The sequence below is a fragment of the Bos javanicus genome, chromosome 9 (assembly GCF_032452875.1).
Source record: "Bos javanicus breed banteng chromosome 9, ARS-OSU_banteng_1.0, whole genome shotgun sequence".
NCBI lineage: Eukaryota > Metazoa > Chordata > Mammalia > Artiodactyla > Bovidae > Bos > Bos javanicus.
In genome coordinates, this window is record NC_083876.1 from 102,292,362 (window position 1) to 102,419,728 (window position 127,367).

Below are 127,367 nucleotides of genomic sequence, written 5' to 3' on the forward strand. Positions count from 1 at the left end.
CATGGATCATTTCTAGAATCTCTATTTGGTTCTTTATAAATGTGTTGCTTTATTTCTTTGAGTTCTTTGTGGATTTTACTTCATCGTACATTCCCTTAAGTTTCCCAAATATTGGGACTCCCCTGGTGGCCCAGCCGCTGAGACTCCGAGCTCCCAGTGCAGGGGCCATGGGTTCAGTCCCAGGCCAGGGCACTGGATCCCACAGGACAAAACTAAGACCTGGTTCAGCCAAGTAAATAACTAATTTTTTAAAAAAGGTTCCCAAACACTTAAAACTGTTTCTAGAATGTTCTACTACTTTTCCTCGAGTGAGTTCATCTTTAGATCGCTGCTTCTGATGGTCCTTCAGCAGCTGGTCACACGTGGGCCTCGGCATGTTGGGTCTGTCAGCTCACCCCAGGTCAGGGGCCATCTCCCTTGGTCTCTTGGTGCCTCTCTGCTCACCCCTCTCTCTGGCTAACACAGGCCTTGCCCTAGCCCACACAGGGCTCCTCCTCCTGGAGTGAGTATGTTCTGGACTGGACGTCTCCCAGAGGCAGCCATTGCAGGGCTCAGCTCAGTTCTAGGCCGCAGGATGGATCAAGGCCTCCTCTCCTCCTGGGGTGTGCTCTGGAGTCCCTGACTTGACAGGAGCCCAGCTCCTGGCAGATCCACTTCCTCAGGCCCCCAGGTCCAGCAGGTCGGTTCCTCAGGCCCCTCTCTCTCTTTTTTTTTTCCGTTATTTTTTTTTAGTTTTATTTTATTTAACTTTACAATATTGTATTGGTTTTGCCATATATCAAAATGAATCTGCCACAGGTATACATGTGTTCCCCATCCTGAACCCTCCTCCCTCCTCCCTCCCCACTCAGGCCCCTCTCAACAGCTGTGCACCTCTGTGCAGACGCCGATCTGCAGTGATGGCCACGTGGTCCCCTCTCAACAGCTGTGCACCTCTGTCCAGACACCGATCTGCAGTGATGGCCACGTGGTCTCAAGTGACCTCTGAACTTATATTTTCTCTTTACTTTTCACCTGTCACTCATGTATAATCAGAGTTGGAGTCTCTGAGCACAGACCTGTAGCACCATCTGTAGTAACAGAAGCTGACCCAGGCCTTCCACGTCTCACGGAATTACTGCAGACATCAGAGTGTCTTGTTTAAGTTGTGCTGCACGAGCAAACACCTGTGGTTTGGTGTTTCTGGCTTCCAGAGACGCTTGTGGGTGAGGAAGAGCTAGCTCCCAGGCTCCCGTGGACAGAGGAAACTGGCAGGCCACAGGCTACTTTCTTCTTCGGTTTATCTTATTTTTGCTGCTGTGTTTGTGCTGTGCTTAGTTGCTAAGTCGTGTCCGACTCCTTGCAACCCCATGGACTGTAGCCTGTCAGGCCCCTCTGTCTTTGGGGATTCTCCAGGCAAGAACATTGCAGTCGACAGCCATGCCCTCCTCCAGGGGAATCTTCCCAACCCAGGGATTGAATCCAGGTCTCCTGCATAGCAGGCAGATTCTTGACCTTCTGAGCCATAAGGGAAGCTGCTAAAGCCTTAATAATATGCATTTCCTTCATTTGGTATGCTTCTATTTGTTGAAGTACAATTTAATGGGAGTTTGCATTTAAAAATGTTTTCCAACAATTAAAAAAAAAAGCCAAAGAGACCGATGGAATAAGAGAAAATATTTGCAAATGATAGGACAGGCAAAGGCTGACTCTTCAAAATATATGAACAGCTCATCCCACTCAACCAAGAAACCAAACAACTCAATTGAAAAATGGGCAGAAGACCTTAACAGACATTTCTCCAAAGAAGACATGTAGATGGCCAGTAGGCACATGGAAAGATGCTCAACATCACTAATTATTGCTGCTGCTGCTGCTAAGTCACTTCAGTCGTGTCCGACTCTGTGTGACCCCATAGACGGCAGCCCACCAGGCCCCCCCGTCCCTGGGATTCTCCAGGCAAGAACACTGGAGTGGGTTGCCATTTCCTTCTCCAATGCATGAGAGTGAAAAGTGAAAGTGAAGACACTCAGTCGTGTCCGACCCTCAGCGACCCCATAGACTGCAGCCTACCAGGCTCCTCCGTCCATGGGATTTTCCAGGCAAGAGTACTGGGGTAGGGTGCCATTGCCTTCTCTGCACTAATTATTAGAGAAATGCAAATTAAAACTACAATGAGGTACCACCTCACACCAACCAGAATGGCCATCACTGGAGAGGGTGTGGAGGAAAGGGCACCGGCCCACACTGCTGATGGGGACGAAAGCTGGTGCAGCCACTGGGGAAAACAGTAGGGAGGGTCCTCAGAAAACGCGAGTTACCGTGTGATCCAGCAACCCCACCCCTGGGGATGGGCCCAGAGAAGACTGTAATTCAAAGAGATGCACGCACTCGTATGTTCACAGCAGCATGGTTCACAACAGCCAAGACACGGAGACAATCTAAATGCCCATCGACAGCTGAACGGATAAAAAAGAGGCAGTACATACATACAACGGACTACTCCTCAGACACGAAAAGAAGGAAGTGACGCCATTTGCAGCAACATGGATGCAACTAGAGATGTCAGACCAAGAGACGAAAGAGAGACAAACCCCACGTGACACCACTGACACATGACATCATATCTGTTGCTTAGTCGCTTAGGCGTGTCAGACTCTTTGGGGACCCCATGGAGTGTAGCCCACCAGGCTCCTTTGTCCACGCGGATTCTCCAGGCAGGAATACTGGAGTGGGATGCCATGCCCTTCTCCAGGGGATCTTCCCCACTCAAGGACTGAACCTGCCTGTCCGTGTCCCCTGCACTGCAGGCAGATTCTTTACTGCTAAGCCACAGGGGAAGCCCAGGGAAGTATATCCAGGGACACTTCAATAAAAAAGAACAAACAAACATATGTTTTCCAGCAAAATCATACATATTCCATATCTCAGGATATACCATACAATTATATATAACATATAAAAGGTTACATACCTACATCCATAAGTATTATATATATGTGTGTGTGTGTATATATATATGCGATATATAAACACCCGTTTTCTAGCAGAACATGGTATGAGACACAGAGAATAACAGTTAATGTATCTGTACCATTTGTCCTCTTAGGTCTGTTAAGTCACTGATCTTTTTCCTGACACTTTGTTTTCTGGAGCCTGTGAAAATTGCTGCAAGAGTCAGCTTTATTACATTCAGTTCATCACAGAACCTAGTTTCCATAGTCTCCTACATTTTCTTTTGCTTTGTTGTATCAGTGGCAGTCGGGTGACGGACTCCTACAGAAGCTGCTCAGGAGCTCAAGACCTCAGTTTTAGGAATGAGGCAGTCTCATAGCTCCACTGTCCGGGACTGTGGTCACGAGAATAGGCAAAAGCTGATGGAAAGCTTCCCAGACCTCCAGGCTGAGGACCCTGCCTCGTGAAGACCCCTTGCTCGAATGCTGGCCCGGGGGAGCTGGCCGGCAGCTGTGGACGCTGTGCTGGCGGCCCACAGCGTGCCACGCTCAGCAGTCGGGGTGAGGGTCTGACCCCCTCTGTGCGCAGAGCTCGGTGCTGCACTCAGCGCTGGGAGAGGGGGCAGAGTCAGGAACTGCAAGACAGGCCTGGTCACCGGGGGTCACCACATGGCATCACTCTACAGCACATCACGAGGGGGAGTGGGCAGTGTCCATGCGGTAAATTCTCCATCTACCAATAACACACAGAGCAGATACACACAGACACACAGACACTCACACACACACACACACACACACACACACACACACAATCTGACATACACTCAGACACAGACAGATGGACACACGGGCCGTTTTCTTTACACTCAGTGTAAACATCTTATTTATCTGTTTTATATAAATAGATCTGGTTTTTTTCCAGCATTATCTTTAGTTTAAAAACGCTAGAGAACACACACCATGGAAGTCTTTCTGAGTTAGTAATATACATATGTATATATACATATTTTTAAATAAGTAAGATTAAATTCTCATTTTAAGGGCTTTTTATGGCTCTGCTTTCTTTGAACTCTACGTGATCTAAAATTTAACTATCAGGAACACTGGAATATAAGGAAGAGAGTATAAAGTATATCTCTTTCAAGCATAAGTATATATTTCTCCATTTACCCAGTAAAGTAACACATATCCTACTTGTAGTTCTTGAGATCTAATCCTCTGGAATTTTTTTTCTTTTTTAAACTGAATTAACCGCACTGACCTTCCTAGCCCTGGGCTAGGCAAAGGAAGAGTTTGGTTACCTAACTTTTAGATTAGCAAACTAAATTAACTTTCAGTGCTTTAGGCTACTAAGGACGGTGCTCTACCCTAGGAATTCCCCTGTTTGAGCTTTTATTATACCCCTTTACTTTTCGTTTAAAGATGATCCTCTGAATTGATATCTACAAGAAAAAGCTTGTAAGATGCTTAGTACAATTACAGGATGAAATACTTTAAATTTCGTTAATTTACTGAAATACGAAATCTATTGGTGGCTAGAAAATGACCCATAGGTCATTAAATATAGTTGATATAGTTAAACATAGTTAATATATTTCTATCATTTTTTTCTTCTGAGGTGGTTTAAGCTCCTGATCTTCTCCCTGGCATTTTCTATGTTCCAGAGCCTGTGACAACTGGGGCAGGAATAAGTTCATTTTGGTTGGTCTCAGAACATGGTTTTCATAATGCTTCAAAAAATATTTCTAAATGTTCAAAGCTTAACCAGAATTTTAAAATTATCATTATTTATTTGTCCTTATATAAGATATGCCATTGCAAGGTTTTATGTAGATTTGTTTTACAGATATTTAGAATTATTGGTAGGTCAGTGTTGACTTAAACAGGACCTCTTAATTTTCTTAAAATGTAGCTAAAAATAATACTTAAAAAGGAAAACAAAAGGTAAATATATAAATTGGAAAATTAATTATAAAAAATAGACTCAGATTAAAAAATCTTTTCACCCTCATCCAGTGCAGAGTTGTTTAGCTTCAGTCTGGCCTCTCATTCCACACCTCAGTTCTTATCTACACGGCAGGATTAATCATAAACCCCACACAACTCAATTTTCATATAGCATCTCTTGAATAGCACTTACATGTGATTTCCGAAATGTATCAGAACTCAGCAGTGCAATGAGAACAGAAGATGGAGGGCATGCCCACTTATTCTTCTTATAATGTGGCATCAAAATTAACATATGGCTCAGCACATTTTCTTGGGCCTTGAACAATAACAACTAGCAGAGGAATTTGTTACCCTTAAATTTTCATGGCCTAAATAGATAGGGGTCTTCATGATTTAAGAACTTCCCTGTAGCTCAAACGGTAAAGAATCTGCCTGCAGTGCAGGAGACCAGGGTTCAATCCCTGGTTCTGGAAGATCCTCTGGAGAAGGAAATGACAACCCACTCCAGTATTCTTGCCTGGAAAAGCCCATGGACGGAGGAGACTGACAGGTTATAGTCCATGGGGTTGCAAGAGTCAGACACGACTGAGCGACACACACACACACACACACAATTTAAGAATCATAGGTATTCTATGGGTTTCACCTTGCTTTTAAACCTTTGTCAAGAAACTCACATTGGTTGGGACCTCCTATGAACTGTATGGGCTTATGTGGTGGCTCAGACAGTAAAGAATTCCCCTGCCAAAGCAGAAAACGCAGGTTTGATCCCTGGGTCAGGAAGATCCCCTGGAGAAGGAAATGGCAACCCACTCCAGTATTCTTGCCTGGAGACTCCCATGGACAGAGGAGCTATATGCTCATACACTCATAACACCAATGGGGATTTTTAATGAGTCGAAAAAATGATAAAAATGAGCTTTGATTTAGAGCCTTCTCTGCATCAAACTGTAGGCATTTCGTGTGTGCTTTATATTTTTATTACAAAAACACCACTACAGGAAGCCCATTTTTATTTTCCAGCAATACTAAATTTTCCACGTGTACTTATTCAGACACCAGCAACCTAACTGCCAGCTTTGCAAACTCATTTTTTTTCTCTAACAGCCAAGTGATCCTTGCTAACAGCATCGTCAGGAATAAAGCTCTTACTGTTAGAATTCAGCTGACAGTATAGCTGATGACCCACATGGCATGCGTGCAACCTAGCTGGACAGTTCTGAGCTGTATGGACACTGTGATGTTCACCACAACAAACAAACAAAAAACCAAAATCTCAAAACAGAAAACGACTTGAGTCTATAAAGAAGCACAGGAACTAAAAGGCATAAAGGAACAGAATGTCGGAACAGGGATGTGCTGTTTATACACATATGCTTTTCTGCAAGTCACCACATTTTAATTTTGAGAAAGGAGGCCAGAGATCTATTGAAGAATTCATCCCCCCGTGGCACTGGTTCAACACCGCAGGCTTCTCTGCTGAAAAGCCTCCTTATGAAGCTGAACTGTACCAGTGCTGCAGAAAAGAGAGCTGAAGACAAAACCCAGCAGGGATGATAGAATTCTCATCTTTCCCAGAAAAGAAGAAATCCAATTGGTGGAGAGGAAAATCGTCTCCACGCTGCAAAGGACAAAGTAATGACACAAATAAAGAGGCTCTGTCAAACGCAGCTCGCTGTTTTCATCACTTGGCGTGGTATTTCAGAGATGAGGGCTTTTTGTTCCCACACATCACAGATAAGGCAGGAGGCTGGTTTCACCTGGCCCCGCGCAGCACGGAGATCTGTCTGCTGACAGGTGTTCTGCGGCCAGTTTATTATTTTTTTTTAAGGGGGCGGGCACGGGGGAGAGGCAATTGAAAAACCCCTAATGACATAAGCATTCCTAAAATGGACAAAACTGGCTCCTGAAATGAATGTGGGGTCTGCGCGGACACCGGGAGCCTGAGAGGCGCCCGCGCAGTAGACAGGCAGCATCTCCCCGCGGGGGCACCTCGGGGGACCCCCTCCCCCGTGGCTGGAAGCCTGTGCTGGGAGAGGACAGGTTTTCCGGTCCACACGTGACCCGGACACCGCGGGACAAACACGGGCGAGGGGGCCCAGGCCCGGGCGGGTGGACAGGGTCACCCGGGTGCTGGCCTGGTCGGGCGCTGCGGGCCCCGTGTGGTCAGCGCGCACAGGGGCTCCGCGCGTCCTGGCCCGGAGGCCTCGACAGCCCAGCGCGCCTGGCCGAACCCGGCCCGCCCGGAGGACCCGGTACCGTCCATCCGAACTCCACCCACGAGCCCGACCCGAGGCCGGCCGACCCAACACATCAGCATATGGACCCAGCCAGCCCGTCTGAACCCAGTACCGTCCGAACCCGGCCCCCCGATTGGACCAAACCCGGCCCCCCGATCGGACCTGGTACTGTCCCTCCGAACCCCGCCCACCCAATACCCCGGTCGGACCTGCTACCGCCGGTCCAAACCCGGTACCGTCCGAACCCGGCCCGCCCATCTGACGCGGGACCGTCGGTCCGAAGCCGGTACCACCTAAACCCGGCCCGCCCGTCTGAACCCGGTACCCGCCTCTGCATCCGGCACGGTCCGCGCCCGGCGCGGCGGTCGGACCCTACCGCCCGCCGGGACCAGCCCCGCCCGGCGCGCGCGCAGCAGCAGCACCTCGCGGAGGCCGGCGGCGCGGGCGGGCGGGGCGGTGCGGGCGGGGGCGCGCACGGCGGGCGGGGCGGCGCGGGGCGGGCGCTCGGGGCGCACTCACACCGGCCGGCGGCGGACGCGGGGCCGGCGGACGCGGCCGAGCAGCCCGCGGAGCCGAGAGCCGAGGCGGCCGGGCCGGGGCGCGCGGGGGGCGCAGGGCGCGCGGAGCCGGGAGCGCGGGGCGCCGGCCGGTGGGACCGAGGCGGACAGGCGGCGAGCCGGGCCCGCCGACCCCGGCGCGCGGCCCCTCGGCCGAGCCGACCCCTCGGCCGGAGGATGTCGGCGGGCGGCCGCGACGAGGAGCGGCGGAAGCTGGCCGACATCATCCAGCACTGGAACGCCAACCGACTGGACCTGTTCGAGATCAGCCAGCCCACCGAGGTGCGGGCCGCGGGCGCGGGCGGGGCGCGCTCACCTGCGCGGGGCGGGGGGCGCCCTGACCGGGGGGCGCGGGGCGGGGGCGGGGGCGGGGGGCGCGGCGGGGACGCGGTTGGCGGGGCCCCCGCCCGGAGGACCTTTGTCCCCGGGGCGCGCGGGCGTGTGGCCGGCCGCGGGGCTCGGCGCCGGGCTCGGAGGCCCGGCGCGCACAGCGAATGTCGGGGAAGTTGTTCCGACCGTGCGGCCCCGCTGATAACGCGGCCCGGAATTGAACTCCGCGGAGAGGCGGTCCCTCCCATTCGCTGCCGGCGCTCAGGTGGACGGGCGGGCGCCCCTCCCCGCGCCGGCCGTGCGCGCGGCCGCGGGCCCGGGTGGGGGAGGGGAGGGGGCTGGGCGGGGGAGGGGCGGGGGGAGGGGGAGGGCGAGGGTCGGGAGGGGGAGGGTGTCGAGAGGGGGAGGGGAGGGGGTCGGGGCGATCGGGTGGGTGGGGGGGCTTTGGGGAGGGGCGGGGGGCGCAGGGCGGGGCGCGCACGGTGGCTCCGGGCCTGGCTGGGGGTAGCCCGCCCTGGGTGTGCTCCTGGAAAAGGAGGAAATCTCGCTTGCCTTCGGCCTGGGACAATGGTAGTTGTTTGTGGCAGAGAGGCTGAAAGAATTCCCAGCAGTTTTCTGTTTTTTAAATAGGTCTCCTCCCAGTGCGTTGGTCTGGGAGAGGTGTGGGAGGGCCGTGGAGGGGAGGGCTCAGGGAGGGACCCTGAGAGCCCATCCTCCAGCCGCGGGAGAGACACCTTACCCGGGACTCGTGTCCTCCTAGGGAATGGTTTTACTAGCATCTATTTCTGATTTGTCCCAGTAGGTAATTACAAGTTAATACTGTTTACTGAAATACCGTCTTTGGGGCCCCAATCCTGTTGGACGAATTTGAGCATTCTCATGAAATTGAATGCCTTATCATTAAACCCCAGTTCATAGTTTTGAGCAAACTTGACTTTTAGCGTCTCAGCGTCTTAATTTTGCCCATGATGGGGGAGGGGGGGAAATCCATTTCTTCCGTCTGCACTGGCAGAGCCATTCGTTTTAATACGTAGTTGAATGCCAATATGAATTATTAGGTTCAGGTTGCCAATTGATAAGTTACTCCTGGTTCACAACTCACCTTCTCTAATGATTTTATGAGTTAGGTGCTAGTAAACAAATGAATAATGCGTAGTTGTGTTCATTCATAGGTTTATTAGCAGGTCTTTGAAAAGAGACGTGCAGTCATTTAGCCTTCAGGATTATGTTGTCTTTCAGAATAATGAGTTCATTTTTCTTTTTTCTGGTTTAAAAAATTCAGATGTAAAATATTTTGGTACATAGTTGTTTTGTTTTTCTGTTTGAATGGACCTATTTATAATTTTTTTTTTTTTTTTTTTTCAGAAATTTCCCAACTCTGGTTGAGAAAAGGAATCTTTTTTCACTTTAGTGATAGATAATTCAGTTTACTCTTTGGGATTCTGAATGCACTGGCATTTTAAAAAATCCTGAATCAGAAACACAGTTGATTTTATTAAATTCTGTTTTTAAGCACTCGGTTGAGACTTCTGTCCTTTCTGAGATACACTGTCTGAGTAGTTTTTAAAGTAAAACTGGCCTGTCATTCAGAGAACTATGTTTTTTCTGGTTATTCTGCGGGTGAAAAGTTGCTATGCAGATGTTGAAGCAAAGCAAAAGTTGAAGGACATTTCAGGCAAATGATTATATATTTCATTTAGAAATGGCAGCCCACTCCAATGTTCTTGCCTGGAGAGTCCCATGTAAAGAGGAGCCTGGTGGGCTACAGTCCACGGGGTTGCAGAAGTGTCAGGCATGACTTAGCAACAAGACACAACAGCCGCCCCGCTTACACCTGAACACGTCTAGAAATGGTCCTCCAAGATTATATTAGAAAGTGTTTCTTGATGAAATAAGTTGGCTTTTTACAATATCCGTGTTGTCTTCTCCGCTCTTGCATTATGTCTGGTACTTGGTTTACACTTGTATTCTTTGTTTTCTGGAGAGCCTTTGCCTGCTGTGTGTCTGTTTATTCTGGCCTTTGGAAGTTTAAGCTTCACATTTAGCATGTGTTTTTCATTATCATGAAGGTAAACTAAAGTTAATAATTCCCTAAATCAATATTTTAAAGCCAGTGGATTTGAGTTGCTTTATCTAAACTTTTTCGTCTGAACTTTTTTTAATATCTGGGAAACGATGAATTTTTCACTCTATTTCTCCATCACAAATAATTTTCCTTATAAGAATGTAACATCATACTGGCCTTTATTATGGTCAGTAAATGTCGAGCAACTTTACTTCAGAATTTGATTTGTAAAGATAAGTTGTAAGGCACGTATTTATATATTTGGAGAATCTTTTTTATGTACATATACGAGAGTGTAGTTGTTGGTTTGTTTTCTTTTGGCGGCTTTTTTGGAGGGGTTACAGTGATCACAGTGAGTGAAGTGAAGTCGCTCTTTTCGACCCCATGGACTGTAGCCTACCAGGCTCCTCTGTCCATGGGATTTTCCAGGCAAAAGTACTGGAGTGGGCTGCCATTTCCTTCTTCAGAGGATGTTCCCGACCCAGGGATCAAACCCCGGTCTCCCGCATTGTAGGCAGACTCTTTCTGGTCTGAGCCACCAGAGAAGCCTCTTACCAAATTACAGAACTATTGACCGTCTGTGGTTGGTGGTTTCAGGCAGCATTGCTAACTTCTGATCTGAGGTGTTTATGTTTAAGGAGATGATAAGCTTGGCTCTTTGGATTACTCTCTCTTTAAAGAAAATTAGAATATGTTCTAACTTCAGCTTCGTTAAGTTTGCTTCGTATTCACCTTTGTATGCAGAAGGGCTTCCAAAGAAGAAACAGACTATATTTTATCATTGTGTGTTTTTCGTCCCTGATTATATTTAAAATGAAAGTTGGTGATCTAAACTTAGAGTCAGTGCTTTATCACCAAGAAATTGATATTAAGCTGAATTAATCTCTTGATTACCATGGAGAGCTATAGTGCTTGATAATGCTTATAAGAGCTTCTTAGTCCCGCCTGTCCTTGTCTTACTTTTAATGTTAAGCCTTCACTTCTTTTAGGGGTTTCTGATAATTTATCATAGCAGAGTTCTTGTTGCTAATCTCTGTACTTCCTCAGAAGACTGCTTCTCTGGTTACCCAAAAGTCTGCATGCTGTTGGGTGTTCCGTTGTTTAGCTCATTTTGTCATTGTAGCCACTGGTTTTGTCTGAGTCATTCTCTGATTGCATGAAGGCGAGAGCTTCGCATTTTATTGTTTGAAATGTCAATTGCACGTCTGTCACGTGGTGCGTGCTCAGTGAATACTTTGTGAAAAGAATGCTGAATGTGGTTTCCTTTTTGTGTACCTTTATTCTTGACTACACAGGGAAGTGAGCTTTTTAAAAGCTTAGTGAAATTGTCTGTTAGACTGTTAAATATTTGTCGTTTCGTGTCTTATTCTTCTGCATAAACTGTACACCTGAGTGCAAAGCCTGTGCTGCGTAGTTGGCTGACCACTTTTGGGAGATACGTATTACTTAGTGAATTCATTGCCTTTTTTTGGCATCGATGGGAAAAAGGTTAACCTAGAATTTTTGTGGACACCCCTCTGTTCTTTACTGAAGGTGGATATGTTATACTTTGGTACTCTGATTAGTCTGGAGAAGTAACGTGGTGCTTCATACGACCCAGACCACCCAGGGGTGCGTGTGAAAAACAGCTCGTAGTTTGTCAGCAGAGGTGGAGGAGGAAGTCTTCAGATGAGGTCGTAGTAATTGCGTAATTTGGAGCTTGAACTGGGCTTCCCTGGTGGCTCAGATGGTAAAGAATCCACCTGCAATGTGGGAGACCTGGGTTTGATCCCTGGGTCCGGAACATCCTCTGGAGGAGGGCATGGCAACCCACTTCAGTATTCTTTCCTGGAGAATCCCATGGACAGAGGAACCTGGCGGGCCACAGTCCATGGGGTCGCTAAGAGTCGGACATGACTGAGCAAATAAGCACAGAGTTTAATCTATACTTTGGACTAATGCTTAGGTTGTAACTATGCTTTATCATACAACTTAACTATATTTGAGACTATTTTGGAAACAGCAGTTGTGTTATTAAACCTTGGTACTTCGGAAGATCTGGTGACTAGTGTGTGATGAGATAGGCAGCTGCCACTGATGTGTTTTTAGTATTTATAGGCATCTCTATTCCTTTAAAAAAATTTTTTTTTCTTCTGTAGTAATTGGTTGTGGTTTGTGTTTGTGGGTGTGAGGTCAGGGCACCGCTGTCTCCTTACCTTGACTTGAAGCTGCATCTCGACCAGCTTCACTTTGCTGTGTTCCTGCCAACGAAGCAGTAATTTTTCCTTTATGTGGTTTATGGACTTAATGGAATGTAAATGTTGTAAATACAGGCATTTCTAGAATTGCCAGATTTTGATTGTGGTTAATAGTAGAATACAGAGCTCCAATACTTTGGCTACCTTGTGTGAAGAGCTGATTCACTGGAAAAGACCCTGATGCTAGGAAACATTGAGGGCAGGAGAAGGAGGGGGTGACAGAGGATGAGATGGTTGGATGGCATCACCAGCTCAGTGGCCATGAGTTTAAGCAAATTCTGGGAGACGGTGAAGCACAGGGAAGCCTGGCATGCTGCAGTCCTTGGAGTTGCAAAGAGACACCATTTAACAACCAAACAGCAGCAATAGTTGAATAGCAGAACTTTCATATTCGCGAAAAAATTTGATTCACAGAAAACCAGGATATGATACCAAGTTGGTGGGATGTTTAAGAGAAGAAGGCTTAGGGTTATGTCAATAGGGATTTAATTGAGTAATTGTGGTACATAAAGCATTATTATTAGTGGTTGGTTATTATTCTGGTGGCATAGATTAATCTGCTTATAAACAGTTTTGCCAGACTTGAACTTGATGTAATATCGGAAAACACTAGTAGATAATATAGCAGTTATTTTGGTAGAGGCTTGCTTTCCTCTATTATACATAAAATAGACGCGAACAGTACTCATGTAACATAAACTGAACTGACCTCTTCAGTGAAGACCTGTTCAGGTGGAGTCTGCCGGTCTTCGCTCCTGGTTTTTCTGTTGCTTTTGGTTCCCTGGCTGGTCTTGCTTCCGGTGCACTCAGTTACCGTGCTGACGCCCAGGACAGTGGCGGGAAGGTGCGTGACCTGCGGTCGTAGGTTAGAGACTAAGCAGCGTGCCCGCAGCCCCCCACGCTGGGGGAGGACGCGTCACCCTTGAGTCTGTCTGAGCCCCCGACCGCGGTGCAAACAGCGGGGCCCGGGCTTCCACAGGGGTTCGGGTCTGCCCTAGCTCCCTGCAGCCCCCCAGCCCAGCCCGAGAGCTGCGTGGAGGGCCTGGCCCGCGACGCTCTGCTCATGCTCACTGTTGTCTGGTGGGTTTGCTGTGTTCTGAGTCACGGCTTAATAGTTCTCTGTTGCTCCATTTCACACATGTTCTGTTAAAGGAAAGTCAGGCTCCCACTCTCCACTAGTTTAAACCATTTGTTCCTTTAAAGAACATACTTTCTCTGTATCCTTGTCGGCTAATAGTGGTACTTCCCATGGCGACTTACTATTCTTTTTATTTCCTGAGTCTTGCAGGAGAGCCAGCACAATTTCTAACTTGTAATTTCTTTTTGTGCTGCTATTATCGGCTTTTGGTGTGGAGGCTGGACGTTGCCAGTTTCGCCCTTTTGCTCTGAGTCTGGACTAGTTCTACATGGTTGGTAGAGAAAATGGTTTGGGAGCAACAGCACAATCAAATATTTAAAAACCACTGTGTTCTTAAAAGCACGTGCCTCTCTCCATATACATACTTAGTTCTGGACCTTGGGAAGATGTCTTGCAGAGACATTATTTTTAGGTAGGTGTTGATATTATTTTCTGAATAAATTTCTGAGTGCTCCAGATTTACAGAAAAAAGCTTGTAAAATCTACCCTGGTTTTATATAAGTTTATAGTGTATCATTATTATACATGAGCTTCTTAATGAGTTCCTAGGTTATCTTACATTTTTCACTGTAATGTATTTTTGTGTTGGCAAATACTTGGGGGCATTATTGGCGTGATTATTTCTAAAAGACATGGATAATAAAAGTTAAGAGTCAGTTTTATGAAGATTTCTGCTTTGAGCCTAAGTGTTTCTGTTTCTGGTACTAATTCTCCGTTGGAAGATTGTTTTAAATCTTTTTCCTATTGTTCGGTTAACACCCATTTGTCTGTTTTGCACTTTGAATGGGTCTTGTACCCACGTGTGGTTTTGGGCCACGGAGCACTGACTGCTTGGAAAATACAGGTTCTCTGAGTTATGTGGATTTTCCCCACATGTTGATACATTTCTTTAAACCATATAAAAATAGCCCATTTGTTAATGTCAGCATTGACTAGAAAAATCTTAAGTGTTGGGAAGCCTCCCTCCTAGCTCAGTTGGTAAAGAATCTGCCTGCAATGCAGGAAACCCGGGTTCGAGCCCTGGGTCGGGAAGATCCCCTGGAGAAGGAAACGGCACCCCACTCCAGTGTTCTTGCCTGGAGAATCTCATGGACAGAGGAGCCTGTGGGCTACAGTCAATAGGGTCGCAAGAGTCGGACACGACTTGGTGGCTAAACCCGCACCACCAAGCACAGTGGTGGAGACCCGTTTTCGGACATCGGAGTCCCTGTCCAAGCTCGGGTGTGCTGGTCGCTGGCGGCCCTTGCAGGAAGGGGCTCGCTTCCCTGGTCTCTGAGGAGAGGCCGAGCCCCCGAGCCCGCGAAGCCGCGGTGCGCCCTCAGCTCTCCGAGGTGGACGTGGTTTCCGTGAGAAACGCGCCTCGTTTGGTCGCTGCCCACGGGCTTTCCGGGACGTTCGCTGGGCTCTGACGAGCAGCCCTAGTCCTTCATGCGCGGTTTGCACTTCAGCAAGTAGGGTGCCGGACCGAGGTGCTTGAGTCCACGTCCGGTAAGACTGATCGTCCCTCCAGCTCCCCCAGAGGCAGGCCTGAGCGAGATGGGCCCTCTTTAGGCGTGACTGCCGCAGGGACGGGCGCCCCACTGTGGTCGGCGCGCTGAGCCCGCGGGTTGCCCCAGCCGCCCGCCTGCCGGCCGCGCCTGCGAGGCTCCAGCGCCTGCGGGCCCAGGAGCGCGTCTGACCTCACCGCGGACCTGAGAGGGGCCAGGGCCTCCTGCCTTGGTGTGAGCTCTGCCTGGAACACTTGGTGATTGCTTTTAAGAGCTTTGGTTTCAGCTCATTTTTGAAACATTCTAAGGCAGATATTAAAGTCTATGTTCTTGGTATTTTCGGACTAGGGCTATACAGTTAACAGATACATATCATTTAAAGTCGAACGTAATTCTCCTTATGATAGAAAGATAGGTTTTAACATACATTCATTTATTTTGCATGTATTTACTTATTTTTATTTATAAATAATACCTATTTTCATTTGTTGTTGTTCAGTTGTGTCCGACTCTGTGCGACCCCATGGACTGCAGCACACCAGGCTTCCCTGTCCTTCACCATCTCCCAAAGCCTACTCAAACTCATGTCCATCGAGTCAGTGATGCCATCCAAACATCTCATCCTCTGTCATCCCCTTCTCCCACCTTCAATCTTTCCCAGCATCAGGGTCTTTTCCAGTGAGTTAATTCCTTGCATCAGGTGGCCAAATTATTAGAGTTTCAGCTTCAGCATCAGTCCTTCCAATGAATATTCAGGACTGATTTCTTTTAGGATGGACTGGTTGGATCTCCTTGCAGTCCAAGGGACTCTCGAGAGTCTTCTCCAACACCACACAGTTCAAAAGCATCAGTTCTTCACGGTCAGCCTTCTTTATGGTCCAACTCTCACATCCATACATGACTACTGGAAAAATAGAAAAATTTGAATTTGTGAGATGCAAGCATGTACATTTTTGCTGTTGAGAGATACTGGCTACAACCTAGCTGAAGGGTGACTGAAGTTTCATTGCTCTGATTCACTCGGGCTGTGGTGTGGCCCACTTCCTCCTGGTCAGTGTCTAGTTCTGAGCGTTGGAGTCTGATATTCCAGGTAACCTGGTTGGTAGCTGTGTTGCTGATGTGGGCTCTGTCTTCTGGCACTTGTCTGTGCTTCCAGGCCTCCCCTTCCAAGCTTGCGCTCCGCACGATGGCAGCGACCGACCCTGAGAAGGCTTTCTCCTGCTGGGTTTGGCTGTGCTCCCCCATAGCGTTACTGTCTCTCCGGAGAGAGACAGACTGCACAGATTAGTGTTTATATTCTAAGATCCACTGTGCACGACATGGGATTTTAATACTTATAAATAGTATGTGAGCATACTACTTTTAAAAATGCATATGGCGAAAACAAAATATGAGAATATTGAATTTATGTTAAAGATTACCAACACTTAAGATTAATTTATCTACTTGGTGGCAACTTTCTGCCGCAGATATGTTGTGCTGTTCTTTCATGGCGAGGTGTGAGTTCATTTGAAGCTTTGGTGACCATTTTCTTTTTATAGGTAGTATTACTAAATCGTTTTGATGGAGCACTGTTTTTAACCACAGAATGAGACATATTTATTAATAGACATGTTGTTTTAATTTGCCAGAGTAATACAATACAGATCTGAAACCTGAGTTGCTGAATTAGTGAATCTGTGAACGGCTCCTTTGTAGATGAGCTGGGCTTATCTTACTCAGGAGGGTCCTGCCCAGAGCACTGTGGACAGTGTCTTCACCATGGTTCATGTTGAGGACCTCAAGTATTTTGAAATATGTTTTTAATTCTGTTTTGGCAAAGGTGGCCTTGTAGACTTCATAGAATAATTCGTGTGTTTTTATGCCAAACTTGTTGATTTCAGTTTTTAAAAATCATTTTTTATAACTACCCTTATGGCAGAAAGTGAAGAGGAACTAAAAAGCCTCTTGATGAAAGTGAAAGTGGAGAGTGAAAAAGTTGGCTTAAAGCTCAACATTCAGAAAACGAAGATCATGGCATCCGGTCCCATCACTTCATGGGAAATAGATGGGGAAACAGTATCAGACTTTTTCTAGGCTCCAAAATCACTGCAGATGCTAACTGCAGCCATGAAATTAAAAGATGCTTACTCCTTGGAAGGAAAGTTATGACTAACCTAGATAGCATATTCAAAAGCAGAGACATTACTTTGCCAGCAAAGGTCCGTCTAGTCAAGGCTATGGTTTTTCCAGTGGTCATGTATGGATGTGAGAGTTGGACTGTGAAGAAGGCTGAGCGCCGAAGAATTGCTGCTTTTGAACTGTGGTGTTGGAGAAGACTCTTGAGAGTCCCTTGGACTGCAAGGAGATCCAACCAGTCCATTCTGAAGGAGATCAGCCCTGGGATTTCTTTTTCTTTTTTTTTTAGCCCTGGGATTTCTTTGGAAGGAATGATGCTAAAGCTGAAACTCCAGTACTTTGGCCACCTCATGCGAAGAGTTGATTCATTGGAAAAGACTCTGATGCTGGGGGGATTGGGGGAAGGAGGAGAAGGGGACGACAGAGGATGACATGGCTGGATGGCATCACTGACTCGATGGACGTGAGTCTCAGTGAACTCCGGGAGTTGGTGTTGGACAGGGAGGCCTGGCGTGCTGCGATTCATGGGGTTGCAAAGAGTCAGACATGACTGAGTGATCTGATCTGATCTGATCTGATAACCTTCATTAAATTGTTATTTGGAAATGTCAAGAACAGTAAAATTAAGGCCAGTAAATCTGGAAAACCACTAAAAAATTTTATGATGTTGTTTTATGGTTTATTTTTGAAGTATATTCTTGAAAATGTTATTAGACATGAAGGAGTTAAGGCATTTGCTTTCTTTGTATTATGAAAATTGTGTGTTTCTTTTGAACATTTGGGAAATGCTTGAAGTATACATACTTAGTTATTAATTACTTACATTTTTAACCCAGTGCTGGATCATTTGTTATTGATCATGTTATTAAGTTTACAGTTTTTGTCGGGAATCCAGCTTTTAAAAGCCTTGTAGGTTGCTGTGATGACAGGTGTGAGAGGTAGCGTTCTGTGGGTGTGTAGTGTCTGTGCGCTTGACATTCGTGTGAGTGCATTGCCTGTATCACCTCCCTTAGTTTTCAGAACAGTCCTGTAGGTGGGGGACAGCTGGTAAGCTGGGGGCAGTGATCTGCCCAGGTTGCATGGTTCTGGAACAGAGTGTTCCTGTAACTCAGCACTGCGGACTCTGAAGGTGTAGGATCACTGCAACAAAAACAGTGCCTGCAGGTTTTTTAGAAAAATAATTTATAAGTAGAACAACTTAGGGCATAATTTTAAGGAATAACCAGAGGTATGATACAATGAAACGTTACATGTATATGTATATATATCTTCTATTAGGTAGGTACAAAAGTAATTGCGATTTTGGACTGAATTTTAAATGATTATAACTAGCCTCAAATGCATCGTTATTAACCAAAATAGGAACCGTTACAGTCAACACATTTTTGCCGGCTTGTTTGTTCCTGCAGCATAAAAATCCGTGCTTTGGGGTTTGAGGAGCTCTCGGAAAGCATCTCCTGCCTCCTGCTGGTGGTGGAAGCGTTTTCCCTGCAGAACGTTGTTGAGATGCTTAAAGAAATGGCGGAGGTCAGATGAATATGGCAGATGGGGCAAAACTTGGTAGCCCAATTTGTTCAGCTTTTGAGGTGCTGATTGTGCAACCTGTGGTTGAGCGTGGCCACATGTGGAGGAGGACTGGGCCCTTTCTGTTGACCGGTGCTGCCTGCAGGCGTTGGCAGTTTTCGCTGCGTCTCATCGATTTGCTGAGCATACTTCTCAGATGTAGTGGTTTTGCCAGCGTTTAGAAAGCTGTAGTGGATCAGACCGGCAGCAGACCCCCAACAGTGACCATGAACTTTTTGGTACAAGTTTGGCTTTGGGAAGTGCTTTGGAGCTTCTTCTCAGTCTAGCCACTGAGCTGGTGATCGCCAGTTTTATAAAATCCACTTTTTGTCACATGTCACAATGCAGTCAAGAACCGGTTCATTGTTGTTGCAGAATAAAAGAAGACAGCACTTTAAAATGACAGGTTTTCAGAATTGAAAGAGATGTGTGTACCCCAGTGTTCATCGCAGCACTGTTTACAACAGCCAGGACATGGAAGCAACCTAGATGTCCATCGGCAGACGAATGGATAAGAAAGCTGTGGCACATATACACAATGGAGTATTACTCAGCCATTAAAAAGAATGCATTTGAATCAGTTCTAATGAGGTGGATGAAACTGGAGCCTCTTACACAGAGCGAAGTAAGCCAGAAAGAAAAACAGCAATACAGTATACTAATGCATATGTATGGAATTTAGAAAGATGGTAATGATAACCCTACATGTGAGACAGCAAAAGAGACACAGATGTATAGAACAGTCTTTTGGACTCTGTAGGTGAGGGCGAGGGTGGGATGATTTGAGAGAATAGCATTGAAATGTGTATATTACCATATGTGAAACAGATGGCCAGTCCAGTTCGATGCAGGGTGCTCGGGGCTGGTGCACTGGGATCACCCTGAGGGATGGGATGGGGAGGGAGCTGGGAGGGGGTCAGGATGGGAACACATGTTCACCCATGGCTGATTCATGTGAATGTATGGCAAAAACCATCACAGTATTGTAAAGGAATTCACCTCCAATTAAAATAAATAAAAATAAATAAATAAAATAACAGGTTTTTTTGGTCAGCTCCCGAGGCATCCACTCATCAAGCTTTTTCACTTCTCCAGTTTGCCTCAAATGCTGAACGGCTGTAGAGTGGTCGACACTGAGCTCTTCAGCAACCTCCCATGTAGTTGTAAGAGGATCAGCTTTGATGGTCATTGTCAGTTAGCCGTTGTCGGCTTCCGATGGCCGGCCACTCTGCCCCTGTCTTCAAGGCCCTTGTCGCCTTTGCAGACCTTCTTGGACCCCCCACTGCGCTGCATGTTCGTTGGCAGTTCCTGCCCAAAAGTGTTGATGCTGCGAGTCGTCTCCATTGCTTTACAGCCCATTCTGAACGCGAATAAAAAAATCGCTTGAATTTGATTTTTATCTAACATCATTTCTGTAGTCTAAAATAAATATAAAATAAACAGCAGGTAATAAGTCGTTGGCAAAAAGAACGTAAAGCAAGAGATGTGCGCTGAGACGTGTGGCAGCCGTATCTGACAATGTGTCCAGCGTCAGGAAGGTGGCCAGTGCCACTCCGCAGCTAGCTTTTGCACCAACCTGGAGATAAACGTGAGTGTATCGGTTGGAAGGCCTTGCTGTGCCTTGTCTTTAGATGGGTGAGGGTGCTGTGTGGTCAGCGTGGAGTGGCCGCCCGTCTTTTCTCGCTGTCTGCAGACCTGGACAGCTTGTGTCTTGCACGGTCACCAGCAGCTGGAGTGTGAAACGTGTGCGAGATGGAGCAGTCTCCTGTCCCCAGGGAGGCACAGGTGGCCCTCGCTCCCCGAGACTGGGGTCCTGCCGCGTGGAGACCCTGCTCCGGCCGCAGGGTTCGGCCTGGGTCCGGTGTCTCCTCACCTGGCCCCTTGCTTCCTGAAGGGCCTCCCGCCCCTGGGTCCGGGTGTGGCCCTGGCCCTTCCCTGGTCTGAGCCTGAAATGGAGTGACAGGCGAAACCTGTTTGCCCCGCTGACTCTCTGCCTTCCCAGGGTGCTGTTTACATATTAACTAGCCGTTTCCCCCAGGTGACACTGCGGTTTCAGCAGAGTTCTCTGGAGCTGTTCCCTGCTTGTTGCTGACGATTCTAACTAACATCTCCCGAGTAAATAGTTGCCCTTCCCAACATAGAAGGGAGGATTTCAGACCAAACGGCCGTTTCAGGGGGCCTCCCAGATCACGCTCTTCCTTCTCTGCTCAGGAGCCTGTTTCCTCCTCTTGAAGGAGACAGTAAAGCGTGGAGGAGCTTCCTCGATGGGAGCTGAGTGTGCTTTTCTTTTACGAGTCAGGGACTGAATACTTGACTTGGGGAGCTGCACGTCTGCTGCCCGGGTTTGCGAGGCCAGCGGCCTCGGCCTGCTCCCTAAGCTGGTCTCCCGGGATGGCTGGACGCAGGGAAGTTCAGGTTGGCACCCGCCCCGCTGTCTGTGTCTGCACCACTTTGAGGTTGCGTTTGCTTCTAGAGTCTTGTGGCTCATATTGCAGTGCAAAATGTAATTTAGTGTTAAGGTTATTAGTGTTTTTCACCAAGTGTCCTAAACTACCAAATACTACATGTTTGTGGTTTGCACAGCTTCTAAGCAAGTTTCCAACGCTCAGAAATGTTCCATGTATTAGTCTAATGACATTTTTAGACATTTTATATTAGTGTGTGTGGTTACAAAAGCGTGTGATTGGTACCAGCAGCTCGAATCTTGAGAAACCGGGCAGATTTTACATTAAATAGAGTGGTAGTTGCCGTTTGCTTCTATGAACGTCTGAGCAAAAAATTCAGCAACGGTTATGCACTTACCTCAGGGCCTGAGTGTTGTGAGAAATTGCTCCTGTGGCATATCTCTGTTTATTTCTTTTTTAGTGGCTCAGTGCTTTTAAAAGGATGACATTTAAGCCTTCTCTCGGGTCTGTCATTGGGCCGGTGCAGCGGTCGCTCATTCAGGGTGGTTTTCCAAGTGCCCGCCGTGCTGTAGGCGCTGTGTGCAGGCGGCCTGCTCTGCCGTCTGGGGTGGGGGTGAGGGGCTGCCCGGTGTCAGGGGCCCGGGGCGCCCTGAGGGGCAGCAGGCCCTCGGCCTCCAGCTGCAGCTCCCTTGGTGCTCCCCTCCACGGGCCGGTCCCTGCGAGCCCCGTGCACGCCTGTGCTTTCCGCAGCGGCTCCCGTCTGAGTGCAAGAGCACCGGGAGGTGTGTCTGGAGCGCGGTGCGCGCCCCGTCTGGATCCTGAGGGGCAGGCGCCCTGCGCAGCCGTTGACGTGGATCTTCGGATGACAGGGAACCTTCTCGGTGGTTCCGCGGAGGGCGTTCCTGGCCAAGAGCCTGACTCACTGAGCAAGTACGTGCTCAGCTGATGCCCGTGGGGCTGGGGTGAGCTGGGAGACGCTTCCAGGGGCGCAGCCTGTGGGGGGTGCGCCCAGGTCTGCAGGCCGCGCCCTGTGCCGTGCGGGGCTGGGAAGCGCCTGGGCCGAGCCTTTCCTGGGGCGTAGGCACAGCTTCCCACAGTGCGTTTCAGGAAATGTTCGCTCTGAATCCTGAGGAATTTGTAGAAAACGTGGAAAGCTGACTTAGAAAGAACCCGCTGAGTCTGTCTGTGGGCCCGTGCTCACACAGGCACGCCATTCCTCGGGGCTCTCCGCGCCTCCCTGAACCCGGGTCCCGGGAGCTCGCCTTCTCGCACCAGGCCTGACCGTGTGTGCCTTGCTCTGGCCCGTGAGCGGCCCCCCTGAGCAACAGCTCTAAGCCCCAAGCCCACCTTCTGTTTCTGCTCATCCCTCTCCCCAGGCGGGGCGGGTGCGGAAGCCTGGAATAGAGAGGTGTGTCGTGGTGAGAGCAGTGAGACTTGGGAGCGGGGCACCTGGGCTCTTGGGTTTGTTTGTCTTTGCGGCATGGCCTAGTGGCTGAAAATCGTGTGTGTCTGTGTTTGTCTGGACGTACAAGCGTGCAGCTGACTCATTGGAAAAGACCCTGATGCTGGGAAAGATTGAGGGCGGGAGGAGAAGGGGATGACAGAGGATGAGATGGCTGGATGGCGTCACTGACTCAGTGGGCATGAGTTTGGGTGAACTGCGGGAGTTGGTGATGGACAGGGAGGCCTGGTGTGCTGCAGTCCATGGAGTCGCAAAGAGTCAGACATGACTGAGCCACTAAACTGAACTGAACAAGGTGCTGGCCGCTGACTGAGGAGCTGCACGTGTTAACAGGTGGGTTTCTTATGGGCCTTGTAAGCCAAGGTAAGAACATTGTAGGTGAAAGAAGGTGATGACGTTTGCAGTTGAGCTCTCCGGCCCTCCCAGGCAGCAGAGGCCACAGGGCGAAGGGGGAATGGCCTGGCGGCAGGAGACTGATCAGGTGTAGGGCCTTCGTCTTGTGGAACGAAGGCCGCAGCTCACATGCAAGCAGAGGACGAAAGAGAGCTGTTCAGGGTCATCCCAGGTTTGCACTTGGCTACTAGTTAGGTGGGGGTCCCCTTGAGTACATGCGTGCGTGCTAAGTCACTTCTGTCATGTCAGACTCTTTGCAGCCCCATGGACTGTAGCCCGCCAGGTCTGTGGGATTCTCCAGGCAGAATACTGGAGTGGGTTGCCAAGATCCAAGGGATCTTCCCCACCCAGGGATCAAACCTGTGTCTCTTTTGTCTCCTTACACGGGTAGGAGGGTTCTTCACGACGAGCACAACCTGGGAATCCCGGTGGGGCCCTTCAGCTCAGCTCAGTTCCTCAGTCGCACCCGACTCTGTGACCTCATGGACCGCAGCACGCTGGGCCTCCGTGTCCATCACCAGCTCCCGGAGCTTGCTCCAACTCACAGCCATTGAGTCGATGACGCCATCCACGCATCTCATCCTTTGTAGTCCCCTTCTCTTCTTGCCTTCAATCATTCCCAGCATCAGGGTCTTTTCAAATGAGTCAGCTCTTTGCATCAGGTGGCTAAAGTATTGGAGCTTCAACTTTAGCATCAGTCCTTCCAATAAATATTCAGGACTGATTTTTCCTTTGGGGTGGACTGGATCTCCTTGCAGTCCAAGGGACTCTCAAGAGTCTTCTCCAACACCACAGTTCGAAAGCAGCAATTCTTCATCGCTCAGCTTTCTTTATGGTCCATCTCTCACATCCATACATGACTACTGGAAAAACCATAGCTTTGACTAGACAGAACTTTGTCAGAAAAGTAATGTCTCTGCTTTTTAATATGCTGTCTAGGTTTGTCATAGCTTTTCTTCCAAGGAGCAAGCTTCTTTTGATTTCATGGCTGCAGACACCATCTGCAGTGATTTTTGGAACCCAAGAAACTAAAGTCTGTCACTGTTTCCATTGTTTCCCCATCTATTTGCCATGAAGTGATGGGACCGGATGTCATGATCTTAGTTTTCTGAATGTTGAGTTTTAAGCCAGGTGTTTCACTCTCCTCTTTCAGTTTCTTCAAGAGGCTCTTTAGTTCTTCTTCGCTTTATACCATAAGGGTGGTGTTATCTGCATATCTGAGGTTATTGATATTTCTCCTGGCAATCTTGATTCCAGCTTGTGCTTCATCCAACCTGGTGTTTCTCATGATGTACTCTGCATAGACATTAAATAAGCAGGGTGACAATATACAGCCTTGATATACTCCTTTCCCAATTTGGAACCAGTCCGTTGTTCCATGTCCAGTTCTAACTGTTGCTTCTTGAACTGCATACAGATTTCTCAGGAGGTAGGTCAGGGGGTCTGGTATTCCCATCTCGTAAAGAATTTTTCAGTTATCCTTTAGCCAGAGTTGAAAAAAAAAAAAAAAAAAATCCTGACCCCTGCTTTCTTTGTCCGGTCCTCCCCTGCTGATCTGCTCTTCTCCAATGGCCTTGATGTGAAAGTGTTAGTTGGTCAGTGGTGTCCGGCTCTTTGTGACCCCGTGGACCGTAGCCCACCAGGCTCCTCTGTCCATGGACTCTTCCAGGCATGAGTATTGCAGTGGGTAACCATTCCCTCCTTCAGAGGATCTTCCCGACCCAGGGATTGAGCCCACATCTCCTGCGTTGCAGGCTGACTCTTTACCATCTGAGACCCCAGGGAAGCCCTGATGTGCTCATCGCCACGCTGGGCGACCTCGCTGGCCTCCCACCTCCTGTAACGGTGTCTCTGTGTTCCTGCCCTTCCCTGGTGTCACGGGTGACTTCATCTGGCTCCTCTTTCTTGGCGCTGTATTTTCACATTGGACTCTGTCCTCTGTTTATTTTTTCAATAAAGAAAGGCCTGGCACCATTATCCTGAGATCAAGGAGGCCACGGGTAAGGGCTGAGCCTGATGGTGTGGGCACACTCAGAACTCAGTGACTCTAAGGTCTGCGTGCGCCCCTCTTGGTTGGAGCTCCGTCTCTAGTTGGAAGCTCGGTGGCTGCGTCGGTGTTAATGTCTGTGTCTGAGTTTAGGAGCAGAACCCCCTGGGGGCAGTGGCTCTTGCAGAATTAACAGTAAGCTTTTTTAGGTGAGTGGTACCTGGGTTATTTTTACTTAGAAGGAAGCTATGGACACTTTTATAACACTTACATAAAATGCTCTTGTTTTTTAATGGCGATGTAATATTCCTTGTAGGAGTCACATTATTCACACTTTTCTCTACGATACACTGTTTTAGTACTGTTCCTGTGAGTATTTTGCCTAATTATCTCTGTGTAGTTGCATATCTATAAAATAGAAATGGATTTCCAAAAGCAGTTTGCATTGGAGGGGTGGACACAGGGAGCGTTTTGATAGCCTTTGCCGTTCTTACCTTAGCAGGCTCTTCCAGTTCGCACGCTGCTGCACTGGGTGTGACCCTTCACCCGACCCTGTTGCTGGGAATTCATCTTTTCTCAGCCTGACAGAAAGTCCTTGGTTTCAAACTTCACATTTCCCAGGTCACCGTCGAGGAGGAGCGTCTTTCACAAATTCATCGACCGTTATACTTTCTTTTTTTTTTTTAATTTTTTTTTTTTTCGTTATACTTTCTATGTGACATGTCTTTTTTTCTTTTGGGATGTTTGTTTTAATCTCTTCCATTTGCACAAATGCTGTTTATAAAACATGTTGATGTTTTATCCTGTATTAAAATTTTTTTTCTATTTAATCATTTTGGTCTTTTAATTTTCTATCCATCAGTGGATGTATTTTACTAGTCATTTGTTTCTTCGTTGTTATGTCTTGAAAAGTCACTAAAAAATCAAGGGAGCACCTATTTTAAACTCGTGATTGTCTTAGCTTGAGTTGCGGCCTGTATTCTCTTGAGTTTAGTGATGGCCTTGTTTTTTAAGAGTGTGGGCTGTCTTTTTTTCTTAAATCAGGCTCCATTCTATTAGACTCTCTACCACCAGAATTTATAGTATCAGGAGGAGACTCACACAGATAGGTTTGTGTCTTAAGGATTTTCATTGTGGAACTACTTTGGATATGAGGGGTATATTTTTCTTTTTTAGCAGTAATTCAGCATTCAGAAAACGAAGATCATGGCATCCGGTCCCATCACTTCATGGGAAATAGATGGGGAAACAGTGGAAACAGTGTCAGACTTTATTTTGTTGGGCTCCAAAATCATTGCAAATGGTGATTGCAGCCATGAAATTAAAAGACACTTACTCCTTGGAAGGAAAGTTATGACCAACCTAGATAGCATATTCAAAAGCAGAGACATTACTTTGCCAGCAAAGGTCCATCTAGTCAAGGCTATGGTTTTTCCAGTGGTCCTGTATGGATGTGAGAGTTGGACTGTGAAGAAAGCTGAGTGCCAAAGAATTGATGCTTTTGAACTGTGGTGTTGGACAAGACTCTTAAGAGTTCCTTGGACTGCAAGGAGATCCAACCAGCTCATCCTAAAGGAGACCAGTCCTGGGTGTTCATTGGAAGGACTGATGCTGAGGCTGAAACTCCAGTACTTTGGCCACCTCATGTGAAGAGCTGACTCATTGGGAAAAAACCCTGATGCTGGGAGGGATTGGACGCTGGAGGAGAAGGGGACGACAGAGGATGAGATGGTTGGATGGCATGACCGACTCAATGCACATGAGTTTGGGTGAACTCTGAGAGTTGATGACGGACAGGGAGGACTGGTGTGCTGCAATTCATGGGGTTGCAAAGAGTCAGACACAACTGAGCGACTGAACTGAACTGAACTGAATGAGCTTCCCTGGTGGCTCAGACAGTAAAGAATCTGCCTGCAATGTGGGAGACCTGGGTTCACGCCCTGGGTTGTGAAGATCCCCTGGGAGAAGGGAAAGGCTACCCACTCCAGTATTCTTGCCTGGAGAATCTGATGGACAGAGGAGCCTGTTGGCCTACAGTTCATGGGGTCACAAAGAGTCGGACATGACTGAGTGACTTAAGCACATACAGCACATAAATGAACTTAAACAAAACCTTTCCAAAAACCAGAGAATGAGCTTTAGAAGTTTGGAATTAAGCCACGAGCCTTGGACAAATCAGCCTTATTGGTAGTTGCAAATAGTTAAGGTTATCTGACTATTTAAAACTTCCTTTTAATTTGTTTGATTTTTTTTAGTGATACAATGTTTTTTTCAACTTATGTCTGCAAACATCCCAGTAGAGAAAATAATAGGTTAAAAAATGATTCAGTTCAGTTCAGTCGCTCAGTCATGTCCAACTCTTTGCAACCCCGCGGACAGCAGCATGCCAGGCCTCCCTGTCCATCACCAACTCCCGGAGCTTACTCAAACTCATGTCCATTGAATCGGTGATGCCATCCAACCATCTCATCCTCTTTCATCCCCTTTTTCTCTCGCCTTCAATCTTTCTTGTCATCAAGGTCTTTTCTAATGAGATTAACATTTTTTTAAAAAAAGGTGGTTTTGTTTCCTGGAGTTATCTTTTAGTCTTCTCTGTGGTGTGTGGGAGAGTGGTATATTGGTCACGGAGTAAGTGGCATCTTCAGGGGAGTCCTCATTGTAAAAGTCTTCATTAGAGCTCCAAGGTTGCCTGTGTATATATTAGAGTTGCTTACCTCTGCTAACCATTCTGCGCTGTGAAGACAACCAGTGACTATGTGATTGTTTTGCCAGTTTGGGTGTTTGTGGATGTGACCAGTGGAGTGCAACTATCAATGTCATTTGTCTAATTTTAAAGATGTAAATGAAATTTTAGAACTTTTATTTTGCTTGTTACCCTAAGGGCCCAACCCTCGAGTTCACCCAGACGGCTTTTGTCTGGGTCACTAATGTCCTTCGGGCTGCCAGGACCCGGTCATCACCTCCAGGCCCTCTGATGCGATCCCCTGGCTTTGTCTCCACTTGGCCCCAGGGTCCGGTCCGTTCTCCTGTGCCGAGTGGAGGAGCCCCGGTTTGCCGCCTCCTCTCTGCTCCCCGAGAGCCTTCCTCCTCGGGGCATCCAGTGCGCACACTGCCCTGAGCGGCCGCGCCCGCACCCAGCGCCCGCACCGCCCTGAGCGGCCGCGCCCACACCCAGCGCCCGCACCGCCCTGAGCTGCTGCGCCCGCACCCAGCGCCCGCACCGCCCTGAGCGGCCGCGCCCACACCCAGCGTCCGCACCGCCCTGAGCAGACCGTGCCCACAGCCTCGTGCTCTCTCCGCTCAGCGACTCCTGCAGCCTTCTGGCCAGAGGACCACCCGGCTGCCCCTTGTCTCGGTTGCTGGTGCCCCTTTGCCCCATTCTTGTCTCCACCGTTCTCCCAGGCCTCAGCCCTCCCCAGTCTGGCGGCTCTGCCTCCAAAGCATCGTTGGCATCTTTCGCGTCTCAGCACGTCTTGCTGCTGGCGCAGTCTGGGCTGTGCGCTTCTCAACCTTCAGTTCAGTGGTGCAGTTTCCCGTTCAGACCCTCAGGCGGCTGAGCTGTCACCCGGAGAGCACCGTGGCCGCCGGAGCCCGGTGTGGCGCTCCGTCCTGAGAAGCCCCGGTGCCGCCCGCCCCGTCTCCTTCTGCCCGGACCGTCGCGGTCCTGCTGCTTCCAGACGCGCTGCTGGCCGCCCCTCCCTCCAGATCCTGGGACTGGTCCCTCCGCATCCAGGGACTGGGTCCCTCCGGCTCCCGGGACTGGTCCCTCTGCATCCCGGGACTGGGTCCCTCCGGCTCCGCGGACTGGTCCCTCTGCCTCGCTTGTCGGTGTCCGCCTGTCGCGAGGTTCTCCTGTTGGATCACAAGTCCCTGAGAAGAGAGTCTGTTTGCTATTCTTCCCCATCGCCTGGAGTTGGAGGGGGTGAAGATGATTTAGCTGAAGAGAGAAGCATCTTATCCCCTGGGCTTAGTGTCTGTTCTGAGTCTATTTTTTTGTTTCTAAATTACAGTTTTCATGTCGTTTTAAAACATTTATTATAGATTGCTATTCTGTTTTTACTGAACGTTTGCATTTAATGTGGTTTAAAAATGTTACTATGAAGTGGGCTTTGCCTTTGAGCTGATTTGTGCCCCAGCTTTGGAAGTCTGACCTTGGGTGTTGGTTTTTATTGTTTCCTTCCTTCCAGACAATCCTTCCCCTCCTTCCCCACTTCTTCCTCTCCACCCCGTGGGAATTATCACTGCACGACGCAGGGAGCCTTTGTCTTGCGGCACCCCGGCCGGCCCCCAGCAGACTCGTGGCCCCAGCACCGTCTGCGTCCTGGGGCCTCTGCTGTGGGGGAGCTCTGCTTGGGGGGCCAGGCCCTCCTGGCCACCTCCTCCACGAGTCACTGCCGAGCTCACACCTCTGACGCAACGCCTGCCGAGCAGAGGTTTAGACACACAGCTGGCCCGTTGGTCTGTTTAATTCCCAAATCAACAAGGGAGGTGTAGTTGTTATCATTGAGGTGTCTTTCAGCTGAAGGTGGCCGGGCAGCCTCAGGATGTCGAGTTATAGTACAGCCACCCCTCCTGCCCCTCTTGCCCCCTTTCGGCCTCCAGAGAGCACGGCCGCCTGAGGCTGCCAGGGCAGAGCTTCAAGTGTTGCAGCGGTTGCATGGCCGCCCTGCCCCGCATCTCCGCTCCTGCCTTGGGACGGCCAAGCTGTGCAGCGTCGTCCCTGTTACAGAGCAGGCTTTCCAGGGCGCCCTCGTCCCTGTCTTCTGGGCCGGGGCGGTGTTCAGGAGGACACCTAGACGTGTGATTTCTCCGTCAGAGGCCAGACGCACATTCTGCCACATTGATCTTGAGATGGGTTTGCCAGTTTACGGTCCAGACCTCAGACGTCCCCGCATCCTCGGGATATTCAGATTTCTTTTGATAAGCTAGAATATATGAAGTAACAATCATGACTAATATTATTAACCTGGTTTCAGTGAGTGAGCGTGTTTTCTTGTGTGTGGTCCTTCTGGTTTTCTCTTTGAATCGCCTCCTTACACATTTTGTCCGTGTTTTTTTCCATGAGCTGTTTGTCCTTTTCTACTTGATTTGTAGGAAATCTTTGTAAACTCTGAATACTAATCTTTTATGTGTATGTTGCAAGTATGTTTCAGTTCATCTTTTTTTTGTCTCTTACAGTGTTTTGTCACAGATTTAAAGCCTTAAAATGTAGTTGGGTTTCTCGGTCTTCTCCTTCGACTTTCGTTTTTATACCTTTTCTCTCTTGTTTCAGGGATATGCTCAGCGCTCCATCTGAAGGGTTTACAGTTAACTTTTTGCCCGTAGGTGTTCACTGTACCTGGAGTGCCTTTGCCCGAGGGACTCCCCACCCCCTTTTACAGCCTCAGTGCGGGTTTTCCGGGCTTTCCCTTCTGTATGCTCGGTGTGTGTCAGAGTGCTGGCTGTGTTACCTGTCCACTAGTGGGATGTTGACTGGCTGTGCAGTCTGTGTGTGACTGGGCGTGGGAAGGCTACAGCCTTTCTTCACAACAGGGTAACAGGTGAGAGGCAACTTCGCTTTGTGGGGAGAAAGAAGTGCAGCTTCTTGTCTCATCCGCCTTCTGACCTAGGGTGCTGCTGTGTGGTCGGGGTCAGGCAGCTTACCGGTTCTGGGCTCAGCTGAGGGTCTGTAGACAGAGGTGCCCACCCTGTAGGGTCGTGTGTGGAAGTGCTGTGGTTCTGGGCTCAGCTGAGGGTCTGTAGACAGAGGTGCCCACCCTGTAGGGTCGTGTGTGGAAGTGCTGTGGTTCTGGGCTCAGCTGAGGGTCTGTAGACAGAGATGCCCGCCCTGTAGGGCTGTGGCTGGATGTGCTGTGGTTCTGGGCTCAGCTGAGGGTCTGTAGACAGAGGTGCCCACCCTGTAGGGCTGTGGCTGGACGTGCTGTGTCCTGGGCTCAGCTGAGGGTCTGTAGACAGAGGTGCCCGCCCTGTAGGGCTGTGGCTGGACGTGCTGTGTCCTGGACTCAGCTGAGGGTCTGTAGACAGGGCCGTGTCTAGAAGTGCAGCGGACGTGTGTAGAAAGCGCTTGGCTCCGGTGGTGCTTCCTTCTGCTCTGGTGATGCTTCTTGAGGATGGATACCTGTTGCTGTTCCTGTTGTCGTTATTAGCTGTGCCTTTCCTCCTCTCCCGTGTTTCGCTTTGTCTGCTCCAGCAGAAGGTCGTCCTTGTTCATCGCAGGACAAGCTCAGATCTGTTGGCTCAGCCCTGTGTCAGTTGAGGTGCTTTGTAGGGGAGGGGAGGTCCCCAGCACCACGTTCTGGATTAGTATTGCTCGTTTTAGGTTGATTCTGCTTTGCATATCTCTTTAAGCTGAAAAAAAAAATCTTGTTACTGTTTCTGATTTTGTCTAGAAATGGTAATATCTTCTTTAAAAGATATAGTGTAACTTTATATATAAAAACAAATCAGTGGTTTTTGAGGTTTTCATTTTATGGAACCTAACACTTTTTTCTTTCATCATCGTATTTCTGTTTCTTTGTCTTTGAGTTCATGCCTATGACATATTCCATTAGTTATCTAAAGAATTTATTACAGAATATACTTTTTTTTTAGCCCATACACGAATACATTATAGTTAAATACCCCACATATTTGTAATACTTACTTCAGTATGGAAAATTCTGGAATAGAAGTGTTATTTTGGTGAGCAGAAGGACAGTCCACTCTGGCGGTTGCTGCTTTTCGCGAACGTTCTCTTGTGCGGTTTCGCGAGGAAACCCAGCGGAACAGGGAGTTGGTCTTGCCTGTGTCGCTCTGCCCTCCTGGGTGCCTTTCTGTGTCAGTGCTGCCAAACATCCTCCCGAACCGTGCGGCCCTTTCTGAAGTCTGCGTGCTGCTCTGAGCAGCTCACCTTGGCTCGCTCTCGCCTGCTACCAGGCGGCATTCCGATCTGCTGTGCTCACCTGATAAGGCAGAGTGAGGCAGGAAGTGCGGTCCGCACGTCCCGCTTGGCACCAAGAATGCGGCTCGGGAGCCCCCATCAAACCAGGCAGAGAAGTCAAGCTTGGTGCCGACTTCTCTGTGAAACCCCAGCTGGAAGGCGATCGTGTTCACGTCACTGCTCTTGCACCCTCTGCCCCCAGATTATTTTGTTTCTAACTTCTCTCCCCCCACCCAACCCCCTTTCAAGAGTCTCATAAAGGATATGAAAGGCCTCAAAATATGGAAAGGACTCAAAAACCGTTTCAAAGTGTATTTGGTTACTAATGCAGTGTACAACAGTGAAGATTTGAAGATAATTTTTTCATTTAGATAAGTTTCTTGAGTTTTTTTTTTTTTTTAATAGAACAGGTTGAGTACTGTGAATTCAATTTTTAGTATACTATAGAGATTCAGATGGTAGCATTTCAATTGTACAAAGCTTCTTTGAATCAGTTGTTGCAGCTGAGTATTTACTTGGAAGTTATGTAAATACAGTAAATGATAGTCTACCAATTTCTGCATGTAGTTGTATGGTGCATTACCCTTGTTCAGACTTAGAAACTTCTCAATATTTCACATACTTCAGACTCAGCGCAGATATAAGAAACAGGTTTTAAAAGAAAATTTCCTTATTTTATTATTGAAGCTGAGTTTAGGGACATGGTTATCTGAGAGAAGACATTTCATCACTTCCCATCTAAAAATTCTCAAGTGCTCGTATACTTAAACACGAGAAGATAGTTTGAAAAGTATCTCCAGCCAAAAAAAAAGGCAAAAAACAACTGAGCATATTAGTACTGTATATGCATCATACGAAAGGAGCAAAATACCAAGATTCACAGAGTAGAACACCGTACATTCATAATCCCGTTTCTGAAGTTCACTGTCCAAAACTTCCAATCACTTCCAGCGGCGGTGGGGAGTGACTGTTTCTGTAGCTTTGGAGCCGTGATGGAGCTGAGGTCCACACGCAGGTCCAGGAGGGCCTCGGGGGCTGGCCCTGAGCTGGGGGCGGAGGCGCGGCCCTGACAGCCCGCCCGCCGCACCCTCGGGGCCGGGTGGCGGCCTCTGCCTCCTGGCTGGGGCCCTGCCAGTCCTCGCCCGACAAGTAAGGGTTGAAAAAATCCTGATTTCCCAGTTCTGTCGTTTGTTTCACGGTTACTGGCTGGAGGTTTAAAAGCCTGTCTTCCTTGTCTGAGCTGCAGGAGGACAGTGAATCCCGCGCTCTCTGAGTTGAGCTGCTTGTTTTCCGACTCGGTTGGTGTAGTGGCCTGCAGCGGTGACAGTGACCTTGGCTTTGGCGTTCTCCCTGCTCTTTACTTCGCTGCGCAGTTGGGAGTTTTCATGGCTTCTCTGTCTCGTCACTTGCAGTCATTATTGCTGCTGGTAATCAAATTGTCCAGATTTGGCCAGGTGCACCTTTTGGTGGCTAGACGGTTTTTCTTTTTCTTTTTTTTTTTTTTAAACTTCTTTGTTTTCTGGTGTAATAAGGTGTCCCAAACTCATCTTGTCCATTTTCTGACCATACCTGGATTAGACCATTTCTCCAGGGATCCTTGGTTCTTTCTAGTGGAGAAAAGGATTGAGAGATAGCAGTCTGGGTGCTAGAGATGCTTAACTTTACATCTTGTCTTTTGCTTTGAGACTTCTTGAGTGACAAGAGCTGTGGTTACTGAGTTGCTAAGTTGTGACTCTCTGCGACCCTCTAGACTGTAGCCCGCCAGGCGCCTCTGTCCGTGGGATTTCCCAGGCAAGAATTGGGTGGGTTGCCATTCCCTTCTGCAGGGGATCTTCCCTGTCAAGGAAGCGTTTTGGTTTGTCCATTTTAGGGAGGGTTTCCTTCTGCAGGTGTGGTCAGGCGTCACGTGAAAGGAGCTGACTGGCGCACACACAGTTGTGTCCTGCGTCCACGGAAACGTGTACTTGTGTTCCGTGCTGCGTCACGGCGTAGTGGCAGCGTTTCATTCCGTTACGTGAAGAGACCAGAGCTTACTGAACCGGCGTCCCTCGCCGCGTCTTTTCCAGAACTTTGCTGTTATCACCGGCGCTGCAGTGCACGCCTTTGCCGGCGTGTCTCCGGGACACACCCACCGAAGGGGACGCTCTGTGCCCCGTGCGGCTCGTTTTGCCGAGCGCTGCCCCAGGTCTGCACCGTCGACATGCGTCTTGTATCCGCCCCACAAGTAGAGGGGTTCTTAGACTTATACCACTTTGATTGAGAAATGTGATCTTATTTTCAAGTTTTACAGTTATTTTGTCTTTAAGGAGGTGGTTCATCCTTTTTCCTATTTGAGTCATGTTCACTTGGTGAATATGAGGTTTTTTTAATCCATGTTAAAGTGGGTTTTTTTTCTTCTCATATTTTAGAGACTCTATATATCTTACATTTCGTTCTTTCATGTAAGTTGGAAATGTTTTTTCCCCCAGTGTGCCCCTTGTCTTTGGACCTTACTTATTCGTGCCTTTTTTTCCCCCAAATGAAAGTTTATTTTTATGTAGTCAACTTTATTTACATTTCTTAAATCGCCTTATGATGACATCTATAATTTTTAAAGTGTGGGTTTCCATGAAGACGTTTATTACATAATACAGGTTTCGAAAGCAGTGTGTGAACTGAGTGTGCGTACTAACGCTGTGAAGATGAACCCAAACTGTTCTTAGAAGTGCCCTCTGGTTATGGTGAGCCTGAAAGGAAGTGGGGGCTGGGAAGGCTGTGCGGTTCCACTCGCAGGAATCGGCCCGGCTCAGCGGACACAGTGACGTCACTGTGTGTGTGCCTGAGAGAGTGGGCTGCCAGCTTTGTAGATGAGGGAAGTGGATTAGTCACGATGTGTCTGGACGTTATCATGGCTTTCATCCGGCTGTTGAGTTGAAGGGCTGGGTCTGAGCACAGTGAGATGAATTAGGAACAGCTGATGTGCTGTGCCAAGTCACATCTTTGTGACCCCAAGGACCACAGCCCGCCAGGCTCCTCTGTCCACGGGATTTCCCAGGCAAGAATACTGAGTGGGTAGCCATGCCCTCCTCCAGGGCATCTTCCCGAACCAGGGATCGAACCTGTGTTTCCTGCTTTACAGACAGATTCGTTACCTCTGATTGGTGGGGAAAGCCCGGGAACAAGTGATTAGTTGTACTCAAAGTCTATGGTTTAACAGGCTAGTGCTGAGCTGGAGCGAGGCTGCAGGTGGACAAAGGTGGCAGCGACTCAAGAACTGTCATTTTACTGACGCCTCCTGTGAGTCAGCAGTCTTAGGTGGTCACCGTCAAGCTGGGTCACGTTAAATCGCGTTAATCACAGGTGTGATGTTAGATTTAGCAGTCCGTTTGCACCTGGAGTTCACTGACCACGTCTGGACACTGCGGCTCGGACGCTGGAGCAGAAATCTGTTCAGGAGAGAAGTGGGATCATGCCGCAGGAAGGCGGGCGCTTGGAGGGATGGGAACTGGAACGCCATGCTGCCGGGGGCCCAGCTTGTCACCGGGGGCCCAGGCCGGAGTCTGGAGGCAACCTGGTCTCCCAGCTGGCGGGTGCTGCTGGCATCCTGTAGGTGGAGGCCAGGGGTGGTCCAGGCACCGCACGGCCGTTCCTGAGGAGCCCAGGGGTGCCCACAGCTGCAGTCCTGGGCCCGTCCTGCCCGCTGTGCCCACCTACACCCTGGAGTGCACGGGGCCTAGGATGTCTGCACTGCCCCTGTGCAGAATGTCATGCTCAAACTGATTGAGCATCGGGCCCAGGGGTGCCCGTGGGTAAAGTTCAGCCCAGTTGGCAAAGTAACATGAGTTTTGCTTTTGTAAACGGCAGTATCTTGTAGCTGTCAAGCGTGTTTGTCATCTCTGGAGCTGCTCCAGGGACGCCTTCTTACTTGAGGGCTATAGATACATTCCATGGATGAGAAAATAATGACATCTTAATTTCAGTAAATACATTTTTATTAGCCTGTAACTGAAATTTAGCATTTTCTTCCCATACAAGTTTATACTCCTATTTCCTTCAAAATTGAAGTTGTAAAATTTTTAATGCACAAAAATAAGGTCTAGACCTTACTTAATATGTTAATAAAGACCACTCATATTCTATCACAGGTTTTAAAAATATTTCAATCGTTGTACTTTTTAAAAGATTCTTTATCGGCTGCGCTGGGTCTGCATTGCTGCCCGGGCTTTTCTCTGGTTGCAACGAGTGAGGGCTGCTCTGGCTGTGGTTTGCAGGCCTCTCATCGCAGAGGCTTCTCTTAATGGCGGGCTCCGGGGGCGAGGGCTCAGGAGTGTGGCTCCCGGGCTCCAGAGTGTGGGCTCAGGAGCGTGGCTCCCGGGCTCCGGGGGTGAGGGCTCAGGAGCGTGGCTCCCGGGCTCCAGAGTGTGGGCTCAGGAGCGTGGCTCCCGGGCTCCAGAGTGTGGGCTCAGGAGCGTGGCTCCCGGGCTCCAGAGTGTGGGCTCAGGAGCGTGGCTCCCGGGCTCCAGAGTGTGGGCTCAGGAGCGTGGCTCCCGGGCTCCAGAGTGTGGGCTCAGGAGTGTGGCTCCCGGGCTCTAGAGTGTGGGCTCAGGAGTGTGGCTTCTGGGCTCCAGAGTGTGGGCTCCGAAGTGCTGTTCCCGGGCTCCGGGGATGGGGGCTCAGGAGTTGCACCTCCTGAGCTCCAGAGTGAGGGCTCAGGAGTGCTGTTCCCAGGCTCCGGGGGCGAGGGCTCAGGAGTGCAGCTCCGGGGCTCCGTAGTTGCTCTGCAGGCTCTTCCTGGACCAGTGATCTGTCCAGTGTCCCTCACCACCGCACCACCAGGGAAGCCCTAATGATTGCATTTCACTGTGATTGTTCACTTTGCAATCCTCTGTGCTTTATGCATTTCACATTTTTATTCTGAGAGCAGTGGCATAGGCCTCACCAGTCTGCTGCAGGATCCCGGACAAAGTTGGATAGAACCCCTGGACTAGAGAGGTGGCTTTTTGAAGGGTGTTTTCTTTACTTGCCTTGTGGCTCAGCTGGAAAAGAATCCACCCGCAATGTGGGAGACCTGGGTTCGATCCCTGGGTTGGGAACATCCCCTGGAGAAGAGAAAGGCTACCCACTCCAGTGTTCTGGCCTGGAGAAGTCCATGGACTGTACAGTCCATGGGGTCGCAGAGAGTCAGACACGAGTGAGTGACTTTCACCTTCACTTCACTTCTTGCCTTCTGTACATTTGCACTTCACGTTTGTACAAGTGCAGTACTTAAGAGTCACAGCAGAAATCAAGACATCATCTTTAATCACAAGTGTGGTTTTTGTCTTTTGTTACTTGGGTTTAATTAGTGTATCCTTCGTTACCGTCTTTCACATCTCCAGTGCACATGGTGTGGTAGCTTCTCAAACAGAGATTAAAGATTTTCAGAGGACTGTGGGGAGAACGTCACTGTTCATCCCCTTGTGACGCTGACTAAGGGGTTGGGTAGGTTTCCACTTTCGCTGGCGTCTCCCAGCGAAGCGCACGGGGAACCTGCCTCGGAAGCTGACAGTTGTAAGTATACGGTGCTGAGGCCATAACTGAGGCCTTTGAAGACCATGTTTGCTGATCGGTTTTCACAGCAGGCTGTTTCCTGGCAGAGAGTTGTCTTACTTACAACGCTCACGTGGCTGGATACAGGGTGGTTTGTTCGGGTTCATAAAGCGGTGATCTGTGTGCGTTCTCTGTGGGGTGTGTGCCTTGGGGTTGGTTTTTTAGACCAGAGAACTTGTATAAACTCTGAAATCTTCCCCTGAAAGGTGACTTTTCCCGCGTTCAGTGAGCTTACTCCACCTCGGCTCTGGCGATGTTAGGAGAACAGTGGTTGGCTCACCTCTAGAAGGCGTGCACTGGGATGTGTGAGAGAGCGTGCCTTTGTTTTCAGACAAGGAGCCGTACCAGAACCACTGGATCACGCAGACCCGTGAGGCGTGTGCCGTGGATCGTGCTCCTGGGTGAGGACGGCCCCGGCTCGCCCCGGATGAGCGGATTCGGTCCAGAGCGTGCAGCAGGCTCACCACTGTGCTTGGTTTCTGGTTGCAAGTAACGGTCACGTTCGCATAGTCCTGCAGGCTGCAAGTGTGTATACCTGCCTCCACTGCAAAACACTTCAGTGCTGAGAAATGCTGGCCGTCTGTCATGTGACCCTCCCGGGGGGCCTCACCCCTCCGCTTGTAGAAACCCAGCGCCCGCGCGGCGCAGTGCCGTGAGGCCCCCGGGGGCAGGTTGTGTGCAGCGGGGCGTGTTCCCCGGGAGGGGTGGGCTGAGGTCCGCCCCAGACGGTGCTGAGCCTTCGGGAGTATCTGTCATGTGGAAGTTACAGGTAATGAAATGCAAATAGTCTTAAAAAGTGTCCTTCAGTGCTGGTTTAAAACAGTTTAAGAAGTGGTCTATACAAGCTTAAAAAATAGTATTTATACGGCTCTAAAAACCTGTGATCAGGTGTTGTGTCCATTCTCTACCTAAACTGTTGGCATCAAATGTTACTGCTGTTTTTGACAGTGTGAGTAAACGGCCATCAGCTTTGTGCACAGTAATGTTTGTGTTTTGAAGGCACACAGCTGTCTTGGAGGCAGCAGCCTTGGGAATAGGTGTGTGTATGAGATAAAGTCGTGGTCCTGTAAACCAGGGAACTGGAAAGGTGATTACCTGTTGCAGGTAGCGTTGTTGGGCTACAGGCCGGGACCTGGTTTTCCTAGGAATGCTGGAAGCAGTGAGAAGAATGTGAACACAGCCTGGTTATTAGCCTGTTTAAGCTCTAGAGCAGGTGGCTCTCCGTAGCTTGAACAGAAGGAGATCTGGGGTTGTCTGGGTGAGTTTCTCCTGGTTCGGGTAAGAAGGCCAGTTGGTCATCAGTCTCATTAACCAATGAGGTGTTGGCAAAATGCTGAAAAGCAAGCCTCCACCTGTGCGTCTCTGCTCCTTGTTTTGACCCTGTGCGTGCAATTTCTTAACGAGCCTTCTCGCTTGCTCTTCTGGTCTTCTCGTATTCCTTCTGATAAACACAAGAACACTTCTGTTTCAAGAGTGGTAACCCAACTCCGAGCAGTGTTCATTACTGTTGTGGTGACCGTGGGTGATCGTGTTTCTCAGGGAAGAATGTATCTGAAGGTGAGGATATACCTTTAGGTAAAAAGAAGGCAGTTTTCCTGTCAGGAAAAGTGACCCCTGAGGAAAGGAACCAAGTGACCAGTCTGTTAGGTCGCCCTGCCTTTCTGTGCATCGTGCTGCAGCACCGGCCGCGGAGCACAGGCGATGGGGTCACGCCGCTGGCCCGGAGGGACTGGTGGCCAGGAGGGTGCTGGCCGCCGGCCGGCTGTGTGCTGGCGGCTCGCGCTTGGCCTCCCCGGACCTTCTTTGTGCCCCTGCGCAGTGGGCGTGATGGTGGCACCTGCCTCTTAGTTTGGGGAATTAAATGCTGAAGACCGTCCGTATCTGGCACATGATGGCCTGTGACATACGTTAGTTACGGTTATTATTGGGTGTTAGCTTGGTCACTGCCTGCCCAATTTAACGTTCAGGAACTTGATTTTATGTCTTCTCAGTTTTGATAAAATTCTGTAGACTTATGCACACCTGCTGAAACTGGCTGAATAATTGAGCAGAAAGCTAATGTGTTCCTTTACTAAGGGACTCGCCCAGTAGTGACTCTGCTTATATGTTCCAGTGTGATGTTAAGGAGACCCGGCAAGTTGAACTGCTATTTATTAATGCTTATTTAGTGCAAATCAAATCAAAGGTAGTTTTTAATAGTCTACTTTATTTAGGCTTGATCGAGCCTGGAGAATTGTTTCTTTAAAAGCATCAATATAGAGGTTTCTTTTAAAATGATTATCAGCCTGATTTTTGGCTGCTTGGCCTGGGCCAGACACAGACAACTCCTCACTTGCTTTCTCTGCTGCCACCCTGCGCCCATGCCTGGCTTCACCCCGGCATCTGTGGTTTGGGTTGTCCTTCCCACATAGCCCTGATCCTTGCGTTCCTAGCCCAGGGTGGGGGAACACAGGGGGCGGGCGGCCTGCAGCAGAGTCGGGCAGACACAGTAGGAACCCAGGGTCTGGAAATGTGCCCAAAGGTGTCTTTGTCCAGTTTAATTTTCAAATAGACCATTAAGCCCGTGCTGATACTCCCTGTCCCTTACTCTCCTTCCGGTGAAGACTCGTTGGAGGGTGCCTTTCCGGGAAGGGCAGGCTGGCGGGTTGGGATGCAGATAGAAGTGGCTGTGACGGTCTCTGAGGCCGCAGGGACCTCTGCGAGGAGGAGGGTGAGGGGGGCTCCCCTGCCTGCCCTTAGGGTGGGGGTGGCTCTGGATGCTCGTGGATGTGGGAAGACGTCACGTGTCGTGACGGGCGCTTTGAGGACTCCCGCCGAGGCGCTCTTGGTGCCTGGGACGTGCAGGGAGCCTCGGGATTGGAAGTGTCCGCAGAGGTCTGCAGGGAGCTGCGCTGTGTCCAGGGGGTCCCGAGGTACACAGCATCATCTGGTAAGGTGTGACCCACCAGACAAACACAGGTGCTCTGTGTTGCAGCAGGCCCCTGCCCGGGTGTGAACTCCTGAGTCCTGTTATTATGGTGACAGCAAGAGTGTTGCCTAAATAAAACCTGTAATTGATTGGACAAGCAAAGGAGCCCGGGAGGGAGCCTCCCAAGGTCCTGTGTGTGGGCTTCAGCCTCCCGAGAAGTAGTCTTGGTTGGCATCCATTGTACTTTTCTCTGGAAGTAAGATTATTAAAAAACAAAGAATTTTAAGAAAAATCCACATTGTGCCTGTTGATCTGGGGCGAGTAGTTCATACTGAAAATACTTACAATTACATTCAGCCAAAGGGAGTTTCCATTCATTCACATTCATGCTGGGGTTGGGGTTAGCGTTGCCCCTTTGAAATCTCGGGACAGATGGGCCCTCAGGGTCAGATGCGTGTGCACCTCGGAGTTCTGTGCATCCAGGCTTAATTCTAGACTTGCTTTGATCCTGCTTGAACGGGATACTCAGGCTTTGTGCGTTTTAGTGGCCAGATCTTGAGGCTGGGGCTTGATCGTAGCATCTGCTTCACTGGGTGGTTATAAAGACTTGACCAAGTGGTGCCCGGCCCTAGCTGAGGGCCCCGGTCCGAGTGGCAGCTGCTGCTGACACAGGTGCTCTGCAGCCGGACCTGACGCTTGAGCCACGCAGGGGGAGGCAGACTGTAAATAGCTCGTCCCAAGTCACTTGACTAAATTTGAAGACACCTTTTTTTTATAGGCTATGGTTTTTTCAAAGATGTATCATTTCATTCTCCTTTCAGGATTTGGAGTTCCACGGAGTGATGAGGTTTTATTTTCAAGATAAAGCCGCCGGGAACTTCGCCACGAAATGCATCCGGGTGTCCAGCACCGCCACCACCCAGGACGTGCTGGAGACGCTGGCCGAGAAGTTCCGCCCCGACATGCGCATGCTGTCGTCCCCCAAGTACTCGCTCTACGAGGTGCACGTCAGCGGAGGTCAGTGTGCAGGCGGCCGCGGGCCGTGGCGCGAGGCGCGCACTTTCCTGGGGCCCAGCTGCACCGCTGCCCCGTCCTGTTCCTAGGGAGCAGTGAAACGGAGCAACGCTCGAGTGTCTGTGAGGTGTTCCAGCAGGTTCCTCGCGGGTGCAGTTTGGGGAGTTGCCTTCTCCTCCAGAGATGAGGAGTGCAGTGCTTCATTGAATTCTCCAGGTCTGGAACATACCTTGATGATACACGGGGCTGCCTGATTTTGCAGAAACACTTTGTGTAACTCTGTCTGTAGATTGTAGCGCTACAGCCGGAAGTAGCCCACTGCTGTGAGTGTGGACCGTCAGTCTTGCTGTAGCGTCTTTGTCCTGTGGAACAGGAACCGTGTTCTTGGGAAGAACAGGGGTCGTGAGGAAGCTCTTCTCCTTGTTTTAAGGTTTGAAGTTTCTGAAAATATCCTATATCATGTGGCAATTTAGGCTGAACTGTTTAGGAACATAGAAATGTTTAAATGTTTATGAGTGCTTTGGAAATACTGAGTCACCTGCAGAAAAAAGAAGATAGCAAAATCCAGTTAATGTTGTAAATAAAGAATTACAGATAGCACAAACCTTATTTTAATACCTATTTAAGTTCTAGCCACAAAACCTGTTTGAACATTATTTATTTAGTTTTCTTCCCGAAGTATAGCTTTCTTTGTTTGAAACGGATCATTCTTTCAAGCTCACTGGGGCACCACCTGCATACATTGTACCTCGACTAGATTTGACAGGAGAGGATGGTCCCGATTTTGGATGTTTTCTCTGAGGCTGAGTTCTCCTTTTACCTCAGAATCTTCGTACGAAGCTTACAGAGAGGAGGATAGTATTTCTCATCCTTTCACTCTTCTTTCTGCACCGTTGGTCATTTGAACAGCACCACGTGAGGTCTTTGGAATGACATCTACGGTTGGGATTTGAGATCTAAAAATGGAATGGGCTTGATTTTTTTTTCTAAGAATATTTTTTCCTTAAACTTCCGTTGCTAGATTTGTTTTTAATTAAAAAGTAAGATAAGTTACTTGTATGGGATGAAGTGACCAGGAAGGTGTGTAAACAAGCAGGTGTTTGTTCCCCAGCCCCAGCCCTGTCCCCTAGGTGACGCTCAGCCAGGCTGGCCTGCCTATGTCCTGTACCTCGTGTGGCCCGGCGCGGGGCCTCAGAGAGGAGGAGGCCTCGGGTGTGAGTCCTAGAGGAGCGGGCCCAGCGCGGGGCCTCAGAGAGGAGGAGGCCTCGGGTGTGAGTCCTAGAGGAGCGGGCCCAGCGCGGGGCCTCAGAGAGGAGGAGGCTGCGGGTGTGAGTCCTAGAGGAGCGGGCCCGGCGCGGGGCCTCAGAGAGGAGGAGGCCTCAGGTGTGAGTCCTAGAGGAGCAGGCCCGGCTCGGGGTCTCAGAGAGGAGGAGGCTGCGGGTGTGAGTCCTAGAGGAGCGGGCCCGGCGCGGGGCCTCAGAGAGGAGGAGGCCGAGGGTGTGAGTCCTAGAGGAGCAGGCCTGGCTCGGGGCCTCAGAGAGGAGGAGGCCTCGGGTGTGAGTCCTAGAGGAGCGGGCCCAGCGCGGGGCCTCAGAGAGGAGGAGGCCGCGGGTGTGAGTCCTAGAGGAGCGGGCTCGGCGCAGGGCCTCAGTCTTTTTCGGGTCACAGAGCCCATAGTGTGTCAGGAATTTTTTGTGGCATCCCCAGGCCAAAGGAAATACTTAACACTTTATTTTACTGCATAGATCCAGACAAGTTCATAAGGATTTATGTTCTTAACAGCTTGCTGGTTATTTGGGAAAATAGTACACATAAAAGGAAAACCGGTGATTTCATGCCGTTCCCAGTCATAGCAAACCCGCCTGACATGGATGGGATGCCCACAGGAGGGACGGTGCTCAGCCTCGCAGGGACCAGTGGTTCCTGCCGTGTCTGGCAGGTTCAGCTCGTGTTCCCTGGACGGGTGACATGTGCCTAGTGAGCCCCTGGCACCTCAGCCCGTGTGGGACAGAGCGCTGGCCCAGTACCGTGGAAATGCCACTCGCAGCCCTTTTCCACATTAGAATTTCTTGTGTGAAGTCAGTTGTAAAACTAAAGGCTTTTGCTGTTCTAACTTGAGCAGAGGATACTGCAGATTGTAGCAGGGCCCTGGCTGTATCTGCATGAAGTTGTCAGGCACACGTGATGTAGATTGTAGACTGTAGCAGGGCCCTGGCTGTTTCTGCATGAAGTTGTCAGGCACACGTGATGTAGACTGTAGCAGGGCCCTGACTTATTTATGTTCATGCAGTTGTCTGGCACATGTGTTTCAGGGCAGCTCCTTCTTTGCTGTTTTACAGTTTAGACTTAATTGTCCTGAATATTCATTCTCTAAAAATGTGCTATGAGGGATTTCAACCCAGTGCAAATTTTGCCACTTGAGCAACTTGGTAATTTTGGTTTGAAGCAGGAATTTCAAACTTCTTGGCCCAATCTCCGATATATGACTCCGATTTATTGTATTGTTGATACAATAATACTTCAGAGTTGGTTTGTCCTGTATTCTGATAGTTAACATTGCTGCTGATCTGTGACGCTTGCTGAGGCCTCTGTAAATCTTCTGGATTCGTCCGGTTGATCCCGCCTCCTTTACCACAGTGATTGCCCATCTTTGCTGCCCTCTTGCCTGGATAATCTTTGCCAGCTCTCATTTCCTAGTATGCGGTCAGGTGTGGGGGCCCTTGGGGGGCTGCCAGGAGCTTTTTAGATTTCAAATAAGGAAGGAAGTAGACTCTTAGCCCTTTATCTAGAGAACGGTGGGGTGGTGCTTGCTGGCGGGAGGGGTGTGAGGGTAGAGCACTGAGCGTTTTGGAGCCAGAGGCAGGACACAGGTGGGAGGAGGAGGGTAGGGGTCACGCCAGGACGGATGCTGGCCGGGCAGGGCCAAGTCTCGTCGGCACGTAATGCTGAGGTGAGAAGAGCCTCATCCATCAGTGGAACGTCTTGTTTTCCAGTTGTATCTGAGAGAACTTGATTTACAGAAATAAACATATAGCAAGGCCCTACATGTGTTTTTTTCCTAGTCCATGTGTATTTCTCGTATTTTCCTGGTTAGATTCTAAATGTTGTCAGGAAGTTGTGCCTGGCCATCTCTGGCACTGGACACGTGATAGGTATACATATGTAGCACCAAAATCCTGAATTAGTCATTGAAACGCTCACTTCCACATGAGAGGAATTAAATTACATTCAGTCTATCAGCAAGTAATGAAGGTTACAAGACATTTTTCGTCTATAAAATTTACTGTGTATCGGAATGTAGTAATGTTGTATTGACTAGTGCCATTAAATAACCATGGCTTTTTGTTTGTTTTTTTTCTTTTCATGTTGTGAAGAAGAAAGAAGATTGGATATAGATGAGAAACCCCTGGTGGTGCAGCTGAACTGGAATAAAGATGACCGAGAGGGCAGGTTTGTCCTTAAGAACGAGAACGATGCTGTTCCTGCAAAGGTGAGAGCCGGGGGTCTCGCTGATGCTGTTCCAGGGCCACCTCTGATTGAGGGTCCCAGGGCTCATTCTGCTCTTCGATTCTCTCCCTAAACTGCCCTTTTACCTTCCTCCTGGAAAGTACTGTAAGAGTAGCCCAGCTTATCCCTGCTTCATCCTCTATTTCACGAAATAATCCCAAATATTATTCTCTCCTTTTCAAAGAATTATGTAAACTGTTGTCAGAGACTTCATGATCAAGGAATTAGCTTCAGGTTTTTTTCCCCCAAATTATAAAGTGGAAATATGTTTTAATAAGAATCAAAAGGGAAAATAAAATTTGAATAACCTATTTATCTGTGAACTTGGAGATACAGCTTAATAGTAAGGCATGTTTAAGACCTTTTTTGTATTATCATATGGAAGGTTAATACTTCGTAAACTTCCTTGAGTTTCTTTGGGTGCTGTAATAGAGTGAGTCTAAAACTTTCTCAGCTCGTAGGACACCTGGAATTCCTGTGCCGCTTCTTTTCATGTGGCAAAGAAATACAGATAGAGCTTTATGAAATACAGGTATAGCTTTAAAATGATTATAATTCTGTTTCGAGTCGGGTGGCCTCTTACAGGCTAGAATTCAGTGTTGACAAGTGATAGCAAAGGCAGAGGTTAAGGGTATTTTGAGAAAAGTCCTGCATTTCATTTTCCCAGTGGATCTGGGGAGAGGGCCGCTGCTTGCTTCTGGCAGCCGTTTTCAGCGTCTGTGACGTCAGCGTCCCATGTGGAAAATCCAGACACACAGCTGTGCTCCCGGGACCTGTCGCCTTTGTGGTAAACATATACGAAATAAGAATGGATAACTTTTTTCTGCCAGAGGAGCCTGGTTGGCTACAGTCCACGGAGTCGAAAAGAGTCAGACACGACTGAGAGACTAAGCACACGATTTCAGCTGGTGTGCCTTTTGGTGGCCCGGGTCCCGCTCAGTGTGTAGTGGAGCCCTTCCTGGGGTCGTGGCGACTGGACGGGGCCCAGGCAGCTTGCACGGAGACAGAGGTGCTCGCTGGTACAGCTGAAGGCAGTTTTCTTTCCCCATGAAATAATCACTTATTTTTTTTGATTCTTTACCAGCCAGCCTATTAAGTCATATAAAAAATAATTTGTTTCTGTGTCTTCTTCAGGCAGATCATGGTATAAATTAAGAATAAGCAAAAAAAAAAAAAAAGATCTGGAAAAGAAATTAGAAGTTTTTGCATGAACACAATACTTAAAACTTTGCTTCATAAAAGCCAATTTTTTAGGGCTATTCTTGACATTTCTTCTGATGTTAAAGGAAATCTATAAAGTAGATAATGTTTCAAATGGTTATTTCTGTATATCCATTAGGTTCCATTCATTTAAGTTACTAATTATTTGGATTTTTATTTATTAAAAATGATAAGTAAGCTGGTGTGATTCCCACCCCAGTTTTCTTACTGGGTTTGGGTTTTCTTGTGTGCTTGCTTCCTTGGTTATCAGTTTGAATTTAGGTGAAATTTTCACTCGGTGAAATGAGATCTTGAGTGTGTGAGTGTGGATCAGCACACTCATGTACCTGTTGGCACAGTCGAGACAAAGCCCATCTCTCATCCCAGGCCTTCCCTGCCCCGGTGGCTGTTTTCAGCTGTAGCGTGTAAGGTGCGGTTAGATCCCCATAGGTGGCTCTGTGAGCGTGTAAGGTGCGGTTAGACCCCCATAGGTGGCTCTGTGAGCGTGTAAGGCGCGGTTAGACCCCCACAGGTGGCTCTGTGAGTGTGTAAGGTGTGGTTAGAGCCCCATAGACGGCTCTGTGTGATTCTGTGTCGTAGTGGTGGAGTGATAATGTCGCTTTTATCAGAAGGCTCAAAGTAACGGACCTGAAAAGCAGGAAAAAGAAGGCGTCATCCAGAACTTTAAGAGAACTCTCTCAAAGAAGGAGAAGAAGGAAAAAAAGAAGAGAGAAAAAGAGGCAGTGAGACAGGCGTCTGAGAAAGATGACAGACCTTTCTCTGGGGATGACACGTAAGTTAATTGTGGAGATATTCCTGTTTCTTTGTGTTCTAAGCCAAATGTTTTTAACGCAGCAGGCCTCCTTAAACTCCCAGATAAACGGGGGAGGGGTGACTTCATCTCAGTGGCCAGCGTGCCCTGGCTCCGCGTGCCAAGGGGATCCAGGCGTCTGCCAAGCAGCGTGTGTTGCTGACGCTGCCAGTCTGCGGTGCTTGCTCATCCTAGCGTGGGGAACCCGCGAACGGGGCTGCCTTTCCCGGTGAACCATGGGGTCAGATTCTCATCATCCCTGCCTGCCTTCCCTTCCCTTGCTGCTGTTCCAGTCCTTAAGGCAGCAGTGGTTTCTCAGATACCTCAGATACGCTTAACACCTGATGGGAGGTTGGCAAGACCGGTGAGAAAAGCTGGTGTCCCCGTCTCAGCTCAGAGGCGCCATCGGGCCCACCCAGCCCCTCTCCTTCCTGTGTACCGGCCCCCGCACAGGTGTGCTCACCTGTCTGAAGGGACTTGCGCCTCTGATCTCGGAGCCGAGGGGGTGACAGAAGGGAGGCGTGAGGAGAACCTGGCCTCTGCTCTTCACGGCATCTCCTGGCCTCCGTGTAGCCTCATTGGTGTTCAGCTCAGTCAGTTCATTCCATCATCAAGTGCTTTTTCCAGGGCCACCGCCTCGTCTTGGTGTTGACCGCATCCACTCCAGCGAATGTCCTTGTTTCTAGTTTTGAGGACTTGTTTGAATATTTCCTTAGGAAATATTCCAGAAGAATGGCTCAGATACACTGTGGCAGGCTTGTGTTGCCAGACAAGGGTCTCCAGCCCGCAGGCCCCTGCCTCCCTTAGGACTGCCGAGTGTATCAGAGCAGTGTCTGGTCCCTGCAGTGTGTGTGAGCGCCAGTCAGCACAGCTTGCTTTACCATTAACACGGCCATTTCTCTGCACACTTGTGAACTGTTTATGCACTTCTGCTGCAGCAACCTCTTCAAGTCTTTCCCCATATTTTGATTGATTCTAAGTGTTCCATGTGTCTTGAGGATGTTGCCCGTTTGTCAGTGAAGGATGTTTATTTTAGAGTGGGGTTGGAGCCCGCTGTGGGTTGCATCAGAGTGGGTTTAGGTCTTAATCTGTTAGGCAGAGATGCCTGTGTGATGAGCGTGAACTCTTGAGTATAGTATATTACATAGTAAGGCTCTACTCAGTGTATTTATGCAAGAGGAAGAACTTGTACACAAAGGTTGCTCACATGAAAAATGTCAAGGAAGAGCAGAGTTTAAAACTTAGGCTATAGCCATTCTGTTAATTTAGTGTACAGGATGATCAATTACTTGTGTTAAGAAAGTAATCTACTTAAAATGAGTTAAGTTCAACTTGATAGATTCAGAGCTTAACTGATTTAATGAAATTATTTTATGATTTTTATGAAATCTTTAAAGTATATTTATCAAAATTTAGTCAAGTATATTGGTCTTACCTAAATATTTAGTTTTCAACTCATCATTCTATACACTTGACTCACTGTAGGGACTTCAGGAGCTATTTCCTTTTTCAGTCTTTCAGTTGTTAAAGAATCATGCCGTGTGAGTTCTTCAAGACTTACTGGGTCGCAGAGTTGGACATGAGTGAGCGACTGAGCATGCATACATAATTTGAAGACAGATTTTTGCTAAAGTATATTCATTTCTTTATTTCTTGTGGTTGCAATGCTGTATCACTTAATCTCTTTGAGATAGAGAAACCTTGTAGAAATAACTGAAACGTATTTTCTTTTAGTTTTATTAATGAATCTCAAGTTCTGTAAACTCAACTATAAAATTTTAATTAGGAGTTTCTGCCTAGTTCAGCGGTTTAGTTTGTACCGAGAGAAACTTCATCTGTCGTGATTAGACCAGGGCAGGGCAGAACTGCTCAGGGTTCGGGAGCGGCTGGAGGACGCGCGCCGTGTGAGTCCGGTGAGCCGGTCTCTAATGGAAACCTGGTGTGTCTTGCTACTCCCTCTCTCCCCACAGTGAGAATTCTCGCCTGGCCGCTGAGGTCTACAAAGACATGCCTGAGACCAGCTTTACGCGAACCATCTCCAACCCTGAGGTGGTCATGAAGCGGCGGCGGCAGCAGAAGCTGGAGAGGAGGATGCAGGAGTTCCGGAGCTCGGACGGGCGGCCAGACTCGGGTACGGGCCCCGCGCCGCACCCGCTTCTCCCTGACGCGCGTGCTGCCGTCTAGGGACGCGCATGACGCGCGCTGCCGTCTAGTGACGCCCCTGACGTGCGCCGTCATCTAGTGACGCGCGCGCGCCTGCTGCTGCGCTTGACGCGAGTGCTGGGGTCTAGTGACGCCCCTGACGTGCGGCGGCGTCTAGTGGTGCTCGCCACGCCCGCTGCTGTGCTTGACGCGAGTGCTGGCGTCTAGTGACGCGCCTGACGCGCGCCGCGCTCGCTTATCCCTGACACGTGCGCTGCCGTCGAGTGGCGCCTCTGACGTGCGCCGTCGTCTAAGGACGCGCCTGACGCGCGCCGCGCCCGCTGCTGCGCTTGACGGGAGTGCTGCCGTCCAGTGACGCGCCTGATGTGTGTGAATAAGTGTGGTAAAGTCACAAGTTAGTTCCTCAGTAGTTTCGCTTGTTAGGAAATAATAGACAATCGTTTGTTTGAGAAAGGCTCTGTATTGGAAGGCTGTGTCGCTGACGCGGCCTTTCCTGAAAGCGCCCGTCCTGGTGGGTCGTCGGCCCTGGCTCTCCCACAGGGGCACGTTGCGGTGCTTCGGAGGCGGCGCCGTCGGCCTTTCCTGTGGCGATTAGGGCCTTTAGGAGCTGAGTCTTCATTATGTGTTTCATGGGAATTGTAGTGTCGGTGACAAAAAACTAGGGCGCTGAGAGACTCTTATTCTATAAATAATTTAATAGATGGCTTTTGAGACCTATCCTGTCTTGTTCCAGCAGGGATTTGAAATGACTTAAAAATACATTCATTGAAAAAGGAAGAAGAGAGGAACTACAAAGATGAGGAAGGAAAAATGTAAACGTTTTAGGAAAAATGTCGAAAAAGTGCAAGCTGGGGGCTTATCAGTAGAAAGCGTCCAGTGTACCCACGCCTCAAATCCGGGCGGTGGCTCTGAGAGCGGAGCAGAGGGTCCACGTGAGGGGCTGCGGTTGGAAGCAGGCGCCGGCGTCCGCCGCGAGAGCAGCCCGAGGGCGGACCCGGCGCTCATGGCCGGGCCGTAGGAGAGAAAGCAGGGGCAAGCGCCCGCAGAGGAAGGAAGGCAGCCGGCGCCTTTCAGCTGGATGGCTGTGGGTCTGCGGGGTCCAGGCCCGTCTGGAGGGGAAGCCCGCATTCACTTGGGTGCCAGCCTGGTGACTGAGAACCAGTCAGCGGTGTCACTGGGCGTGGAAGACACTTGCTGCAGGTAATACAGACCTGGAATGAAGGCCGTTGTTGAGCAGACAGAGGAAACAGGACAAACCTCTGGAGGGTGAGGAGAAACGGCAAACATCCAGGAGAGGAGGGCTTGTCTGCTCAAGGGATGGTTGCGGTCCAGGGAACCTGTGCAACCTTCCAGGAAGCCCTGAGAAACCAGAGTGTTGGTACAACAGCCGTTTGTGTTAATACTGAGACAGTTAAATAGAGTAAGTTGAAGTGTTCTGTCGGTTTGTGTCTAATAAGTAACCTAGAGAAATGTATCCCTTTAATCTCCTGTCTGCTGGGTTGGTGTGATGTCAGGGTGGGAAGAGAGTAAAGCAGAGTCTGTCGTTCTGCCGGTCTCTTAGCCTCAGGGCGTCCCCCGGGTTCTCAGGAGGAGCTCACACACACTGTCCCGCTCCCTTCACAGCGGGTCAGAAGTCGTCACTTGCAGCAGCCTCTGTCTCTGCACCTTGGAGAGTATTTTTAGCACTCAGATGCCTCCCAAGTGTGAGTGACTTCAGAATGCCCGTGGGGTCAGCCCTTCCACTTCAGCTTCCTGTGAACAGCCTTGGGAGCCGTGTGTGCTGCCCTGGATCCTTCTGCTCTGTGGGCCATGCTTTGTACATCTCCCCAAAAGGGGAGCAATCCTCCCTTAGCTTTAAACGTGTATTTATATAGACGGGTTATAGTTGCCAGCAGGAGTTTTAAAATGTTAGCTTCTCGCCTGTCTCTCCCTCCTCAGAGATTAAGGAGACGTCTGTTTCTGTTGTGCTGATTCTGTGGTATTATGCTTTTACAGTGAAAACCTCTTAAATCAGACTGTATCCATTTGTCTGTCTGTTGACCTGTCCCTGGATGAGTTGGGTGTTAGGCTCCCTGGTGCTGTTGTGTTACCGTCAGGCCCTCTCCCCATGCCTGTTCAGATCAGCTTCATACAGTCAGGGGTTCACGTACAGGCACATGCGTGTGAATGAGTGTATCAGCATCTTGTATTTGTATCCCTTTATCATTATTGCTGCCCCTACTTTCTTGTCGTTTGTTTGCATGGATTGTCTTTTTCTAACCCTAACCCTCACTTTCAGTCGGTTTGTGTCTTTAGCTCTGAAGGAAGTTTCTTATAAGCAGCACGTAGATGGTTCTTTTTTTTATCTAGTCAGCCGCCCTGTGTTTTTTACTTGTAACGTTCAGTCTGTTGACATTTGAAGTAATCACTGATAGCTGTGTACTTACTGCCACGTTATTACTTGTTTTCTGCTAGTGTACGTAGTTTTCCTCCACTCGTTTCTTTGTTCCTTCCCTTGTATTTTGTTGATTTTCTTTAGTGGTATTCTTGTGTTTCCTTCTTTGGAGTTTTTGTGTTTCTTGTAGGTTTTGTGGATACTGTGGGTCTACATACATTGGTCTGTATCTACTTGTGTTAAACTAGCAGCCGTTGAAGTTCAGACTCATTCTAAAGGATCTACAGTTTTTACTTCTCCTTCTTGTTAGTTTTCTCCCCTTAATTTCTACCCTTTACAAGCTGTTGAGAGCCTGTGACAGTGACCCGTCCGGGCTCTGTCCTTATTGTTGAGCCGGGGGGGGGCTTCGTCCCTGTGAGTCTGTAGATAGCTTGCCTCCTGGCCTATGTCAGCAAGTCTGCATTCTAATGCTAGCTTGGACTTGCTGATTATCTTAGGAGACCAGAATTATTTTATTGTTGTCAGGTTGTCATGATGCAGTGTGTGCCAGACTTGTGTGCAAAGAGTGTAAGAAGCATTCAGTAGCCAGAATAACTGCATTAGAATTTAGCAGATGCGGGAGTCACAGAAGTTTAGAGTTTGAGTTGAGGTGCACAGATCTTTATTCTCAGTCTTTAACTTAAAGGTGGGAGTCTTTTATCTAGACTTAAAATTGTAGGGCTTAAAAATCTTGTAAGTAGAAAGCAAATTATGACACCAAAAAAGCAATAATACAACATGTAAAAGAGTCCATTAAAGAGAAACATACAAAGAAGAAAACCTCCGGGTATCCAAATTGCTCTGCTCTAGTTCACAGTTTTTCCTCCCAAATGAGTTCGCAGGTAGAAGGGATAAGTTTCAGATTGTTGGTCAGGAAGTCGAGGAACTGGGGAAGGTCGGTGTCTAGCTTGGTGCAGGTGACGATGTAGGAAAGCAGGTGGAGAAGGGGCAGCGCTCAGGATGCTCCTTTCCGTCCTTTACCGAGAGCAGATATGGAAGCAGCGTGGGCTCGAGGAGAGGACACACGCAGCCTTACCACACAGAACTGTTTCTCGTTCTCTGTGGCTAAGGGTCACTGGGCCAGCAGGGCCCTGCCGTGTATGTTGTTTAACAGGAAGTGGGGCTGGAATTTGTGTACTGCTCTCTGTTTTTGGAGTAAAATAAAAGTTGTGTTTAAAGATGTCAAACTTTTTTTTTCAGGTGGAACATTGAGAATTTACGCAGATAGTTTAAAACCAAATATTCCCTACAAGACGATCCTGCTGTCCACTACAGACCCTGCGGACTTTGCTGTGGCCGAAGCCTTGGAGAAGTACGGCCTGGAGAAGGAGAATCCCAGGGACTACTGCATCGCCCGTGTGAGTGCTCGCAGGTCATGCGGGCCCGGATGTGGTGCTCACATGGACAGATGTGCTTTACATGGGAGTTGAACATGGGCTGACTTTCTCTCTGCTGTATTGCTAGAATCTGGTAAACCGAGACCGTGGGCATATGTATAAAAGACAACATTCTCCCTCCATTACAAAAGTAGTTTGTGTTTCTGTTTGTTATAAACTAAGTATAAAAAGATAAATCGAAAAAGATAAAAATTCTCTGTAGTTCTGATACCAAAGGATAAGCGCTGTTTACATTTTCATGCGTACCCTTCCAATTTTTATTTAGCGTATATACTAATATATAGGTAACAATTTTATTTTAGTAAAATCTGCTTTAGTGATTGTTTTCTTAACATAACAACTCAACATTTAAATAAATCTTGGTTTGCTGTTTGTCACTAACCAACATTTGGTTGATAGACTTAGTTGCCATCCATAATTTCTTGGAAATGAAGGTTGTATCTTTGACCCGAGTTCTCAGGAAATAACAGTGAAATTTTATACCTCAGAATTGATTTGGTCACACTGAGTAAAATCAAGCAGATTTTTCTCTTGTAAGACAAACTTTCTGGTAAATCCCTCACCTTTAAGTCAGTCCCAAGTAGGTGTTAGCTCGTTGTAACCGTTATTTCTGTCAGAATCTCATTGAAAGTAGATTTTAAAAGGTGTCCTCCTTTCTTTCATCCTAGCAATTGATTGTTAAATAATCAAAGTGCGGTAGTCTTAGTTCCTCCTCCCACAAGATTATTCAGGAATAATTAAGGTGCAATACGTCACATGATACCTCACATGCATTAAAGCTCACAGCACTGTCCGTTTTGGCAAGTCAGCACAGTGACCCCTCAGACGATTCCTTGTGCCTCTTTCTACTGTGTATTTCGTTAAGTGGGTGTGTCATGGTTTTTTCACCCATCACCTGTTGATGGAATTTGCGTTGTTTCCACTTTTCATTTTTGACTCCTACAGTAAAACTGCTGTGAACATACGTTGCAAGTCTTCTCGTAGAAGCACTTCTCTTCTTGAGTAAAGCCTCAGGAGAGGGCTCAGTCCCACAGGAGGCACTTGTGTGCGTGTCCAGCGTGGCTGTACCGCTTACAGCCCCCCACACGTAGACGAGAGATCCCGTTGCTCTCTCTGCACTCATCTTTTGTTTGGTCAGTCATCTTACCTGTCATTCTGATGTGTGTCGTTGTATCTCATTGTTGAAAAATCTTACATTTCCCTGATGATCTATATGTATATTAAGTCCTATGTGTGATACATAAGCTGTGAATGTTTTTTCCCAGTCTGTGGCTTGGCTTGCCTTTTCATTTTTAAAGTGGTATCTTTCAATGATTAAAATTGTTAAAGTCTAACTTGGTAATTCTGTTTTAGCATTCTATACTTATTTTATTCTATATGAGAATTTGCTTCCTCCAAAGTTGTGAACACTTTTACCGGTATTTTATTTTAGGAGTGTCATAGCTTTAGGTCTTAGATTGGGGCTGTATGTTCCGTTTCAAGATAATGTCTGTGTATGGTATGAGGTTAGAGTCACTTCTGTTCAGACACCCAGGTTACCCAGGGCCATTTGTTACAAAGGCTTTCTTTTTTCCCTCTCTGCTTTGGCACCTTTGTGGAAAATCAGTTGGCCATATATATTTTTGGTTTTAATTCTGGAATCTGGTGTTTCATTTACATATCTTATATCTTTTTGCCAACATCAAGCTATATTGATTACTATAGATTATGGTAAGTCTTTTAAAATCATATAAAGTCCCCATTGCACTTTTTCCTTTTGCTTTAATAAATTGCTTTGGTCATTTCAGCTTATTTGCATTTACACATAAGTTTTAGAATCAGCTTATCAGTTTCTACATAAAACCTGCTGGAATTGTGGCTGGGTTTGCACTGACTTTGTAGACGACTCAGAACCCTAGCAGTGTTCAGTCTTTCAAGCTGTGAGCTGAGTGCTGTCTGCTCTGAGCTCTCAGCGGTGCTGGTAGTGTTGCTACAGAAGGGGTTAAATAAGAGGCCTTGCTTGAGTTTTATGGCTTTTTCTTCTCGTTATAAAGCTGAGAATTTATATTCTGCTGGAAAAACCATTTGCTAGATCTATAATTTTATGAGTAAAGCCCAATTTTCAGCTGGAAATAGATGAGAAGACAGATGTTTTTATCCCACTGAGATGACAATAAAGGAATGAAGAACTCTGTGTAAATGCACAAGAACAAAGGGCACGAGAGAAGAGATGGCAAGAGCTGTGAACGCAGTCCTCCCATCCAAGTACTAACCAGGTCCAACCCTGCTTAGCTTCCAGGACCAGGCGCTTTCAGGGTGGTGTGGCCGCAGACACGAACGCAAGACCTGAAAGAGGCGTGTGTAACTTGCTGGCGGGAAGCCGCCTGCAGAGGGGCCTGCGTCCCAGTCCCGAGGACCCAGGAGTACGGGGCTCTAGCACTCCCCGGGCAGCATTGAAAACCATCTCAGGACAAGCTGTCCCGAGAGTTGTTTCAGGGAGTATCGTCCACCAGCCTACCTCCCCCGTTGTGGCTGTCCTGTCACCTCCCCTTCTGAAGGCCATGGTCACACTGCAGGGTTGGGGGTCCTGGCATAGCAAGGTCTTCACCACAAGCAGGAGGATGGAGGGAGGCTGTGCCCTGAGTCCCGACAGCCAGAAGATGAGTGATTCCTTCCAGACGGCACCATCTCTCAGGGAAGAGCAGCCTGTATGAACTCTGACCTGCGGACATCCTGGCTCATTAGTGGGCACCCTCACCAGAACCACCTGCTCTCCCTGGGCTCGCCGTCAGTGTGAGAGGATGACCCGGACTCAACAGATGCTGGAAAATGCCTTGAAAGTGAAAGATAGACCAGCCCAAGCAGATGAGAGAACTTGAGATAAACGAGACAAAGCAGATGGAAGTGTTCAAAAGCTGAGACTTGAGACAGAAGGGCTGGGCTGGTGCTTGGGGGAATGGACCAGAGTGCTGTGGCAGGAGCCTGCAGAGAAGGGCCAGGGCGCGAAGTGTTAGCAGGAGGGGTGAAAGGGGACGTGAAGGACATCGGCAGAGGACAGAAAGACAGGAGACGGGGAGATTTAGGGTCTGACGGAGGATCAGGTAGAAAAAGCAATAGGAAGTGGAGAGAAAGAGAACGTCAAAGAAATAACACTAGTGTGTCTCCCAGACCTGAAGGATTTGGGTTTTCTGGGTCCATTTTCCTCATACTTCCAGTTAATAACCACTATGGAAAGTGTCTGAGGATGAAAACAGCAAAGCAGTGGTGTGAATGGAGTCTGCATTGCCGAACAGAGGCCTGGCCCTTTTCCACCTGGGCCTCTTAGGCTGTGGCCCCGAGGCTGCCACCGCCGCCTGACTCTTGGCGTGGAGGCCCAGGTGTCTGCCAGGGGAGCGGTACTGTGTCTAAGTCTGTTCAGTGATTCTCCGTTCCATGAAGCTGCATTTGAGAGACTGTGTGGTAGTAGACTTCATAATGTGGGTTTTCCTTTCCTTAATTTCCGCCTAATTTTATTGATGAAAATGAGAAAATGAAAGAGCACCTTAGTCAGAGGCATGAAGTTGTAAAATACTTTCTTTGGGCTTTTTCTGACAGTCTCTTTGAAATCGTTTGATGATTCTTTTGAGGGTCGCATAGTTTGGGGCTTTTGTTCTAAATACTGTGTTCTTGAGCATTTTTTTCTTTTTTTTTCCCTGTTAGTTTAGGCAAAATGAGTTAGGGGTTGATAATTGTTTTTATCCTTGAGATAGAAGTCCTTTGCTTTCTTGCCCTCTTACTGATCATGTGATACGAAGCTCTTTCATCTTCATCCACTCATCTGTTCTCTCTTCAGTGAGTTATTCAGGGCATAGGTAGGTTCTGCTTCTTTGTTAGGTACTGTGCTAACTGTGTTAAATACTGTGTTAGGTCAAAGCTGAGACCTGCCTTCAAAAGAGTTCACAGTAAAGGGAGACAAGCCAAGAATGAGAAATACAGGCACGCAGTCTGCGCCGAGCACGGAGGTTGGGGAAGCCTCTCTGGGGGAGTTGTCCCCGAGCCGAGGGGTGAGAGGGGGTGCTTGCTGGACCCCGAAGTTGGGAGGCGCGTTACAGGTGCAGTGCAGCGTGGGGTCCTGTGGCCTGGTGGAGAATCCAGAGAAGTTCTGAGGAACTTGCTCTCTGAGGCTGCGTGGCAGAGTGTGAGACCGAAGAGACAAGTGCAAGTCAGACCCTGGAGCAGCATGCGTTCCAAGCCCAGGATGCTACGTTTAGTACAAGACACTATGAGGAAATATCAGTTACTTAAGCGTAAGGGTGTGTCGTATTAATAATAAACGTCTTTTTAGGGTGATTTGTAGCAGTGTAGAGAGAAGTTACACGGTTCTGTAGACGTCCAAGCCACTTGGTATATGCACATATGATGTAATTGGGCATAATGTCTGTTATAACGTTATTGAATTAACTCGAGTTTGAAAGTCATCTCCAGGTGCCAGTGACTGGCTTTGGTTTCTGTAGTTGTGTGTTGGTTGGTGTTGAGAGATGGACTGGAACTCAGCAGGGCATTGGAGACTGGGCCCTGGTCACTGGCTCTTTTTCTCTCTGTCACAGGGTTTTTCCAATGATTAGGACATTGCTTGCCGTTAGAATAGAATAAAAAGTTATACAGCGCTGCAGATGTGTGAGTGTCGTGCGTGCAGTGCCGTAAAGCCCTTGTTCAGTGAACGCCGTGTACCGCATCTAAATTTAATCCTAAAAATGAACTTTGTACACAAAAAGGGAAGCTGGTCTCTTCTGCTGCTGCTCTGTGATGGTTTTCCTGCAGAGGATGTGTTAGATGAAACTGCCTTCTTAACACCAGTGTGACAGTGGAAGGCAGGCTGTGGGCCGGCGGGTCTGCGGTGATGCAGTCATCTTTCTTTAAGAGCCTCCTCACAGGTCGAGCATCCCAGGCAGCCTGCCAACAGAGCGTGTCAGGGAGCAGACCCGACTAGCGTTTGGGGCGGGACAGAGGGCAGGCCAGTAACAGCATTCTGGTCAGCTGGCTGAGGTTTTTATTGGAAACTTTTCCCTCACTTTTGTCCATGTTTTTCAGGATTGTTTATAGTGTTTGAACAATTCAGTTCTACAGTGACTTTTTTTTTATTTCCTCAAAAACAAAAAATTCTTTTAAATACCCGCTGATTCACTTTTTGGGTGTAGTCACAGTTAATTGTTATTCCCTCTTAGGTCATGCTTCCTCCTGGAGCCCAGCATTCGGATGAAAAAGGTGCTAAAGAAGTTATTCTTGATGATGACGAATGTCCTTTACAGATCTTCAGGGAATGGCCGAGTGACAGAGGTAAAGAGAGATTGTATTTGTTAAGGAATTAGCTCTGGGATACCTGATACGTTAGGGTCTAATCTGCCGGAAGAGGCAGGTGTGCGTGGCAGTGTCTCTTGAGGACTGTGTGCTGGGCCGTCTTCCGCCTCCTTACTGGACTTGCTGGCTCCTCTTCCTGAGGCTGCTCTGTGCCAGGTGGGTCTGGCAGGAGGCCTGGCACAGACCGTCACGCAGCAGCAGGGCCACTGTGTCCTGCAGAAGCCAGACCAGAGCACCTTGTCAGTTCATGAGGGGTTGGCACCTGTTGGCACCTGGTTCCTTCCCTGCTGACCAGACGGACTGGTGACGTTTGGACAGGCTTGTGGTAATAGGGAAGATAACCTTCAACCCTGAATACTGTCTAATCCTCTAGTCATTTTGTATAAGGAATCCGGACTTTCCACCACTCAGACAATTTCTCCTGATTATTTCAGAGCGGTGAGGGCATAAAGGTGCATTTTTGACGAGAGAACAGTTTTCTTGCTTTCAGAAATACTTCTGAAGCTCGCTGTTGCTCAGTGAAGGGCCTTGGTGTTGACAAAGACGTGAAAACCTGGCATATTTGAATGTAGATTGGTACTTTCAAATGTACACTTGCTTCGTACTTTTTCTGGACGATATGAAGTTAAACTTTATTAAAGTCAAATTGATCTTAATTGTGATTTAATTCAATTGAATTAAGAATATTTGTGTGTATGTATTAATGTGCGTCTGTGTTACTACATGTGTGTATGGACATATTGATCATAGGGTTGTTTGCCAATAGAAGCATTTATTCTGAAATATGTTGTTTTCAAGCATATAACATGTTTGCATGATTGTTAATTTAAAATGCTTTGGGGAAATTGCTTACAAGAGTTTTCAAGAACACAAAGTTAAATTGCGTGAGCTTTTCTTAATTATGCCTTGGGCAGTGGTGTGCAATCCTAAGTTGCTTCAGTTGTGTCCAACTCTTTGCGCCCCTGTGGACTGTAGTCCCCCAGGCTCCTCTGTCCCTGGGATTCTCCAGGAAGAATACTGGAGTGGGTTGCTGTTTACTCCTCCAGGGGATCTTCCCAGCCCAGGGATCAAACCAGGTCTCCTGCATCTCCCGTATTGGCAGGTGGATTCTTTACCACTGGAGTCACCCTGGGAGATGTTAAATTGCATTTTCCTGAAGAACCTTGGGCAGCTGATGGTCGATCAGCTGTCCATCGACATTCACTTGAGTTGGTTGATAATTTACAGTTTCTATTCTAGGGATTTTAGTCTTTCAGTTGAAGAGGAGGCCACCAGACCACATCCCAAAGAAAAGTAAGAAGCACACGGACGGGAAGCCCCTGCAGGGGAAGGAGAGAGCCGATGGGTCGGCCTACGGCTCCGCCCTGCCCCCCGAGAAGCTGCCCTACCTCGTGGAGCTGAGCCCGGGTGAGCAGGGCCACGCTGGGCGTGCTGCGCTTTGTGGTGAACCTTACTCGGATAGACTTTCTTTTGGTTGACATCCTTTTTTTTTTTTTTTTAAAAGACCATTTATTTATTTATTTTTTAAAGTAGCCATCATAAGACGGTATTTATTAAAAAACCCTTAAGATCATAGGGTATGTATATTCATGCATAAGAATAAACTTAACATGCACAAAAATGGATATTGAAAAACAAAATCTTAAATAGTGAATACAGAGAGTTTTTGAGATGTTTAAATGATCTACTCCCTTTAAAAAATTTTTTTCCAAAAATAACCTTGTAAAATACTTTAGCTACTAAAAATCAGGAAACTGAGACATACTTTTCTCAGGACAGATTTTCTAGAGGCTGATGTGTGTGTATGTGTTACACTGTTGCTCAGTGTATGAATCTCCTAAAGGATATCTGTAAAGTCAGCTGTATATCCAAGAAGTCCATGCGTAAGAGGAAGGGTATGTGCGTAGTTTTAAATGACAATAGACTCAGTGTATATCAGGTCAGCCTTCTAATAGACTAAGTGTACCTTCAGGTCAGCCTTCTAATAGACTAAGTGTACATTCGGGTCAGCCTTCTAGACTGTGTGTTTGTTGTGCTCTCTTAAGCTAAAGCTGTTGTTACAAGTTAGTCATCAGGCAGAGAAATATATTGACTTTCCTAAAATGTCTTATGCACACACATTGTTATACAATGTACTTAATCTGCTTACATACTTGATACGTGTGTGACACGTGTATCGTTCTCATTCAGCTGAACTGCGTCATTTCTGTTTATTTGGTTAAAATGGTGCCCTGTGACCTGTACCGTAAAATGCTATCAAGACCAGAGTCGACCCTCCCACCCAGAGTTTCTTTTAAATGAAGCTTAGTAAGTAATCCTACAAAAGGTTAGCTAGAAGCAAACTGTTACGGAGATAGCCTGTGGATCCTTGGGCAGGAAGTATGTTTTGCTCTTTGATTCCTGAGTATTCATTTTTGCTTACAAAATTATGGCTCACTAATGATGGGCGTGGTCCCTGTGGTGCAGGGTGTCCTCTGGGTGGTGTGGTGTTGATACAGGTAAAATGGCTGCTGTTTTGACTGACTGTAGTTTATAGTCTGTGGCCCTGTGCTGCAGGCAGTAACTTCTATGTCTGAAGTTTTTTTTAAAATTGATTAGCTGTTTGTGGGGAAATGTGAGTATTGCTCTGTCTCTGAGTTCTCTGGCTGAAAAGTTCATGGATGCTTTGGTTTGGAAACCTGGCGTGTCTGGCGTCTGGACACTTTGGTTTGGAAACCTGGCGTGTCTGGCGTCTGGGTGTGAGGGTTGGTGCTCAGACGTGTGCAGCAGTGCATGGTGGCTGGGAGATGGCAGTTGGTTTTGAAACTTAGTCTTTGGGTCTTGGGTCTGTCCTTAAAAATTCTGCATTACGTGCTGGAAATTAATGATTATTTTCTTTCTCCCAAACCAAAATGTTTGAAAATAGTATTAGCCCATAGAGACTTCATACACAGCAGCTGACATAGGGTAGTTTTGAAATGCAGACCAGCAAGCTGACTTGGGTGGTGGCAGGGCAGGTGACGAGTGCTTCCCAAGTGCTTCTTAGGTGGCGGCGCTGCTCTGGGCCTTGGAGGTGGAGCAGCAAAAAGTCAGATTAAACCCCCGACCTTGGGACTCATGTTTCGGCGAGAAGTGCTGTTTTGACTGCTGATCTCACACTTAGCGTCTCCCAGGCTATAAACTGTGTAGAGCTGTTCCGCGGGCGTAGAGGGACAGAGGGTGGGTCCTGCGCAGATGCCAGTTGTGTCCTGCTTGCCACCAGACGCTGGCGGCGTGCATCACACACTTGTTAGTGCCCCGGCCTCTGCTACCTCCAGTCAGGGTCGCAGAGCTGCCGCCAAAGCCTGGGCAGCGGGTGCAGAGGGGCCAGAGGTCTCGCTGTCCTCCTGCGATTTGCGGTCTCAGTCTGAGTGGGTGGGCATTGTGCGCCCAGGGCTTTGCCGCCCTGCCAGGTGCGGGGCCGCGGGGGAGCCTCTCTGCTCATGGAGGCCGCACTCGGGGGTCACAGAGGCAGGCCCAGTGCCTGCCACGGGCTTCTCACCCCAGAGCCGTCCACCCCAGAGCCCCCTGGCCTGCCGGTGTGGCTGCAGCGCTCCGAGCACGGTCTGCAGGCGGAGTGAGAGGGTGTTTGCCACCCGCCGCTGGGTGGCAGGTCGGGGGTGAGGACCGCGTGGCTGCACGTCAGCCAGCACGTGTCCTCGGTGGGGGCGGGGGGGACTGAGGCCCGCAGGTGTTGTCCAGGCTTCTGAGACGTGGGTACACGCTTCCACTGTCTTTTGGAGGGACAGGGGTAGCGAGTCATGTTATTCTTTGGGTGGAAGCGATCGCCTCCTCCCAGCAGGGTGGGGGTCTCCCTGCGCTGGACTAACTGCTGCCCGCCTCGGGCACTCACCTGTTGTCTCAGTGTCTCCCTAACAGTGGGCCTCGGTCTCTCACACTCGCGCCGCGTGGAGCACGCTGCCGTGTCCGCGCCCCGGGCTCGGGTGGCGCGCTTTTCCCGCGCACGGTCGCCCCTGCAGCTTACCCTCTCTGTCTCCCCCCACGCCTTCTGCACGGCCTCTGTCCTGCTGCGGCCTTCACCTGGGGGCCGTGCATGACTCCGACCCCAGGGAGAAGGAACCACTCGGCCTGCTACAGCTCTCATGCTTCCGAAGGTAACGCTGTGCTTCCTACTGCTTTCTTAACCAGAGCACTGACCGCCTCGCGGGCAGAACAATGTGGACTGACCACATGCGTGATGTGTTCATTGTTCAATTAATATAACGCTTCCTAAGAGTTTAATGTCCTTTCATTTTATACCTATCTAGTAATTGTTCCATATCCAGAATTCATTTAAGAGAAGCTTGTTTTGCAGACATTTCCAGTTCCTTTGTTCAGGATAAGTCTTAAGTGAGAATTTGGAGTGAAGAAGGAAGAGACTGGTTTTCTTGACCTTCAACTCCCTCTCCCCCAAGACAATCAAGAAGAGGGGCGAGGCAGGGGAGGAGGAGATGGACGGGGAACAGACAGCCTGAGACCCAGGCCCAGAGAGAGAGGGCCTGGGCTGAGAGGTGGGGCATGGTGCGTGGGGAGGGCCACGTGTGTGATGCCCCAGGAGGCTGCAGAGGAGGAGCCGGCCGGCCAGTGGTGCCACTCACCCCTGGCCCCTGGTGGGGCTCTCACTGGTGTCTGGACCGGATGCAGGGTGTCTTAGGGCTGTCCTCGTTCTCCCGGTTGAAACTCATCTCTTGTCAGCAGAGCTGTGCTTTCTTACTTGGGGTTTGTTTCTCAAGTTTTGTGCAGTAGAGTCTATCTTAGATAGTACATGGAATTATTTCTTTGGTCTGTTTTTACATTTTAAATGTCATTTTTTGCATGTCGAATGTAATAGTCAAATACGTTCTTGTATAGAAAGCTTATTCAGCTTGTAGCATCTTATATTGGTTTGTTGAACTTTGTCCAAACTGATCATACAGGTTTTCATCAGATATTAGCCAAACTTGGAGTTTGGGGGGGGTTTGTTCATTTTTTAAAGAAAAATAGAAACAATTGGTGTTTACCACCTGTGCTGTGTGCTGCGTTTAGTTGCCCAGTTGTGTCCAGCTCTGTGGGACCCCACGGACTGTAGCCCTCCAGGCTCCCCTGTCCGTGGGATTCTCCAGGCAAGAACACTGGAGTGGGTTGCCATGCCCTCCTCCAGGGGATCTTCCTGACCCAGAGATCAAACCCAGTATGTATCACCTACTTTGATGTAATACATAAATAGAGTCTTAGACATGTTTCAGTTGTTATTTTATTCCTGAAAAGGACTCTAATGTCTTCCTGTGTTTTTTAATTTCATACTGTAAAATAATGGAACAGTAGAGAATACATTTCTTTTTTTACCTGGCATGTACCAAAAATACACATGATACAGCCATCGACTTCACTGAAGTGTCCTTAGTTTTTGTTTGAGGAGACAGTTTTTTGGATTTTTTTTCTAATAGAGTTAGTGAAAATATTCTCTCGATAGTCATGTTTCAGTAAGATTCACATTTCTTTTTTGTTGATGTCTTAACTGTTCTCTTGGTTTGTTGAAGTGTGAGCTCTCTGGGCACGTGACCATCATCCACTTCCTCACTGTGCATCTCCGGCGTGCAGCACGGCGCCGGGGCCGTGCTTGCGGTCAGCTGTCCTTAGGTGCGCGAGTCCCCTCCCTCCATCCACGCAGGGTGGCTGGCAGGACCCCAGCCGCTTCGTCCAGCCGGCCGCCGGCGGCGGTTGGGGCAGAGGCGGAGCTGGCTGTGTGGAAGTGCTGCCGGCTGAGAATGCAGGCGCCCTTGGGCCCTCTCTCAGGATGTGCTCAGAGCGGTCTCTGGGAGCGCTGGAGAAAGCCGCAGCAGACCAGCGTGCAGGGCAGAGTGCTAGGCGTGGGGGCGTGCTGGCAGAGTTGGCAGATGAAATTAAGGGTGAGTTTCAGAGGAAACGCCGGTTAGTCAGGTGTTGGACGTCTGACCGGGTTTTGTGCAGCTTGTTCGGGAGCCCCGAGTGGGTCTCTGACAGGTGTGTGAGCGCCGGAGACGCTGGGCGTCAGGTTGCCCCATCCACTAAAGGCAGACGCTGCAGGTTTGCTTCTGGGCGGAGGTGGGGATGTTTCACCTGGACTTGTTGTGCCTTTTGAGTTTTGAACCATATGATTGTGTTGCATACCTGTTTGACTCGACGGAAGTGAGTTTGAGCAAACTCCAGGAGATGGTGAAGGACAGGGATGCCTGGCGTGCTGCAGTCTATGGGGTCGCGAAGAGTCGGACGAGACTGAACAACAACACATATTTTTAAGGCAAAAGTGCAAAATTAAAGAAAAACTTTGAAAACCTCTGGGAGAAGCTCTGGTGCGTGTGGTCGGTTCCTCAAGAGGACTTACTCCGCCTTTGGGCCACGCCAGAGCTGCGTGGCTTGAAGGGAGAAGGGTGCTCCCGCCCTCCGGGCAGAAGCAGTGTTTACAGGAGGGGACGCAGCAGGGATTGTGTGACACAGCGGTTGTGGTGTGTGTCCGGCCCCTGAGATGACTGCTTTTGCTGAGGAGAGGGGCGCGGACCCACGAGGAGAAGTCGGCTCCTTGCACATTCCTTGCCTCCATTTCCGTTTCTCCCCATGGCCCCTCGGCTCCCTTCTGTCTCCGGCATCTGTGGCCCCCACTCCGGGTACTCTGGACACACCTGTAAAGGTGTCTCTCTCTCGTGTTACTCCTGGGGAGCAGTGAGGAAGGAGGGGCTTGAAAGGTGGTTTCTGTCCGTCTGTCGGCAGGTTTCTGCTACAGGGAAGTGGTGAGAAAGGAGAGGATGGGGAAGTCTGTAGCGCTCCCTTTCTTGCTGCTGCTGCTAAGTCGCTTCAGTCGTGTTCGACTCTGTACAACCCCGTGGACTGCAGCCCCCCAGGCGTCTCCGCCTGCTACAGGGAAGTGGTGAGAAAGGAGAGGATGGGGAAGTCTGTAGCGCTCCCTTTCTTGCTGCTGCTGCTAAGTCGCTTCAGTCGTGTTCGACTCTGTGCAACCCCGTGGACTGCAGCCCCCCAGGAGTCTCTGCCCGTGGGATTCTCCAGGCGAGAGCACTGGAGTGGGTTGCTATTTCCTTCTCCAATGCGTGAAACTGAAAAGTGAAAGTGAAGTCGCTCAGTCGTGTCCGACTGATAGTGACCCCGTGGACTGCAGCCCACCAGGCTCCTCCGCCCGTGGGATTCTCCAGGCGAGAGCACTGGAGTGGGTGCCATCGCCTTCTCCTTTCTTGTTATGTTTCTAAATTCGTGGCTGTAAATGTTGATGTAAAAAAAAGTTTGTATTATCAGGTTATTAGCTCACAAGATGCCCTTCAGAAGCATTTAGAATTTCAGAAGAAAGCATCTGTGCATTTTTCTGTCACCGCTAAACACATTTTTCATGTTCTTCTGTTGTTTTTTTTTTTTAAACATTGTAATTGAGACAATTGTTCTGGACCACTAATTTGCTTCTTTTGCTTTCTTTATGATTCATTAGTGTAATTCTGTGTGGCCACACTGCAGTATTCTGTTCTCTCCATTTTTAGTTAGTAGCCACTCCCTGTTAACCGGTCCCAGTTTACGGGATGCACACTGTGGACCACGGTCTGTGCTGAGGGCCAGGTGTAAAGAGACCATTTTAGACGCCCTTCTGCGCCGGAGCCCAGGGGTGGGGGTGTGAGGAAGCGGCTGCTTCGGGGGCACAGCACAGCTGACGATGCCTCTCAGCTCGGACTGACCCCAGGGCTGCCCGAGGTGTTGAAAGGCAGCAGAGTAACACGCCCCCGGCAGGTCTGACGGAACTGGCCTGTCCAGGAAGGCCCCACATGATGGATGCCCTGTTCTGAGTCAGTACTTGGAGGTGAAACAGAAAGGCTCAGACGAGGCTTCCGCTGCGGCCGCCTCCCACCGGGATGCCCCGTGTGGGCTTTGTTCGAGGCGAAGTCTATGGAGCCTGGCTCGGTCTCTTCACCCGATCTCAGAATTGCTGCAGTAGCTCGCAGATAGGAAACCTGCCATCAGCCTGCTGCTTTGTGCACTCACAAGTTAGCGACCGTGCTGACGGCTTGCGTGCCCTGCTCCCGGTGTTGGTCTGCGAGAGTTGGGACCATCCTCTGTGTGCTCTGGCGGGCCCATCTCCGACCCCTCAGTGAGCGAGCGTCCCTGACCCCTTGGTGAGTGGGTCTGAAGTCATCGAGCCTCCGGTGCGGCGGGGACCCTTGAGGCTGCTGTCCGGGCCGGGATCGCGTCCTGATGCGGCCGTGTCGGGGCTGAGGCCCGTCCCCGCCTGGGCACCAGGGCTGGGGTCAGAGTGGCCTGCGCTAGCTGGGATGTAGTGGGGGGTAAGTGTCCGGGCCTCAGTGGGCAGGGGTCTCAGCGCATGTGGTCCCCCTCCCCCTCCTGCTCTACCCCCAGGCAACCCCATCAGGTCAGAGAAGTTCATGCACAGCCAGGGGGAACGTCTCGCGGCTCCAGGAAGTTTAAAATGACACAGAAAGCTCCAGTCTCTGTTTGTGTTTCTCCCCAGTTGCGCTCCATGGAGGTGGGCGCCTCACCGCAGTTCCTACTGGGACTCGGCGCGGTGGCGGCCGGTGGGTGGCGTGGGGCCGCCTCCTCGGGTCTGCCCCTGGACCTGGGAGAGGGCTCGCGTTTCCCCGCGGGCTGTGTGCAGGGCACATGGGGCAACGGCCAGTCTGGAGGCGCCCGATCTCCTCCCTGGTCTTCATTCAGGACCAGATGGGTCCAGTACCATGTGGTCAGGAGGTGTTTTTTATGCAGTAAGCAAGGTTAGTAGGAAGGTTGGTGTTAGTACCTTGTAGTGTAATAAGCAGAAACTGATACGTTCGTGTCTTCGTTTGCATTTTGTGCACCCAGTTAAACTGCAGGATGTAAACCTGGGGAGTTCTTTGAAAAGAAACCCTGAGAACTGAGTGGTTGTCTTTTCAAGGATTGCCCGTTTGCTTGTTTCAAATCACGTGGCGAGAGCCTTGTGATTTGACTCGCAGTGAAGCCTGTTCTCCTCCCGCAGACGGTTCTGACTCCAGAGACAAGCCAAAGCTCTACCGCCTTCAGCTCAGCGTCACGGAGGTGGGGACCGAGAAGTTCGAGGACAGCTCCATCCAGGTGCGCGGGCGGTGGGCGGGGCCGGGGCGGGGCCGTAGAGAGCAGATTGACGGGTGGCGTGAGCGTCGGTCCTCCAGCCCCTCAGGGCCCTGGCCTGCTCGCTTTTCCCCGGGACATGGGGCTGCTTTTATAGAGTGCTTCAGTAGACAGTACAGGCAAGCGCATCACCGGGGCCCACACGCAACGGGAGGCAGGCATCACTCCCGCTCGGCGCGGCGCTCGGGCTAGACTGGGCCAGGTCCTGGGTGTCTGTGAGTGAGGACGTTCGCCCCTCGCCTCTTGGGGCTGAGCTTGGCAGGCCGCGCTCTCTCTGCCCTCATTTCTCAGCTTGGAGCCACGGGGCCGAGGACCCGTGTCCGTCTCCTTCTCCATCCTCCCCACAGCAGAGCACTCCAGTGATCCGTCCGGATAGATCCATTATCATCTCATAAGCATGCAAGCTCCTGGAAGCTAAAAATAAAAGTTACCTTGACAGTGTTTATTACTTTTTTGCTATTGAGGGAAGTTCCCTGAAAGCACCAAAGATCCAGAATTTATTAGGTTGTATTTATTATGAAAGGGGGACTCCAGAATCTTAAAATTCAGTTTTAAATGCTCTATGCTTGATGGAAGTTCCTTGGATTTTCCTTCCTTCCCAGTTGTTTGGTTCAGGCATTCAGCCCCATCACTGTGACCTCACGAATATGGACGGGGTGGTCACGGTCACGCCGAGAAGCATGGACGCTGAGACCTACGTGGATGGGCAGCGCATCTCGGAGACCACGATGCTGCAGAGCGGGATGAAGGTGCAGTTCGGGGCGTCCCACGTGTTCAAGTTCGTGGACCCCAGCCAGGACCACACGCTCCCCAAGAGATCCGTGGACGGGGGCCTGACTGTGAAGGGCCCCAGACATAAGTCTGGGTAAGAGCACTGGTGCCTTTGAGAATTCTGGAGAGTGTGATCACGCCAGAGCAGATGTGAGTTAGCCGTGGACTGTGTTTTATTGTCTTCTAATTTCTAAAAATTCAGAATTCACCATCTGTGGTTCAGGTTGGGTTTGGGTTCGTTTCAGAGAAGAAGGAAGGAAGGTCTTGACTTCGTCTTGAAATTGGAAGTTGTGGCTGGTTTTTTAAATTCTTTTTAAATTTTGTCTTTTAGCTGATACTTTAAAGCCATACTTTGAGTTACAGTGTTCTGAATCTAGGTAACTAGGTTTTTGTTGGGTTTTGTTGCAACGTATGTACCATTTCTGTTCCTAGTGATAAAACACGGTCTTTTTTTAAAGGAACGTAAAGTGTTGTGGCTCCACCTAGTGCCTCTCTGAGGACCTGCGACACGGGCCTGTGGCAGGAAAGGAAACGCTTACTGTCTGCAGGCTGGGAGGAAGACGCCCTCTCTGACGGTGACTGTTGTTAGCGAGTGTGCTGGCCCAGGGCTTTACTGCCGGTGTTCAGGCTGGTGGGCGTGGGTCTCGGGCCAGCAGGTGCGCAGCCTGCCCCGTGGTGTCGCAGGCCTGCCCTGGAGCCTCCCGGGCCGCGTGCTTCCAGCCGTGCCTGGGTTGTCTCCTGGCGGCTCCTCGGCGGGGGATCCAGCCTCTGCCTGCCCTCTCCTCGCCACGCCTCTTGTCTGCCGCTGGGCTTACTTCTAGGCTTTGTGCCGTCTCTCTTCTGATGGTGTTCGTCGTAGCATCACTGTCACGAGCAGTTCTGTTAGCCGTCTGTGCCCCCGTCAGAGTCAGTCTCAGTCTTGCTAGGATGTGCGTGCGTCTGAGAGCTCGGCCTCCTGCTGCTGTTCCGGCACAGAGGGTCCTGCTTTGCGGGGCTGCAGTGTCTAGTCCAGTCCAGTCACATCTCTGGGTGAGCCGAGACCGTGTCGGCGTGGTGCCACTGTGAAACTCGGTCTCTAGTATCTTTCTCCTGCAAAACGAGTGGGAACCGCTTAGTAGTTGGTTACACCGGTACCTCTGTGCACATCCGTACCTAGGGCAGACTTCTCACTGTTATAGAGATGAGTGTTGTTCTAACATTAAACTGTTACGTAAACTTCTAGGTAAGTAACTTGTGTTTTCTTTTTTACACACATCTCTGTATACCTTTAAAACGAGACATAATCCCCATGCCAGTGCAGGTGTGGGGCGTGGACTCAGCATTTGCACACACGTGAGGTGGTCACAGTGCGTGTAGGTGCTGTCCTCGCCATCAGAGGTACAGGAGTTCTTTCCTTGGGATGAGAACACTCAGGACTGCTCTCTTAATGACCACTGAACTCTGGTTCCTGCGCTGTGCGTTACCCCCTCCCTCTACCCACAAACCTCTGCCTCTGGTCACCACCGGTATGTTTGTATCTATGACCTTGGTGTTTTTGTTACTACTTTTAATAAGATTTTTTAAAATTTATTTTTAATTGAAGGATAATTGTGTTACAATGTTGTATTGGTTTCTGCCACACATCAGTGTGAATCAGCCGTGGGTGTGCGTGTCCACTCCCTCGGGAGCCTCCCCCCACCCCTCTACCTTGTCATGGAGCGCCGGGCTTGCGCTCCCTGATTCACACAGCAGGTTCGAACCGGCTGCCCGCTTCCCCTTTGCTGATGCGCGTGTTTCTGTGCCAACTCGTCCCCCCTCTCCTTCCCCTCCCGTGTCCACAGGTCTGTTCGCTGTGTCTGCGTCTCCGTTGCTGCCCTGCAGATAGGTTCATCAGCACCATCTTTCTAGATTCTCTATGTGTGTGTTTTAATATACTGTTGTTTGACTTGCCACTTCACTCTGTACAGTGGGCTCTAGCTTTATTTACCGCAGTAGCACTGACTCAGAACGCAGCCCGTTTGTGGCTGAGTGACGCCCCACTGCATCTGTACGCCACAGCGCTCTGTTCATCTGTCCGTGTCAGCCAGGTGGTTTCCATGTCCCAGCCATGAACGTCGAGGCACCTGTGTCTTTTCAGTTTTTATCTCCTCAGGATATATGCTCAGTAGTGGGATTGTTGGGCCATGGGCTAGTTTTATTCCTAGTTTTTTTTTTTTTAAGGAATCTCCATCAGTTTACATTCCCACCAACAGTGCAGAAGGGTTCTCTTTCCTCCCCCGCCCCCAGCGTTTGTTGTTTGCAGAGTTTTTGAAGACGGCCATTCCAGTCAGTGAGGTGACGCCTCTTTGTGGTTTTGGTTTGCATTTCTCTAATAAAGAGTGAGGTTGAGCATCTTTTCACGTGTTTAATAGCCATCTGCATGTCTTCATTGGAGAAATGTGTATCCATCCACTTTTTCATTGGGTTTTTTTTTTTGTCCTGGTGTAGAGCTGCATGAGCTGCTTGTATATTTTGGAGATTAATCCTTAGTCAGCTGTTTCATTTGCTATTATTTTCTCCCATTCTGAGGGTTATCTTTTCACTGTGTTTATAGATTCCTTTGCTGTGTAAAAGCTTTTAAGTTTAATTAGGTCCCACTTGTTTATTTTTGTTTTTATTTCCATTCCTCTAGGACATGGGTCACAGAGGATCTTGCTGTGATTTATGTCAAAGAGTGTTCTGCCTGTGTTTTCCTCTCAGTTTTATAGTTTCTGGTCTTACATTGAGTAGAATGGACATTTTAGCTGTATTAATTTTTCCAGTCCCTGAACACAAAATATCTAGTATCTTCCATTTATCTGTGTCTTCTTCCATTTCTGTGACGAATGTCTTAAAGTTTTCAGTGTATTTGTTTTTTACTTTCTTAGTTAAATTTAGGTGTTCTATTCTTTTTGATGCAATTATAAATTGGAATTGTTTTTCTAATCCCTCTGATACTGTTACTAGTGTGTAGAAACAACGTTTTTTTTGGCTCTGTTGTCTTCCTTGCAGCACACGGGTTTCCTTAGTTGCAGCACACAGGGGCTTCTGTAGTTGTGGGACACGGCTTAGTTGCCCCGCAGCATTGCCCAACCAAGAACTGAACCCACACACCACATGCATTGGAAGGCAGCCTCTTCACCACCGGGCCACCAGGGGGGTCCCATACATGGCTGTTGAGTTTTGTCGAACCTTGTGTGTGTGTTGAGATGATCATGTGGTTTTTACCCTTCCTTTTTGTTAACGTGGTGTACCACGTGGATCGACTTGTGAGTGTTGAACCACCTGGCTTTGCTGGGATCGGTCACCATTATCTTGGTGAGTGAGCATCTCACTATTTTGTTGAATTGGGCCTGCTGATGTTTTGTTGAAATGTTTGCGTCTGTGCTCAGTGGGAACGTTGGCTTGAAAGTCTCTTTTCTTGTGGTGTCCCTGTCTTGTTTTTGGCATCAGGGTGATGATGGCTCATAAAATGAGTTTGAAAGTGTCCCCCCACCCTCTTCTATGTCTTGGAATCGTTTGAGCATTTGTGTTAACTCTTCTTTAAATGTTTGGTAGAACTCATCAGTGAAGCCATCTGGTCCTGGACTTTAGTTTTTTGGGAGGCCTTTGATTACTGATTCACTCTCCTTTGCAGTGATTAATCTGTTCAGATTTTCTGTTTCTTCATGCTTTAGTCTCGCAAGATTTTGTTTCTGGAGATTTACCCTTTTCTTCTGGGTTGCCCAGTTGGGGCGTTGCTGTTCGTAGTGGTGTGTTCTGATGTGTCCCTGTGTGTTGCCTGTAGTATCTTTTCTTTCATTTCCAGTTGACTTGAGTCCTCTCTCTTTTTTTCTCGGTCAGTCTAGCTGGAGGTTTGTTTTGCTCATCTTTTAAAGGAACCATCTCTTATGATCGTTTCTGTTGTCTTTTTAGTCCCTGTTTCATTTATTTACACTTGGGCTTCATTTGCTGTTCTTATTCTGGTTCCTCAAAGGGTGCATGATGTGTGTGTGTTCTTAGCTGCAGACTCGGGGTCTCTGTCTTCAGAGCCTTGGTGGTGGGGCACCCCAGGACGCCACAGTTGGTGTTGATGATGTGTGTGGGTGATCGGTCTGGCGCTGTGTCGATGGCCGCGTGCTCGTCACCTGCACCCCTGAGCTCCATGCCGTTGTGGGCTCTGCCGTCAGAGTCATGGCAGAGTCACTGTGCAATTGTTCACATGCCCAGCATGCAGTGCAAACGGGCCCATGCTACACTGGGAAATTAAGAAACTCGCACAATGGATGAGCTCCTTTTCTTCTTTATGCTTCTTTTCAATTTTGTGTTCCTAGTTTTAAAAACTGATCTTGAGAGCGTTCAGTACATGTTGGAAAAAACAGCTCATAAAGTCAGTATGGTTTTTTTTTATTCGTTAGATTCATATTCTGATAGTAAAGTGATTTCTTGAAGATCTTTGCACACTGGGTTATTTAACAATTTGTACTATTAAGAGAGTGCCTCTGATCATTTGAGAGCTATTAATTCTGTGGCTGTTTTGTTTTATCTCAACAGAATTGTTCAGGAGACAACTTTTGATTTAGGAGGAGACGTTCACAGTGGAATGGCCTTACCAGCGAGCAAGGTGGGTGCTTGTCCGTCACCGATAGGACCGTGTCCACGTGGCAGGGCGGCAGTGGAGAACCGCTGACACGCGCAGGGAAGCGTGGTGCGGGCTTTGTGGGGCCTGTGTGCGGGCACCCTGTCTCTTGCGGTCCGCGGGAGCAGCCGCAGAGGCCAGGAGCTCGTGCTTTCTCTCCAAGCAGTGTGTCCCAGGCTTGTCCTCTAGGACCAGACTCCTCGCTCAGATCAGGTCACCCCAGAGGTCACGGCTGCTGCGCTTGTGACCTCAGCCTGGTCCCAGCTCCTGGCCGCCCCTCCTCTCCGCGGGTACCGCACTTGCCCGGGACCCTCCTCTCCTGCACTGTGCTTGCTCTGGGTAGCGGCCCGCCACCAAGGAGAGGCCGCCCGCCCCCGACCTGGGCCTGAGACGGCAGCTGTTTCTCTCTCTGTAGTTGCTGTCTTGCCGCTGGTTCCTGGGGTGGGTTGGTTGGTGGCTGGGACATGCGGTCTCTCCGCTTCCCTGTCACTGCTCTGTAACATAAAAATCGTACTACATGCTGTTCACCACATGCGGGAAAGTGTCTTCAGAGCAGGCTGTGCAGCCTCGTCTGGGGCGATACGAGGAGTGGGCGGTGCGCTTCGCGCCGTGTAGGTCACTCCCTGCTTGGCGGGCTCCGCGCCTGCGCTCAGTATCCACACGGAGGGGCACTGAGAAGTCTGGCAGAGAGTTTTGCTGCCGTGAACTTTGCACCTGACTGTATTGGTCTGTTCTGATGGTTCTCTGAGCGTCGGTCGCCATCCCCACCGGCCATAGGCTGCTGGCAGTGGGCACTGCTTGGAGGGGCTTCTGTGTCCCACGTGGGTTGCTGTGTGGGCGTCCGTTCCTTGTGTCAGTTAAGGGCAGGAAGTGAGCCCGTTTCTGCACTTAGTTCTTCATCGGGCTTTGCGCTGTCATAGTGAGCTTGCACATCCTTTCTTAAAACTCACAAGTAAACAGAGACCTGCCTCTTCACACCACGCGTGTGCTCTCTCTGCTGCCTTCTGACCTGAGAAGCGCGTGGGGTCCAGATGCCGCAGGGGCCCTCTCTGCCCACGCCCGAGCAGCTGGTTCAGAGCCGCGCTCTTGCTCTCTGCCCAGGACGTGGGTCTGAGTGCTCGGGTGTGCGGCTGTGGCCCCTCTCCCAGGCCCCCGCCCACATCCCCAGCCACACCGGGTGTCACACACACGGCTGCGTGCTCTGTTTAAGCGCCTGTGTCTCCCCGGCTCAGAGCACCGCCAGGCTGGACAGCGACAGGACGCCGTCCACCTCCAGCACCGCCGAGCGGGGGATGGTGAAGCCGATGGTCCGCGTGGAGCAGCAGCTGGACTACCGCCGGCAGGACAGCAGGTGGGGCAGGGCCCCGTGCCCGGGGCTGGGGGGCACAGAGGGGCTGGGGCAGGGATCCGCTCTCGAGGTCCAGCTGAGCCCTCCGGGATGTGGGCAGAACCTCACGGGTATTTGCTTTTCATGTCACCGAATTAAAAAAGAAAATGCTCAATTAACAATTTTATCTCTCACTTTATACCTCGACCATGTCTAGGTGAAATAGTCTGAATTAAAATGTTGCTATGTTAAATAGGCTAGCTACTCTGTAAAAACAGGAAAAAGGGAATTTTTAGAGGATTTTAATCATTTGGTAATTTTTATATTTAGATGAGCCTAGTCATTTTACCCATATCTAGAAGAAGTGGCATTGAAGCTGCGTGTTCAGGAGTCACAGAGTGCCCACCTGCCCTTTCCCTGCTCCATGGACTGACAAACGGGATGTTGTTTCTTCTTCGGGTTTTGTTCTTGCTTGGATCCTTTGAACAGAGAGCTTGGAGCTTTTCTTACTTCCTTATCTTAGGGTTTTTCAGTGTGCAGGACCTTAATAAGTCAGGGTTCTGTTTCCCTGTGGCTAGTAGCATACTTTGGTGTGGGAGGGCAGATGGTTCAGTTCGGTGCTGAGGTGGAAGTAGGGGGCACCGTGTGACTCTCACCATCACCATAAGCATGGACCTCAGATTGTTGACGGAGCCCTTCGGACCATCGCGGTGCAGCTCCAGTAACCAGGGCGTTAGCCAGGGCTGCTCAGGGACCAGTTGAGCGACAGGTTGCAGGTGCAGTTCTGACGTCGTGCAGCAGAGGGCACTGTGCCTCCTAAGATTTTAATGACATTCATCCCAGTAAGTAACGGAGAAGGCAATGGCACCCCACTCCAGTACTCTTGCCTGGAAAATCCCATGGACGGAGGAGCCTGGTAGGCTGCAGTCCATGGAGTTGCTAAGAGTCGGACACGACTGAGTGACTTCACTTTCACTTTTCACTTTCATGCATTGGAGAAGGAAATGGCAACCCACTCCAGTGTTCTTGCCTGGAGAGTCCCAGGACCGGGGAGCCTGGTGGGCTGCCTTCTATGGGGTTGCACAGAGTTGGACACGACTGAAGTGACTTAGCAGCAGCAGCAGCCAGTAATTAAATCTGTAGACTCATATGGGAACTTCATGTTTTTACCTCGTTTTTATTGTCTGCTTTTGGTTGTTATTCAGTATTTTTTTTTGAATTTTTTATAATTACAGTATGAATTATATTGTAATTTTTTTTTTAGCTGTAATAATGAGTAGTCTGCTTTCTGTGTCCATGCTTGTTTTTGGTAGTGTGTTCTAGAGGAAGATGTTCAGGATGGTGAGTTAGTACTATGCGGCGTACCTCTGTCTGCTTATAAGGTGATCGAGATGTATGTATAGTGGTTCTTAGCCCACAGATATTTGAAGAAGCAAATAACTGAGATGGGGCAGGGGAAGATTGATGGCATAATGTCTTCAGGATGTGAAAAATTAATAAGTATACACAGTTAATAAGTAAATGTAGTACAATAATGCATCAAAATAACCATGTGATGATTAATTGTATGTCAGAAATTATTTTATCTATGAGCGTATATCTTAATTAAATTTTTTGCAAGGTCATTTGTTTTGCCAAGACTTTAATTAAACTTTTATTTGAAATGTTACTTTGTTGCTATGAAGACAGTGATGGAAGCATGGTTCTTCCCATTTTCAATCTCTTGTTTCTCACATCTGCAGTTTTCTTCACTGGTTTAGTCATAAAATCTGAGAGGCTTAAGCAGTGCATGATTAAATACTAATTTTAGTTAAGGAAGAAATCTTTTTGAATGATTGGATTAACTTTTAAAGTATCATTGACACATTTTTTAGATTTTTCAATGAGAATTAAGTTCCTAATTTGTATTAGATTTGCTGAAGTGATAAAGCATTAAAAAAAAATAGGTAAACTGTACCCAGGTTCATGTTGTGGGTATTAGATTGAAAAATAAGCGCTTTGTCTGCAGTTCTAGATGTTTACAAATATGGCAGTGTAAGAAAGACATAGTAAAAATAATTGAGCTTTTGAATTATATTCTAAGAGCATTTTTATACCTAAAGTATGGAGTTAAATCCAAATTAATAAATTAGAGACTGGGTAATAAATTCGGAAGCACATAATTTGGTGAAAAGGTTTTTGTCTTCACTTTTGACATCTGTAGCAGCTTGAATGGATTCCTGTTGTATCTTCCCCTTACTCGCCTTTGGTGCATGGAGAAGGCGAGCGTGGCAGGACGAGACTGTTGCTGGAGCTGCTGCGGTTCTCCGAGCCGGCCCGTAGCCCTGTGGTCAGCTGTCTTGGTCACCCTGAGGTGCCGTCGCTGTGCGCCTGGACAGATGCTGACACAGCGCAGCCACAGGCCGGGCTGGCAGGGACCACCCGTCTGATTGACCAGGAGAGGCAGGTGGTGTCCGGCTGTTAGAGCGTTTTTCCCTCTCGTGTGTGAGAGCTCAGTTTCAAGCTCAGGGAGGTTTAGACTTTCTCTTTCTCCCAGTGGTGTCTTTCACTGTTACTCAAGCCGTTGTAGTGGGCGCCCGGCAGCCCCGTCTCTACAGCGCAGGGCGTCTTCATCAAGAACTGACTCATGGTCGGGTGTGTTCTCCTGACAGAAGCAGATACTCAGGATCTGACCCGTGAGCAGCTGGGCTGGGATGACCCCCAGTTCCCTCACCCGCATATTGGAAGAGTCTCCACGTGAAAATGAGCCAAGACTTTGTATGCAATATTGACTTTTAAAAAATAGTTGCAGAATCCGCACTGTTTGTTGGGGTGCTGTTAGCTAATGTGACCTGGTTTTAAGAGATGGCCACTTTGCTTTTTCAGAACTCAGGATGCTCCCGGGCCTGACCTGATTCTGCCTGCAAGCATTGAATTCAGGGAAAGTTGTGAGTAATTTCAGATTCTACTGGTAGTGAATTATTTCTTATTCCATTTTTCTTCGTCTGAGTTTTCATGGTTTTTTTTTTTCTTTTTTGAAATCTTTTCACAGCTGAAGATTCATTTTTATCTGCCATTATAAATTACACTAATAGCTCTACAGTCCATTTTAAGTTGTCGCCTACTTACGTGTTATACATGGCGTGTCGGTATGTATTGTCCAGCCAGTACAGACCCGACGTCAGCCCCGCGGAACGCACGCACAAAGTCATGGCCATCGTCAACAAGATGGTGAGCATGATGGAAGGGGTGATCCAGGTAAGCGCTGACTTGCAGGGCCGCACCAGCCCATGACTGTGGTGATAACTTTTAAATCAACTAAGTCAGTTGTTTTTTTTTTAACGTTTCAGATTTGCTTACATGCTTGACTTTATCTGAATAATTTTTTTTCTAAAGCAAAAGTTACATAAGCAGGATGCAAAATTGTACAGCTTTCAAAGTTGAAATGTAAACCTTTCTTTTGTTTTCTTTCCTACAAAATTTAAGGGAAGGGAAGGTTTGTGTGTGGTCACATAATGATCGTGAAAAAGGCCCTTAAAATCACACTAGGTGTGAGAGGGCATTGAGAATTAAAAAATAATTCACGTATCGTAAAATGAACCGTTATAAAGTGAGTAGCTGGGTCGCATTCAGGGCCCTCAGTGCTGTGTGGGTGCCTGTGCTTGGCTCCACGGGGTCCCCGTCCCTCCCGATGGACCCCTCGCCCACACGGGGTCCCTGTCCCTCCTGACAGGACCCCTCGCCCACCAAGCAGTTCTCTGCATCACCTGCCCCATGGGTCCCTGACGACCACCTGCAGAATCTTTTAGTTGCTGTAAAAAAGGACTCGCTCTTTGATGATGGCCCCACCAGGCTGCTGCTAGTCAGCCTCTGGGTTTCCCATCATGGGCGTAGGTATCGTGGATGTGATGACATTTCTCACTCACGATGAAAATCAGGTTCAACTTCTTTCGTAAACCAGTTTTCAAATTTCAGGAAATTAGCATATTCTCTCGGTAGAATGGTTCGTTTCCTTTATTACTGTTTGCCTGTAGTTGATAAAATTGGCATAACAGTTTTTCACACTTAGAGGTAACTTGAAGATTTAATCTTTAAAGTCCTTAAAAGTAAATTTACAGACTTCTAAAAAAGTTTTCCTAAACCACTCGTCAGCATTATTCAGCTGTGACACTTGAGGTACGTGATCTTAAGCAACACATTAGATGATTTGGTTGCTTTTTTCCTGTCAGGATAGTTGGAGGCAAGCTAATCTTTTCATCCCCTCAGAACTGTCATAGAAGGCTTTTTTAACATTTTCAAAAAAAGGTTTCTCCTGTGTGAGTGGTTAGCCTGTGACTCTGAGGAGTTTTAAGAGTCTTCCCCCGAGGGAGGAAGTAGATGAAAAGGAAGCTCCTTCTGTTTGGGCACTATCAAGTCACGCCTGTTATTTTATACACAAACGTGGATTCCCTTTTCAGCTGTTGTTCAGAGCTGGCTTCTGTCTCCCTCGTGCTTGGATTTCAGATTATGAAACTCCCATCAGCAGACACTTCTGATGGGCTTTTCTTACTGGAACTGGCAGTGAAATCACATTATTAAGGCTTTCATACTTAAGATTTAGGTTCAGTGTGTGATTGAAAGAATCTTGAATTTTTAGGGAGGAATTTTAGAATAATTAAAAATCTTAAATTCATAAGAAACCTACTTGCGAAAAGCAACTTGCTCCTTTGTAGTATAGAAATAATACAAGTTTTTGATACATTTTAGAGTTTTCAACTCTTACTGATTTTGTTGGTCTTTCCTGTGTCTCCATCCTTATCCGCTGGTCCAGGGGAATAGACTCTGAAGTCGTGTACCTTTAGGTCGCCTCACACACACAGTGTTGCTCAGAGATGTTAGGAAGCCCAGTCTTTGTACATCTTTCAAAGAAATCGGTGTATTCATTTGTTCACGGCAACATCTTCTATACAAACGAAGTCTAGGAACTCCCTTCGTTTTTGTGCCAGCATTAAGAGGAGGAAGCCCCCCCTTTATGCCCTATATTTCCCGAGCTCCTCGCAGCCACAAGGAGTGTGTAACGTGGACTAGCGTAACTGAATGTCGTGCCCTCGTGTCGTGCCTTCATGTTAGTGTTTTGATTTTTTTTAACGATCATGACTGTTTACGAGTTTCTTTCTCTCGTTCTGCTTGGTTTCCCCTCGTCTGTTTTTCTCCAGGAAGTAGACCAGGTTGATCAGGTAGGACATACTGCTGGGAGCCGATCCTAGCTGTGTTGGCTTAGCTGAGTTTCTCATGCTGCTTCCATGTCAAAGTACAAAACAACTGGACTGAGGCTCATAACACTCATTCAGCAGCTGGAACATGCAGTACTAAAATCCTTTTTTGACTGTGCAACCTTTATCAGCATTTCATAACTTTTGCTTAATGCACTTCAGTGTGGATATGAAATGACAAAAGTTCTGTTTCTCCTCTTTGTTGTTTATCCTTGGTTCCTATTCTTTGGATCTCATCTGAGGTTGCCTGGCCTGCTCATGTGGTCGGGAGATGACGCGATAGATCAGTACTTGATACCAAGTTGCTTGGTGTCCGTGCCAGTGACTTCGAGTATCAGGGTGGCGGTGGGTAACCATGGATACATGTGTGTGTGCGTCACAGATTACCAGATAAAGTGCAGTCTCCAATTCGGTGTTGTAGGACTGATGGCTCCTTTCCGCACTAATGCCATAAATTGTTGCTCACTAGAGCCATGTGTCTGTACCTGAATCCTGAGAAGTTGCAGTGGGCCTCACTGCCCATTGCTGCATCTGCACCCAAATTCCTCTGCAAGTATCTGGTATCTGTGCTCAGTACCCTGGCGAGAATGGGGAGGTACTGGTCTATCTTCGGCAGCTTTTCAGGAGCATTCCTTTCGTGTGTGCTGTTTGTCTGTCCTGTGGCTGCTTACGGAGTTGCCTTCTGTCTGCAGAAACAGAAGAACATTGCAGGGGCCCTTGCCTTCTGGATGGCCAACGCGTCCGAGCTGCTCAACTTCATCAAGCAGGACCGAGACCTCAGTCGGATCACACTGGATGCACAGGACGTCCTGGCACACTTGGTGCAGATGGCCTTTAAGTAAGAACCCATGTCTGTAAAGACTTCAGTCATGCTTTCTCTTTAAATCTTCAGAACTCATTTGAAAGATTTTTATTCACCCTAACTGAAGATAGATATCAAGAAGTGTTGGTGTTGTTCAGTTGCTAAGGCATGTCCGACTCTTTGCCACCCCATAGACTGCAGCATGCCAGGACTCCCTACCCTTCACTGTCTGCTGGAGCTTGCTCACACGCCTCATGTCCATTGAGTCAGTGATGCCATCCAACCATCTGGTCCTCTGCCGCCCCTTCTCCTCCTGCCCTCAGTCTTTCCCAGCATCAGGGCCTTTTCCAGTGAATTGGCTCTTCGCATCAGGTGGCCATTTGAGTTTCAGCTTCAGCATCAGTCCTTCCACTGAATGCTGCTGCTGCTAAGTCGCTTCAGTCGTGTCCCACTCTGTGTGACCCCATAGATGGCAGCTCACGAGGCTCCCCTGTCCCTGGGATTCTCCAGGAAAGAACACTGGAGTGGGTTGCCATTTCCTTCTCCAGTGCATGAAAGTGAAAAGTGAAAGTGAAGTCTGTCAGTCATGTCCTACTCTTCTCGACCCCATGGACTGCAGCCCACCAGGCTCCTCTGTCCATGGCATTTTCCAGGCAAGAGTAGAGTGGGGTGCCGTTGCCTTCTCCGCTTCCACTGAATATTCAGGACTAATTTCCTTTAAGATTGACTGGTTGGATCTCCTTGCTGTCCAAGGGACGCACAAGAGTCTTGTCCAACACCACAGTTCAAAAGCATCAATTTTTCAGTGCTCAGCCTTCTTTATGGTCCAGTTCTCACATCTGTACATGACAACTGGTAAACCTTAGCTTTGCCTGTACGGACGTTTGTCAGCAAAGTAATGTCTCTGCTTTTTAATATGCTATCTAGGTTTGTCATAGGTTTGCTTCCAAGGGGAAGTGTCTTTAAAAATTTCATGGCTACAGTAACCTTTCACAGTGACTTTGAAGCCCAAGACTGGATACCATGATCTTACTTGTTTTTTGCCTTTTTTTTTTTTTTTATTTTTAATTGAAGGATAATTGCTTTATAAATAATGATTTGATTTCTGCCATACATCAGCATGAATTAACCATAGGTGTACATATGTCCCCTCCCTCTTGAGATATCTTAGGTTTTGAATGTTGATTTTCAAGCCAGCTTTTTCACTTTCCTCTTTCAGTCTTATCAAGAGGCTCTTTAGTTCCTCTTCACTTTCTGCCGTAAGGGTGGTGTCATCTGCGTATCTGAGGTTATTGATATTCCTCCTGGCAGTCTTGATTCCAGCTTGTGCTTCATCCAGTCCAGCATTTCACGTGATACACTCTGTGTAGAAGTTAAATAGGCAGGGTGACAGTATACAGCCTCGATGTACTCCTTTCCCAATTTGGAACCAGTCTGTTTTTCCATGTCCAGTTCTAACTGTTGCTTCTTGACCCACATACGAGTGAGGTAGTCTGGTGTTCCCATCACTTTAATAATTTCCCACAGTTCACTGTGTTTTACACAGTCAAAGATTCTCTCATAGTCAATAAAGCAGAAGTAGATGTTTTTGTGGGATTCCCTTTTTTATGACTAAATGGATGTTGGCAATTTGATCTTTGGTTCCGCTGCCTTTTTCTAAACTCAGCTTGTACATCTGGAAGTTCTCAGTTCAGATACTACTGAACCCTGCTGGAAGGATTTTGAGCATTACCTTACTAGTATGTGAGCACAACTGAAGCATAAATAGCTACACGTAGAATGTGTTGGTTTAATGAATTGAGTTTAATTAGGTATGAATCCTGAGAGGAAAACTATTACATAGATGTCGTACATGGAAAATATTTCTAAACGGTACAGATTGTTTTACCTGTGTGATAGTAGCAGGGCGTCATGCTGAGGTTATTAAAACTGTCAATGTTTTTCAGGTACCTGGTTCACTGTCTTCAGTCAGAGCTGAATAATTACATGCCCGCTTTTCTGGACGACCCCGAAGAGGACAGTCTGCAGAGACCAAAAATAGGTTAGGCCTTTCTCTTTCTGCTTCAGCCCCTCCTTCCAGCCTCTGTGTTTACCTTCATTTTAATATCCGCGGTCTGAGGGGCGCTCGTTTTCAGCATCCGCGGTCTGAGGTGCCATTGATTCAGCACCCGCAGCCTGAGGTGCCTTTGTTTCAGCGTCCTGCGGTCTGAGGGGTGGTCATTTCAGTGTCCGTGGTCTAAGGAGCTGTCTTAGGGGCGCTCACCTCAGCGTCCGCGGTCTGAGGGGTGGATGTGATCAGAGTCCGCGGGACGTCCTGCTGGTATGGCGAACCCCCCTGTGTTCCATACAGGAACAGCTCTCATTTTGGGGGCCCACTGGGGCTCTCGGTTGGTGCGGTGGACACTGGCATGTGGCTGGATGGGCAGGTGTCGAGCAGAGCAGGGCGGGCACTGACCACAAGCCCTCTCCCCTCACAGACGACGTGCTGCACACGCTCACGGGCGCCATGTCCCTGCTGCGTCGCTGCCGGGTCAATGCCGCGCTGACCATCCAGCTCTTCTCCCAACTCTTCCACTTCATCAACATGTGGCTGTTCAACCGGCTGGTGACCGACCCCGAGTCGGGGCTCTGCTCCCACTACTGGGGTGCCATCCTCCGCCAGCAGCTCGGGCACGTGGAGGCCTGGGCCGAGAAGCAGGGCCTGGAGCTGGCGGCTGACTGCCACCTGAGCCGGATCGTGCAGGTGAGTGGGGCCGGCCGCGTGGCCCCAGCATCTCTGACTCCCCCGGGGCGTCTCGGCACCTCCCCGGGGTCTTCACGTGCGCTTCGGATGAGACAGTGGTGTACTTGTCTGCCTGGGCTGCTCTCACAAGGTACAGCAATCTGGTAGCTTAAACAAAAGAAGCGCATTGTCCGGAAGTCTGAGACTGAGGTCGGGGCACACTGGTTCCCAGAGGGAGAGCCTGTCTGTAGCTCCTCAGCCTTCCGCTGTGGCTGCTGGTCTCCAGCATCCTGCCTGCACCTCGGTCTTCAGGAGGCCTCTCTCAGGCCTCATCTCTGCCCCAGCGTCTGCCTTTCATAGGGACCCCAGATCTACTAACTTGGGTTAACCTGATTCCTTCTGTCAACATCCTTTCTCAAGATGAGGTCACAGTCCGAAGTTTACCCCAGGTTTACCCCCTGAGTGTTGGGGTTTCACAGTGTGAATTTCAGAGGACACAGTACAGCCCGTAACAGGTGGCGATCAGCAGAGTAAACACCTGGAACAGTGAGGCGTGTGTCATGAAGCTGCATACCCTGAGAAACTCTAATTTTAAAATGGTTGGTAGCTGGCGCTTTAAAAATACGAGGAATAAAATGGATAACCAATAAGGACCTCCTGTGTAGCACTGGGAACGCTGCTCAGTATTCCGTAATAGCCTAAATGAGGAAAGAACGTGAAACAGGACAGGTTGGTGTGTGTGCCCGAGCCCCTGCCGTGCACCTCCGCCTAGCACATGGCTGCCCGTCGCTGCCCTCGGCCGTGACACGGAGAGTCAGGGCCACACGCAGGGCGACACGAGGCAGAAACGTGACGCAGAAAGTCAGGGCCACACGCAGGGCGACCCGAAGCAGAAACGTGACGCAGAAAGTCAGGGCTACTCGCAGGGCGACCCAAGGCAGAAACGTGACGCAGAAAGTCAGGGCTACTCGCAGGGCGACCCGAAGCAGAAACGTGACGCAGAAAGTCAGGGCTACTCGCAGGGCGACCCAAGGCAGAAACGTGATGCAGAAAGTCAGGGCTACTCGCAGGGCGACCCGAAGCAGAAACGTGACGCAGAAAGTCAGGGCCACACGCAGGGCGACCCGAGTCAGAAACGTGATGCAGAAAGTCAGGGCTACTCGCAGGGCGACCCGAAACAGAAACGTGACGCAGAAAGCCAGGGCTACTCGCAGGCGACCCCGAAGCAGAAAGTCAGGGCTACTCACAGGGCGACCCGAGGCAGAAAGTCAGGGCTACTCGCAGGGCGACCCGAGGCAGAAAGTCAGGGCTACTCGCAGGGCAACCCAAGGCAGGCGACCCGAGGCAGAAAGTCAGGGCTACTCACAGGGCGACCCGAGGCAGAAAGTCAGGGCTACTCACAGGGCAACCCGAGGCAGAAAGTCAGGGCTACTCGCAGGGCGACCCTGAGGCAGAAAGTCAGGGCTACTCGCAGGGCAACCCGAGGCAGAAAGTCAGGGCTACTCGCAGGGCGACCCGAGGCAGAACCCTCCCGTAGAAACACAGGCGACGGAGAGAACTGTGCACACCCCCTCAGAAATCCATCACATCGCCAGGAAGAGGGCAGGAGCAGCAGAAGGGACGCGGGACACGAGAGCCTGGTCCTCGCGGCTTCACCCGCTCTGGGCTTTCCCGGGGCCTGGAGACTACACCCTGGTGCTCTGCAGTTACGGAAAGGAGTACCTGGAACCTGCTTTGTTATTTTTAGTGTGTAATTTTGTATTTTTTCCTCAATCTCTTAAAGAGACACAGTATAGAGATTTCTGCCCTTTTACTTTGATTGAATCAGCTAGTTATTAGAAAGGTCATTACAATGTTGTTTTATTCAGACCTTAGTAATGGTAATCTGGTTATATAAGTGTTTAAAGTTTCTAAGGCTTTTTAAGTGGTTTTTGCACATAAATTATTGGTTCTTCTTATACATACAATTTTAATAAAAGAAGATCCCCTGGAGAAGGAAATGGCAACCCCCTCCAGTATTCTTGCCTGGGGAATTCCATGGACTGAGGAGCCTGGCGGGCTACAGTCCATTGAGTCACAGTCAGATACGACTGAATCTGTGGAGCACACACGAGGTTATCTTAACACCTTTAACTAGATGGTGCTTTGAGTCCAACTTGACGCATATAAGTAATGTGAATGGAAATGTGTTTTCTTAAAAACACCCTGCATTTGAAAGTCAAATTAGCAAGTTACTTCAGTTTCACAAATATTATATAAAGGGGAATATTTAAGAAATACTTGTAAATCATGGTTTTCCTGTTGCTTGTTCATAGGCAACCACTTTGCTTACGATGGATAAGTACGCACCTGATGACATTCCAAATATAAACAGCACCTGCTTCAAGTTAAATTCACTGCAGCTCCAAGCCTTACTGCAGAATTACCACTGTGCACCCGATGAGCCTTTTGTCCCTGCGGTAGGTGGGGCGCCGGTCACCACGCATCGCGTCTGTGCAGGGAAAAGGAGAAAAGAATGAGAAAGTTTACGTAGTCATCTTACAAGGTCACTTTTGCTGTTGACGTCTGTAGGAGTTAGGGCGCCATGCGAGACATAGAGACCACGTAAGCGTTTTAAGTAGACGGGGATTTAATGCAGGGAACGAGGTTCTTGGAAAGCCAGGGCAGGGAGTGAGGAAGTTGCCCTCACCCTGAGTTCGGGGCTCAGCACTGTGACCCGAGACCCCAGGGCCCCTCACGTCGGCAGCCAGCAGCAGGGCAGGGCCCCCCTCGAGGGCTGCCTCCCAGAGGTGCTGAGGCGCCTGCCTGGGGAAGTCAGATCCTCACGCAGAGCAGAGTCTGTTACCCAGAGATCTCTCCAGAGGAACAGAGAGCACAGAGAACAGTGCGTGATGCAGCCGGCTCTTCATGAAACACTGCCCGAGCACAGCCCCGCGGTAACAGCAGCTGGGCACAGGTGTCCTGAGAGTCCAGTGTGCAGGGGACCCAATCCCACGGATGGCTTCACCTCCAGTGCTGAGTGTATGCCAACAGAAGGCGGGGGCCAAAACCTGGAACCCACTAACTGTCCCCAGACAGACTGGGTTACAATCCTGAAAGGGGTCCTGACGCGGCTGCATGTTGGGAGGGGGCTGTGACCACAGCCCTGTGGGAGGGTAGAGCCGCGGTCCACACTCTGGGCTTAGGGACACGGGAGGACCCAGGGAGAAGCCTGGGGGCCATGACTTTGAGACAGAGGACAGGGCAGGGACGGCAGCTTCTATGGGGTGTGGTTCTGTCACCTACCTGGGGTGAAGAGGGGGTGTTCACCCTGTGAACTGTCCTGTATGTACATTATCTAGTAACTGGAAGTTCTTAAGCAGAAATCACCTGTAAACCCATCATAAGGCAACAACCTCTACATAACTTGGGAATATGTATTTTTTTAATATTTAACATTGTGTAAACTTTTTCCTGTCATTAAGTAAAAAAATAAGGTTATTAGCAACTTGACGTTTAAAAATGTGCAAGGAAAAAATTATTTTTGAAAAGGAAAAAGACTTATTTCCTTGTGATCAAACAGTTTCTATTTAGAACTACAGATGTTTATTCACAAAGTAATAGTGTCTTTAGCACAAACAGAGTGTGTGCCGTGCTAGTGCTCGGTTGCTCCCCAGGCCGGTCTGAGCTGTGGATGAACTGGCTTTCCCTCTGCGAGGCACCCTGCATGTGTGTGTGTGTGGCCACACCCCACGTGACCAAGCGCGTCTGGTCATCACTGGTCAGCCGCGCTGAGCGTCTCCCAAGCCCGCGTCTGTTTTCTGAGCAGGACCTGATCGCGAACGTGGTGGCCGTGGCCGAGAACACAGCGGACGAGCTGGCACGCAGCGATGGGCGGGAGGTGCGGCTGGAGGAGGACCCTGACCTGCAGCTGCCTTTCCTCCTGCCTGAGGACGGCTACTCCTGTGACGTCGTCAGGAACGTCCCCAGCGGCCTGCAGGAGTTCCTGGACCCTCTCTGCCAGAGAGGTGGGTCGCCTTCCCAGCCTGGGCGTCCGCGCTCCCCACATACCGGCAGGCCTGGTGCTCGTTGTGTGTTGACGTGTGTCAGGCCACCCCATGTGCGCACACCCGGTGCACTTCTGGGAAGGTTGGGGCCCAGGGAATGGAGGGATGCGGTCGGTGGTGATGTGGGGTCAGAGCCAGGCGTGGCGCGGCCGCCCGGGGCGCCTCTGCTCACCCGGCGTCACGATCAGGTCAGAGCAGGTGTGCACGGCACCCCGGGGCACCTCTGCTCACCGGCCCTGGTGCTGTCCTCTCTCTGGTTCCGTGTGCGCCTGGGGCTCCATCCGTCCTGTGTGTCAGTGCCACCCGAGCAGAGCATTCAGCAGCAGGGCCAGACAAGCCCTGAGCCCCCCGTCACTCTGACCTTCCACCCGGGTCGCAGCCATGCCGCGTGCCCCCCCACGGTTGTCTTGAGGCCCGAGTGGAGGAGCCCCAGTGGTGCTGCAGTGCAGGGTGGGCACGTGCGTGTGGTGATGGTGGGCGCACTTGACACAGCTCAGCTCGTTTCCCTGGCTCTGTCTGCCTTCATGTCGTGCGTGTGGAGGAGGACACACTTCAGAGATACTGCGGCTTTAGTTCAGACCACGGCAGTGAGTGTTGCAGACAATCAAGTCACATCAAGTTTTTGGTTTCCCAGTGCATGCGGAATTAAAGTTTACACCAAGATGCAGTCTGCTGAGTGTGCAAAAGCAGTGTGTCTGAAAAACAATAGACAAATTACTTTATTGCTGGGCTTCCCTGGTGGTCCAGTGATTCAGAGTATGGCTTGCAATGCAAGGGACGGTCCCTGGCTCGGTCCCTGGTCTGGGAATACGCCACGTGCGACGGGGCAAGCAAGCCAGCAGGTTGCCACCACTTCAAGCCCTCAAGTCTAGAATCTGTGCTCTGCAGCAGGAGAAGGTGCTGCAGTGGGAAGCTTGCACACTGCAGCGGAGAGTAGCCCCTGCTTGTTGCAAGTAGAGAAAGCCTGTGCAGCACCAAAGACCCAGTGCAGCCAAAAATAAAATAAAATAAGTATTTTAAAAATACTTTATTGCTAAAAAATGTTAATCACCACCCCTGCGTTCAGCAAGTCTTAAGTCATCGACATTTCAGAACCATGATGATTATGATTCCCTAAAAGAGCGGGAAGAGAAACAAAGTGTAGCTGGTATTTCAGCAAAACTGGATTGAGACAGTGACTTAAAAAAATGAAAGGCTGAAACTAGATAAAATTCATTTATGTCGTTATTATAATGGAGTGTGTTTGTGACATCTTTTTCTCATCTACCATAGACAGCCTCATAACTGTCCTGAGATGCTAGCCAGGTGATCCTTGCTGGGGGCAGGAGTGCAGCGAGGACCCCCGTGGGACAGCCAGGACCCCCGGCGCCTGGGGTGCCCAGCATGCAGTGTGCTCTTCCTAATTGCCAGCTGGTGCTAATAAGACCGCTTGAGAGAAAAGAATTGTGTTTGTGCGTGATACAACTTTGTCACAAAATCTCTGAAAGACCCTGTAAGATCTGACAAATAAGGGATGATGCAGGCTCAGTCTTGTAAACATGTCAGTAGTCCCTGTTGAAAACATTAAAGGTGTTCTTTAAAATGTTCTCATATTTTTGGGAAAAATGTAAATGTGACCTCTAAGGAAATGAGGACAGAGAGGAATGAGGAGGCCCCCTTCCCCGGGATCACTGTTCCCCTGGAGTAAATCACTGATTTTGGGGGCGAGCCTGCCGGCAGGCTTCTACCAAAACTGCCTTCTGGTCCCTCTGACCTTCCCTTCTGTCTGTCAGGGGTTCTCAGCCTGGCTGAGGAGCTCCTAGTCGAGCAGAGGAGATAGATCTGCAAGGAAGCATCTCGGTGCAATTCTGTAATTTCTCATAGACGTGAGGGAGAAAGCTGGGGTGAAGAAGAGAGGGAAACCAGTTTCGCTTTTCTGCTTGGTGTTGAAATTACATTGGACCGAAACAAATAGATTTTAATCATGAATAAAGCTGATACAAATATTTGTGTACAGGTTCTGTGTTCACATGAACAGGTGATGTTTGATGTCTGCTAATTCACTTCTCAGAGAGAGTGAGGTTACAGACTGAGAGCACGCAGCAGCTCACTAGGGAAGCGCCGTGCGGCCGACGCCTTACGCTGCCCCTTGTTGAAGCTCAGGGCTCAGACGCGGCGGCTTTTCATGCTCACAGCCTGCCTGTTTTTCTCCCCAGGGTTTTGCAGGTTAATTCCTCACCCACGCTCCCCAGGCACCTGGACGATATATTTTGAAGGTGCAGATTACGAGAGTCACCTTTTGCGGGAGAACACAGAACTGGCAAGTATCGTGAGGTGGCAGGCGGACCAGAAAAGGAAACTTGATTCCTTTTGATTTGAAAATACTTGGCTGTGTCTGTGCAGTGTCATCTATAAACAAATGTTGCTTTTAAGAATACGCTTGTTTGGGGACTTCCCTGGTCACCCAGTAGCTGAGACTCTGAGCTCCCAAAGTGGGGCACAGGTTCAGTCCTGGTCAGGGAGTTCAGATCCCAGAGCCCACACAGAGAGGCCAGATGGGAACAATGATGCCTGTTGATACCCACAGTTAAACCTCACACGTATTTTTAAAATACATTACTATGGTAATCTTACGGAGAAGGCAATGGCACCCCACTCCAGTACTCTTGGCCTGGAAAATCCCATGGATGGAGGAGCCTGGTAAGCTGCAGTTCATGGGGTCGCTAAGAGTTGGACACGACTGAGCGACTTCACTTTCACTTTTCACGCTCATGCATTGGAGAAGGAAGTGGCAACCCACTCCAGTGTTCTTGCCTGGGAATCCCAGGGATGGGGGAGCTTGGTGGGCTGCCGTCTATGGGGTCACACAGAGTCGGACACGACTGAAGTGACTTAGCATGGTAATCTTAATGGGTTTTATTAGAAAAATTTTTCTGTGATAAAAGTATTTCCTATTTTCTAGTCAATTCTGACTTGTTTTAGTGAAAATGTTAGTTGCTCAGTCGTGTCTGACTCTGTGTGACCCCATGGACTCCAGCCAGCCAGGCTCCTGTCCACAGAACTTTCCCGGCAAGAATACTGGAGTGGATAGCCATTCTGTTCTCCAGGACGTCTTCCCAGCCCATGGATTGAGCCCACGTCCCCTGCTCAGCAGGCTGATTCTTTACCATCTGAGCCACCAAAGATGCCCCTACCCTATCTTAGCTATGTACCAAATCATTTACTAATATTTTGTATCTTAGTGAAAGACTGGCCAGTCCCATTAGTGTTTACTGGCTCATAGATTTTAGGGGAAACCCTGCCTTGCTTCCTGCAGAGAGTTTTAACCTAGAAAAGGAGCTTCACCGTGTCTTAGAAAGGGATGCCAGACCAGAGTTGTCTTTTCCTACGTACACTGCACATCAGTCCAGAGAACACAGACGAGTCAAGTCTTTCCTTTGGGAACGTCCTTGTTCCATTTCATTCACTGTAAGTGTAACTGACTCCTAAGCCACGCGAGGCTTCGGAGGAGCCCGGCAGGTGTGGCTGCCTGTCTGGCAGGTAGTGGTGGAGGGGGCCAGTGTGTTCCGTGCGGGGGGCGTGGTGGCCGTTTGGCCCCCCGGGCCAAGGTTGGGGGCTCTCGGCTGTGAAGAACGACCACGAGTCTTCTGGAGCTTTAGAAGCGTCCTGTGGTGACCTCCTGAATTATCCATCGATCACTCAGAACCACACCTGGTTCTCACCTAGTTTCTAAGAAGACAGGTCACGTGAGGAGGCAACACTTAGACGTAAGGCAACGGTGGGCGTGCGTTTTGTTTATTAAATCCAAAGTAGTTGTTTTTGCTCAGTAGAAAAACTGAGCAGTTTTGTTTTGCACTCGAGCATCTCCACACTTGGCTTAGCTGGTGATTGCTGTTACACCAAGTAGATCACACTTGACTGTCAGCACAGTGACTGTGCCACGCATGCCCTTTATTAGCTGTTGTTGAGCTAATAGCAGCAATTTCTAGTTTCCAGATTTTATAGAAAAGCAAGCACCTTGGATGGAATCACTGATTTTTTTTTTTCTATCTTTCTAGTTTATTTATGGATCCCTCAGTCGATTTTAGGTCCTGATGCTTTGTAGAAGCTTTGTCACCTGATCTTATTTATTTCCCTTAAAATATTCTCATACAGACTTTGGTTCCAAATAAACAAGCTGTGTGTATAATCACTACTTTTTGGCAGTGTGCCTTCATACTTACGTATATGATTAACTAAATTCCCAGTGTGTGGGCCTGGTGATATTCTTTTTTTGTTAACTTGTTCACGTGAGGCAGGACATATGTAGAACGTGTGACTTCTGTGGATGGCTTCCCTTTCTCATTGTGGATCTGTTGGGAACTGGCCTTATTGGACACATACTTCGTCCCTTCCGGTTGACCCCCCACCACAGGCTCACATAGGCACGCTGAGCTTTGGGCCCGCTGCCTGAAGGCTGAGGCAGTGTATTTTTGCTGTTGAATTTTCACAAGATAGGTTTGTGGTGGCTCAGACGGTAAAGAGTCTGCCTGCAGTGTGGGAAACCCGGGTTCAATCCCAGGTTTGGGAAGATCCCCACAGAAGGAAATGGCAACCCACTCCAGTACTCTTGCCTGGAAAATCCATGGACAGAGGAGCCTGGCAGGGTACAGTCCATGTGGTTGCAAAGAATTAGACACGACTGAGCGACCTCACCGGAGAAGGCAATAGCACCCCACTCCAGTACTCTTGCTTGGAAAATCCCATGGACAGCAGAGCCTGGTAGGCTGCAGTCCATGGGGTCACGATGAGTCGGAGCAACTTCACTTTCACTTTTCACTTTAATGCATTGGAGAAGGAAATGGCAACCCACTCCAGTGTTCTTGCCTAGAGAATCCCAGGGACGGGGGAGCCTGGTGGGCTGCCGTCCATTGGGTCACACAGAGTCCGACACGACTGAAGCGACTTAGCAGCAGCAGCAGCAGAGCGACTTCACTTTTCACAAGATAGATGCGAGAGCATCTTTGTTATATTATAACTGTCCTCCCCTGTGTAGTATAGAGTAAGTTTAAGTTTCCTTAAAAAATGTCCAGTAATTTTGTTTTAAAAGATAATAAAGTAAAATTGTAATGTTGTCTTTAAGACCAAGTTTTTCTTACATGGTGGTGATGCCAGGGTTGTTTTGTTTTGTAAATTAAGGTGTTTAAATAGCATGTAAATATTTAGCGTTTGTGGTGATTCTCTTGATGGCTCTGGAGTCAAGAAAGAATATGGTATTTACTTTACTAGGTTACCCCGTCAAGGCTTGACTTTTACTACTTCTGTTTCCTCTTTGGTTTCAGCCCTCCGTAAACTTCTCTCTTCATCCCTAGGCACAGCCTCTGCGTAAAGAACCTGAAATCATCACTGTGACCCTCAAAAAGCAGAACGGAATGGGCCTTAGCATTGTTGCTGCAAAGGTAGGATGGGGTTGGGGCGTGGGCTGCCGTCCTCTGTCCTTTAAGCCTGAGTCAGCGGCGTGTCCAGTTTGATGTCTAGGGGCCAGGCGTGGGAATGAAGTGCTGTGTGCATGGCGTTCTCGGGGTACTGGCTCCAGAGCCCGTGCGTGGAGGGGCCACTGGGCCCCTGTCCCCCAGCAGGCTTGGGCTGCAGGGGGCCGCTGGGCACCCGTCCAGACGAGTGGTGTGCTGGGAGCTACAGCGAGGGAGCAGTGCCCCAGTCGTGTCGGGGGGAGCAGAGGGGGAGAGGGGGCTTCTTCCCTTTTAAAGACACTCGGTTCGAGGGTAGGAGCTTGCCCCGCAGAGAGACGAGGGTTTGAAACAGCAAGGGGACGGGTGGGAGCCGCGATCTCAGGGCAGGGCGTGTGGGAGGACTAACATGCCAGGCCTGGAGCCAGGGGCCAGAGCGTGGCAGCAGGCGTGCTCCAGGGCACGGCGGCCCGCCCAGGCAGTCCCGGGCCCCATCCAGGGCCACCTGGCCCAGTCCACCGGCTGGGACTCGAGCCGACCCCTTCCATACAGGTCCTGAGCGCGGTGCTCGGGATACCGGAGTGGGTGGGGCGGGCGGGAGCAGGCAGCTGGCCTGGGGGTGTTTTCCTGTTTGCTTGTGTTGGATATGAGCGTGTGGAACCCAGAGGGCAGGAGGCAGAGATACAGACTTGTGTTGGCTTACAGGTGCTGTAAAGGAAGTAACTCAAAGACTGTGCCCTGGTAACTGGGTAGCATGCCGTTCTCAGGCATGAAGGCATACGTTAGAGTTTGTTCATCTGTGGGCTTGACTGCTTGACCGAATCTGCTTTTCTCCAGCTCAGTTGTGGTTTCTCTGGGACTTGCAGGGAAAACAGGTTGTGTGCTTACACATGTTGCGAAGCGGCGCCCTACTGGTGCCCTGCGTGGGTCTGTGCCGATGGCCACATCCTCCACGGGGGCTCAGGCCCACCCTGCACCCCCCGCTGGGCAGCCATGGAGCCCTGGGCGTGGCCACAGCTCAAGCCCCGGGAGAAGGCTGGGGGCCTTAGAGCTTGTCCCCGAGGTCACACGGTCCCGTCGGCCTGTGTTGGATTCACCCCGTAGCCCTGACTGGAGTCTGGGGGCCTTGTTTTTCCCTGTGAGCTGTCTGGGCCTTTGTGTCAGTATTTGGCTCTGTCCTCTGCCTTCCCAGTCAGCCTGTGGCTTCGGGGCCATGCGCCTGGAGGGCTCTGATGTCAGCCTGCCGGCGCCCCTCCCGGCTGCGGCCGCTTTATGGAATCCAGATGCCGTGGCTCATCCGCGCCGTCCACGGTGGAAGCCTGCCGGGGGGCTGGGGGGGTCAGGGTGCTGCCTCTCGTTCAGCTGAGGGCCGGCATGGCGCTTCCTGTTTAGTTTGGATTTTTAAAATAGAAACTGTTTCCTCCTTTTTATTTTTCTAACTCTTTTTAAAGTTTAATAAAGTACAAAGTAAGCGAGAATCTGAGCTGCCTGGTTACGTAAGAGCCTGAGGTTGCCTGGGCGCTGGTTGGAGTTGCTCAATGCCCTCGGTGGCCAGTCTTCAGAGACCAGCTGTGTGTTGGCCGTCGCCACTGCGGGGACCGGGCAGTGGTATTCCGCCTGAGAGTCCATGTGCCCGAGAGAGATGTGGTTCTCCGTTGTCGGGAGAGCAGAGCCTGTGGTGAGTCTCCTCGGGGCCCCGGTGGCCGCTGTCCTCCCCGTGAGCTGCTGCAGCCTGTCGGTGACGCCCCGGCTCGGGGAGCTCGTGCTCACACCCTGGGGTGCTGCTGCTCTGCAGCTCCATGCCGCGGCTTCTCAGGGCTCTGGAAATAAGAGGCTGCTCCATACTCTATGCAAGAAAAGGATGGACTGTGGTGGTGGACGCTGTTGGAAACAGTGGTCACGACTGTAGGACTGCTGAGCACAGACACGAGAGTGGCCACAAGGCAGGAGGTGGGCCGTCCGGCGGTGCTCACTGTGCGGGTCTGTTCTGAAGGCACGAAAATGACAGTTCGGAGGGCACTTATTAGGAGGCTTTACTGTTTTACGTAGAAATGAACGGCTAACTGAGTCTTGGCTGTGGTCTAACTGTATGCAGTGTTATGTTTTAAAGTCTTTAGTTAGCTTAAAAGAGGTGCTGTGCCTTAGAGAGGAGACGGTGAGAGCAGTGGTCACGGGCGTGTCGCCGCCTCACCGCTGGACCGGCGCGTGTGAGCCACGCTCAGTGCGCGAAGCTCCCGGGCCTTCGCGTGCGTCCTCGCCGCGAGCCGGCGGGAGTGACCACGTCAGGACCCGGGAGGCGCTCGGCTCCTTCCCCGGAAGCGCAGGGGGTCGTGTGGCGTCCCCACACGGCTGTGCTGCAGGTCTGGACAGTTTGTTTCTGTCCTCACAGTGAAGTGTGTGAAGGACAACGTTCTTCGCTCTCTGCAGTCGTGGCTTCAGTGCACGTTTCTCAGGTTGTCTGGCACACTGACTCAGTTGCAGTACTGAAACAGTGTCACTGGAACAGGAATGCTAGTTCCTGAAGCAGAACCTCCTTTCCCTTGGTGGTTCCCGTAGAAAAGGATGGTGTGGGGCGTCCGGGTGCAGGGCCGTGGTGGGGGGCCGCCTAGGGACGGTCCAGAAAGCCCAGCCCCACCTGGCGCCCTCAGCCCTGCCTGGGGTCAAGGCTCCCCGCACCAGCACACCTGCCTGGGTGTCTGTGTGCAGAGGCCTGCGGGCCACCGGCATCACCTCTGTCTCGGAGCCCCAGACGCTCTGAGACCCTCGGGAGGCTGCACCTTCGCTCTGGAGACCCCTTCTTGCACCCTCTTCTGCCTGCACCCTTCAGGACCCCACGGCCCCCTGCAGCCCATCTGGGGCCCCGGCATCAGAGGCTGTGTGGTTTGCTTCCTTTATCTCATGGAGAATGGGAAGATAGATAACACGCTGTGTCCTCTGTACTGAACATAAACAGGAAACTGCACAGCCCTGACCTTCCAGGCAAAGGGGCGCTCACCTCTCGGGGCTGTTCAGGTGGCCAGGGTGGGGAGTGTCCTGGGCCTGGGTTTTGACACCAATTGTCTCAGAAGTAAGGTCACTCCTAGCAGAGAGCGCGAGCGCGGCGGTGTCGTTGAACCTCTAGTCTGAACCTCAGTTGTTCATGAATCAGAACTCTTGTCTGACTAGAAGCAGCGGCTCCAGACCCCGAGGAGGAGGCGGCGGAGCATTGTCTTGACGGCCTGGCCTGATGAGTTTTAAACACGCCTGGCTCTTAGGTCATCCTGCCTGTTTCCACGCCTGGGAACAATAGGCTGGATTCATGCTCTTTGGCTGGCAGCTCTGTCTTCCTTCTGCTGCTGCCTTTTTTTCCATTTTGGATTGTGTTGTAATGATGTTTTTATGCTGTTAGTCACATCACACTCCCACGCTCGGTCGGAAATTGCAGCTGGAATGTTGGGAGCGTGGGCCCCTCTGACGGAGCCTCTGAGCGGGAGGTGAGCGCACCTGCGCTTCAGTCTTTCCCAAGGTGCCTGAGAAGGTAGAGTGGCGGCCGCCTGCAGACTCGCGGCTGTTCCCTTGGAGCGCAGGGCAGCTGCCCGAGAGGTGCGCGTGTCGTCCGTGCTGGGAGGCGTGTGTGGCTCTGCCGGTGTCCGGGCACCCCTGCCAGCCCCGCCGTCCCTGCGTACCTGCCTCGGGTAAACTCAGGTGAGGTGCCGCCCTCCCCCTCCCCCTCCTCGCAGACTCCTCCTCGGACCTCCTCCTCTCCCTCCTAAGGGAAAGGAAAGCAGCTCCCAGATGCGTTTTAGGATGAAATCCTGGGCTCACACAGGCGTGCCCCTCGTGCTTCACCGTGGCTGCCTGCTCGGGTCCGAGGTCTGGCCCCCGGCCTCCTCCTGTGCCCTGGCTGGTGCGTGTGGCTCCTGGGCGCTCTGTCCGAAACCACGTCCCACGGCCTGGAGGCTGGACAGCGGCTGCAGGGCTGCGCTGCCGTGTTACCCTCAGTAGCGCCTCTGGGAGGGAAGACTTGATTTTGGTTTTTAAAAATGTACTTTTAGTATTTAAGTGGAATTAAATTACAAAATGGTATTCAGTGGAATTTGCCATTCCTGATACATGTGGAATATATCACCGCTTTTCGGAAGGTAGTTTTAAAAAGGAATTTGATTTGTCACATGGAGAGTGGGTAATTGTGAACAATGTTTCTTTTCATTTTGATTTCATAAATAACAAATAGACCCATAGATAAGAATACAAATAGACCAAAAATACAGTAATATTTTTTCAAATGCCAGCTTAGGTATCTTTAGGCAAGTAGTTACTGAAATTTTTTACACTATGCATTTAGTTGTTATACTGTAGTTAACTCTTTTCATGGTTGGAAATCAAGGTGTATAATGTTAGCATATATGTTGTGTTATGGGAAGATTTTGTTTTTACACAATTATCTGCATAATTACAGATTTATTGTTAGTATCTGTGGTTACTGATGACATAGGTTTACTATGAAAAGCTTAGTTTGGGGGCAACATCGTCCTGTAACTCAGGCCATGTAGGTAAATCAAAATTTTCTATTAACTGCATTAAAAAAATAAGGGAAACTGAAATCAGCAGTGTGTCTCCGATGCAGTTGTGATTTCCGTGTCGTCACTGTATGTTGCTGGTGAGACACTGTAGACTCTTTCTACTCAGTCTTTGGAGTTGGGAGGACTTTGCTCTGGACTCCAGTTTCAGTTGGGACGCACCCGCCCCAGCACCCGCGCCCTGGCCTTCCTGGCTGCCAACACCAGCGCTGACACGGCTTCGCCAGCATCAGGATCTCATGGTCCTCTGCTGGCTGTCGGTCGGTGCTTAGGTAGTTCATCTTTATGTTCTTTTAATGACAGGTGGGATGCCTTGATTTAGCAGCAAGAAGGTGTAATTTCTGGGCCCTATTTTTATGTGTTAATTTAAAAAGTAGGGTTACCAGCAAATGAATTTTAATCATGTGTATGTGTAAATAGAAGAGGAACTTAGTGGAATTTGTTCGATACTTTTTAAGTTCAGTCTTACTGGACTAGTGTGTACATTATTATATAGAAATAGGACATGAGTGGTTTAATATTTCTGAAAGTAATTTTGTTTTGTTGAATTTTTTTATTGCAGTCGGCAGTGTTTTTATTCAGATGAAATGGGGCTGGTGGCAAGAGAGCTCCGTAGTGTTGAGGAGCGCCTGTGTCTTGGTTTCTTCCAAGAGCTGACCTGCTCCCAGTTCAGACGGCAGTGGGCAGGGGCCAGGCAGAGCTCACCAACTCTGTCCCCTGAGTCCCGGGGTCGGTCTAGTCCAGCCTGCCCTGGCCAGACTGAGGCGCTGGGTCACCTTAGCCAGGCACTGGGTCAAAGGTTGTGGCCTTTGGGGTTGAAAGGGTTTAATATGTGTACTGTCGATTTAATATATGTATTTGGGTTGGCTAAAAAGTTCATAGTAACTTGCAGAAAAACCCATGACTTATCTGTACGCTAGTTGCATTTACACATTTTTATGGTCACTTTATAACTGTGAGCTACACGTGAAATACGTGTAAGACTCAAACCGGCAGAGACAGGCAGAGCCTGGCCAGAGAGGAGGGTGCCCCCCAGGGACAGTCACTCTGCAGAATCGAGCAGGTGTGCGGGCCTGGTGACACGCTGGCAGACGTGAGTCACACAGAGAGTGTGCACCAGGTAAACAGTGTGAGGCTGAGCCCACATGTGGAAGGCTCAGATGTCAACCAGAGGTTGGACACCTCTTAGAATATTACCCTACCCCCAGGAGTCTTTTTAAGCAATCATATTTCACGGTGCTTTCTCAGTGACTTTTTATTAAAGTCAATTTTTATGGCCAACCTTAAATAGACCTTTTAGATGCTGGTGGTCTTTTGAATTGAGGTCCTTTTTTTTCCTCAGATGTAAATCTTTTGTCACAATGACATATACTTTTAAATTGAACTTATTTGGAATTAAAAGGAATGACCATCACTTAGAGTTTAGATAAATTCCCATCATGTAAGAAAGCAGTGTTTCTCATCGCTTGGGTGCTGTCCCTCGAGGACGGCACACGGTGTCACGGTCAGAAATGCTCAGGGTTCTCACTTCTGCACCAGGAGCTTGCGGTGTCGTCAGTGTTGTGTCGTCAGCTCACCGATAGTGGATTATCAACTGGTGTGTTCATTCAGGTAGCGTCTAGATCGACCACGTTGTCCTGGCCTGACGACAGGGGTTTGGGAGCTCCCCTGGAAGGAGCGGGGTAGGGCCCTCTGTACCGACTTCAGGAACAAGGGAGGTGCCGTGGGAACACGAGTGAGCCGGGGCGGCATCGTGCCTGGGCAGGTGGAGTGAGTGGGTGGGCAGGTGAGCCCAGGAGGCAGATGATCAAAGGATTTGGGCTGACCTGTTGCATCAGAAGGTCATTGTGTGTGGCAGGAACGTGGCTGAGGGGTGGAAGGGGGCACGTGGTGGTGTGGTGGGCCTGCACTTCACATGGGTGCCCCATGCAGGAGGCTTCTGCTTGCTTACAGGCAGCTGGCCACCTCTCAGGGTAGGGGGCTGCCTGCAGGAAGAATTTCTTAAGGCAGCTTGGATAGAGGAGCCAGCGGGTCAGTCTTAGGAGAGCGTCCGGGTCTCGCCAGGATTGTTCTGAAATTTACAATGTAAACTAATGCTTGTTTACAGATGTGACTTCAGTCAGATTTTTCATAAGGCTGTCAGATATCTATATTACAGGATCTGTTGTTGGCATATTTAAACTTAGATTTATTAAATTGTATATTGCATGTGACGTGTGGTAAATTATCTACTTAAAGACACGACAGGGTTCAGGCTGTGTCACTGCTGGCCGCGGTCCATGCCGAGTCCGCAGAGTGGAAGCGTGTGTGTTACTCTAGAGTGGCGTGTGATGGCTGGTCTGAGTGGAGCAGCGGGAGCAGGACATGGGCGTGGAGTGCGGCCTTGGGAGCCGGGCGCTGCGACGCGCAGACGCCTCACGGATGGACGTTTAGCAAACGTACGCTCGCCAGGCCTCAGTTTGTTAGTGGACAGGACTGGATTCCTGCTGTCTGCTGTGTCATTCCATTTTGTGATCTTAAAGTTTTCTTATTACAGCTGACCTAAATAAATGAAAAATTTCCTTTGTTAATAATACTTTTATAAAGTATACCAGAAATGGGGGAGGAAGTCTTGATGTGATTCTTTTAAAATATTCATTCATATTAAAATATCCATACATATTGAAAGTGTGTATTTGGTATTTCTTTTACAGCAGCCTTACTAAAAATACTATGTTGCTGGTATTACTGCTAGGGATTTCTTTAGTCATAGATGGTGGTAATTGATTATCTCATTTAAGTGCAATTTTTATTACTTAAATTACAAGGACAGTATTGCACTCCCCAAGACTAGTGCTTGTGGAAATGTAGTCTGTTCATTCACACTGAAAACTGGGAATCTGAAGTTTAGAAATGTTGCTTTTCTATGAGTCAGATGGAGAACAGAAGAAAAAAGTAATTATGCATTAAAAGCCTTAAAAAAAATCTGGTTTAGTTATAAGGGCATAGTGGCAGGAAAAGAGGGATTTTCGGGGACCCATCAGAAACAGTGTCTGACGGGCACAGAGAAAACCGCGTGAGCGTGAGCTGCGTCGGAGGCGGGGTGCTGTCTGTTTGCATGTCTAAGGAGGTGGGGCGATGCAGGAGTTCTGTGACTGTTGTGGGATGAGCTGAATTAGGTAACGAATCATGGATTGCACAGAAGCACAGAACAGTGTGGAAGAAGCTGTATGATCAGGTTGTGTGGGAGGTGGGCCCGAGGGGCTGCCCTGGAGGTGGTTCTCCTCAGCCATCTGACCCTGAGCCCAGCCCAGGTTCAGGGAAGACCATACTGGTGTCATTGAAGGTGGTTGGAAGCTGTGTTTGTTGACTCTTGGGCTAAGAGACGGGCTAAACTTTAGAAAGTTACCTGTATTGAGTGATTGATTCATCGTGCGCTCAGTTGTGTCCAGCTCTTCCTGGCCCCATAGACTGTGGCCGCGCAGAACCCCTCCAGGCTCCTCTGTCCATGGGACTCTCCAGGCAGGAACACTGGAGCGGGTTGCCAGTCCCTCCTCCAGGGGATCTTCCTGACCCAGGGATCACACTCGGGTCTTCTGCATCGGCAGATAGATTCTTTACCACTGCACCACCTGGGAAACCCATTGAGTGATTATACAAACACGTGTCTAAACGTGTGTGTGTGTGTGTGTGAAACCTCAACTGTACCCCCAAAGTGCACGTTTTCCCAGGTACCCCAGTAACTGCGCGTGTGGCAGAGGGGCCCAGCCCGGAGCACAGGTGGGGGCACTGTGTCGTGTGGAAGGACCGCTGCGTCCTCCGAGGGGCACTCGTGTGTCTGGACCAGACAGGAGACGAGTGACGAGGTCAGGGCAGACGTACAGACTGACAGAGACAGGTCTTGAGGGGAGGAGTCGGGAAAGCCAGGCGGGACCCGGGGGCTGCGTGGAGCGTTCATGGAGTCCGTTCGCAGGTATGTAGGCACGAGGGTCTGGGATGGAGTTGCGAACCTGGCTCTCGGGGGGCGGGGGGTGCTGTCAGCCTCACAGCAGGGTCTCTGCTCAGTCCTCCCTGACCAGGAGCCGCCAGTCGGTCCTGGACCCATTCTGTTGACCAGAGAGGAAAGGGAGTGTGTTCAGGTGGAGACTATGGAGTTCCAGGGCGTTGTAGGAAAACGTGTCCAATAAGTCGTTTATCAAACTGTCTTATAACTTGCTGTGATACCTTGTATTGTTGCTTTTGTGACACCATAGGTTCACAAACCAAGAAATACACTCAGCTGTAGGATATCGACAGAAACATCCAATGACATTTCATACCTATGCACGCTTCCTCTGGACGGGGGCTTGTAGCTTCAGGACTTCCTTAGCATGACTGCACACGACCCTTAAATGGAGGCAACACGGAGTATTTTCTCCATAGTTGTCTCTGTTGAAGTCCCTCTCATTGTTTACAACAGAAAGATTTTTCTTGTTTTAAATTTTAAACTGTGTGTTCAGAAAGAATAGGGCCTCCCAGTGGCTCAGTGGTCAAGAATCCGCCTGCTGTGCAGGAGACCCGGGTTCGATCCCTGGGTCAGGAAGATCCCCTGGAGGAGGGCATGGCAGCCCACTCCAGTATTCTTGCCTGGGGAATCCCATGGACAGAGGAGCCTGGCGGGCTACCGTCCATGGGGTCACAAAGAGCTGGACACGACAGAGTGACTGAGCAACAACAGCAGTGAAGGAGTAAGGGTGTGAGGGAGGCGGGTGAGCACTGGACACGGACCCCTGGGTGAGCTGCTTGTGTGCTGCAGTGATGATTGCACGTGTCTCGGCGCAGCTCACCCACTGGGAGAAAGCGCGTCCCTGCCTTCAGGGTGCGGGTCTGTTGTGGTCCGTCGGCTGACTGGTAACTGACTGAGTTTTCAGGAGTGAAAGAGAAGTGAAAGCGAAGTAGCTCAGTCGTGTCCGACTCTGCGACCCCACGGACTGTCCTACCAGGGTCCTCTGTCCATGAGATTTCAGGAGTAATTTTTCCTTATCTGAAAACAAAGCAGGTACATTTCCTGTGAGTCTCCTTTTGTTTACCTAGGTGTTCATTCTGTTAACACAGTTTCTGTGTTTCTAATTTCCATGGAAAACACGAGCTGAGAGTCTTATTCCAGTCACCTATACACACACTGTATTCTTTCTCCTGTGTGTTGTGTTTCTCACTGTGTTTTCAGCGTGGGGTTTTTCCTTGTCTTTGTTTAGGGCGCTGGTCAAGACAAACTTGGGATTTACGTCAAGTCCGTGGTGAGAGGAGGCGCTGCGGACGTGGTGGGTATACGTTCGTTACGGTGGAACCCCCAGTGTGCTGTGTGTTTGTCCAAAGCCCAAGTCTGAGTGTGCTCACCGCTGGCCTCCTCCTTCCCTTCTCCCCCGCTGTCGCCCCCTCCTCACCTGCCCACGCCTTGGGGTGCTCAGGACGGGCGGCTCGCCGCGGGTGACCAGCTGCTCAGCGTGGACGGACGGAGTCTGGTGGGACTCTCTCAAGAAAGGTACCGTTTATTTATTTAAAGATGATAGTGTGCACTTCTGGGGGTAGTTCGCATTAAATTTTGGAATTAGAAGACAAAAAACCACGCTGAAAGCTGTGCCCTTCTCCTTCAGAGGAAAGGACTTAGCAGAGCATCTGCTTTATTCTGAAAGACGTCCTTGCCGCCAGTGCGTGCTGCCATCTTTGCAGGTCGCCTCGCTGTTCTCAAGACAGCGAGAGGAGCTGTGTGCAGAGTTGTCCTCAGGGGCAGGACGCCTGAGACCCCAGCTCAGACTAGCCGGGGGCCACGGGGTGCAGCCTGCTCTGACCCTGGCCTGCCCTGGGGACAGGGGACCTGCCCACACTCTCACCCTTGACCTCTCTTCCCAGGGCAGCAGAACTGATGACAAGGACAAGCTCCGTCGTGACGCTTGAAGTAGCAAAGCAAGGAGCCATTTACCACGGCCTCGCCACCCTGCTCAACCAGCCTTCCCCTATGATGCAGAGAAGTAAGGGGGCGGAGGGGCCGTCTCTTCCTGGGCCGCGCCTGCCTGCCACGGGCCGGGCAGCCAGCGTGACCTCTTCCAATACTCAGACCCTTTGAAGCAGGCCCTGTTGTGTTCATTGTCCTGATTGTAGAGAAGGGCGTGAGGATGAGCGCCCTCGAGCACAGAGCCCGGGATCGCAAGCTCATGGGTTCCCAGGGCCCAGGCTAGGTGTGGCCAGCCGGCCTTCAGACACGGTGTGAATTTATTTGGTTCCCCAAGAGCCCCTCACCTCACCTGCACAGGCCTGGTGACTGTGGGGGACCCCAGTGTCCCCCATGCCAGCACTCAGGGAACTCGGTCTATAGTGAGTGGAGGAATGATTTTTCAGCTCTGACAGGCAGACACAGGATGTGAGTCTCCAGAGAACAAGCAGAGTTCTCTCCTGAAGGACTGTTTATAAACAGTTAGGTCCAGCTCACATGCTCTGAGACAGGACATGATTGTTACAGGGAGAGGCCACTGTAAGAGGTCAGTTTTTGAATAATAATTTGCTGATAAGAATCATGGTTTTGTAGGTACATCAAAAACCTCAGAAAAAAGTCAATATAAATGTCAGGCTTTTTAAAGAATTAGTTCAGAAACCAGGGGAAAACCGTTCTGACTCCCATTATCTTAGAAATTGCTGTCTATTTTGCATTTCCTTGGCTCACCATAGGTGAGCAGGTTGGTACCCTGGGCAAGCCCGGGGCCTGGCCTCACACTGACCTCATCCGGGTTGCTCGAGAGCCTGGGCTGCTGTGCGTGGAGATGGGCAAGAGGCACAGCCTTCATATACGGCACCTTTTTTTTTTTTGCTTTTTTCATAGCATAATATTTAACGTATTGGTGTTTTGATTCCCAAGTTTATAGTCATTTAAAAGAAGCAAGCTTGATGATGAATTAGGAATCACTGAGAGAACGCGTTGGAGCCAAACGTCAGGGCTGTCAGGTAGCAGGATGGCAGAGTAAAGTGTAAGGAGTGCGTGACCACAGCAGATGAGAGCGGCTCAGGAGGAGGACACCCTGAGTGAGCGAAGAACTGATGCAGGTTTTACAAGTGCGGGAGGGGTGTTCGCACTTCAGTGAGGATGTCCCTGTGACGGCGGTCTCCTCGCCGAAGCAGGCGAGCTCCGAGAGCGCTCTGCTCCCCCGTGTCGCTTTCTCTGAAGCCCCTTCTGGAGAGTCGTTAGATAGACTCTGCTCTCCTGTAAAAATACCTCATTCCTGCTGATGAGAAACCAACTTACTGTGGAATTTTAGATGTTGGTAAATCATGTTGCCTTTAAAACTAAACTAAGATACAATCGATAACAAATGACCACGTCTTGAATGTGTTTTGACTTCAGTTTCAGAGCGCCGTGGGTCAGGTAAACCCCGACCAAAAAGCGAAGGCTTTGAGCTGTACAACAACTCGGCTCAGAACGGGTCCCCGGAGAGCCCGCAGACGCCCTGGGCCGAGTACAGCGAGCCCAAGAAGCTGCCGGGCGATGACCGGCTGACGAAGCACAGGGCAGATCACCGCTCCAGCCCCAACGTCGCAAGTGAGGGAGCCTGTGGCCCTTCCCAAGGCCCGCCCCCCACAGCTGCTCACCGCCGGGGTGGGGGCCACGCGGTCAATAGGGAATGTTCTCGCCTGCGTAGATTAGCCAACTGGGGTGTGTTTCTCCTGAGAGACGTTACAACTAAATTTCTAACAGGCGCTAAAAGCTGGTTTTGGGGACCTTGATTCGGGGGGGTGCCTGGGCAGGTGCACTGATGCGGCAGAGGGTGGCCGGCCCCCCGCGGACACGGACAGTCTCTCTGCTGTGAAGGGCTGTCGGCAGGAAGCGGCAGGCATAGGAGGCTGTGGTCTAGGTACCAGGTTCACAAAGCCTGACGTGACGTCCCGTCTGGCCCTTTGTCAGACGGTTAGAGGTGTCTGCCCGGCCCTGGTCCACACAGGAAACTCGGGGCTCCGGTCCAGTTACTGAAGAGCCCCCAGCTCCGCGGGCCTCGGGCTTTAGGTCTGTGCTCCGCTCCTCACTGCAGTGACACTGCTGACACGGGCGCTGCCCGTGAATGGCTCCCGGCCGTGACGTCAGGGTGACTTATTTAACACTGAACTTTCTTTCCTGTCTCCCACCAACAGATCAGCCTCCCAGTCCTGGCGGGAAGAGTGCGTATGCCTCCGGAACAGCAGCCAAGATCACATCTGTCTCCACGGGGAACCTCTGCGCTGAGGTCTGGGCGATGAGCAGGCAGACACGGGCTTCCCCTAGTGCCTGCGTCCTCTGGGAGAACGTCCCAGTGGTTGTGAGGGTTTTAATATAATGGGTCAGTTAGCTTTAAGTTAGTAACTCAGCACAAAGAAAACGTTTTTTTTTTATTCTCGGTATAGGACCGAACACTTTACATTTTTAACATTTTTTAAAATACACAGATTATATTTTAACACAGATCCCCTGAAGTTAAGTCAGTCAGTGGTACGCACTGCTAAACGCTGCTCCCTGCCCGTCCGCAGGAGCAGACGCCTCCGCCCCGCCCCGAAGCCTACCCCATCCCCACGCAGACGTCCACCAGGGAGTACTTCACCTTCCCGGCCTCCAAGTCCCAGGACCGCGTGGCGCCCCCGCAGAGCCAGTGGCTGGGTTTCGAGGAGAAGCCCCACGTGCTGGCAGACGGAAACCACTCCAGCGCTGCCGTCCAGGTGAGAGGTGGGCCCAGGGCATCCCCAGCCTCCAGGAGGCCCACACGGGCAGACGGGCACGACCAGCGTTCTCTGTAGAGCAGCGCTAGGGCTGCTGCCGCCTCTCTGTCCTGGGCTCTGTGGTCACCAGGGAGGGGGCCTGTCCTGATGTGCACCGGCTTTAACATGCGCTCATTGTCGCTTAATGAACGTCTGCGGTCTGCGAGGCAAGGTTCCTAGGCTGTGGGAGGCAGCCTGAGAGCCGGGACGGCGTCCATGCACATGGCTGTTCCGCGCCTGGGGAAGCAGAGAAGATCCCGGTCCTGCCGGTGGGGCTGAAGCTGCGGGCAGGAAGCCGGCGGCCGGAGGAGCAGGCAGGGCGCTGGGCACCGGTGCCTCTGATCAGGGCCGGGCCTTGCGCTATGTACGGGGCACGTGGCAGCTTCTGGCGGACAGGCAGGGTTACCACAGAGAAGGGCTTTCGGGGCCAACCCCAGGGCCTGGGATTTTATGAAGTTAGCAGGTAACTTGGATAACCATCCATGCTTACTGGGAGTGGGCCCCAGCCGCCTCCCCGCCTGTGCGGATGCACCCAGCCCTGCCACCACACCTGCCCCCACACACACCCCCACCCCCGCTCCCGGTTTCTGCCGCAGGGAGGTGGCTGTGGCCCCGTCAAGTGGAAGTTGAGCAGGGTGGGGCTGTCGGGGGTGTTTGCATGTGTGAAAGGTGACCGTCCACCCTGAGAGATTGGGGAAAGAAGTTAAATGTTCGCATAAAAGTAGACACAGCCTAGGCTTGGTGACAATCACGTGCCCCACTAATTCAGAGGGACTGTCCTCCTGGGATCTCAGCGGTGGGGAGACGGTCCTGCTGGGCCTGGAAGGGGCAGGGGTGTCTGCAGTCCACTCTCTCACTTCAGGTGCTGGGGGGTGTGGGGCGGAGGCAGTCGCCCCGCTTGTCCTGGGATCACAGCGGTCGGGAGACTCCAGTTGAGCTGGGTCCGGCCAGGCCTGGAAGGCAGGGAGGGGTGTCTGCCGCCTCGGACTCACGGTGCCAGTCCAGTCGCTCAGTTCAGGCGCGGGCTCCTGCTGCACCCCGTCTGCCCCGGGGGTTGTGGGGCGGAGGCAGCCGCCGCTTGTGCTGGCATGGGAGTGGCGGGATGGCCCCTGCGCGGGCCTTGCTGCGGTTTCTCAGACGCCCGCTTCTCCTGGGAGGAACCTCGGGGAGTCTCTGGCTGCCCGGGGCTGAGGCGTGCGCGCCCCTCTCTCACTCCAGCGTGTGACCCGCTCCCAGGAGGAGCTCCGCGAGGACGCCTACCACCCCGAGCGGCAGCGGCCGGAGGCAGCCGCGGATCGCAGGTCGGATGGCAGCGACGCCTGGCCCACCCAGGGTTCATCACTGGGTTCCGGCGCGTCCAGCCAGGAGCACCTGGGGCCCCCCTCCAAGGCGGGCACCCCCGCCTCCACGCTCACCAAGAGCGGCCCCGGGCGCTGGAAGACCCCGGCCGCCTCCCCGCCCATGCGGACCGACCCGGCCCTGCCGCCACCGCCGCCCCCCGGGTCCTACCCCGGGGAGGCTGACGCGGACGCGGACTCGCCCCCGCCTCCCGCCGCCACCGCCGCAGGCCAGGCGCAGGCGGCCACCGAGCGCAAGAAACGAGAGGAGCAGCAGCGCTGGTACGAGAAGGAAAAAGCGCGCCTGGACGAGGAGCGCGAGCGCCGGCGCCGGGAGCAGGAGCGCCGGCTGGGCCAGCTGCGCGCGCCCGCGCCGCCCCCCGCGCCCGCCCGCGCGCCCGACACGGTGATCCGCGAGCTGCAGCCGCAGCAGCAGCCGCGTACCATCGAGCGCAGGGACCTGCAGTACATCACGGTCAGCAGGGAGGAGCTGGCCTCCGGAGACAGCCTGTCCCCCGACCCCTGGAAGCGCGATGCGCGCGAGAAGTTGGAGAAGCAGCAGCAGCTGCACATCGTGGACCTGCTGAGCCGCGAGATCCAGGAGCTGCAGGGCAAGGCCGAGCGCTCGGCCGAGGAGAGCGACCGGCTGCGCAAGCTGCTGCTGGAGTGGCAGTTCCAGAAGCGGCTGCAGGAGTCCAAGCAGAAGGACGAGGACGACGAGGAGGAGGAGGACGATGACGTGGACACCGTGCTGCTCATGCAGCGCCTGGAGGCCGAGCGCAGAGCGCGGGTAACGGGCCGGGCGGGCGGGTGGGTGGGCGGGCGCCTTGCTGGAGCTGTGTCCCCGGGGACCAGGGCGAGCTGCTCCCAAGACGAGCCGTTCCTGCGGTGCGCGGGGCACTGAACCATTGCTTCAGCTCTCTCGCCAGCGTTGGTGGAGACCAGTTACTTAATAGCCAGTGGTCACCGTGATGGGGGGTGGTGGCTGAAATGGCCGGAGAGTCAGGGTCTCTCTGGCTGGGTGGGCCAGACTCTTAACTGCCCGGCTCCACTCCTGGAGCAGGAAAGCCTCTGACAGCAGCACCAGGCCGCGTGCCCGCGGTGCAAACGGGCGGCCCCTGGTCTCCACCATGCGGGCTCCCTGGGGTCCCGGAGGGCCGGGGTGGGGCTGAGCACAACCGCAGAGTCAAGTGTGTTGTCACCCCCAGGAACAGACTCTGCGGTTGTCACACTGATGAGGGGTGTCACTAAACCAGCGAGCATTGTTTCAGGGGTAGTGTAAAGGGACTGAGAACGCAGGACTCCGAGTTTTCCATTTTATGAAAGTGACTTCTGTTGCCTTGGTATCACATGAGAGAAGAAAGTAAAATCCGTACTAGTTTAGGGCAGTGTAGACTTAAAATGCCAACTCTAACCTCCTGCGTCGCCCGCTCAGGAGAGCTGCTGACGGAGAAGCGCTTACTGGCGCTGATTCGCAGCACGTGCTACTGAGCCTTTTATGCTGACGAATTTTAGCGATTTTTTTTTTTTTTTTTTAGTATAATGCAGTATTGCGAGAAAAGACAGCAAAGGGCATGTCCTTTTTGTCTTTGGATTTTGTTTCTAATTCCCCCTCTGATGCCGTCTGTACTGGAGACCGGAACCAGTGGCTGTGCTGTCAGACCCTCAAATCTTTCCAGCTTAGGATGAAATTCAGCCCTAGACCCTTGGCAGAGAGTGCCCTGAGTGGGCAGTGTGGGCCCTTAAGGCCTGGGACGTCACCGCGTACGTTCCTAGTTAGATACGTGTTAGCAGACGGACATGCATATGACTTAGTCCAAAACTCAGCTGGAATCTCTCTTGAGAAACTTGTTTCATCAACAAAGATCTAAATGTTAACTATTACACTGTTATTAGGTAAGTCATCAGGAGTACACCTCCTCAAGAAAGACTGTTTCCTTTGACAGAGCAGCTGTTTGATGAGTAATTGCTTGGAGCATAAGACTCCTTTGAGCTGTCCCCACCTTCTGCCTAGCGCCCTGGCCCTGTCCGTGGGTGGTGAGCTGTGTGCCCGTCACAGCTGCCACGCCTACAGCACCCAGTCCTAGGGGACGCACTGCAGGCGGACCCGGCATGGCTGCTGTGGCTGTGGCCCTGGGCTCTGCCCCACACGAGGAAGAAGGCTTACTCTGAGCCTAAAGCTGAGGCTCATGGTAAACAAGTGGGCATGATTAAATTTATTGCTTAGTGAAAAGTTAGAAACCACATTGTAATATTTCTACACTCATTCTTTTCTCTGAAAACTAAATTTTTATTGAGGGTCTATCAGTTTTTCCAAGTGATTAAAACGCTGAATATTTCAAAGCCTTTTAGTATGAATCATGCTATTTAGAAAGTTCTTTATGATAATTTAGTTAAGAATATCTGTTTATCATTAATTATGTTGAGATTAAGATCTTAGTCTCCAAGTGAGAGTGCTAAGGGAAAGTTTACTTTTTCAGTTTCTGTGTGTCTTGCTAATGAAGCTCAAGTATTTAACACCATGTGGGCACTTTTCTGTTTCTGGGCACTAGAAGTCAGTCTAGTCTTGACTTCTCTCCTGGGCTGTCCTCAAGCACGGATGAAGCATGAGAACCGCAGGCGTGCTGATGGCGGATCCAGGTCCTAACGGAGCCTGTTTTTCACACTTCATCTTTCTTTTTTTTCCTTCTCTGTTACCTGCAGCAGACTGCTATGCCAGCAATCTCTGTTCTAGATTTGGTATGTTCCTGTTTCTTTCCCTTGGGTACCTTTTTCCTGTCTGATTTCCTCTTTTCCTTTAGTGGTGGTGGTTTTATGTTTTCAGTAGATCTGGTCCTAGGGGTGTCCTAGATCAGGACCTGTATGTAGCTCCCTGACTCTGGAAGCATGCCTTTCAATGTGTTTAGATGTAGTTATCCTTTGCTCTTCTCTGTTAATTTTAAGTGTTACTTACTGTTTGTTTTTGGTTTTGACCTTTACTCAGCTTTAGTCCTAAAGTTCATACTGTATATTCCTGTGTACTCAAAAACACAGAGCAAACTGCAGTGAGGAGTGACTCACTCTTGTTACATTAGAAGTCCATTTTAACTATCATCAGACGCTTAGTTCCACTGGTTCCGACATTGTTTGCCAATTAGGATGTAACTGTCTCTTGGTAGAGAAAGAGGAATTTCTAGTAAACATTACTCTGTTTTCTTTAATATCACATGAGTTTAACTTACCAGCCATGCCAGTTCGTTGCTGAAAAACACTCCTTACAAAAAACACAGTCACATTGTGCAGTAACCGTGGTGTGTCTCACGTCCACGCTGGGGAGACTGAGTGGGTTGTAATAGTGTGCACTGTGCTTGAGGACTGGATTTCCGTCACTTATGTTCTTACCAGGATGGCGATACTGACTCTTAAATAGCCTTTATTGCTGGTCAACTTTTAAATGATGCAAGGCCAGATCTAACCATCCTTTGAGAAGACTCTGAATCCAGGCTTGACTTTAATGGCCTTTCCCCAAACAGCAGCCCTCCTTTTTTCGTTCTGTTTTGCTTTTTGAATTTAAATATCCCGGTGGCAGTGTCACTGCAAAGGGGAACCCCCTCCTCTCCTTGGTGACTGAAAGGCGTGTCTTCTAAGCTTGACTTTTTCTTCCATGTGAGACAGAGATAGGAAGCGTGCTTCTCTCTGCCTCTGTGTGTGTTAAGGTGTCCGTGGATGGAGGAAGGGGGGAGCACCAGTCACCTCCCGTTGTTTCTCCACTTACCATGTCCTTATCACACGCGTGAGGGCTGGGCTGGCCTGGGACCCCAAGAGAGTCCCATGTCTGTGGGGTGTGTGACAGCTGAGTCACAATTTGTTAGGATGGGGTGCACTGAGATATTTGTTTCAAAGGACTAGTTCAGGGTTTTTCTTTGTTTCTTTAAAGATAATTATTTCTAGTGTTAATATTGACTGTGGGCATCAGGTTTCTTAGCCTGATTACCCTGAAGGTGTTAATGTTATCGCTGAGTTCTTGCCGTGTCCCCAGGGGCAGACGTGGGCATCAGGTTTCTTAGCCTGATTACCCTGAAGGTGTTAATGTTATCGCTGAGTTCTTGCCGTGTCCCCAGGGCAGACTCTGCCCCTGGGGACACGGCGTGGCTGCTGGTGTAGGACCCTCCCCGTGCTGGTTGCTATGGTGACAAGAGAAGCGGGCTCTCCGTGTCCATCGCTCCCTCCATCCACGCCTGCTGCCTCTAGGCCCACGGCCCACGCACCCCGCCTGCACTCCATCCTGTGTCTCCCACCCTGGACTCCTTTGCACACGCGCCTACCTGACCGCTTTGCACCTGTTCTGAGCTGACTCCCCCTCCCCCACTCTGCCCTGGTGCGCTGCCTCCAGCTGCAGGAGTCTGCATGGTGTGCGGGGAGCTCCACCTTGGGCTCTCTCCACGGCCAGTGTCTCGGCAGCTGGAGGCTTGCCTTGGAGCTCTGGGTCCGAGTATCTTCCTTCTGCTGAAGAGAAGGGGAAGGGAGCCCTGCAGGCTGAGGGCGAGCGCTGCGTCACCCAGTGAGGGACCGCCCCTCCTCCCCAGCAGCCGCCCCCCAACCCGGAGCAGATTCCTCTGCGAAAGGAGGCAGGAGCTGCATTTGCCAGGACGGGACCCAAAGTCCCGGCCTAATAATTGGCTAATCAGGATGATTCATCTTTATTGGGGCCCTATGAAATTCTTTAGAGTGAATATTTTTAATGGGTAGGAGCATAAGCAGACAAGGCCCGAGGAGAGAGAGGTTTCTTACAGGTCGTGTGCTTGTAGTTGCTTTTCAGAGAAAATGTCAAAAAGCAGGGCGTATTTTGACCCTGTTTCATACTCAGATATTTCAGTGTGATTGTCTGCCTTAATGGGATTTCTGTTGTAAATTAAAGATGTAATAAATTAGTGTATTTTTGTGGTACAAAAATATAAACAGAAATCTCAGCATCCTGTTTTTTTTTAACCCCTGAAAATACCTTTCTGGGAAATGTGGGCTGCACCAGTGTTGTAAGAAGTGGGTTTAGGCTTGCATCCTGCTTTTAAATCCCAGCATGATGGTTGGTTTCAGTGACTGTGGTCTGGGCTGGGCTGACTCTCTGTAAGAATTACTGTTTGATCTGTTGAGATGTTGTTTCCCCCAATACAGCTTCCTGCCAGGCTGTTTTGGTGGCGTGCGACTTCTCCATCCTTCAGGGTAAAACAGCAAGCTCGTCTTCTCTCCATTTAGCTGCAGTGTTTATGCATGCGGTTTGTCATTGATGCTCAGAGTCAGTAACTTTCTGACTTAATTTGAGGTGTCCTCTAACTGTTGTGAAACGTGAGTCAACTATACAGTTCAGTGTAGCATCTGGGTCTGTTGTTCGGGGCAGATGAGGAGATTGTGTTCTCATTTATGTGTTTTGGGTTTTTAGTTTGTTGTTTGCTTGTTTTTTGAGTAAAGCAGAATATTTGTGAAAAACAAAAGTTTGTTTTGAAAATGAAAATAACCAAAACAGCTTAGCAAATAGTGGAAAGAAAACTGCCTTAGTTATAATAGCACTGGTTCACTCGCTGCTTTAAAAATAGAAACCAGTGAACTGGGTACAGGGAGAAGGCTCCTTGCTTATGCCATCAGGATTTAGAAGAGGAAGGTTTTTAAGAGAAAAGTGCTTGCTTTTTAGATTTAGTAGTTGTGAGAATTGAAATTATTCTGACTTCTTAAAATTATACTTCTTTTTAACGTGAAAGGATTCATTCGCGGGTTCAGTGTATATGGTTATTCTTGCTCAGAACTTGTTTTTAATTAGATGTAGGAAAGGTAAGACATAATGAGTTGGTTTGTATTTTGTCAGGTAACAGAAGGGTCTCTGTTGCATTCTTGCAGTTTTACCTTCTTCCATACGCTGTCTTTCTGGAGATACTTAGTGATCAGTTGCTGTTTCATTTTGTCCCTCTTACTTGGGAGCTGTTTCCCATATCTGTGCGACGCCTCCTCCTCTGGTGCTGCAGACCTTCCAGAGAGCTGGTCCCGGCTACGGGCTGTCTCTGCACCTCCACGGAGCGGGCACTTCTGCCAGCTTCTCGTTGGGGTAGGGAGCTAGAGGGCTATGCGTGCTAGCCCAGCCCAGGTCTGTGGTGCAGAAGAAGAAGTCCGCATCCTCCTAGGCTGTGACAGCAGAAGTCGACCTGACAGAAAGAGTCTGTTCTCTGCCAGTCGCACGTGCTTTTCCGCGTCCCTTGACGGGTCCCTTGAGGCATTTTCCTCCTGTAGCGTATAGGAGGTGTGACTGGGAGACTGAAGGAGCTGAAAGCCAGGTACAATACATCTTAGGACTTTGAAGATGTCCTTAAGAATTTGAATGGTATGAAGGAGAGAGATTAAATTTGTATTGTTTGAAAAAGACAGACCCTGAAAAACAAAGAATTGGAAGCTGTCAGGTGGTGAGTTTGAGAAGAGCAGCCATGCTTTTTGACGAGCAGTTACCTGAAAACGGCATGCACTGGTGGGAGGTGGACTTGGGGCCCCCAGACCCTGGAGGCGTTCAGACACGGTGCACATTACTTGGCAGAGGTGGAGCAGGAGAGAGTGAGAATAAGGTTTGTCTTAAATTTCAGGCTCAGATTCTGTAAATCAGCATCTAGGGGACAACCGAGCTGGGGAGGGATTCTTCCGTCCAGGATAGGACCCAGAGGGAGTGCATGGCAAAGGGCCAGGACAGAAGGAGAGCTGGAAACCTGGTCCCAGAGACTAGGCAGGTGGCCTGCCCCCGAGCCCCCAGCCCACCCCGCCAAGCGGCTGGGCCCACCTACCAGGGCCAGGAGTGCAGGCGAGCTCCTTCACCTTCATGGTGGCACTTGGTGAGGGGCACAGGCAGGAGGAGGCCCAGGCTTTCGTGGTTCCGCATGCCAGGGTCCGACTGCTGGCGGCCACGCGCTGGTGTGCGCGTTTGTTCTAGTATAAGCGTCACGCCTGCTGCTGTGTGAGTGTGTAGGATACACCTCCTCTGAGGTTCTGGAGGGCGGGGACAGCTGTGAGGTGGCACTGCGTGACCTGGCCTGCTGTCTGTGCTCAGCTGTGCGTGTGTCGTGTGTGCGCGGTGTCTGCTGCCTGCGTGTGTGTTGTGTGCGTGCACGTGTCGAGTGCCACGTGCGTGTGTCTGGCCGAGCGTGTGTCGTGTGCGCACTGTGTGTGCCGTGTCTGGGCCGTGCTGTGCTGAGTGTCGTGTGCACGTGTGCTGTGTCATGTGCGTGTGTGTTCGTATCCAGTGTCATTTGCGTGTGCATCTGTCGGCCGTGCTGTTTGTCGTGTGCGCGTGTCTGAGGGCCGTGCGCGTCTGTCGGCCGTGCACATGTGTCTCAGCCGTGCGCGTGTCGTATGTGCATATTCATCAGTCGTGCATGTGTGCCGTGTGCGTGTGTTGCGTCTGTCCGGCCGTGCGCGTGCACGTGTGTCTAGGCTGCGCGCGCGCGCACGTCCGTAGGCCATGCGGGTGTCCGCCGGCCGTGCACATTCCCTGGTCGGGGCGCGGGCTGACGGGCCCCTGTCGTCAGTTGCAGGATGAGGAGCGGCGGCGGCAGCAGCAGCTGGAGGAGATGCGGACACGGGAGGCGGAGGAGCGCGCGCGGCAGGAGGAGCAGCGGCGCCGGCAGGAGGACGAGCGGGTCAGGCGCGAGGCCGAAGACAAGGTCCTGGTCCTCTGAGGGCTGCGGCCCGCGCACGGGCGGGGCAGGGCGGCGGGCAGGGCCGCCCCCGCGCCGGCCGCCCGCCCGGCCCGCAGACCGGCCCCCCACCGCCGTCTTCGGGGCTCGTCCCTCCGGCCTGCGGACGGTGGGGCCTGTGCGGCCGCGCTGGGTGGTGTCCGGCCGGTCGCCGGGAAGTGGTCGCGTTGGGGTCGGGCCTAGGGAAGGACAGGAGCCTAGGAGGACAAACAGGATCTCGAGTCGATTCTTTACGAAAGTCACCTGATTCTGGCCAGTGGCCTACAGAAAACACAGCACAAGGGGTTTCCGTTCCACTTAGTGTGTTCACGGGTAGATAGTCACGTTGTTGTTTGTCTCCAGGGGTCAGGGAACCCTTTTAATCAGGTCTTAACCTGACCACACGTGACGTAATCTGAGCAGGGAGTGCAGAGCCCACCTCTGGGCGCACTGCCAGCCCTGGGCTCGCTGCCGGAGCTCAGGAGCCAGGGACAGGGTACTAGCGGTGCCGCGGTCCACATGGTCCCTTCCGTGCAGGCGGGAGCGCCTGGCCGCAGGGAGCCACGTGGGCTCCGGGGGTGGCAGGGCGAGCAGGGCAGGCCCGTGGCGCGTGCGTGTGCGGCCCCTCCACCTCCCCGACCCCGAGCGTTTGGTGGGGCCTGGGCAGTTGCGAGGTGCCCAGAGCGTCTGGGCTTCGGGAAGACCCCGTGTGCTTCAGTGAGCCCTGGGAGGAGGTGGACCTTCACAGTCTGAGCCCCCAGTCCCGGTTCTGCGGTGTCCACTTCCCCTGTGCCTCCGGCCACCTGGAAGCAGCGCCGTGGGGAGACGGCCGGGCCTGTTCTCCACGTGGGGAAACTCTCGTCATTGGGTTTTTTTTTGCAGCGTGCATTCTCACAGCTTGTGGTTACGTCAGATGCACTTGTGTTTGGGTACCTGCTTCCATGACTGCTCCATGCAAAAAGAAGCCAGATAAACTGTTTTTATATAGAATGTCCAAAATGGGGGGGCTTGCTCTGTCACCGGAGGACCACGCACCTGTCCGGCAGAACGACGTCATGTGGCTGTGTCTGCTCTTAACGTAACTGAAGGATGAGCCGTGGTCTCTCCCTGAAGTGTCACCATGCGAGTGGTGTTCGTGGAGCGCTAGGCCTCCCGACGGCTCTGCTCAGAGTCCGCAGAGCTCGTTCAGATTGGATCTCCTCTGTAAGGGAACGCTCATTCTGTGTGGAAATAAGATGAAAGTGCTTTTCCTTCCGGATGGCTCAGCATAGCGTGAAAAGTGGTCAGGGCCACGACGAGGCTGGCGTGTGTGCTGGCGCGTTCCCCCGCCCCTGGAAGGCAGAGCTCTGACTGTGTGTGCTCAGTCTGTGTGTGTGTATGCGCGCACGTGCGTGTGGAGTGGGTGGTGGCCAAAGCGTGCACGGTGACGCGAGGACTGGAAGCTCTGCCCCTGATGCCAACAGCTCTGCGCCGTTGGCTGCCCCAGGTGCGTGGGTTTAAAGTCTGCAGCCCCGAGCCCACCTCAGCTTAAGGCAGGTGGTCCTGTTTGGTCTTTCCACTGCTTTCTTCGCTTTTATTCTTGGGTTCTGGAACCGTTGTCACCCTTTAACAAAACTGTGTTGTTACCCTTTTCAATGTTAAATTAACGCTGTCAACTGTAGTTTGCGCACCTAGATGTACGTCAGAAGAAATGTACAGTATGTGTCGAAATACACTGGACTGTCCGCTGCTGTTGCTCTTGTGCCTGGCTCTCCGATTTCCTGTCTGGCAGGGAGACACACACTCAGGGCTGGGGGGGGGGGGCGCGTGTTCACTGGTGGTCACCTTGGGAAGAGACAGTGTGGTTTCCTGTTATTTTCCCCTTTGGTCACTGGAAACGAGCGACTTAGGCCTGCCCTTCTTCCACGCGCCCCGGGGCGGGGCCGGGGCTGGCCCTCCGCAGGTGCCAGTCAGAGCCTAGTTATGGTTCGGTTTTGTCTTTAAACTCAGGAGCGACAGGTAAGTGGAAATCCCACTGAAAGCAGGAGAGGCGCCCAGGGTTCGTTCCTGCTTCCGCCTGGTTCTGTGTCAGCAGCTCCCTGTCCAGGCCCAGCTGCCCGCTGCCACGGCAGTCGCTGGCGCTTGGGGGGACCCTGGGGCAGACCCCCCCCCCCTGCTGCCCGCTGACCTGCCCTCTGTCTCCCGGCCACAGAGGCGGCAGGAGGACGGCTACTACAGCCGCCTGGAGGCCGAGCGGCGCCGACAGCATGAGGAGGCCGAGCGCCGGCTGCTGGAGCCCGAGGAGCCGGGCCTGGGCCGCCCGCCACTCCCGCGCGGCTATGAGCCCGCCGGCCCGCCGCCACCGCCCCAGCGCACCGCCTCCTACCTGCAGACGCAGGCCTTCTCCCCGGACGCCCTCTACACCGCCAAGTTCGTGGCCTACAATGAGGAGGAGGACGAGGACGAAGAGCCGGCAGGTCAGGACAGGCCCTCCGGGCGGAGGGCGCGCCCGGTCTCAGATGGCATCTTCCTCGCCGGCCCATTCCGGCCGCCCCCGCCCGGCGCCAGCAGGACCGGGCCCAGGGCCGGCTCGCCCCCGCCCCCTCCCTCCAAACCCGGCCCCGCCCGGCCCAGCCACTCCAGAGGTCGAGGTAAAGCCGGGGCGGCCCAGCCCCCCACCGCCTGCCCGACCAGGGCGCCCTCACTAGCGTGTCCCCTCTGATCAGCACTGGCTTTGGAATCCGGATCCGATCACGGCGTGGGGGGTGATTCCTGTCTGTGCTCCTCCAACTCCCGTTTCTCCAATCTGTGGGCGGCACTCAGCCCAGACTCTCTGATACTCTGATCAAAAATTCTGAAAATTTTCAACAATTGATTTTTACTAGTGGCAACAAGCAAGCATTCCTCAATCAAAACTCAAAAGATGAAACACAACGTTTTTAAGGCAAATTTAAGAAAAAACATAGAATTAAAATGGAAAGTTTTTCCCTCTGCCAATAATTTATCAAGAGAGGTCTTTCTGTTTCATCTTTGAGTCTTGGCGGAGGACCCCTCCTGTGCCCTGGCTGTGGGTACCCCAGCTGACTCACGAGCAAGACGCAGTGCCAGGAGGGGTGCCGGGATGCACCCCACACGGCCGTGGAAAAGACACCTCTTTATAAGGGAGCAAAGAAGCATAGGCTCATCGCTGCCACCTGTGCAGAAGGGTCACTTTAGCCCTGACGTGCTGTGGTCCCTCCTGGCCTGTTGAGCCCAGTGTGCAGCACCGTCCGTGTTTGCTGAGTGTTTGGAGCGTGTATCACCCTGACCTGGGTTATGATCTCCGAAGTGTGCGATTTTCTTGCTGACACTGCGGTTCACAGACGCACACTAGCACTGATGGGCTGCACTGCGATTTTGCCCGTCTTCATTAGCGCACTTGTATTGGGACGCGTTTAACGCTTTTACGGGCGTCACCTTTTTTGATCTTGGGCAGCACTCTTCAGTAAGTGGGCAGGTGGCGTCACTCACCCACAGTTACTGGCCAACTGACCCGCAGCGCGGGGCCCCAGGCTAGGCGTCTGACAGTCACACCATGCTGCCTCGGGCCTCGTTTCTGGTCAGTGATTTTGTGTCTGCGGCATTAGTATCAGACCTTAGGGAGTTTTAGGACTTCTTCCCACCACCCCCCCCAAATGTTTTAAGAATTATAGCCATTTATTTTGTGGGGAGAATTCAGTAACTGCTCTGAAAAAGAACATTTGCTCCCTGTGATCCACTGAGAAAGTTCTTCGTGTCAGGGTATCTGAAAAATTTTGCCATCTGTGGATTTTTATTGTGAATTCATGTCAGTTACACATTTTACCTGATTTGAACTTTCTAGTTATTACTCCCTTAGACTTAACGTTTCCCCTAATAGTAAGGCCGAGGGCCAGGTTCTCAGCACCTGCAAGGGCCGTGAGGGGGTTGCTCAGGCCACCCAGGGATGTGGTTTCCATTGAGTGTCTGCCACTGACTCGAAGAGCCTTTCGCTGCTTCTTTTTCAGGACTTAGGAGGTCCTGAGCACTGCATCTTCATCATGAGTGTGGTTCTGGAAATAGCGCAGGTACTTTAACTGTGACTTTTTCTTTTTACGGAAAAGGAGCAAACTCTTACGTGGGACCTGCTGGGACAGTTTTTGGAGCCCATGATGTTTATCGGGACCCGAGAGAGAGACCGCCTAAGAGGTACTCGCTGAAGCTGTGCTGTGCGGCTGTCTCATGGTCACTGAGGGCGCTTTTCTTTTCTCGCACTACCTTTTGTGAGGCTGGACTCAAATTTCAGAGACTTGGTTGTCAGCTCAGGCGTTGCTCGCTGTACAGAGTTGTGTGAGCACAGAGGCTTTGTTTACTTGGTGTTGCTGGTATGGTTCTGCCTCGGGTGGTGCGCGGGCCCCAGGGTTTCTGGTGGGGACTGTGGAAGGAGCTGGACGCACTGCCGTCTGCGTCCACCCAGAGGAGCAAGATGCCCCGGGTAAAGCCCCGGTGTCCTGCCGGACCACGCAGGGTCGCCCCCTGCAGTTCAGCAGACATCCTCAGCTAGGTGTAGTCAGAACTACTGATGCCCAAAGCGTTCTTACACATCTTTAATATCTCAGGGTAACTTGTTACCACCGTCCGTTAGTATGTTGATAGAGGCCTGTCAGATGCAGGTAGGGCTCATTAAAGTGCTGGATTTGAAAACTGTACCTCTTCAGTTAAACTTAATTGCTAAGGATTGTCTGCTTGCTAACACTGATGTTACTAGCTTTTTGAGAGTCGGGTGTGACTGGAGAAAAGTGAACATTAATTAAGGAGAACACTGTGCCCTTTCCCATATGGGTTTGAATACATCCCCAGCAGGGTTATGACGGAATGAAACAAAGAATGAGCCTCTCCCTTAGAAAGTTTTACCTAATTGCCTTTACGTGAGCCAAGCTACCTGCTGATGGGTGGTTTCCACTCTGAAAAATAACACTGTGCCTGTCCCTCCTGCAGCCACGAAGCAGATGTCCCCGGGGGTCCCGGAGCCCCTGAAAACCTGACGTTCAGGGAGCGCCAGCGCCTTTTCTCCCAAGGCCACGACGTCTCCAATAAAGTCAAGGCCTCTCGCAAGTTAACAGAGCTGGAGAACGAGCTGAACACGAAGTAAGGTGGCCCTGTGCCCAGCCCGGCCCCTCGGGGTCCTGGTGACGGCGCCGCCTGAGGACCCAGGTCCCAGGGAGCCTGCTTCTGGAAGGCTTGGCATGTGGAAGAGTTCCATCACTAAGAAATCGCGCTTTACTTTCCCAAGAGGTTGTCATTTCTACAGTCTCTAGACACTGTCTTCTTAATGACCTGACTCCCAGGAAAGTAGCTTTCTGGTCAGTCTCTTTAGAGTCTGGGTTTGGAAAGGGGCAGAAGAAGACCCTGAGATGTGTCTTCGCCCCCATCTCCCCCCAAGGAGCACAGAGAAGTCCTGTTTCTATTCTTTTTCTAAAACTTGCTGTTCACTAATCAGAGTAGCTTGAACTCCGCAGACTGTCGTTCGCGCTATGTAGCGGCAGCTGCAGGAGGGTCAGCGTGGCCTCAGGGAGACGCGCGGACGTGCGCCTGCCAAGGAGTGCTGGCCTGCCGTGCCCGCAGCTGGGAGGCAGGCGGGCCTGAGCGTGACTGCTGCGGCGCCATCCCCACGGGCAGCCCTCCAAATCAGCTCTAGTGTTCGATTAAAACAAGTTTCTCCAAGAAGACAATTTTGAGGATTTAAGCTTAGAAAATTTTATTTTTATAAATACCAGATGATTATTATGCCAATAAGTCATTAGTGATTTTGAAGATGGCGCGTAAGTTAGAAAGTTAGCTAAATGTTTCAACTCTTCCAAGGGAATCTGTACAGGAGGATGTCTGCTAACAGTGTTGGCGTGAATGGGAACCAAAGTACCTGAGAAGGATGAGAGCTCAGTAGGCAACGCTCGCGCACGGCTGTCGCTCAGAAAGTTAAACTCAGAAGAGAACTGGATTTATACCGATCTGCTGTCAGGGAAGGAAGGGTCCATTGCGTATGGCATCTGTAACTGAAATACTGTAAGAGAGACTCGTGGCAGTTCAGGCTATTTTTTTACATTCGAATAGAGTTATTTAATTTTCATGTATTGAATTATTAGTTAGCACTGTCACTTCTCAGCTGTGAATATGTGGCTGGTGTTGGGGAGACGGACCTCACTTTGTTTTATATTATGTGATGTTAAAACAGTCAGTGATTTTGTGATCATGAGCAGATTTTCTATCTGACAAGCCCTGCTGCGGCTCTAGGTGACGACTTCACCGTATTGTTCTCTTAACGATAGGTGTGTTAGGAAGATACGCACACTTCCAGAAGGGGGGGCGTCTGCCCTAGAAGTCACTTTCCTCAGAGCTGTGAGATAAGTCATTACAGCGCACGTGTACATATTTTCTGTGTCCGTCAGCGTTCGTATCTGGAAGTGTGCTTCTCTCATTTCCCTCGTCAAGTAAGAGAGTAAGCAGTTCTAAGTGTTTATGAAGGATCTGCATGCTTGCGCCTCCCGACGTCTCAGAACACTGGCAGCCTTATGGAGACTGAATCCACAGCTTCTTTAAAGAGAAAGATGCAGGTGAACTGTTATCCTGTTAATATATAGAAAACAACAGACACACATGAGTACATGCAAATACGTGTGAATATTTACACGCAGGGATATCTCTATGTGTGATTGTAAGCCCGTTCCCGTGGATGTGGCCGTCCTTGGACAATTAGGTCAAATGTGAATATGTGTAAAGTGCTTTTCATGACTGTGCGTTACTATGGAGACGACATCAGACCTGCTGTAGTTTTCCATTTCTACTGTATTTCATTTGCAGCCTATTTTTAATAAACTTTGTATGTATTTAAGGGTATTTGCTATCATATTAACAGTGTTCACAGACTCATTGGCAACAGAACCCCTCTTCTCGCCTCCCCTTCCCATCCACTCATCAGCCCACCGGGCATCACTGCTGTGACAGGCAGTGTCCCCAGACCCTGGGGACATCCCCTCTCCCGATCGCACAGACACGCGAGTGAAGGGTTCAAGTCCCTTTGGCTGCTGCTCGGACGCTCAGCCGCTGGGTGTCAGGCTATCCTCTGATCACCCCTTGTGTCAATAGGGTGCCCTTGTGACGTGCGTGAGGGCAGGGAGCCCCGTCCCTGCACCGAGGGGACACGTGTTTGGGTACCTGTGTGTCCAGCTGGGGGTGGGGTGGGCTGGCGAGCGGGTACCCCCATAGCCATTCACCTTCACGGCCTCTGAGTGGGGCTGTCAGATTTCAAGAAAGACTTTGATGAAGGAATGGGGGGTCTCAGGTCGTAGAAACTCTGGAGATCACGCAGAGCCAGGGGTTACCACGCTGGAGGTGCAAGCATTCGTGTTTGGTGTATTATAACGCCCAGAAAGGAGGACAGACTTAGAGACCGTGTTAGCATTGCTTTGGTTTCATCCTCTGCTGCACGGCTCTGTTGCCCTTGTGGCAGGAATGGCTCTGCCCGTGGGGTCTGCGCTGGGCAGCTTTCCGGGGCAGCCATGGGGAAGGGGGCTCCTCCCTGCTCTGTGCATGGAAGGCTGGTCTCGGGGATTTACACATCTAAGGAAACACTTTGCCCCAGCAAAGCTGAGGTGGCATGACTTGCGGGAGGGAACTGTGCACAAAAAGCAGTCTCCATGCCTGCATCCGTGCAGCTCATCTAAACCCACACAACCCCGACAGACAGACGTGCCCGGTCGCTCAGTCGCGTCCAACTCTCTGCAACCCCATGGACTGCAGCCCACCAGGCTCCTCTGTCCACGGGGATTCTCTAGGCAGGAACACTGGAGTGGGTTGCCATACCCTCTTCCAGGAGTTCTTCCCGACCCAGGAATTGAACCACGGTCTTCTACATTGCGGTTGGATTCTTTTACCAGCTGAGCTACCCAGGAACATATCGGACTTGAAATTGGGATATAAAAGCCAACTCCTTGCACAGTTTTTTCAACAAATACACCTGATGAATGCCTACTCTGTGAGACCTGGCCACTAGATACTCCAAAGCAGAGTGGGAGACAGACGCGCTGTTCATTACATAAACCCAGTAACTGGATCTGGGTAAAGAGGATGTCTGGGCACTTGGCAGGTTTACCACAAGGACCCGCTACAATCATGCAGATGGCAGACTTAAGAAAACCGTCCTCCCTTTGGGAGAAAAGGCCTCAGCAGGCAGAGGACAGAGGCAAGGCTGCTGCCCTCCGAGCAGTGGGTCAGGGCGCCCCCAACCCCGGTGGGGAGCTCGGGGTTCAGGGCGAACGTAGCTTCCCCTGGCTCTGGCCCCCGTGGTAGAAGGGAGGGGGTCAGTGTCTGCCAGGGCTTTGCCTGCATACTTGGGGTTTCCCCACACCAGGTCTCCAGCATGAACAACCAGCTGGCCCGCAGGCTGGTGGTGGAGATGGGGCACAGCCGAGGTCTGGGGGGCGGGGTGCCACTGACTGAAAGTGGGGACCGCAGTCTCTCCAGTAGGTTAGGACTCTGTTTTCCTGCTCTTGAAGAGCTGTCTTATTCTTTACTGAGAATACAGGTAAAAACGGTCCAAATCTAAAATGGTAACAATGGTTCCAGTGTTGGATTTTTATTTTATGTTTTAATTAGTTTAAATTTTTTTTTATGTTGGAGTATAGTTGATGATACCACTGTAATAGCAGAAAGCAAAGAGGAACTAAAAGAGCCTCTTGATGAGGGTGAAAGAGGTGAGTGAAACACTCAGCTTAAAACTACTATTAAAAAAACTAAGATCATGGCATCCAGTCTCATCAGATCAGTTCAGTTGCTCAGTCGTGTCTGACTCTTTGCGACCCCATGAATCGCAGCACACCAGGCCTCCCTGTCCATCACCAACTCCTGGAGTTCACTCAGACTCAACGTCCATCAAGTCAGTGATGCCATCCAGCCATCTCAGCCTCTGTTTTCCCCTTCTCCTCCTGCCCCCAATCCCTCCCAGCATCAGTCTTTTCCAATGAGTCAACTCTTCGCATGAGGTGGCCAAAGTACTGGAGTTTCAGCTTTAGCATCATTCCTTCCAAAGAAATCCCAGGGCTGATCTCCTTCAGAATGGACTGGTTGGATCTCCTTGCAGTCCAAGGGACTCTCAAGAGTCTTCTCCAACACCAATTCTTCAGTGCTCAACCTTCTTCACAGTCCAACTCACATCCATACATGACCACAGGAAAAACCACAGCCTTGACTAGACGAACCTTTGTTGGCAAAGCAATGTCTCTGCTTTTGAATATGCTATCTAGGTTGGTCATAACTTTCCTTCCAAGGAGTAAGCATCTTTTAATTTCATGGCTGCAGTCACCATCTGTAGTGATTTTGGAGCCCAGAAAAATAAAGTCTGACACTGTTTCCACTGTTTCCCCATCTATTTCCCATGAAGTGGTGGGACCAGATGCCATGATCTTCGTTTTCTGAATGTTGAGCTTTAAGCCAACTTTTTCACCCTCCACTTTCACTTTCATCAAGAGGCTTTTCAATTCCTCTTCACTTTCTGCCATAAGGGTGGTGTTATCTGCATATCTGAGGTTGTTGATATTTCTCCCGGCAATCTTGATTCCAGCTTGTGTTTCTTCCAGTCCAGCATTTCTCATTGTGTACTCTGCATAGAAGTTAAATAAACAGGGTGACAATATACAGCCTTGACGTACTCCTTTTCCTATTTGGAACCAGTCTGTTGTTCCATGTCCAGTTCTAACTGTTGCTTCCTGACCTGCATACAAATTTCTCAAGAGGCAGATCAGGTGTTCTGGTATTCCCATCTCTTTCAGAATTTTCCACAGTTTATTGTGATCCACACAGTCAAAGGCTTTGGCATAGTCAATAAAGCAGAAATAGATGTTTTTCTGGAACCCTCTTGCTTTTTCCATGATCCAACGGATGTTGGCAATTTGGTTCCTCTGCCTTTTCTAAAATCAGCTTGAACATCAGGAAGTTCACGGTTCACGTATTGCTGAAGCCTGGCTTGGAGAATTTTGAACATTACTTTACTAGCATGTGCTGCTGCTGCTGCTAAGTCACGTCAGTCATGTCCGACTCTGTGCGACCCCATAGACGGAAGCCCACCAGGCTCTCTGTCCCTGGGATTCTCCAGGCAATAACACTGGAGTGGGTTGCCATTTCCTTCTCCAGTGCATGAAAGTGAAATGTGAAAGTGAAGTCGCTCAGTCGTGTCCGACTCTCAGCCACCCCATGGACCACAGCCTAGCAGGCTCCTCCGTCCATGGGATTTCCCAGACAAGAGTACTGGAGTGGGGTGCCATTGCCTTCTCCAACTAGTGTGTGAGATGAGTGCAATTGTGCGGTAGTTTGAGCGTTCTTTGGCATTGCCTTTCTTTGGGATTGGAATGAAAACTGACCTTTTCCAGTCCTGTAGCCACTGCTGAGTTTTCCAAATTTGCTGGCATATTGAGTGCAGCACTTTCACAGCATCATCTTTCAGGATTTGGAATAGCTCAACTGGAATTCCATCACCTCCACTAGCTTTGTTCGTAATGATGCTTTCTAAGGCCCACTTGACTTCACCTTCCAGGATGTCTGGCTCTAGGTCAGTGATCACACCATCGTGATTATCTGGGTCTTGAGGATCTTTTTTGTACAGTTCTTCTGTGTATTCTTGCTATCTCTTCTTAATATCTTCTGCTTCTGTTAGGTCCATACCATTTCTGTCCTTTATCGAGCTCATCTTTGCATGAAATGTTCCTTTGGTATCTCTGATTTTCTTGAAGAGATCCCTAGTCTTTCCCATTCTGTTGTTTTCCTCTATTTCTTTGCATTGATCACTGAAGAAGGCTTTCTTATCTCTTCTTGCTATTCTTTGGAACTCTGCATTCAGATGTTTATATCTTTCCTTTTCTCCTTAGCTTTTCACTTCTCTTCTTTTCATAGCTATTTGTAAGGCCTCCCCAGACAGCCATTTTGCTTTTTTTCATTTCTTTTCTATGGGAATGGTCTTGATCCCTGTCTCCTGTACAATGTCACGAACCTCATTCCATAGTTCATCAGGCACTCTATCTATCAGATCTAGGCCCTTACATCTATTTCTCACTTCCACTGTATAATCATAAGGGATTTGATTTAGGTCATACCTGAATGGTCTAGTGGTTTTCCCTACTTTCTTCAATTTAAGTCTGAATTTGGCAATAAGGAGTTCATGGTCTAAGCCACAGTCGGCTCCTGGTCTTGTTTTTGCTGACTGTATAGAGCTTCTCCATCTTTGGCTGCAAAGAATATAATCAATCTGATTTCGGTGTTGACCATCTGGTGATGTCCATGTGTAGAGTCTTCTCTTGTGTTGTTGGAAGAGGGTGTTTGTTATGACCAGTGCATTTTCTTGGCAAAACTCTATTAGCCTTTGTCCTGCTTCATTCCGTGTTCTAAGGCCAAATTTGCCTGTTACTCCAGGTGTTTCTTGACTTCCTACTTTTGCATTCCAGTCCCCTATAATGAAAAGGACATCTTTTTTGGATGCTAGTTCTAAAAGGTCTTGTAGGTCTTCATAGAATCATTCAACTTCAGCTTGTTCAGCGTTACTGGTTGGGGCATAGACTTGGATTACTGTGATATTGAATGGTTTCCCTTGGAAGCAAACAGAGATCATTCTGTTGTTTTTGAGATTGCATCCCAGTACTGCATTTCTGACTCTCTTGTTGACCATGATGGCCACTCCATTTCTTCTGAGGGATTCCTGCCTGCAGTAGTAGATATAATGGTTATCTGAGTTAAATTCACCCATTGCAGTCCATTTCAGTTCGCTGATTCCTAGAATGTCGACATTCACTCTTACCATCTCTTGTTTGACCACTTCCAATTTTCCTTGATTCATGGACCTGACATTCCAGGTTCCTATGCAATATTGCTCTTTACAGCATCGGACCTTGCTTCTATCACCAGTCACATCCACAGCTGGGTATTCTTTTTGCTTTGGCTCCATCCCTTCATTCTTCCTGGAGTTATTTCTCCACTGATCTCCAGTAGCATATTGGGCACCTACTGACCTGGGGAGTTTCTCTTTCAGTATCCTATCATTTTGCCTTTTCATACTGTTCATGGGATTCTCAAGGCAAGAATACTGAAGTGGTTCGCCATTCCCTTCTCCAGTGGCAAATAGATGGGGAAACAATGGAAACAGTGACAGATTTCTTCTTGAGCTCCCAAATCACTGCAGGTAGTGATTGCATCCATGAAACTGGAAGATGTTTCTTGGCAGGAAAGCAATGACAAACCTAGATGGTGTATAAAAATAGCAAAGACATCACTTTCCCAACCAAGGTCTGTGCCGTCAAGGCTGAGGTCTCTGCAGCAGTCACGTATGGATGTGAGAGCTGGGCCATGAAGAAGGCAGAGCGCTGAGGAATTGATGTGTTCAAACTGTGGTATTGGAGAAGACTCTCGAGAGTCCCTTGGATAGCAAGATCAAACCAGTCCATCCTAAAGGAAATTAATCCTGAAGATTCATTTGAAGGACCAATGTTGAAGCTGAAGTTCCAATACTTTGGCCACCCAATGTGAAGAACTGACTCATTAAAGACCCTGATGCTGGGAAAGACTGAAGGCAGGAGGAGAAGACAGGATGAGATGGATGGCATCACCGAATCGACCGACATAAGTTGTAAGTTTGAGCAAACTCAGAGTGAAGGACAGGGAAGCCTGGCGTGGTGCAGTTCCTGGGGTCGCAAAGCGCTGGACACGACTTGGTGAACAAACAAGCGTGGTTTGCATTGTGGTGTTCGTTTCAGGGGTAGCGGTGTGGCTCAGTTACACACACACATGTACCTGTTCCCTTTCCAGATCCTTTCTCACTGTAGAGTACTGAGTAGGGCTCCCTGTGTCATCAGTAGGTGGTAGGTCCTTGTTGATGATCACTCTTAAATACAG

The 127,367-nt window shown here is 50.2% G+C and overlaps 1 protein-coding gene across 15 annotated transcripts; it reads left to right on the forward strand.

The window, feature by feature from the left end:
- The first annotated feature begins 7,746 nt into the window (after positions 1-7,746).
- AFDN (afadin, adherens junction formation factor) lies at positions 7,747-121,331 on the forward strand. 15 transcript variants are annotated; one of them, XM_061428561.1, is made up of 35 exons: positions 7,747-7,965; positions 41,085-41,280; positions 44,652-44,767; positions 46,617-46,777; positions 48,766-48,926; positions 52,572-52,729; positions 57,952-58,063; positions 59,324-59,491; positions 67,083-67,177; positions 67,816-68,078; positions 72,515-72,584; positions 73,832-73,950; positions 76,792-76,853; positions 76,958-77,163; positions 79,101-79,121; positions 79,850-79,995; positions 81,906-82,000; positions 82,437-82,702; positions 84,997-85,140; positions 86,490-86,688; positions 88,923-89,026; positions 92,058-92,144; positions 101,926-101,991; positions 102,139-102,212; positions 102,581-102,699; positions 104,064-104,258; positions 104,846-104,937; positions 105,218-105,403; positions 106,661-107,569; positions 109,483-109,518; positions 111,931-111,978; positions 114,315-114,449; positions 116,653-116,917; positions 118,562-118,646; positions 119,436-121,331. In XM_061428561.1, exons 1-35 carry the CDS (start codon positions 7,861-7,863, stop codon positions 119,587-119,589), a joined length of 5,418 nt encoding a protein of 1,805 aa, XP_061284545.1. In that variant the 5' UTR covers positions 7,747-7,860; the 3' UTR covers positions 119,590-121,331. The 15 variants fall into 15 exon arrangements, with proteins under 15 accessions (XP_061284545.1, XP_061284555.1, XP_061284547.1 ...); XM_061428559.1 differs by having other exon boundaries at positions 7,748-7,965; positions 46,614-46,777; XM_061428560.1 differs by having other exon boundaries at positions 7,748-7,965; positions 44,655-44,767; positions 46,614-46,777.
- The last annotated feature ends 6,036 nt before the right edge of the window (positions 121,332-127,367 follow it).

Excerpts from the sequence above, each read along its gene's own strand:
- AFDN (XM_061428559.1), top strand. The coding sequence starts at position 7,861 with ATGTCGGCGGGCGGCCGCGACGAGGAGCGGCGGAAGCTGGCCGACATC. Across the intron at positions 89,027-92,057 it reads TGCGGGAGAACACAGAACTG|GCACAGCCTCTGCGTAAAGA; the intron begins GCAAGTATCGTG and ends CTTCATCCCTAG. Across the intron at positions 104,938-105,217 it reads CGGGGAACCTCTGCGCTGAG|GAGCAGACGCCTCCGCCCCG; the intron begins GTCTGGGCGATG and ends GCCCGTCCGCAG.